At 37.0% G+C, this 144,179-nt stretch overlaps 1 long non-coding RNA gene across 2 annotated transcripts; it reads right to left on the reverse strand.

Annotated features, from left to right (window-relative positions):
* Nucleotides 1-579: 579 nt before the first annotated feature.
* Nucleotides 580-62,250, reverse strand: LOC127386841 (uncharacterized). 2 transcript variants are annotated; one of them, XR_007889993.1, is made up of 6 exons: nt 62,056-62,250; nt 32,270-32,381; nt 2,310-4,870; nt 1,605-1,672; nt 1,450-1,521; nt 580-1,365 (listed from the first exon to the last, which is right to left on the reverse strand). It is a non-coding gene; the product is annotated as an uncharacterized LOC127386841 (long non-coding RNA). The 2 variants fall into 2 exon arrangements; XR_007889992.1 differs by having other exon boundaries at nt 32,012-32,381.
* Nucleotides 62,251-144,179: the final 81,929 nt, after the last annotated feature.

Below are 144,179 nucleotides of genomic sequence, written 5' to 3' on the forward strand. Positions count from 1 at the left end.
TCCCCGGGCAATCTGTTCCAGTGTCTCACCACTGTCATAATGAAGAATTTCTTCCTGATGTAATTTGTTAGTGTGATTATGTCTTTAAGGAACTGATTTTTTTTTTTTTTTTGTCCTGTAAAGATCACAGTCTCACATACAATCCCTTTTGGGATTTAAAAGTACCTTTAAATAGACTGGTAGCATGAAGATCAAGAAGCAATTACTGTAGTCCCATCGCAGCCTTGATGTGCTTGTATCCTGTTCAGTCGCTGCTTGGTGAAGCATGGATAAAACAAGTATAGAACTCAAGAAAACTTGAGTACTTGAGGTGCTGAGGAAGCTTTATAAATATTCAGATGAAGGTATTGTTAATGGACCTCCCATTAATAGGGGGAACAATATGAATGCTGTGTGATTACCTAACTTTTAGAAGCAATTTCTACTGCAGAATGAGTTGCATTAACTCTAAAGGCTGCACTTACCTTGGATGACTGGGTGATATGAGAAATATAGACTGTTCCTTCTGTGTGTCTGACCAGGTTAATAAAGGGTTGTACGAAAATAAGGACAAAGTTGTGAACTTTATTTACACTTTTATTTACTTATTACTATCAGCAATACCGAGATTGTGACATAGGTATCCAAAGTTTACAGTAATTTTACATTTAGCTACTGTTAGTTTTTCTGGATATACATTTCTCTGTCATCTGTAAGATCCTTAAAAGCCAATGTAATAGCATGTACTGTCTAATAGTATTTCTTTAGGTGCTTAAACTCAGTTTCACATCAAATGAATTAATGTCTGATATAGCATTTTATTCTTATCTTTGAGCTCTGTCTCCCACTTCTGTTTGTCATAACAAGTATAGAAGAAACTCTTGAACTGCTCCACAAGGCCTACTTAAAATGAGATTTAAATATTATTTTCTCTTATGCTCAGAGTCCTTAGAAGCGGATATACATGAAGTTCCCTATATTATTTATTTCCACATACTAAATAAGACTTTTTATGGTTTCAATGTGGCTGAACCCTGGTAGGACAATATTCCAGAAGGCATGGATTTTTTTTTTTCTAGTCAGCTAAGTTAAACACATTTAAAAACAAGCAAGCAAAAAGTGAATATCCTCAACTATTTTTTTTACCCGAAAAATGTTGCCTCTAGGAAGTATTTGCTTCTCACTACTGCTTTCAGAGCTGCTGTTCATCTCAACGGCAACTGTAACATGTGGGGCCACAGTTGCATTCATTGTTCAGTGAGCTTGTCCACATAGTTAAACCCACCGACAGCAATGAATGTTGATTGTGACCTTTTTTTGTGAAGCTTGGCAGAGTGGGGGAGAAACATCATGTGGTGGTTAGGTTGCTATCTTCGGTGTTAAGGCCTGAAAGCATGAAGTAAGGAGGAGGATGGTTAGCTGGAGGGTACAATCAACGGTCGATGGTTTTCACTTTAATTCCAAACTCACCGACAGCGTTGAATGTTCACTGAAGCAACCACTACAACAGAACTCCATTGACTTGACAGCATCCTCAAATGTCTGAAAGGAGGGGGAATCAAAATTCACACAATTATTTTAGTCATAAAGAAGATGCAACTTCAGACATTTTTTTTTCCTCTTACCAACACCCATCTCTGCCCATCTTATTTCAGTCTTTGTGCAAGGAGCTGGCACTTTTCCAAACTTCTTTCTATGAAAAGAAAATATATTTCACTTATTCAGGCTTTAACAATATACGTTGGGGGTGCAGGCATGAGTGAATTAATGTTGTCTGTTATTTCGTGAAACTGAACTACATAGCAAACCAAAACCCAAGATCCCATATGTGAACAGAGCTGGGTAAGAGTTTTATGAATTAGTGTTACCAATTATAGATTTCCTGATTGAGTAAAATTTCTGCTGACATAGTTCAATTGATCTAAACTTGCTTAGGATTGATTGAAGCATTTTCTTTTAAGAAGACTTAATTTATCAATAAATGTCAGAGGCAGAAGGCCCTTTTTCCTTACAAATTGTCATAAATGCAGATTCTGTTAGGATAGTTTTTAGGAGGAAAAAAGGTGAATGTATTTCAAGCCTTGATAACCTAAATTTTTTTCCCTATATTTTTTAGGTGGCAGCATGCTGTCCATATGCAGAACTTGATCATCACACAGTGAAGTGCTTATTCTTAAAAATTTCCACAGTAGCACAGATTTTTCCAATTTTCTGAGCTTTCCAACTCAATTGTCCTTATTATTAAATAAAGTGTTGTAATGTTTGTGTTGTAGGGGAGGGGATTTAGAAGCTGGATCAGAAGGCAGAATGTGTTAAGCTAGGAATTTTACCTTATTGGTGTTTGTGAGCAGAGTTGTCCTACAGAAGGTGGTCTTGCAGCTCAGCTGGTCAGAGTTCTTTTTTGCTGGGTCCACTCTTAGCTTGTTGCACTGAAATTCTGACTGGTTCATTGGCTTTTATCAGGTTTTTGCCTTGTCATTTGGTAAAAGATTTCTTATACTCTTTCTTATACATGTGTGATTATTTAAAAAATCCTAATGATTGTAGGGGCTTTTTGGTTAAAATTGTTTGTGCTTGTGTAAAGGAAACCAGCACCAAAAGACTGCAGGTCATGAGTGTAGTGCCTATATTTTGTAAACAAACAACATGACAAGGACTTTATTCTAGTTGTTTCTTTCAACTAAATGCTCTGCATGTAGAGGTATTTGTTATATAATTTAACTGTATTTTCTATCAAATACATGTAAAGGACAGTAATATAGCCTGTTGGAGAACTAGAAAAGAACAGAAGCAACTAATTTTCTTTATGGTAGATTAGGTTTGGTTTGTTTAGGAAAGCCAGTGTGATTATAAATATTCTGAGTTTTAATTAAATATGGCAGTCAATTCCTTTTTTTACCCTTGTTTTATACTGCTTTTCCACAGTTAAATTCCATGTATGTTGTAAAAGGAGTGCCTTACACCAGCATGAGTGATGAGAGTATAAGGCTCTTCAACTCACTTGCCTTTTGTGCATTTACATCTGCTTGTCATTGGTTTAGCCAAATGTATAGACTTTATGGTTGAGGGTTGCACATCCGCCCCTATAAGCTTCTTTCTGTATGTAATTTATTTCAGTACTTTCTCCCATACTCTTATTCCCTGCTTTCATCTGTCACTTCATATTTCAATATGGGGTATTACCTGGCTGTTACCTGGCAGTGAGGTTGTAGGATAAGAGGAGCTGTGTAAAGCTTGCAGCTTGGTGGATTACATTTTAGAAAGAGTTATTTTCATAGGTTGTTACTATTCCTTCCCCACACCCCAATGCAAAAATCTCAGTTTTTCCTTGGTTACCTAGCCTCTGTTGTAACAGGCTGAAACCTGTAAGTGAAAAAATAAAAGGTATTTTTGAGCTCCAGCCCTGATTCCTGATGTGTGCAGGTTATACAGGGTAAAAATTCTTTCATCTTTTCTCGTCTGGTTTTCATGTATTTTAAAATCCTTTGCCGGGCTTAGCTAGTTCTTACAAGTGCCAGCTTTATTTTAAATTTTATTTCAGGTCTCCAGGCTTATGTGAACATTCAGATTAGATATGTTTGTTGTATTTTTTATTTAAGGTTAGTAGGTCATAAATAAACCAAAGCACTTTCCTTGCTATGAGCAATAGGGTGATGGTGTACATGAAATATTGCTTTAAAAAAACTGGAACCTAACTTGAATTGACAGAGGTACATGAGGAAGTAGTTCATTGTGTTGCTGTAAAGGCCATAGGGATTTGGACTGCCAGAGCTGCCTGTCTTAGGAATAGATTAGATATCTTGTCCAATGACCTGTACTTAATCTAAGTGACTGCCTTTTCCAGTCCTTCCAGAGGGCAACTGTGTGAAGTAGAGCATCTCATCTTTAGTCTTCAGTCCTTTTCCTCCTCTTGATGACATGACCTAAATTGAAGATATGGGTGTTGCGCTGCACAATTGCTTCAGTGCTATCTGAACTACATCTCAGGTTCTAATTATTTAGCTTTTTGATTTGTCCTTGGTATCTTGAATCAAAAGACTAATATTCAGCTTCATTGTATTTATTAATACTGACAACTGTTACGCAGTACAATTTATTTTACAGCTGCCTTACATAAAATAATAATAAAACCTCCCTCTCCCTATTTAGAAATGGTGACTGGAGTTGTGAAGTACTACTCTGCCCTACTAATTTGCCCATGTCTTCCTTTCTTCCTTCTCCCTCCCCCACATAAATGCTTGATGAAATATAAATGGAGATGTCATAAACCTCTGGCTGGCAGGCTACTTCAAACAACTGTTTTAGTACTTTTAAGTCTATTACTGCTTGTACAGCAGTTAGATTGTGCAGGAACAAATACTTAAGAACTTTAGTTTGGGGGTTGGTTTCTTATTATTTTAGATAATTTCCCTAATGATGCATTAAAACAGTCTGAATATACTGTATGCTGATTAAAATAGTATGTTAACATGTATGGTAGATACTTTGCATGGTTTACAGCATCTTTTTTGTTGGCATTGAATTCTTACTGGAAGTTGGAGCTAAGACTTTTTGAAGGCCAATATTCTTTTGTATAAAAGGAAGACAACAGAACAATACTGTTAATACTCATATTGCAAGGTTATCTCATGGATACAGTTCTTGGTTACTTCCACCTCCCGCTTGCCCTCTCCCACGGTTTGTCAACAGGCCTCCAGTTCCATACTTAGGGACAGGAAGAAATGCAACGTGTGGATGTATTTTAATTGTGTTGTAAAAATGAATTCCAGTGGCAGTGTCTAAAAATGCCACTGACACACTTGGAATCAGATTGTCAAATGGTGTAAACTGATATGGCTCCATTGACGTCAGTGGCATCTGCATTTACACCAGCTGGCACCTGGATGCTTATCTGGAAAAAAAGTGAAGTAGAAGGATCAGTTAGCTCTTGTTATAATAGTTTTCATGTTGCGTGTTGGTCTTTTATATAAGACCTTTCTCAAATGAAAAGCTTTAATGTTTTGTTGATGTTTTACCTGCAGTAAATTAGCAGTAATAGTAAATCTCAGCAAGTATTGACACTGCTGTGATTCCACCAAAAGGTATTAAATCCAGCTGACTGTAGTTATTAGAGATTCAATTTATTCTTGGGTGACTTTGAGTTATATGCTGAAAGTAAAACCTCTGTGCAGCTATCAAGAGGAAGTTTTTGTTTTTCTAAAGAAATGAAAAGTGTTCATTTTTTGGGGTCTAAAAAACTGCAAAAACAGAATCTAAAACTTCTTTGTAATCTAAGACTCTCACTGTATGCTACAAACACTAACTGCAGTTGTTTCTGCAGTGCGTTGGAGTATAGCATCAGCTCCTAATTACCAGTACAGTGATTCCAAGGCCAAGGTTTTTCAAGAAATTCAACTAGACAATCACCATGTTTTCATGTAGCCTTCAATCTATGGAAACATCTTGGTAAACCTCAGCTGGAAAAAAAGATGTTTTAGGGAGTATTCACCATTTACTGGAGTCCAGCCATCTCTGGAGAAAAGTAGCAGCTGCATAACATCTTGAAGCACTAGTGCATGCCAGTCTGAGGCAAGAGGGAAAATTGTGATTGCCATGTTTAAATTCTGCATTTAAAGGCTGTTTTTTTTGTACATTATGGTAAGACGAAATCTAAAGTTCGTGTAATCATCCTAGTTCCTGCTCATGAAATTAGAGGGGGAAAATACCTTGGCACACTGGAAAACACTTTCTCAGGTGAAATAATAACCACAAGATTGTTTTTTAAACTAAATCAAAACTTATTTGCCATGCATAGCCATCACAGAACAATCTGCAGTTTAATGACTCCTACTGGAGTTCTGCTGGCTGAGACACCAGGATATCCTCAGGTATACTAGTTCGTGTGCTTGTAGCTTGTAACTAAGATTTTTAGTAAGTCTGCTTTCTGATCATTGACTGTGCTCTTGAAATTAAATAACAGGTAATATTACATGACTACAACACAAGCCATGAGGTGGCATGCTGATTATTCAAGCTAATTTATGAACAGAAAAAATGCAGGGAGAAGCATTAAATCAAATATTTGATTGTACTTCCAGAAATACTTTAATTGCAGAGTTCAAAACTATGCTTTGCCCATTAGAATTTTCCCTGATTGCTATTTTGTTAAATTTTGATATTAAAGACATTTCCAAAACAAAATTTAATGTAATAATACCCAAGAAAATATTTACTTTTTGCTTACTGCTTTAGACTTACTGTACTTCAATATAAATTATCATAGTTACATTCATGTGTTCTAGACAGACTTTTATATCTGACCTATTGAGCCTACCTCTGCAATTTATTACTTTGTGTTGTTAGTCCTGTTTGAAATTGTACAAGCTTTTCCAACATACAGGATCACAGCACTGGACCTATATGCTTCGCTTTTTATTTTAAGCCAAGAAATCGGTGAATAAGTTGTAATACTGCCTGCAGTTTCTCAGCCTTTTGGATGACAGTTCCTCATTCTTTGTTACTGTAACACATTACTGTTTATGGAAGATATGCACATATTTCAGTGTCTATAAATCATATGCTAACATATTTTCTGTAGATCATTGTATGGTATGGTAACTGCTTTTTACTGTTGTTCACATTAATATCCACGAAGTAATGCTTACCTTCTGCCATTATGCTTAATTTTTAGTATTTTAGCAAACATTTCAGTAATTTAGGTTTTCAGGCATTGTAAGTCAAAACAGTAGGAATTGCAGACAGTCTGGCATAGAGTTCTGTGTAGACTGTACTCAAAAAACATCTACATGGAAATTGTATGATAGAGAGGGTAAATATTGAACAACATGATCAACTTGGCTAAAACACAACAGGTTCTGATAGTAATTCTCTGTACTTATTTGCCTTTGAAGGCAAATTCTTACCCTCCCCTTCCTGTGATAGTCTTAAACAGGGATCCTTTTAATATTTGAATCTGGACTGTGTGTAGCACTCAGAAAACATAGTACATGTGGAAACCAAGACTGTGTACAAGTCACAATGTAACATGTGGGACAGACAATAGGGTATGATAGGACGGCCTCTGGATGGAAAGGCAGAGGTTAAGAAGCTTTTTTATGCTATCTTCAATCTCAGTGTTAGTAATTTCACAACAAGCTTTCAGCTATAAAGAGAATAATCTTAAGGATGTATCCTGAGTAGTGTTTATATCAAGCATATATTTGGTTGTCATGTGTGACAAGACTGTGGATTCATTAGTTGTTTTTCAACATTGTCTTTGTATTTATTTCATGGGAATGGAGACTTGATATTTTGAGGCTAGACTTATAAATGTCAACAGAAGCAAGTGAATTTTCATAGACTGCAAGTATGTATGAAAGTGGAGAGTAAAAATATTCTGTATTTCTAAAAGTTTGAGTCCTACTGTAGTTGTGTTAGAAAAGAGATTGCAGTTCTTCATCTGCAGAAAACAGGCTGGTTACTTTTAATATGCCTACTAATACTCTTAGTTTTAAAAAACACAAAACTGCTTCACAAGGAATGAGGATCCCCATTTTAGGATTTCTGGAGCATTTCGGTACAGTTTTTATATTGACTTTTAGGTTCTTTGCAGTGATTGTATTAAATACATATATTCAGAAAAACATGGGGGGGAGGGGGCTTTAAAAGATGGTTTAATTTTTGCATTTGATTTTTAGTAATTTTTTAGAAGTTACCAGAAAAGGTGCTAAAGGATTCTTCATGTGCCTGTATCTCTACCAGACCAGAGTACATTAGCAACAGGCTTTAGTATTCTATCCCCCTCTTCTTTCTGAGTCACCATAGGAATGGGATGCAAGAATTATCAAATTCAAACAATTATGGTCCTGCTGCACAAAGTTTCTTTTGATCAAGAGCAACTCATTTGAACCCTAATGTTTAGTGGGTAATACAGCCTCATAAAATGTAGCGATGACTGATACCTCATAGTGCTTTGAACATGTGAAGTGCTGTATAAACAATATAGGGTTATTGCACACCACTGAAGCTATTAGCATTTCAGGCATGCTGCCCCAGGCCCTCAGAGGGGAAATCACCTCTTCACTGGACTAGAGACACCTTTTTGAGTTCTGTGTACTTCCTGTACTTCCTAATCCTTGTGTACTAGCTTTCTTGCTAGCATACAGGTATGAAAAAATGTCTTTTCAAATACTGTGGTTATTACTCATTACTGGATACTAACTAAGGTATTCAATTAGAACAGAAGTTGGACCACAAATGCAATTTGAGAGTATGCTGAACACTCCATGGGTCTTTGTATGTAAATGTTGGCTATATCTTGTTCTTAAGATATAAATGCAAGTTAAGAAAACAGTAGAGGAGCTTTTGTTAAACAGATGTGTTGTAACATCTCTCTTACCCGAGCTGAAGGTACTCCTCAGATGGGAACAAAGTTTTCATAGGATAGGTGGACTCCATCATGTTCTGTATGCTCTGATAAATAAAAGCTGCTGTATAGGACCAACAAGACATGCCTAACTTGCAATCACTACAACGTGCAGTCAGGGGTAGTAGAAGGGCTCATTGATATCTTCAGGGAGAAGAGGAAATTCCTAGGAATCTTTTTGTGCTAGTCATTGCTCCAGGTTGTAAACAAAACTGGTTTTGGTCCAGAGTTGGCAAAACATGCCTTTTGATTGTGTAACTTATTTTCAACAGCAGAGACCATTCTATAGAATTGCATTTTTCAGCATTTTTTTTCTTGAGCTAAGCTTTTTGGCATCTTAAATGATGTAAACAAGTTTTGGTTGTTGTTGTTTTTTTCTAGGAACAACCATTCAAAACAAATATGCTTTTGACTTAACCCTACAAAGCTCTGAACACAGAATAAGCTCAGACCTTGAAGGACTGGGCATACAGTTTAAATATTTAGCATAGCAAAACCCGTTGCAGCAGAGTTGCTTGTACTGGATCCAATGAGTTACACCACAAATGCAAAGCATAATCCCATGTATTCAGAGGTCAAATGCCTGATTTATTTACATTTTTCTGGTTTGTTTTTGGGTGTTTTTTTTGTTTGGGGTTTTTTTGTTTGTTTTTGTAAAGACTAACATGCACAAACTAATTAATTGTCTGCCCTGGCAAAGGTATTTTTAAGTAATATATATTGTTCTAATGAAAAATTGGCCATGATGGCAGGAACTGTTATCTTAATTGTTAAAAACATTGAAGTTGCACCATTTTTCAGTCTGCTTGTATTTTTGTCACTCTCTCAATATCTTCTGCCTTGTCTTTGAGCTCAGCTGTACTTTGAAAAGCTCTTTGTGCTCCAGTGACCACTTTAAACTTTCTATTGACAAAATTAAGCTGGACTCCTAATTTATTTTTCCAACAAAGTGTGAGTTGAAAGTGGTCACTGGCCCAAAAACCTATGGTGAGCAAAGGTGACTTTATTGGGAAGGGGGAGTGATGTTTGTTCTCCTTTTCTCTGTCCTTCTATCCTCTTGTCCTTCTAATTTATTAAAACCCTCTTGCTTCTTCCTTGCTCCCAGAGTCAAAGGAAATGCAGTTCCTACATCCCTTCCTGAAGTTTCCCTTTTCCAGCCCCACAGCACTGAGGTTTCACTTTTTTCAGCCATGTGCTGAAGTAAGGAAGGGCAGGCCAGGAAGCAGTGTTTGAGAACTTGACTGTAACTGGTTCATAAATCCAAATTCTGTCTCTTGAAAATGTGGTAAGACTGACTGGCAATCTCATTGCCATTGAGATTGGCAATGAAGGAAATGAGTGAAAGGAATGAGGGAAAGCATGTATAGCAAAAGTAAGTGGGCATTATTAAACTGTTCCCTTTGCTTCACTACGCCAATGTGTGTTTCAAAGATACATGTTTGTGCACACAGATGTAGTTAAATCTGATAAAAGGAAGTTAAATGCCTCTTCCTTTAGGAGATTTCAGGAGATCAGACTTGTACATCTGTAGCATTCAGAAGGTGAAACACAATCAAAATGTTTCTACACAACTGAGTTTTGCTCTTCTGCAGTACCTAATACATTTCAACACCTAAACTGTAATAAATTAATAGTTTTTGGAGTAAGTGAATAACACTTTATATAGTCAGCACCTTCTCTAAAAATCTCTAGACATCCACTATTGCCATCTCAGTAATAATACTTAACAAATCGTAATCTGAACAACCATAGGTGACACTGGCTATTCTGAGAGATTTGTTTCCGCATTCAATACCTCCTTGGATTTTATAAAGCCTTTCTTGTTTAGAGACCCATGATTTTCTTGTTAAGGGTACTCGGGGAGTTTGTGGCTCACAGATTCAAAATCTGTGCTGCTTAAAGGTGTTCTGTTTTTATTTTTCTTTAGAAAAATTAGGATGAAATTTCATTTGGTGGGAAGGCTCTATCACTTAAGTCCTGTGATAACTATGCTCTGAACACCTAATGCAGAGACATTATGCTGGCTTTTAGCAGGTAGGGTGAATTTCATTCTTAGTGAATATGACCCAGGTGCTAAAAAGCTGTAGCTGAAAGTGCTAGGTTAAAAGCACAAGTCAGCTAGGTACATAAATATTACATAGCTGTATCTTTAATGGGTTCCTGTTGTAGACTTGCTTTGTTTAAAGATTTCTATAACCCTGCTGATTTATTGCATCTTTTCTAGAAGTATGCTGTTAGCAGGAAATTCAATTGAAGCACTTTCAATCATGTTGGAGGATCATTAGACTTTCACTTGAATAACTAATTAGTTGCAAGAAATTAACCACTGCTGTTTAGCACAAAAACATGTCCAAGAAAGGCTTTCATTTTTGTTGTGGAAAATGACCTCGGGCACTTGAGGAGGTGGGCAGAAGGGAGAAATAATGATCCTGCTGTCTTTTAACATAACTTTTGTTTTCAATTCAACCTGATAACTAGCATGCAGTGTAGCTGTCAGAAAAGGGCACTGCACGTGAACTTGGGGTAAATGTTTTAATTTTGCTGGTCCCGTGGATCTGATGACTGACCTCATCGCTTTGATTGAAATTGGTTTAAAGTTCCAGATACTGTCCCTTAAGGCTGTGGGAGATGGAATATGAAGAAAAGAAATAAAAAAGTTACTAGGAAAGAAGATTATAATATGACCAAAGAAAGCATATAACCAATCTGTTAATGTCTCTGGAGCTTATTTTTCTTGTTGTGAAATGTGGATCATGCTTAATTGGCATTTTGAGGGTCTAGTCTGAAAGTCTGTCTTTAGAGCTTGGTGATATTGTCATATGCTGTCCATTGCACTGCTCATATAATATAAGACAGTGAAATGCTGAAGGAGAATGAAGAGTAGCTAAAATACTTAGCAATTTACCCCACCTCTCCTAGGGAAAAAAACAGAAAGGAATGAGAAGACAAGTTTTTTTGTGCATATTTTTGTGTAAGTTATGCATAGACAAGTCATCTACTTTCAGTCTTCTGCTCTTTTTATTGCAAAGGCAGTGAATTCCTCAAGTATTTGGAGAAAAATGGCAGTATCATCCAGTAATGTATAGGCAAAAGGGAGGGGAAGCTTAATGTTATAGTTTACTCTCCCCTTTCTTATCTCTACCCACATTTGCAAGATTAGAACGCAGTCTTCCATACGTGTATCTGAGATGTGCTGATACATAAATGCTGGGCATGATACAGTGCAAAAAGAGTTTGCTCCTATTCGCTGGTTTTGTTTTGCTCGCTCTTCCATTTTGTTCTGTAATTGTTGAATGACTTTAATGTGTCTTCAAATAAACAGATGCTGACTTTGAGGGTAGTTTCAAACTTCATTTTGGACTCCTGCCTGCAGTTCAGATTGGGTTCATTTGAGTTCTTACTTAGATCTAAATCTTTAAATTCCTTCCCACTTGGATACTTCTTTGTGCCACACCAAATACTGACTTGCTGATGTTCAGGCATCAGATGTCCCTATCCTGTGGAAAATATATGGTCCCTCATTGTCTTGTGTCATCAGAAGAAGTTGAAAACACGTAGTTTAAAAACCTAAACATCCAGGGAGAAGAGAATGTAGGACTATAAAGGAAAATCTTTGAAATATACTTAAACAGGCAACTGTGTATCCCTTGCATTTACACTTCAATTATTGGATGAAATTGGAAAGCACAAAGGCTCGTTATGAATGAATCAACAGCAGCATAACCCTAGATGTCTTTACTGAGAAAATGTCTATACGGACTTGAGTATTTTAAGCCAAGACACTGAGGGAGAGGCAGAGAAATCTAACTTTCAGTGGATTATAGGAAAAAGCATGTAACTATGTTCCATCCTTTCTATTGGGAAACTCCTATGTATTGTGTGTAAACATAGCTAATTTTCTATTTCAGTAGTTGTTGATGCATGTCATGCATGTAGTTGAAAAGATCAAGTAAGTGAGGAAGTGGATTGGGTTGGTCATGCATTTGAAAATCCTTATTTTGATCGGGCCTATGCTGAGTAAACCAAATGTGAAGGGATTAGCTCCTAAAACACATTCCTGGTGACTTCAGACAAATGGAAAGGAAGTTTCACTGTGCAAATTGAAAAAATGTTCTGGAGAGAGTTGTCTTGCTTGCCTGTTATATTCCAGTAAGATTTTTTTCCTCTTTCCCCACCCTTTCCTCCTCTACTAAGGATATAAAACAGCCTTATTTGACTTCCCTTCTGGTTTCACAAGGTGTAAGTCTGTAAACATCTTTTTATGCTGATGAATAAAGGTCAAAATCACAGAATTGCTTCAGTTGGAAAGGACCTCTAGACATCTAGTCCAACTCTCCCACTGAAGTAGGATAACCTAGAGCACTTTACACAGGACTGTATCCAGACAGGTTTTGAATATATCCAGGGATGGAGACTCCACAACCTCCCTGGAGAGCCTATTCCAGCACTCCATCACCCTCACTGTAAAGTTTTCCCTCATATTTAAATGGAACTTGCTATGTTCCAACTTGTACCTGTTGCCCTTGTTCTGACACTGGGAACTACTGAGAAGAGCCTGTCTCCATCTCCCTTGCACTCACCCTTTAGATACTTATATACATGGATAAAGTCTCCCCTCAGCCTTCTCATCTCCAGGCTAAAGAGTCCCAGCTCTTTTAGCCTTTCCTCATAAGAGAGATGCTCCAGTCCCCCGATCATCTTCGTCACCCTCCTCTGGACTCTCTCCAGTAGCTCCCTGTCTCTCTTGAACTGTGGAGCCCAAAGCTGGATGCAGTATTCCAGCTGTGGCCTCACTAGTACAGAGTAGAGGGAGAGAATGGCCTCCCTCGACCTATTGGCCACAAGAAGCTGCAAAATTTTACAGTGCAAAAGCATTCAAAGTTTGTACATTCACGGAATCCAAGAATCATCCTGGTTGAAAAGGAACTTGAAGATTATAAATTGGTTCAATTTTGACAGTCAGCAACAAAACATGGCTGCTTTTCTTAAATGGTCAGCAGTTTTTCATACAGTGCTGGTGGTGATGAATTGGAGTTTCAGCAATTAAAAAGTCCTTGCTGTAGTGAATGAGAGTAAATAAAACAATCTTTATAAATAAGAAGACTTGTTGAAGTCTTAAAATTCTGAGGGGAAATAGGGATAGTTTTATTGGTCAAATAATTGCAGATTATACCATGTCTCATGAAAGCTAGGAATACAGTCTTCATTGCGTTATGACTTCTTTGCATCTAAGGTTTTTGATATATGTTATAAAATTTGTCAGAGATGCATAATCAGAAGGTGAATGATGAATAGGATCTGTATTCTCTTGGTTTTGGCATTCTGCCCAGGATTTTTTCCCCCACTACCTTTATTTAAAATAAAAATTAATGTAGTCTTGGGGCTTAGGATCTACTTTCTCAGTCTTTCTTGCACTGTTTTGGGCCTTTGTATGGCACTGGTATCAACTATTCAATCAGTGTCTTTGAAATACATCTACCAAGCTGCCAGATTCTTGATGCAGAGAAGTTAGTGCCAGAAATCAGTCACTCTGTGCTAAATATTGCTGCTGGCTCTGCTCCCTGTCTCTCAGAGTCTGTAGAAGTCTAATCTGTTCTTCAGTGAAAAGGTGGCAGGATTTAAAAATGCCATCTGAAGTTGCTGTTACATAACAAATGTCCTGATGTCCTGCATGGTTAAGGAATTAAACTGGTCTCTGGTCTCAACTGGTAGCATGATCCTATTTTGCTTCCTTTTGGTATCTTATGTGGAATGTCTTTATGCTCAGTAACTGTGGTATTTGTCATTCAGTTTTTCACTTGCCAAGACTTTAGTGAATTTAGAAATTCTTCTATTTTAAATAGTTTTTTGCTGCCAATCAAGTCTAAATATCAACACCAAGATGCACACGCACAGAACGCCAGCCGGCAGAGAACCTACAAAGCAGTTCAGCTGCCTCCAGCTTTCCCCACCCGGATGATGTCTGTACAGAGATGGCATACAGAAAATGTGCAAACAAACACTTTCATAATTGTAAATGCACCTTCATGGCACTTCCAATTTTTGCAAAATCCAGGGGTCTTCCCAAAAATACCAAGAGCCGTTTGATTGTATAAATAAGAATAGAATGTATTTTCCAATCACACTTCCAGCATGCACATAACTTTCAGTAGACATTTAAAACAATCACTGATATTAGCCTCATGTAAGCCTGATCAAACTGCGTTATTTTATTTAAATATGTTCCACAGCTGGCTTAGGTGCTTAACTAGCACATAGTACCTAAATTATAAATTTGAATCCTCAAAACACCCTATTCAGTGCTTGTCTCACTATGGAGGTGCCCAAAGACCCTGGCCATCAAAATAATCTGCCAGATGAATTCTCTGTTGCTTAGGCCAGGCTGATGCTGAGCACCTCTGTAGAAGTACTGTGCTGGCCTCACCTCGGAGTGTCTTGTGCAACAGGCTGAAGGAGCGTGTGGTTCTCTTCCCCTGTACTTTGCTCCTCTGAGCAGTCACTGGAGCAAATCCTAAAAATGAGGGAAGTTGGTGTCTCAATTAACAAGCTGTAGCTGAGCATATTCTCTATTGCCAACTGCGTATTTAATTGCTCTTTGCAAATTAAGAAAGCTTATTGAGGAGGCACTTGAGAGCACCTCTTAATCAGAATATCCAATCACAGGTAGGGGTGAGATTTGGGTTCAGAATTCCATTGGTAAAACTGGAATTTGAATCTAGGTCTTCCAAGCCCTGGATGGGTAATCTATTCCTTGGGAGGGAAGCAGTGGAAGTGCCTGCTCCCTTGTCAGCCAGGAGAAACTCCAGGAGAAAGTTCCTGGTTGTACTGCTGTGACAGCAGCAATGTTAAATCCAAAGTTTCAAGGCTGCAGTTCTAGACATGTGACTCTCACTATTCTCCACCTAATTTAGGAGCATTCTCTTCAACCTTTAAGCAATATATATATATAGCTGCCTAGATATAAATCTGTATAGATGCTTGGAAGATAATTGTAACATTATTTCTAAAACTTCAGTTCTTTGGCTGCTCTAACCTATCTTGAGGGCTTCTCCTTCCTCTCCCTCAATTAGAAAATGGAGGTAATAATTGTAGGTTTTGATTGACTCTTCTTGTCCTTATAAGAGGCTAATATATTCTTTGGTGGATATTCTGCTTTCTTCTTAGGCCTAAACAGATACCCCTCCTTCTGCTGAAGTGACGGCTCCTGGGTGATGTGTGACACAGCATAGCCAAGAAATCTGCATAAAGGAAAGTTCAGCTGGGTAGTTCTTCAGAAACAGCTTTAGCAGGTAAATCAGAGTCACAAAGTCGTCTTTTCCATTATCAAAGGCTTTAGTTTCAGCTGCTAATTCTAGACATCTAACATACGAACCCAGTATTTATGCATATGAATTTGATAGCTGCAAAAGTTAATGTATGAATTCGAGGATCTGCGAAAGATTTTTAGAATGCAAATTAGCTTTTAGCTAAGGCCCACTGAAACTAAACCTGAGAAGATAAAATGTTTGCATGAACCAAACTGGAGAGTTTATTTCTATTTATTACTCTGCCAGCAAGTAGCCGGATGGCCCAGATGAAAACAGAAGGCTCATTATATCTTACAGGATTTTCTTTGGAGTTAAAATGACATCTTCAAGGCATTTTTTTCTCTTGTGTGGTGTTTTTCTTAAATAATAGAATAATAAAAAAGCTTTACCTTTATTCTTATAATTTTTTGGTCCACCTTCAATGTATGAAAGTCTTAAGCCTTGCTTTTCTACAAAGCTGAAACTTAAAAAGTGCTATGCAGTTTTTTGTTGAACCTTAAAAAGTGCTATTCTGTTTTCTCTATTCTGAGTATGCCAACTACAGTGTTTCTTAAAAAAGGATTTTTCCCTTTTTTGATGGAGATTTTCTAAGAAAGGATTTTCCTTTTTATTTGACTTCAGAAAAAGTTAACTTTGCATTTTGAGCTTCCTTATCCATGTTCACCTGCTTGAGTCTGTTAGGCTGCTTTATTAGTGAAACTTTATGCTGGTATTTTTTGTGTATTGTTCAGGAGATCAGGTAATTGAACGTAATCTATTTACTTCTTTCCAGATGCTTTTGGGGATAGTTGGAAAAACTAGTATGAATCTGGCTGACTTTCATTGACTCTTTTTTTTTTTTCATTCGTTAATTTGAAACAATGGAGAACAAATGTTGCTTGTGTAAAATGAGACAGAGTCCAGAAACATGGAAAACATGCTTATTCTTGTGAGAGGTGGGGTGTGCAATGGCTTATGATGAGGTGCAGTTGAAGAGGAAGAGCTGTTAGGAGTAAGATGGATGCTGCCTAACACAAGTCTGGTAGAACTACTGTTTCTAATTATGCGTTTCTTCCCTTCACCTTCCCTGCTGCTTCTCCCACCACTACAGCACTGTCCTACATTTTCCCTTCAGGGAAGAGGAAGAGTTTATGGGGAAATACTAGTTGGCAACTGTGACATCCTTCCAGTTGGACTCTAATGATAAAACTCAAATGTGTTGCAAAAATGCACTGCAAGAGGAGAGAAAGGGAAATAATAGCCTTAGGAGTTATCTGTTGTGAACTGGGGCCATGTGGATTGCATTGCAAGGAGTTATGTTTCTGTGGATTATGACAAGTTGGTCATTAAAAACTGAAGATAACAGTGCACTAATTGTATAATTTCTTGTTAAACTTGTCATGGATTTTCACCTGAGGTGTGATTTTATTTAGCTTTGGCTTTTTCATCATACTGTATTCATGTTGTTTCCTTGCTACTTGAGCATGCAAAAAAAATATTACATACATATGGCTGGATTTTTGAATATACACATTAGGTATTACAGACGGTTAGCTAACCTGACACATGTATGTTGAAAAAATGGAAGAAGGTGAGTTTATTTAGAGAAAAGAGAGAAATATGTCTGAAATACTTGGTCACAAAGAACATAATTAAATGTAAGCAGGTTTTTGAATAAAGGGGGATCTTTGAGACACAAGCACAATAGACATTTTCCATGGTAAAAAGTGAAACAGGATTTTTAGTGTCAAATATTTTTTGTCTACTGGACCTCCCAGAGCAAAAACTTCTTATATAGTTGAGAAGCAAACCAAAATATATGCATTGTTTTTTGTAAAGTCTTGTTTCCATCAGCACGCCATAGTTATCTGCTTGAAAATGTACTGACTTAAGCATTTTGTGTCTTTCTATACAAGTATTGAAGAATGAATTTATTGGAGATGTAGTATGCTAGTTTCAGTTTGATTCATCCTAAGTTGAATGAGTTTTTCTTGCATTTAAAAAGGAAGAAGATATGTAAATAAGAATATAACAAGGTATAAAATGGAATCTACTTAATCATTAATATCCCTGAAAATCATGGAAATATCTTGCAAATCACATCTCATGTTAGAAGGGATACAGAGGGTACACAGCATTCTCACTTAGACTGTGTTTAAATGCAGTTCTCTCCCTTTTCTCTCATAATAATTGGTGAATTTCTGTTGATGAGGTCAGAGACAAATCAGCAAGTTTAATAATAGATTTCCCAGTTCAGAGCAGGGATAGAGAGGGAATGGTATTCTAGTTTTTTCCCAGTAAACTCTTTCATTTTACCCCATAAACACAAAGTACAAGCAACTAGCAGTGGTCAAGCATGTCTTCAGATCTGTTGTGTAATGCAACATCTTTTCAAGCAGATGCCTGAAGATAATACCTAGTATTGTTACCATAGATAAAAATTTATATTGAACTCGCTCAAGGAAGCAAACTCCAAACAGAACATCTCCATGTCTTAAATAATCAAACCTGGTGTCTTTTAATAGATAATTTTGAGGGTTGTCATGTTCACTTATAAAGAGTGGGATGTTTCAGGGGTAGCTTTGAGCTAAACAGTATGTGTTCAGAGTAGATTTCAAAAGGACCTAATGTTACTTTGCTTTCCATGAAGTTAAATGGGAATTCTTATGTTGAATTTAGCAAAGCTAATTACTTCAGTGCAAGGAGGATTTTCAGATCAAATAATCAGAACAAACCATCAGTAGTTGGTGCAGTCAGCCTGAACTGGATTCATTACAACTCCTGAAGAGCCTTTGAGGCAGTTATAGTGAATTATGTTAATTTAAAAGAAACTAAGTATTAGTAAGGCATTGATGAATGTGGTCATATTAAATGATGCAAAACCTAAAAGTATCTTCAAAGAATCATCTTTTACTAGATTCAGTGATAGTTACTAAGTTTTGCTACTGATTACTGACATATCAGCAGAGGCTGGTACCTCCATTCTTAGTCTTACTTAAAAGCTGACTGGATAAGGCACTCAACACGGGTTAATGCCAGGTTTTTCTTTGGTTTGAGCGGAACACTGGACTAGGTGAGGTATCAAAGTCCCTCACGACCTCACTTATTTCAGGAGTGCCTTGGATTTTGGTCATTCTGAGTATGTACCAATGAGGCTTGATGGAACTGCTACAGAGGCACTTCTGTTGATAAATGTATTTCAGACAGCTCAAAGCTTTAAAGTAGATTTACTTCTTCTCAAACAGGTGATCCTGTAGAACTTGTATGTCCAAAGGACACTCTGAGCTTTCTGATTGGTGTGGGTTTGTTGGGTTATTTTTGTGTGTTTTTCTGTAAAGTCAGGAATAATAACTACATCTTTTTGACTATTGAAAATTTGGAGGAAAAAATTACATTTGGGATCTTCATATGTGTGCAGAACTTCCTTGAATGCCTACAGTGAGGTGGGTTTTGTAGTAGTTTGTGACAAGTGGTGAGTGGGTAGCTGGGGGGAGTTTAGTGTTGCTTTCATAGTCTGCTATCCAATGACAAATCATTGTGTCTTTGGATGACATTTAAAATTGAGTGCAAGGGGGGGAATTAAAGGCATGACATTGGAAGAGAAAAAAAAATAACTAAAGCAGCTAGGTCACTCTTAAAATATAAATAGTCTTTTCATTTAGAAAAAAAAAGAAATTTCAACATTTCAAAAGAAAACTGTAAGCTGATTTTTCTTCTCCTTGCCCAGTGGAAATAATTTTACAAGCTTAGTTGAACTGTTGAATATATTTAGTGGCCCTGGATAATCTTGACAACTTTAGAACATGCTCAAAAAAACCAGGTCTTCAGAGTTGAGACTATACATTTAGTAAGCAAAAATCACTGTTTTGCATATGGCATTAGAACTAAAAAATAAAGCAATACAGGAAAAATAGCTGACTGTAGTTCAATAAGTGAATTCTTAATGTATGTTGAAACACTGACTTGAGGTGCTGAGAGTTCAGACTGAGGAATTATGCATACTTTACATTGCAGAACATATGAAATCATGAAATACTGAAAATTCTTCCTTATATAAGTAAATTGTTGTATCCTAAATGGAGTTGACTTTTTGTGGGCTTGTAAGTAGCAGAACAGCTTATAGGAGCAGATTCCCCGAAAATAGTTTTGTGACCTGGAAACGGCTTTCTCCAGGCTTTTGAGAGGAAAAAGAAGTTTTTATTGCAGGCCAAAAATCTGGATTCAGTACCTAGCTCTGTTAGTGGCTTCATAAGACTAGTTTAACTTCTTTGTTACAATAATTTAGAAATAGAAATATCTCAGATTTTGTCACAGAATTGCTTAGAAATTTGAATGTATTATATTTTAAGATCCTGTCAAAGTGCAAGCTGCTATTTAATCAATATTTGTTACTGTGAATAACTGTACATATGTACCTGCTTCTGAAAAGCAGTGTTTCAGTACATCTGGAATACTTTATTGAAAGTGGAAAAAATCCCAAACCTAATATTTAAAAAACAAATGAAATTAAGTTCCACCTGATATACTTCAGGAGATGGTTTGTTCAAAGTGCATTATTTCTGACTCCCAAACCATATCCTAAATTTTCATTTTAAATTCTCCACAGATACTTTCTATCTGGCTCTACTATTTGTACCTTTAAAATTTCACTGGTGTAAAAAGAAGTTCTGTCTATGTGATGAATGAAGTATTGCAGCCATCTGAGTGAGAAATTTCAGTGGAGTCTAAAGATAGACTTGTCTCTTGTATCTGTTCTTTGGCAGAGAGGGTGATTGACAAGAAGTACAGTATGTGAAAGAACAGTTAAAATACAGACACACTGACATTATAATACAATGTCTCATCGGGTGATGTGGTGTTTTGACTACGTGGCTTCTTCCGGTCTATAATTTAAATGCTATTAACAGCACAGAAAGTATTGGCATGGAAACAGGAATACTGTAGAATCTCTGGGTCCGTACTTACATTGCAGATAAAATAACCCTTTGAACTCGTGGTGCCAAATGTTGTCCAAAGTTACCATTCTTTCATGAGGAAAGCAGTTTCTGTGGCATTTTATTTCTTCTCTTCCTCCTAGTGCGCACAGATGTTTTCTGGTCAGATTGTTTGCCTTGTGTCACTACAGAGACCCCAGGCAAAGGGATGCTGCTTGTTTTTTGCCTAACTCATGTCCCGTTGACATATTCAGTACAGAATTCACTATTGTGAATAGTCATGACTATGTTTTCTTTGTGCTCATTGGCTTTTGAATATGCTTCTTTATGTTTTTAGTAAAGTAGCACACAGAACTAATTTCATCAGAAGCTATTGGTGTTTCACTGTAACAGAGTTACACATAGTCCTGTGACTGCATCCCCGTTATAATATCTCATTTGTTTCCATTTGGCTGTTGCAATGTTCTCTGCCTTTTATCCTTGTTGTCCTTTCCCTTGCTCTCTTTTTTTTCTTTTCCTTTTTTTTTAACCCCCATTTTAAATTACAACTGATCTTGTTTTGCTTATTGAACTTTACTGCCAGCAAGCACATTTCATACCCTCATAGAAGCCAAACATTTAATGCACCTCAGTGTAAAGTACACTGTAATTGTTTGCCAAATTGGAGGGAGGCTTTCCAGAAACAGTTTCTGATCTTTCAGAAAATGTGTACAATATGTTAATTGTGAAGCTTTTTAAAGCATGTATTTTGAAAAATATGAAGAAATTAGATGTGACACTTGATTAAAGCGCTTTGCCAATTCAAACAGGAGACTGTTGTAATAGTTGCATTACTTCTTTATACTGATTGACCCCAAACAAAAGAATGAAGCCTTTTTAAATTGCACTTAGGTTTTTTTGGTGTTTTTTGTTTTTGTTTTTCTTTAAGCTTGTTCATTGTCTCTTAAGTCTGGTACTATACCACATATATACTAGCTGTTTCAAATTCTGCTTTTCAAAATAGGTGCTAACAAAGTTTAAATCCAGCTTCTGTGAATAAATCAAAATTACATACTAATAGTTGCTAAAGAGGTAGGTAGGTGGTTTCAGAAAAGCTGTCTCTGTAGTACAGTCCTCAGGTGTGGAGTGTGAATGTATGTCTTTTCTCACAAATATTTCATGTGTATTTCTCTGTTAGAAAATATGACACGTATGTAGTTTGTATTTGGTATGTCATGTCACATGATTTTTTTGATGCAGTGTCTTTAAAAAAATCTGTGATCATAAAAATGCCTTTCTACTGATTCCATGCATTCATATAATTTTTCTTATTCTGCCCACAACTTATACATTTTGGAAGGTTAAGTTTTCTCAACTTCTAACAGCAAATTCAGCAGCTATAACCTCAGAGTATGTTGGGGAACTGCACCACTTCTAGCTTGTCTCTTGTAGCGATCATTGTTTTCTTATTGTTATTTGGAAGTGTCATGAGTAAAATATCAAAATTCTGGGTCCTGGGGTACATGTACTGAGAAAACCTGGCTTCCCTTTATTTCATCTTCCTATATTTGTTGCTATTTTCTTCACTGTCCTGCCAATGTATTAATATATAATTTTTATTACAATTTGTCTTTTTCTGCTTGATAGTGCAACAAAAAATAATGTAAACAGAAATGAGATTTCTTGTTCCAAATCTGTTTTTTTCCTTGCTATCTCAAAGGAATAATTACTTATGAAATCCTTTCACTTAGTGTGATTGTAGTTACTTGCTATGGCTAGTCCATATGAGTAGTCACTGTGTACCCACTACTGAAAAAAATAATAGCTCAAATAACTAGAGACCTCTGACTTCTTGTGCTGAACTTGCCAAATTTGATGTTTTGCAAACAGACTTTGTCTGCACATGTAGCTCATTGTTGACTGTGTACTATTTACACAGGTATGTAACCTACAAGGGTGAATTTTTTGTAAACTTTTCCTTCTTTAATTTCTAATGACTGTCCCTGAAAGGTAAAAATGATAGGAAATGAATCTACTGTTAGTGTAGAATTTACATACGTCACTCTTTCTGTGAAAAAATTTTCCTAATGTCCAGTCTAAACTTCCCCTCTTGCAGCTTGAAGCCATTCCCTCTTGTTGTGTCGCTAATTACCTGTGAAAAGAGACCAGCACCAACCTTTCTACAATGACCTTTCAGGTAGTTGTAGAGACTGATGAGATCTCCCCTCAGCCTCCTCTTTCTCAAACTAAACATTCCCAGTTCCTTCAAGCGTTCTTCATAAGACTTATTCTCTAGGCCCTTCACCAGCTTCATTGCCCTCCTCTGTACTCGCTCCAGCACCTTGATATCTCTCTTGAATTGAAGTGCCCAGAACTGGGTGCAATACTCCAGGTGTGACCTCACCAGTGCTGAGTACAGCGGGACAATCACCTCCTCACTTCTGCTGGTCACACTATTTCTAACACAGGCCAGGATGCCGTTGGCTTTCTTTGGCCACCTGGGCACACTGCCGGCTCATATTCAGCCGCTTGTCAATTAGAACCCCCAGGTCCTTTTCTGCCAGACACTTTTCAGCCACACTTTCCCAGGCCTGGAGCGCTGCCTGGGGTTGTTGTGGCCCAAGTGCAGGACCTGACACTTGGCGTTGGCGAAGCCCAGACCATGAACATTAGCCCAACGACCTAATCTATCCAAGTCTCTCTGCACAGCCTCCCTATCCTCATGCAGATCAACACTCCTGCCTAGCTTGGTGTCATCTGTAAACTTACTGATAAAACACTCCATATCCTTACCAAGATCATCAATAAAGACGTTAAACAGAAACAGTCCCAACACTGAGCCCTGAGGAACACCACTTGTGACTGGCCCCAGCTGGATTTGACCCCATTGACCACCACTCTTTGGGCTCAGCTGTCCAGCCAGTGCTTGATCCAACAGACTTTATGCTCATCCAGGCCATGAGCAGCCACGGGTTTTTTTTATGAGAGTTCTATGAGGAACTGTGTCAAATGTTTTTTGGAGGTCCAGACAGACAATATCCACAGCCTTTCCCTCATCCAATAGTCAGGTCATCAGGTTATAAAAGGAGATCAGGTTCATCAGGCAGGACCTGCCTTTCATAAACCCATGCTGACTGGACCTGATCCCCTGGTTGTCCTCTATATGTCTTCTAATAACACTCAAGATGATCTGCTCCATGACATTCTCTGGTACCACGGTCTAGCCAAGGTCCCTATTTAGCCAGGCTGGTCTTCTACCCCGCTTACTGTTGTTTTTAGCACACAGGGACAGCCTGCTCCTGTGCCTTTAAGACTTCTTTCTTGAAGTATGTCCATCCTTCCTGGACTGCTTTATCCTTCAAGGCAGCCTCCCAAGGGACTTTGTCAATCAGTCTTCTGAGCAGGTAAAAAAATTGGTCCAGGAGTCTAAGGTGGCAGTTTTACTAACGCCTCTCCTTGTTTCTCCAAGGATCAAAAACTCAGTCATCTCATGATCACTGTGCTCTAGATGGCCTCCAACTTTTATTTCCCCCACAAGATCTTCTCTGTTCACCAGAAGCAGGTCCAGGAGGGTACCCATCCTGGTTGGCTCACTTACCAGCTGTGTGAGGAAGTTATCTTCCACACATTCCAGGAACCTCTTGGAATGTTCCCTCTCTGCTGTGTTGTATTCCCAGCAGATGTCTGGGAGGTTTAAGTCCCCCACAAGAACAGCAGCAAGTGACTGGGAGATTTCTCTCAACTGCTTATAGAAAGCTTCATCCACCTCACTGCTTTGGTTGGGAGGTCTATAGCAGACTCCCACAGTGATATCGGCTTTATTGGCCCTTAACCTAATCCAAACACTCTCAACCTCATCATGACAATACTTGATTTCCAAGCTCTCATAGCATTCTCTAGCATACAGAGCCACTCCACCCCCTCTCCTTCCCCTTCTGTCCATCCTGAAGATCTTGTAGCCACTGATTGTGTCACTGCAGTCGTGTGATGCATTCCACCACGTTTCTGTGATAGCCACTATGCCATAGTTTTCCTGGTGTAGCAAGAAATGTAGAGAAAATGACAGAAAAATCTGCAGCTTATTTGCATCACCTACCCCCACTTTCTTGGCCTTAATGTTCTTTAGAATGCTCAGAGGGACTGGATATAAGTACCAGCTGATTTTTACGAGTAGAAGAAACTTTGAAATTAAAAATACTTAATAGAATATTCCAGAAATTGTCATATGTTTGTCCACATTAAGTTATTCACAGATTTGAAACTATGACCTTGAATAGCACAGAGGTGCTATTCTCATTTTTTTCATCAGAGTAACTTGTGCCCTCAAGATGAGAAAATATATACTTCATAGAGATGGACAGGTACTGATCAGTTCCCTGTAGCAGTACTACTGACACTGCTTCAGACACTCTGAACAGAAGAAGAGTTTATGGTCTTTAATGTTGTCTCCTCCTTTTCTGTACTCTGAAAACTATTGTAACAGCATAATCAGAAAATTAATCAGTTGCTGAAAGAAGTGGAAAAATAAATATGAAGAAACCAAAAGCTCAAGGATCAAGAGTTTAGTTAAGACTATCTGGAGATTCTGGGATGGTGTGTATGTACCTCACACAGAATAGACAAATAGTATTTGAGTATTATCTAGTGCCCACAGTCCTGTGGGAATCTGTGAAGCCAAATGAGAAGCAATGGAATGTATAGGAAGGACGTTGACATGCTGGAGAGGGTGCAGAGAAGGGCAGCTAGCCTGACTAGCTGTCTAGAGAGCAGGTCTTACAAGGAGAGGCTGAGAGAGCTGGGGCTGTTCAGCCTGGAGAAGAGGAGGCTGTGGGGAGACCTCATGGCTCTCTGCAACTACCTGAAAGGAGATTGTAGTGAGGTGGGTGCTGGCCTCTTCTCCCTAGTGACTAGCAATAGGACAAGAGGAAATGGGGTCAAGCTGCCCCTGGGGAGGCTCAGATTGGATACTAGGAAAAATTTCTTCACTGGAAGTGGTGAGGCATTGGAACAGGCTGCCCAGGGGGGATAGTGGAGGCACTGTCCCTGGAGATGTTCAAAAAACACGTACATGTGGTGCTTTGGGAGATGGTTCATTGATCATGGGGGTACAGGGCTGATGGTTGGACTTGATGATCTTGAAGGTCTTGTCCAACCTTAATGATTCTGTGATTCTGTAACTGCCACTTGTGGCAGAAGAGGAATGCCACATGTAAATTTCTTCTTTGTTCCCAAAATGTGTGGCCACTCCTATTTTCCCAAGCTGCTTAGCTTGAAAATGGCTCTTTTGTTTTGTTGTTTTGGTTTGGTTATGTTTTGCTTTGTTTTTTTTTACAAGATACAGTAAAGCAGGACCTTGATTTCAGGTGATGATAATCTGTTTTTGTAATAGAAATTTGTAATCAAGATTATAGTTACTGTAAAGAGTATACAGCTCCAATTTCAGGATGAGAAAAATGGAGATGATTCCTGGAATCCTGCTTTGTTGGAGAAAAACTGGAGGGGCTAGCATGGGCTTAGAAGTATGGAGAAAAGGATCTTCTCTCCCTTCTGGGCATGTAGAGTTGAATATTTAGTCTGCTTTGTGATCTAGGTTTATTACTGAATGCTCAAGCAAGTCTGGAGGCATTTCCTAAATAATGCTGCAGCTGTATAGCTTTTAAACCAAATTAGCCCTCTTTTCTGTTTTCTGAACACTGCATCAGTTATAATGGAATTGCCTTGGCTATATGAGAAAGGAAAGGTGTGGGGGTCCCTGTAATCAGCCCCCTTCTTTCCCCCTAGTGTGGAGGGAAAGCTGCATCTTTTGTCCTTTGGCAGTTGCAGGTATCTCTCTGGAATTTTAAAATGTAAATTGTTCTTAAAGGGGGAATGCTGAAGAAAAAAACCCACATTGAACAGCAAAGAAATGAGTTAGGTTCCACTGCCTGACATGAGACTCCTCCAAAGTAGAAAGAATGCTAAGCTGGGCTGTGCTTTGTGTAATATTGACATGACAGGATGGTGTTTCTTTCATGCAGTGATCTTCTGATGCTTGTGGTCTTCTGTAAAATGTAAACTTTAGAGAAAGCAATCCTATCAAAACTAATACCATAGAAAAAGTGTCCTAAGAAAATTACTATTCACAGGCATAACAACAGATTAGACTCTATTAAAAAAGCAGTGGAACTGATGTTACCACTTACGAAAAGTACAAATGTTAACACAAACCACCAAATAACTGTCTTAAGAAAAAAAACATTTGTTAGGTTTCAAGCACAAGAAAATGCTTGGCCTGTTCTAAACAGCAGCGTTTTTATAACATGCTTTTGTTGGATCACAGTATTTTCTTCCCCCTCTATGATGTAAAAAATTAACTGTGTTAATTTAATAATGTAATGCATTAAGTTTGTAATATGAGTGAAGGTACACTAGAACCTTATATAAAGAACATTTTTTTTTTTTTCCTCATTGTACTAGAATGACTGCAGATGTATACAAAACTACATCTGGTTCAAAATGTAATCCACTTTTCCCCTGTGCAGAAAATGCAAGATGTTTTGAAAAAAAGATGTTTCTAGAAGGATGATTTTCTGGGAAGTCTTTTTGCATGAGGAGAGGACAAAAGACCCTTTGCTGCCCCAGAAAGGTTGATAGCCTGGTGCTTTTGGTGTGCCTCCAGAATCTCAGAGCTCTGTTGTTGTTGGAGAAGGGCCTGGAAACCTGGGTTTCCAATACTCTGTGTGAAAGTCTTAGTGATCAGACTACTATCTATCTCAAAAATGATCACATTGCCTAGTTTTTCTCCTCCTGCTTCCTTTGCTATGACCTCCTTTCCCCAAAAGAAAATTAAAATTACTTAGACATGGCTCTCTTTTATCTAACACAGAATAAAAAAAAGAAATCTAAAAATCTCTTTATCTCTGAGAGATATTATTTTCTAATCAGTTGTTACAATACTGCGCAGATCCGCTATTCATGTTGTCTAGTTGAGCTGACGAGCTCTCTTTGGAGCAATGGAAAGTTTTTGGATTTATTCCACTGAGTCTTGCAAACAAGCATCTTGCTGTCTGTGCACTTGTATATGTATTTAACATTTTGCTTTTTGCGTAGTGAATACTAGAATTCATGTTAAGAATGTGAGGACAGCTTTAAAAAATACAAAAGTAAACAGAAAAATTAATGTGAGGAAAAAAATCCTGTTCCTAAAGCCAAAGTGACTCTTTATAGAAGAATAAACAAATAATCTGATAGATCTGAATTCCTGTCTTCCATTCGTACAAAAAAATCGCAAAATCTGTGCTTAATTTTAATGCTGATTATTACAGCATCTCTTTTGAAACAGAAATGTTGACTGAAATCAGAAAAGTGTCTTTCAGAAAGTTCAGTATGCATGCTAACATTGAAGGTTTTTTTAATGTACATGAATACAGCTAGGTCTGATTTTCTTTAAAGCTTCTGTCAGTGGGGGAAGAAAGGTGCTGGTTGAATCATGCTCCCATAGGATGCACCTCATTTTTAGTAGTTAATGTTTTAATGTTCATTACTTAAATGTGTTTTTAGGTATGCTTCTGAATATTACTTTGCAAAAAGAAATGAACATTGCTTCCATCTCCAGGTGGGTTACCACCTTATTTAAAGCTCAGTGCTTTTCTCCTTTATTCTTTAGAAAAAACAATTTTTAAATTAGGTTTGCTTTCCAGATAAGCTGCCCTTAATTTTTAATTCAAAGGAACAAGAGGAGGTACACTGGGATATATTTGATCTCTTTGAAATATTTCAGTCTGTCTTTAAAAACTCATAGCACTGGAACTTTCTCTTGAAAGGCTGCTGTGACATTCAGATGTTTGTTGGCTGGACTTAAAAGTAAGCTTTGGACACTGTTTAGAAAAATCTAGTACCCCATAAGTGAACGCACAATGAAAGGAAGTAATGCACAGGACCTATTGTGTGTGGATTGCTGCAAACTGCTTTTCTCTTAATGCTTTCAGCTTGCTGACCTGGAGAAAAATGTTACTTCTACATTTTATTCTAGTTACCTATGTGAAATTCTTAATTTCAGGTCGTTTTTGGTTTTGCTTTGACCTGTTTTTATGGGTTTTAGTGCTGTCTGACAGGTGTGTAGTAAACAGCTGCTCTACTGAGTTCCTGCAGATGTGAGCCAGTATCATTTTTAAAACTGCCTCTGTGATGGTCACTTATGGAAGCAGTGATTTAGGAAAATGAAATAATATTCTGTCATGGATGTATTCAAATGTCCTGACCTAGACCTAGAAAAAAACAGTATGTTTTCTGGCACTCTCTGTACTGAGTTGTCTCAGATTGTTTTCTTCTGTGGTTCCTAAACGCATCAGATAAAATTTGGAGCGATCCAGTAGTTGCATGTTCCAAGTTCCTTTTCATATCTACAGCAAGCCTGTTAAAGTTACTTCTTTTAAAGCTCTTTGTTAGTAAATATAATCAGATAAAAGGCTATAGACTCTGGATTTCTGCTCTGTAGAAGTCCATTAGATAAACAGTATTACAAGCTGACTGACTCCTCAGCTGAGTTTTAGTGGGCTGTTAGCAACCACAGGGATGGAATTTTTGAGTTCCCCATGTGAGATGGAATTTTGCTTATCAGATCACCTCTATATTTCCAATTTCTTCATGAATGAACTTGTCCTACAGGACAGACATCTTTAACTATATTTTCTTATGATTTCAAAATACCTATTAATCTGATAACTTTAAAAAGTGTATTCCACTGTTGAAATAGTGGTCAATGATACTACTGTTTTTCTGTCTGTACTTTCATATAAGAATTTCATAGATTTGAAATGAATAGTTGAGTTTATTTTAAAGATAATTTTCAGGAAGATAATCCTTAGGTATGTGTGTGCTTCTATGGGAGCTAAGTTTGACATTAGGGCTGGGTCACGGTGCATGTCTGGAAGGGGAGTTAAACAGTCTTTCACACAGTTGCTTGCAGGACCTGATATCCAACTTGGCATAGATTTCAGCTGGGTTTAATACTCTCCTGGCTCTGGAAAAGTGTTTTCTATGGTGTGTCCTAGACTTCTTTCTTGTTTCTCCCATCTCAACCATCAAATCAAATCACTCTATCATAGGTATAAATGCAGGACTTTTTGTTTGTTTGTTTGTTTATGGCTGTTGCTAAATAATGCTGTCAAGTTTTTCAAGTCAGAAATATAATCAGTGCTCTACACAGCATTTTTTAGAGGCTGAGGTTGAAAAGAAAATAAACAAGGAAATCAGCACTGGTCAAGAATTGCAATGAGGTATTTTTCAGGGGAGAGAATAGCAAGAGTAAAGCCAGGATCTATTGGTCCTATTCTATGTGCTGGTGCACGACATTGTCTTTTTGTCCCTTCATTTTGCCCCACCAAAAAACTCTGGCTACAGGCCCCTCTAGTTTGGGGGTATTAGAAATATAAAGATTTAATCTTCATTCTTTAAAAGTAATATTCTAACTCTTTTTCCTTGCTAAGATAGAATGGAAACCATAAACTAACAGTAAATGTCAACTAACCGCTAGACTTGAAAGAACCAGCATCTGGCTTCTGCTTATGAAGCAGAGAAACTGTGTGGGAGGAGATGTAAAGAACCTCCTCAAATATCCACTCTCAACAGAGCAGGGGGGAGACTGTACTAAGTAAGAGTTTTAACCTTTAGAAGTCCTTTGCTGTTATCTCATTCTTAGACTTGTATGAAAATGTAAAATGGCAATTGATTTGTTTCAGGTAAAGGCATCAGACAAAAGCTCCACACTACCTGAAGTTTATTTTTAGTAAGAAAAGGGGCACTTAATATGCCTGTATCAGTTTTGTGTCTGTTACAGAATTATGCTATGAATCTCAAACATTTTAAAATGTAATTAATGAATAATTACTTGCTAAGAGCTTGAGTGTGCCTCAGATCAAAGCCAATGTTTCAATGCAGTAACATATTAACAACATCATCAGAGTAGTACTGAAATGGTAGCACTTAGAAAATGTATCTGTCACAAACTTGAAGTGATGGGTTTGATTTGAAAACAAATCTAGGAAAAATAGATCAGGTGTTAATCATTCATGATGTATACACAGAGTTCAAAAATATTCCACAGGTTTATACTAATATAAATTGGGATGAATTCTAGGTTGGCAACACTGACCTAAAAGCTGTCTAAGCAAGGTTTTGCTTCTAATAGAAAGTCCATACCTGTTGAGGAAAGACAAAGGTTTGCTTTTTGGGTGTGTTTGTTGTTTTTAAAGTAATTTATTCCTGCAATAATTTCTAGATTCTTCATCACTTTCTGCCATGGAAAACATTATAGAGCCTCATAATTCATGGCACAATGATTTTTTCCTTATTTTTAAAAGATGCAGGGTAAGCAGACTAGAAACTGAAGAAAAAGGTTTTACTTAAAATATTCAATTATGAGACACCTAACAAATGTATTTGAAAAAAATGGTGGCAATTTGTCTGGTTTTTAATCTGAGAACTTCCCATATGTAGATGCTGGTTTTACTGGATGGATGAAACTGCTCTTAAGGAATGGTAAATATTGTTCAGTATGGGAAGAAGTTTTTGTATGTTTGAACAACTCTCATGCATAAAAAATTAGTGGAACTTCAACTCTGTTTTTTCACCTGCTCTTCTTTTAAAAGTGTCCTCTCTTGTTTGCTGACAACTCCCACCATGGAGCACTTGCTCACAGTCCTGGGAATTACTATTAACTCCCCAAGATGGGGGTGGGAAATTAGAACTGGTAGCAAGGGCTGGAAGGGTACCAGCTGGAGGATATATGTGACAGATAAGAATAACAGGAAGAGAAAAGAGAGTAAAATAAATGGTCAGCGCTTTTGGCTTTTTAAAAGTGGGGTGCAGATGACTTGCTGTTATGTTTTGGCAGTGTCTTATTTCCAGGCTGCTGGCTTAGTCAGCCACATCTTTAATTTGCCTGGTCTATAACAGCTGCTTCTGCTACTACCACAGAAAGAGAAATTATAGTTTCCAAGCCTTCATTTCATCCCTCTTACCTATAATCCTCAAGTTCCAGTCTGTCTGACCACTTGACTTGGCTTTTTTAATTAGCCAATCTTTTTGGAGACCCTGAAATATGTTTTGCACATACAGAAACAATAAACAGCCTTGGAAACTCTTGATGATATGAAAAATATCCTGCTGAGAATATAAAATGGCACATAGTGCCTAGAATAATGATTTCCATAATTGAGATTTTGATGTGCTGTATTAGAAAGCAGTGTTCACCTGGGGCCCTGTCCTTAAGAAAAAAAAAATAACACCTAATGTTTAGCCATTTAAAAACTTTTAATTCAGTCTCTACACTTTTTTTGTTGATTCTTCAGAAGAAGGCTTATGGGTTTGGCAAGAAATACTGAAAAAAGCCTGGGATGAAAACTAGCATTCAGAAGTTCCTCTACAGTCTGTGGTTCCAATGTACTTACTTGATTTGCCCAAATGAGCCAGGTGGAGTTTTATAATGATCTCTTCCTTGTACTGGAGACCACTGTGCTCCTGGACCATGTGGCTGAGGTGGCATGTTGTTATTGAAGTGCTAACGAACAATATATTTGGGAAGGTACTCTCTTCTTTAGAAGGTAATAGCGCTCACTGCTGCAAGTATCTTAATGTAATCAAAGCAAACATCTTGTTTTAAGCATTTACTAATTGTATGGCACAGCCAACTAATCTCTGGGATGTACCTTTGAGACTCGACAACATGTTTCATCAACTTCTGGGGAATCGACACAGATGATGGTCAAACTGCCCTCAGTTCACTTCACTTGCTGGTCTGCAGCTTTGTGGTTCATTTGTCTAGAAGATAAAGAATTATGAGATTTTCTGTGATAGCTTAGAATATGCTCAATAGATCAGCTGATAATTGGTCTTGACATTATCCAAGGAAAAATCACTAGTGTCACTATAAAGGTCTGAGTGGTTTTGTACTAACTCTTTTCTTTGGATTTTCAGGTAAAATATGTTGTGCTTCAAGTTAGCTCTCAGTGAAATCAGATTATTCAGAATATTAAACTGAGACACAATACTTTAAGTGTTAGATTTTCAGTAATTTAAACATAATAAATACATAGGGATATGGTATTTTTTTATGCCGTTCTGGTTTGCTGTTTTGTGAGTTTATTCAGACATATAAAACAGTAAAAGTTTGCTCTAGGCTTATTTTTCAGTGCTACAGATAAGTGTTGACAAGACCCTTCTCTGAAAACTCAAATATTAAACCTATGTGCATCCACCATTTTCCATAGCGTAGCTTTTATTTAATTTACTGTCTTAAAGAAAAATAATCACACTTAAAATACTCAAGTGAAGGACTAGGTAATAATTGATCTTTATTGGTACTATGGAGCAATCCTGATGAAATCTGCAAAAAACCTGCAGTTTTTTAATAGCTCTGAAAATCATTCCACCTTTCACCTGCCATGTTCAAAGGCTCCTGAGGAATTACATAGACGATTATCCCCTGTTCCTGAAGTACCATGGGTTCAGTGATGAGATTCCCAAATCCCTCTAAATTCCTGGCATTCAGGACTGAAAATGTCAGGGCTCAAGTACCAAATATTTGAGTTACTTGTTCAAGTCACTTTATTAAATTGGAGTCATCTGAATAAGTGTAGTAGCAAGTAAGTACAGTATATTAAATCTTAAAAGATATATTTTAAAATCTATATTTTCAATGGTCTAATGATTACTTTTTGAATAGCTTGTGGTCTGCAAAATACTGTAATTACACAGCATATGCTTAAAAAGACTGGTCTGTAGTATTAACCTTCATGCAGTTTCATGGAAGACATTTTGAGAATTTTGAATCCATCTTGTCCAGCTACACCTCTCCATTATGATTAATGGAAGAAGATACACATTCAAATTCTTCAAATAGCTTTGAAAACTCTTACATTTGTTATTTGGCTACTTCATAGGACATGAGAAAAACCCCACCACCCCTCTGGGAATTAAAGCACAGTGCTTTAATTGCATAATGCCCATTAATGCTATTAATTTTAATGCTAAAGACCTATGTTGTACCAGTGCCAAACAAAACATAAGTCTCCTTCCTTTTCAAACCCTGTGCCATGTAGTGCCTGGACATGTAGTCATTAAAATTAACTCGGTTGCAATGACAGGCATTATACAAAGATGCAAGATTTCATTTTTACTCTAACAGCTTTTATGGGTTGAAATAATTCTGGAGAAATCTTTAAAAGCATTCACTAGTGTTAACTGAGTGTCAAATAGGAATAGTGTTAACTGAATGATGGAACAGGCCACTATATAGGTGAAATCAAGTAATAATATTTTTAACTGTTGCAGTGTTTCTATAACCTGGTATGACTTGAGTTTTCTCTTGGATTTCTTTGTAATGTTAGCTCACAAATCTTGTTTCTTATTTCTGTTGCTGCTCTGTATTCCTCACCTGGTCGAAGCCTGCATCCCTTCCTCCTTTTTTTCTTTTTTTTTTAAATATAGCTGTGCTGTTTGGTGGTCCTTCCAGAGACTGACCCCAGAACTAATTCTCCATCTCTTGTATTTTTTTTTTTAAATCAAGCACTCAAATGACTCTTTATCTATGTGTTAAAGTGCAGCTGTTCTGCTTTCTATGGGTGAAGTAAAGGAGGATGTTGAGATCCACTTTATGAGAATTTTGAGGAAAAAAAAAAAATCAGTCAGAGGATCAAACTTGTAGATGTAGGGTTTTTTCACATCTTTGTAGTGAGCCAACATTTAGTATCCCTTGGTGCTGATGAAACAAAAACATGATGTTAGTTTGGTCTGGTTGAGAATCGAGACCATATGGGAATAGCTGTGCACAAGGAGGATGGCATTTTATCAGAGCAGACAAGAGGATTTTGTGGCAGCAGTAACATGAGATGAGGAGGGGCTGAGTGATGGTTGGATGGTAAAATGCATAAAAAGAACAAAAAGCATTTAGATGCTCTCTGACTAGGAAGACTTAGAAAATGCCTGAACTTACCAAGTGGGAGGATACTGGGATCAGCCAAAGGAACGTGAAGAAATTTATTGAAAAATATATTTAATGAAAAATAAACGTAAACTTCTGTGTAATTTTCAAGGTTTATTCTTGTGTTCCCTGTCCCTCACCTCAGATGGAATAAGAATAGGATTATTTCTCAGTACAGTCTTTGTTATTTTATATATTGTTCTTGATTATCCCAATCCCTCTATAATCAGAATTGATCTCTTGAATTGGTTTTATTAGATAGTCAAAGGACTACCAGCCCTTTCTTTAAGTCTATTCTCAGGACAGTGTGCAGGAACAGGCAGAGGGGAAGAGTGAGAGCTGTGAGGCAGCACGTGGGTTCAGAGTGAGAACGGGGCAATGTCATCCTGGCCTGGCTGGGCAGGGGAGATGTCATGGTGTGTGGCTGGGCTGATGGGAGAGGGAGGGTGAGGAGAGGGTAGAGAGCAAGGCTCACTGCCTGCAGTGCTCTCTGCAGGGCAGGGTGCCCCTGTGAGTCCTCTTGTAGAGAGCTCTCAGAAGTTGTATTTTATCCTCAATTGCAAACCTGTCAATTCAGGGCATTAATCACATTGTTAGTATTTTCTTTATGTAATGTTTTCTGTTTATACCACATTAGTGTTTCTGCTGAAAGACTAACTGAATTTGGGTAGCTCTGCCACTAGATATGTAGAAGCAGCCTCACATAAAAGAAAAAAGGGCTATTACAAGTGGGGAGTTTGTAAGAATGCTTCATGTTGATGAGCAGTAATTATCAGAGCTGAATACCCTACTGATGACACAGCCACCATTTTACACTTCTACTTCCGAAATTCCCAGTCTGGTGGAAGCTCATATTATTCTTAACAGTAGCTACTTTTGCCACTGAGTCCTAGTGGATTGGAATCACACTTAAAATAATAGTTTTAATCTCATATGCTGTTTTTTAAATACACTTTTTAAATTAGTGAGAAACTGGAATCATCCCAAACCTTCCCACCATCAGTTGCACTTTTCTCCAACTTTCTGACTACTTTCAAAGAAAAACCATGTTCTTGTTTTTTCTTCTGCTTTGCTTACCTGCATTCACCTCACTGCTGATCTCCCTGCTCATGGGCAGACCTGTTCCAGCTCAGTGATGGGTGCCAGTCATGACAGCGTAACAAGCCAAAAGTAGTAAACTTGCTATGAAAAACTTGTGAACTTGGAAGTTCTTGGGTGCCAAGGTTTTAAACTCATTGCCACTCTATTAATGACACCCTGGGGGAAAAATATTTTAATAAAAACATTCAAACAGATTTGAGCTAAAAAAGCTGGATTTACTTTGTTTTGGTTGCACGTGTACTACAGCATTATCAGGAGATGATTTAGAGCAACAGCAGTGAACTCTTAGCTTACATCGTGCCAAACTGAAGTTTCTCCATGACTAAAAATGTTTTTCCAGCTTTATGGGAGCTTCCCCACTCCCACCACCATGCAGCCCTTTGCAGTTTAAAAAGAGCTGTGTGTTAAACAGCAGTTTTGAGCTTACCAAAATATCAAATACGATTTGTTTCCTTGAAATATTAATTCTTGCTCTGCTTTTGAACTGATACACATGCCAATGTCCTATTCTGCTCAGTAGCTTCTACATGAAATCTGTTTTCCCTGAGAAAATGGAATCTTTGTGTCTTTGTCTCCTCACTAGCTTTCAGGCATGTTTTGGCAGGAGCTCTGACTGTCGAGGCACTAGAGAGGAGGAGCCTTGCACTCATTTGTCAGGTTTTCTTGCATCTAATTTTTTGTCCACTCAGCAGTACTAGAGGGGCTTAGAAAAGGGGAGAGCTCATAGCTATTGAAAGTCAAACTCTTGAAATAATTGCCAGACTGTAATAGTTTGGGAAGGGAGGATGGGGGGGGGGGGCTAGAAACTACAGATGTTTTGGCTAAAATCAACTTTAGGTTTAAGGTTTTAGCAACTCTGTTTAATGTAATTGCATGCCTTTCCTTCATACATCTGTACAGGCAACAGTGCTGCATTTATAGACTTGTTTATTGTGTGTTGATAAACTGGCTTGTTTTTTAACAGCGATGAAAATTATTTCACTGGTGCTCAAGACCTGGTTGTTTCCAACCAATAGCTTAATTAAAAACATTTAAACTCTTCTCTAACTTTTCTCCTAATCCTTCACTGCAATCCTCCCTCACAGGCTGTGAGCTTTCATCTTCTTGTGTAATGTAACCAAACAGAAAGTAGTTAATTTTTTTTTTTTTTCAGAAGACAGATTCCTTCACACTAAAGAAAGCATTTTTCCTCTTCAGCTTTTTATGGAATATTAACATTGATATCTCCTCCTTGTTTCAGTAGGCTATTTAAGCACAGGGCTCATACTGTGAGCTGTTAATTAATCAGTGTGACAGATGAAAAAAGTATCCAACTATGAAAGAAAACCTTACTTCAGTGACTAACAATAAGGATGTGAGCTCGAGTGATTTAAAGGATTTTTATTTTTCTTGTGAATGTGTGATAAGGAGTCTTAAGCTGTTTGAGGGAACTTTTTTTTTTTTTGCTCAGTTTGTCTCTGCACAAACATTAAAGGGCTCATCAATATTTTGTCTTAAAGTCTAGACAGGAGTTAAAAGAGCCTCTCCTACAGTTTGAAGAGATCCTGTTTCCCATAATTAATAACAGGAAGTAAGTAAATAAGGCTTTACTGGCAAATGGAGCTGCAACATGTATCCAGAAACATTAGCTCCTAGTTGAGAAATGTAGCTGAGGTCTGTTGGTTTTAGTGTACAAGAAAAGATTGCTGTGGAAGCACATTAGAGCTTTGCTCAAGTCTAATTCACTTATGTGTTAGCAGACTAAAAGTCCGAAAGTAATGATAATGCATTTTAATTACTGAGAGTGATTCCTGACCTTTGTTTACATCTGTGTTACAGTCCAAGAACTCTTCCCCCTTTATTATTTGAAACTCTTTCAACTCAAAAGGAGATTTTAATGTTTATTTAAAAGCGACTAGAAGGCATCTCAGACATTTCCTGGAACAAACTGTATATATGTATTTTAGGAAGATAAGAAATGAAAGGAAACTTAAGGAAGAGCTTTTAATTTTCTTCCTTTTTTCCTTGTTTTCCCTTCAAAGCTATCTTTTCAGAATGTAGTTGGAAACCCTTCCCTCCTCAAGTTCTCTTGTTAAAATCAGTTAAACTGCATAAGGAGAATTAGATCCTCATCTCTTCTGTACCAGTGTAAAATCAGAGAAGTGCTATTTATCTTACTGAGCTGTTAAGGTCAATTCATTAACTCCACATTGCAATGACAAAAATTCAGTTTTGCTCTCTTCTGCCATACTTACAACTTCCTTTGGTTTTTGGGTTATATTGGGGAGGGAGGTTGAAAGAGGAGGAAAAGCAGGAGGTTTCTGTGTGTGTGGTTGGAGGGGGGAGCAGGGGTGGTTGTTTTCCTAGGGAACAGCAGTGAGTGAATGCAATATTCAGAAGCACTGGAAAGCACATTTAACTCTGTGTTTGTGCTGGACCTGAAGTCTGAGCTTTTTGAATTATGGGTTCATCATCTGGCATGTCGACTATATCATACAACCGTGTAATACAGATTGTATGTCATTTTAGTGCTGACCTTGAAAAGAGAAGTGAACTTGTTTCACTATTTCTTAGAGACACTAGACAGTAAATTTGTACTTTAGCTATTTAATAGATGGCTAACTACTAGAATTAATTTATTTTCCTGTAGAAAGCACAGCATCTGATTCCTAAAAATGACAAGATAGGCCAAAATAAGCCTGTTTGTAGAGCTGATGTTTTTCCTTTTCTGTACATTTTGGAAGATTAACAGCCGTTGCTGTACAGGAGCATGGCAATGAATACTAAATAGTTCATCCATAAGGCACTTTGGAAGGAATTCAGTAAATTCAAAGAAGACATCCCAGCATTGGATCCCATAACTTTAAATTTTATTTTCAATTGGCTGTATCTAATACCATGAAAGCTACAGATTATATCCAAAGAGAAGACACAGTGCTTACAATACTTTGTCATGTTAAAACATTTACTGAGGTATTCTTTTTGGTTTTGAGTGACTAAATGAGAGATTTGAGCACATTTGCCCAACTTTAAGCATAGGCTTTTTTCCATTAAACTCAATGTACTTATGTATTTCCATAGTTCATAACAGGCCTTCTGTTATTTTCTAAATGCATTTCCCTCCCCTGCTAAGTACCGAGTTGTCACCTTGCATTATAGATGCCAGTATCCAGCTAGACTTGGAGCTTTTAAATGAGACAGCGTATGGAATATGGTGCTACTTGACACAAGTGCTTGGGTCCTTACTGCAAATAAGTATCTCAGATGTCAATTCAAATTACTATTCTAATAGGAAAACATCGAAAAGACAACTGTTGAAGGTATGCTTTCAGAGTAACCATAAGGTATTACATAAAGTCTTTTCTCTAGCTCAGAACAGTATTAACTACATAATTCCTGAGGGAAGTTTATTGTGGACAAAGTCCATTGTTTTGTTTTTTTTCATTTGTTTGGGACGTTTGAAAATTAGGTGTTTATGTGCTGCACGTAAGTTAGAAGTTTCTCTAATTAAAAAGAAAACAATATATAACTTTTTCAAAAAACAATTTTAGTATACTCCATTACACATCCCAGAGAGAATTTTTATATCAACCTGAATCTTTGTAGTCAGCTTTTGGTAAGTGTTTTGCATAAATAAAGAGGAAATATTCATGTTTAGGGTGCTTGTTTTAGAAAGAAAGGTGGACAGTTTGAATTCTTTGAGGTGTCAGATTATGCATTACTGGTGCTATGTACCATTCTAACAGGACTGGGTATTGGCAGCAGAATTCTGTTTTCTTAAACCTTATGGGTACATAGTTTTCAAGTGTGACTCTCTTGATAACCAGGAGTTTCCAGAATATTACCTAGATCCCCTGTTTATTTTATGTGGTATTGGAAGTATCATCTTGTGCCCTTTTCCAGCAGGACGGAGGCTGGATTTTAGAGAGTATTATATAAAGCCCATTCTGTTAAACAAAATTGCAAGGTTCAAAGTAACTGCAAGTACCTTGGTTATACAACACCTCATCACACAGTATTTTTTTCATCCTCTAGGATTTTTAAACAATTTGAGCATGTTTTTGTGTGTGTTTGTGAATCAGACCTGATTGCATTCATTCTCCAGTGCTTTTACATATTTTTGATTGTCTAATTTACTCAAGGGTAAAGCTTATTTCAAATAACTTAAAATATTGAAGTTTCTAATTACATTTCATATTATTATTTACGTTTCTATGGTTTATTTTTAGTGTTTTACGTTAGGGTGGGAACTGTTTTGCAAATCCTTTTAATTCACAGAAGTTGAAGCTCTGCTTATTTCTTTTAAGCAATAACCACATTTTGGTGCAAAATTTAAAGGTGTTCCCATTCATCCTCCTTTTAGACGAAATAATTATTATATATGTGAAAATACCATAAATGACTGTGAATGTCTGAAAGTAGATGCATGCAGATGGATTATGACTTAAAGATTTGCCTGAAATGTTACTTTTACCATGACTAATGTTGGCCAGCTCTTGGAAAGTTCACCCTACTGTGTGAAGTAACTCTTTAGGCTGCCAGTAAGAAGTGCAAAAGAAAAAATGTTCCAGGCTACCAGCAGGTAATAAAAACTATGGATTCCCAATAGTATACGTGAGTTGAGGCATTTAATTTTCAAAGGTGTTCAGTTCAAAGAATAAATTTAAAAAAAAAAAAGCTTTAAACTTTGTTTCTTATTTTGGCAAATGTGAAACAGAAGGTACTTGTTAACATTAAAAGATTTTTTTCATTATTTTTTCTGTAAAGTGGTAGACACTTATTGCTGCATTTATTTCAGCAGACTGAGCTGGCTGATGCTGTAGAGTGGAGGAGGCTCCTGACCCTCTGAAGTCTTTTTCTCTGTAATATAACGTAGAAGGGGTTGAGAAGGAGAGGCGATGCCCTGGGAGTCCCCACTGTGTGTTCTCTACTGTGACAGCCAGTGTTAGTGTCAGAAAATGAGACAAATGCCAATAGTCCACAAGCTGATTCTGGAAGGAAAGACTTGCTTTAGATAAAAAAAGATAAAAAAGAAAATAATTTTTTTGCACTATACATTTCAACCATCAGTGATTCATACTGACATGAGCCAGTGTCCATCAGGAGGAAGTAATAATGGGTAGTAAGAAGCTGCATCTTATTTTTGGCAGCAGAACAGTAAGACAATACCTGCTGCTATTATTCTTGATGTCATAGTTTAAACTCTGACTCATCAAATCAACCTGTATGATATTCTTTACTCCTTTAAAAACAGCTACCTGTATTGTTTTGAAAAGCCAGGAGGTGGGATTACATGGTGATGAAACTGAATTTTTGTCTGCTTAAATGTTCTCAAAGGATTTTATAACTAACTTGGGCTCCTTCTTTCTAGAAGCATTAATTCTCTAAGGTAACATAAATATAAATTAAATAAGTGGGTTTTTTTGTTTTTATAGTAAAGCATTTAGGGAGACAGAACAAAGGTCGAGGATACTTTCCTCTTCCTCTGCTTTTTTCCCTGAAAAGGGATAATTTTCTATTCTCACAAACACCAAATTCTATTAGTAGCCAGAACTATTTCTTTTTTGAAAGTTTTCACCTTTTGTTAGCCTGTATATTTGACTAAAGTGTAGTAGAAGCCTTCGTTTATGATACAGGAATCGAGCTTTGTTAAAGAAGAAAAGCACAGATGAGGTGCACTTTTTTGCCATGCTCAGCAATATGTTTCCTTGACTAAAGTTAGTATAGGAAGTGGGACTGATATGGCAAAGTTGTTTCATGAGTACATAAATCCTACTATTAAATAAGAATTTTTTGGTAGATTTTATGTTGAATAATATTTTGGTGCATCGAGCAAGTGTTTCTTTGAGTAGTATCATGTATAGTACCTTCGTTTTGCTAATTAAGTTAGCATATATAGACATTACCATATAAAAGCTCCATGCCCTCAAGTTAGGACATGAAATACTTTTCAGTGTTCCTTCTCCATCTTGTTCCACTTTGAGAATCTAAATCTGCTCTTCTCCTGCAGTAGGTTCATAGCTGGGAGACTCTGTGAGCATGTAGTGCTGTACACTGAGTCTTGGTTGGTTGAAAGAATTTGGCCTTTGATTCAGCTTGTCTCAAGTCACTCTAGTAATGGTAGCAGAACAGCACATGCCCTAGCAAATACTGCTGCCCCTGTAGATGCTAAGACCCGCTGTAGTGACATTGGCACATTGAAGAGGTTTTAAAAGGTAAATTTAAATCTTTTAACTAAAAAAAAAGTTTTAAATATTGTGTCTAGCAAGAATGTTGAATCTCATGACAGTGCGTTCTGAAGGTGCAGAAAAGTACTATTACTTTGCATTTTGCATGCTTCTAGACAAAATTTCTCTGCAAATGCAAGTAGTTCTTAGTGAACTGACCTGTGTTCCTTTTGTTACTTTGGCTGTTAATAGCATTTTTCTCTTAAATGTGTAATTATATATTTAGTGATTAATTATAAAATTGTTGATCCTTCTACCTTATAATCCATAGAGAACCTTCTATAAAAATCCATGCCAGAAAAAATATTCAACAATCTAAATTACCAGAATGATTTGAAGTATATAAAAAGTAGAGTTTGTTGTAGTGGCTTTTTCTTAATCTGGAGATGTCTAACATTGGTGAGACTCCCATGAAATAAAATTTGAGCCCAGAGGAAATTTTAGTCTATCTCCATGTTTTATTCACAAGCACAGTGTCATATGCTTGGCTTGCACTTGATAGAAGATATATATATATATATAAAAATTAAACATTTGCATAACTTTCTTTTAATTGTTGAAGCCTTTCAATTTTATGGGTTTTTGCCTCTGTAAAGGAATAAATCTTTCGCTAGACAGCACTCTTTTTTTCATAATACTCTAATGAGCAACCAGCATTTTTTATCTCTGAGGTGTTAAAAAAACAAAAAAGGCAAGTCCAGTACATGATTCACAGTGTGAAATTTCTTTTAAGATATTTATCTTTAAAAAAACCTCAAAATACCTACAGGCTTTGTACTTAGAATTTTTTTTCTTCACTCCATACTGAAAGAGATTAATCTCTACACATTCTCTCAAGCTTCCCCTCCCCCTTTTTTTTTTTTTTCCTTTAAGTGTATACCTTGTCCTCTTGGAAAGATTTAAAATGGAAGGTCAAGGCTGTGTTAAAAGCTACACTACTCTCTTTAGCTTGGGTCTCTTTAGGTTAGAGAAGACTGAGGGGCGACCTCATCAATGTTTACAAATACGTTAAGGAAGATTGTCAGCACGGAGCCAGGCTTTTTTCAGTGATGACCAGTGATAGGACAAGGGGCAATGGGTGCAAACTGGAACATAGGAGGTTCCACATAAACACCAGAGAAAACTTCTTTACTGTGTGAGTGACAGAGCACTGGGACAGGCTGCTCAGAGAGGTTGTGGAGTCTCCTTCACTGGAGACATTCAAAACTCGCCTGGACGTGTTCCTGTGTGATGTGCTCTAGGTGATCCTGCTCTGGCAGGGATTTTGGACTAGATGATCTTTCGAGGTCCCTTCCAAACCCTAAGATTCTGTGATTCTATTCTGAATTGCTGTGAAACCTGGGGGTTTTCTCTTTGAGAAGTCTTCTGCAGTTCCTGACATCCAAACAGCACAGTTCCATGACTTGAAAAATGTCAGCCTGACATAATTTTTATAACTGAAGATCTATTTCAGCAAGAGTAGCATCTCTTAATCCTTGTTATCCATAATTCCATCAAGGTTTCAAAGACCTGGGGAATAGTGCCTTTTCTCCACCACACATTTGCTGAGCAGAGGCTTAGAAGACCTTTATCTTATCTGGTTTGTTCCAGGTATTGCCTATTTTTTGATGGCACTTCCCCTGAAATCAGAGTCAAAAATCAAAATTTCATCCAAGTTTAAAAAGGCCTGTTTCCCCTCCCCTGAACAAATTTGTATACTTCTGAAGAATTGCAATTCTCATTTAAAATACCTAAGAAGTGGATATGGATCTGGCATGTGATAGTTCTCTTATTAAAATTAACTACGTTTGGAGGACTGGTTAGGCCATTTTTCCTTTCTGAAGTGGTTTTGCTGGATAATTAATTTGAGAAGTTTCCATGAGTGACTTCACTTGTCCAAAATGGACTAAAAGCTTTTTATGAGAAATTATGAAGCAAGTACTGTTGCGCATGGGATGTCTTGCAAAAGTTCCCTACAAATTGTGCATTTAGTTCTGTCTTGGGTTGTTAATCATGCCAAGCAACTTTTATGTAATTCTGGCCTATTACATTAAACATTAAGTAACTTAGAGGGATGCCACTTTTTTGTCATGCTTGTGTGGAGGTGAGAAAGTAATGCGAGTCAGTATATTGAATACCTGTGACCACTGAAAGTTAGATTGCTAATTTCATATATATTTTTTTTACTGGCAAACTGATAAATAATTCATGACTTCAAGTGAGCAGGAAACTCACTTTTTCCAGCCCACAAAACTTTGAGTTCAAAACTTGTTCTATTCTGCATTAAATTGCAGATCAATGTAAAGAAATTAAGAGATATGTATAAAATTTGCTGCTGAATGGGAAACAGCTATTTTGGAGTCAGTGTGTTTTTTGACTATAAATTCCCTTTTAATTCTTAAAAATATTTTTCTTTTAAAATGCTGCAACCATAAACGTAAAGCTTAACTTCCTGAACCACCATCTTCCAGCTTGACAGAAAAGATTATATTCAAAGACTGCACTACTTGAGAAGTAGGAGTCACACATGAAGTGAAATCTTATGTTTTTGGTGAAAAGTTGCATTTGATCCTTGAGGCAAACAAATTCACTTCAGCCTTCGTGACACATCATGTCACTAACAAGTGCACTGGCAAGGCTAGAAGATGAAATGCCACTTTCTATTAAGTTAAAAGTAGGACACATTTTTTCCATTTCTGAAAGTTCTATTCCTTCATATAGTTGCTTGTGCAAATGAAAAATGGCAATGACCCTATGCAGAAGTGGTCTGTGAATTACAGAAGAGCAGCTTATGCTGAGTAATGTGACACGAGAAGATGCCAAGCATTTCATGAGGAGAAAACGAAGCACAGTCATGCAGAGACTGCAGATCCTGCAAAGTTTAGTTATGTGAAGTCTCTCTTAGCTAGAGAGGAGAATGAATAAAAGGTCATTATGGCTATATTTGTACCTTAGCAGGCTCAACAAATATGGTGACCTTGTAGATCATCAAGTTACTTAAAGTATGGTCAGAAAATACAGATAGAGAACATACAGGGGGTTTTAGTTTTGTTAACTTCATGTTTTCATCAGCATCCTGGTATTGATTATTACTGCCAGGCTTTTGTGTGTACAAAAAAAGTATAGAATTGCCTCAATTTCTTTGTTACTCTATAGCAGTGTCCAAAGTAGTCTTAATTTGCTTTGTTTTATACTGGAATGAGTAAAGGGAAATAATCTTGACATACTTTTCCACAGCCTGGCAGTCAGGGAATAAGCAAAGGGAAGTTTATCAGATTATATAATTCTGAATCTGGTGTAGGAACTGAGATGAACCTGAGTGTCCTGCTGGCTTTACCAGTAAATTGCTCTTTCCTTCCCCAAGAAGAGGAAAAGAAAGCTTTATAGAAATGTTTCAATCAATACTAATAGGTTTTGTTTATTAGATACTTCAATGAAATTCCAGCGTTTGTGTTGGAAATGAGTTCTACATATGGCTAAAAGCAACTAAAAGGCTAACCCATAGAGGTAATGGAATGACTTAAGAGAATTTTGCTCTTTGTTCTATAGTTTGATAAATTGCCTTGTTATAACTTTGTTGTTGTTTTTAACTTTGACACAGTTTTATTTTCAAGAGTTTGAATCAGTGGAAGAAAAAAAGCAAAGTAAGCCTTGAAAAAAAAAATGATATAGTGAGGAATATAACTCTAGCTCACAAAAGCTTTTGCTTATAATAATAAAGATTGGAGTTGTAATTAGCTTTTTTGGAGTGTTTTTCACTCCAGTTGCACTAGACAATACTCTGACTTGTACTTAATACATACAGACATATCTACTTACTTTCTTTTGCATTGCAGCACGTGTACTTCCCTAATTGGCAGCTTGCCATTTATATGTGGAAAACAAGATTGTGTTAGCAAGAGGGGGAGACTGAGATTCCAAATGTCTGCAGTGCACAAATATCTTAGTTGCATTAATGAACGGAGAAGAGATTTAAATTTTAATGTAGTTATGAGGATCATGATGCACTTAGAGCCTCCATAAGGCTAGCCATGAGTTTAAATAATCAAAGTCCAGGTTAGAACTCAGACTGCCGCTTGCTAGTTTCAATTAATGGTGGTAGCTCTCTCTATGTAGATATCCAGCAAGAGCAGATACATTCAATAAAGCCATTTATTTTTCCTCTTAATGTTGAAAATTAAATCAAACTGGGAGATACTTCTCCTCTCCCTAAGTTGGAATAGAATAGTGAAGGCAGTCCGTATTTTATGAAGGTAAACATCATAGGTAGGAGCAAGATTAATACAGCGTTCTACAAAATAAATACAGAGAACAACTGACCAAGTAATGAGTTCTATCAGATGCTGTCTTACTACCTGATAAATGGATGTATTGCTAATATTGTTGAGGATCATTTGGCACCAAGTTTGTGTTGTCTATTTAGACCAGTATGGCCTAACTTGCAGGAAAGCATTTGAATTAATTCTATCTCCTTTGGAAACCCATGCAGCTTCTTGAAATTTCTCTTCCTACATTTTAAGTGAAACAGATTATGAGTACAACCAACTATAACTTCCCAGATCTTGTCTGACAAGTCAAGTTGTGGAAAATGCTTATATGGAACCATCAAGATTTAACATTTTTTAAGCAAAGATCTTCCATGTTTTTCATATCTTTAGGCCACAGAAATCTTAGTTCTTTTAGAAGTGCTTTCAGGTAGTCTCAGTTCAGGACTTCAGTTTCCTGAAGTTTCTTTTATTCATTGTCCCTTCTTCTGTTTAGTATATGGCACGTGCTTGTATAAATTCAGTTGTAACAGATGATGGACAGATGATGGAGGGGAGGTATCAAACATTTCCTATGTTAATAATTACAGAAAAGTATTGTGTATTTTGGAGACTCCATGCCTGCCAACATGAGGAACTGAATGAATAGGTTTTGAGTACTTGAAAGCAGTGCCTTTTTAAACAGAGTACTTGAATTAGATTAGCAGACTCTGCAGACTTTTTGATAGACTGTATGCAATAGCTTGTATAAATCGGTGCTGAATGAATCCTCAACCAGAATTACTTGAAAAGAGTTTACAGAAATATTGCCAAATGAAAAAAAAAAAATCCCTTTTTTTCTGTAAAACCAAGGTAGTCATCAATGAACGTAGTCACTAATATATTAATGATTTCATCATTAGAGATGACAGGAACAGTGGGACACTATATTGAAAACAGCAGTTTGATCATCTCTATCCCAGTCTTGTATTTTATAGTTCTTATAACGAATTAGGGAGTTGAATAGCTTCCCTGCTGCAATCAGCTAGAGGTGACATGTATGAATCCTTATAATCCACTGGTTTAAAAGTCTGTGTTTTTCATAGGTTTAAATAAAATCTCCAACTGATAAAGCTGACCTGTAACCCAGCTTTGCTATGAACTTATCCAGTTTCTGCCACAAGGAACTCATCCACTTCCATGAAGTAAACTGTTTTCAGATACTGTTGTCCTGATCCCTTAGGTTTTGTCAACTGAAACAACACAGTAGGTAAACAAATTCTCCAGATGGTGTAAAGTTATCTTTTAAGCATCATCAGTAGCCTCTTAAATACTTTTGATTTAGGTGTTTCTATGAAAATCCTGATGTCATGCAATCCACTTTGCTCACTTCTGGCTAACTTACTTCACCCTGTGAGCTGGCTGGTAATTGTGGGGACACTGAAGAAAGGATACATTTCAAGAGTTCAGAAAAAGCTGGATGGTGTAATTTAATCTCCTTTATCAGCCCCCACAAAATTAGCTTTGTCTTTTCTCATCAGCTAAATCTATAATGTCTTGTTACAAAGCTCTGATTATGACTTCAGTCTTGAAGATAAACTAATCCTTCTTCCTTGACTGATTCCAGGGACTTCTGACAAAAATCAAGTCTTTTAGAATCTTCACTCCAAAATAAAATGAGTTGAGATTTAGTAATCTGATTTTAAAATTACATGATCATATGCTTTGTGTAAATTGTAAAGTATGCTTCTCTGGCTTCATCCCACTAAAAAGATGTTTCTTTCCCAAATCTCTATATTTACTTCCCCTTCTTCTTGCCACAGCAGGTAAAATCCATTCACTTTCTGAAGTGCTTAAATGAACTGGTCTAATTTTATTGGCCAACTTAAAGGATAGCTACCAAATACTTAAATAGTTGCTTATATTTTAAGTTTCTGTAATTCTCTTTTAGTCTGAAATCAATTCTAACAAGTTACTTACTGAATATTTGGTCCTACTAGGGATTCTTTAATAAATACAGAAAATATCTCAAGGTGATTGTTGCAGGACAATGGGGCAATCATCCTTACAAAGAAATAGATGTAAAGTAAGTGTTTGAATAAGAAATGTTACCAAATGAAATCTGGATTTTTACTGAAGAGCAGAGAGAGAAATGAGATGTTCTTTCAGCATCACTGAGACAGATTGGTGCTGGTCTGTTGCAATAAATACTTACCATTTGTTTTGAAGAGAGACTTTGTAGACTTTGTTAATCTCAGTGAATGACAGAGTTACCAGCTCTAGAAAGCAAAGGTGCAGAACTTCCATTTGCCTCATAGCAATTTTCTATTTTTTTTTAATAATTTTTTTGGTAAGGTATCTGGAAGTAATTTGAGGATGGAAATAATGAGTATTCTAATGAAAAAATCCATCTTAATGCTACTTTTCACTGCCATGTTTAGGAAATGTGTTCTTGGTTTATTGAGAGAGGTATTATGATAGGTAAGAATGGAAATGGCACTGTATTAGGGAGACATTGCTTGTTGGTGTTAGAGTAGGATAAAATGTGGGACTTTGAGTTTCTGTGGAATAGTTTTTCAGTACATAAAATATTTTGACTTTTAACTAAAAGGTTGAGTTCTACAGTGCCACCATCTTTTAAAGATCAAATCCACATGACACTATATGGAATACAATATCCATTGTTCATACTTCTTGAACAACTTGGAATCATGTGCTAACATGATGAAACCAGATGGGATGTTCAAACACTAAACTCCGTTGAGTGCTAGCCAGATGTCTTTCCTGGAGGATGGGGGAGGGATCCTCCAAATAGCGATTTCAGAAAATATATTAATTGTCAAATTTTGAGCAATTACTTCAAGTGATAAATCAGCTCTATTGGTTACTTGGTAATTGCTTCTTTGCTTTTAGGTAAGCTGGATCTGATCTCAGCCAGCAGGCTTCACATGTGGATATATCATCTGATCCAAAATAGGTTGTTTTGGGTTGGTGTTTTTTTGCCAACTTAAGTAAGTAAAAGTAAGATTAAGTTGGCAGGTACACAGGTTTGCTTTTGTGGCTCAACAAGCACCTTACAGATAAAATTAAAAAAAAGAAAAAGGCAGTAGAGAACAATGTAGGCAAGTCAAAAAGCAAGCTGCACAATGTTGCATTAAGTTTGAAAAAAAATTGTCAAATGTTTATCGGTCACTTGGGTTGTCTCTAAATTAGGTTAAGAAATGTTTCTATAATGAGCCAGCTATGTGCATTACTACGTTTGCAGAAAATGCATGGCTATATTCTTGTGTCTTAAAAAACAAACCAAAACAAAAACTCTTCAGTTATGCTACCTTTGACCCTTACACAAATTCCACTTCAGTGGGCTTGCAGCAGTGTGTAGAGACTGTAAATGTGTTTAGACAGCTGGTACAGTCTGAGGCCTTCTTAAGGAAATGGAAAACAATACAGAAGGTCTTAATTCAAAAATATTCTCATATAACGAAGAATGCCCTGTATCTTTTCATGCAGAATGCCTTTTTCAGTGAATCTATTGCTTGTCACGAAATAAAGTATGAGTTTTCAAACAGAACAATTGAGAAGAAGGTCTCCCCCACATTTCTCTTTCATGCTATGTTAACCTCACTTATTTTACATTTGTGCAGTAGAAGAAATGCCAGCCAAGTTAAGTTTCTAAATTTGAAAATACTGGATGACAAATATTTGGCAGGGAGGAATGCAAAATTCTAGTCTTCATTATGCTTGCCACCTCCTGCTGTAGAGAGTTAAGGAAAAAAAGGAGCAGGAAGGCTCATTAAGATCTTGTAACCAAAGGCCACAGTCCCCTCTCTCATAAAAGTCTCAAATTTTCTTTACTGTCTGCTGTCCCTTTGCATTGTCCAAAACACACTAAATCCTGAGGGCATCTATCAGGAACTCATTGCTGTCTTTTCAGTGTAAATCCCAAAGAAGGGGACATAGGCACTGCATGGTACATTACCTAGCACAGAGACAGTGGAGGAGAACACCATAGAGAGCTTGGTCTTAATACAATAAAAAGTCTGTGAATCCCTCTGGTGATTTCAATGGTCCTTATGTTCTCATCACCTGTGTATGCAAGGCCTCAGCCTCCTTCCACCAGGGTTGTGTTGGAAACACAGAATGGAGTCCTAACCCACTGAAGTCTGCTGTGATGATGCCAAAAGCAATCTCCTGTGTTAGCTGCTACAAAACAACCTGCATGGGTAAAGGTGTGTTGCCTTTCTCCCTTAGGGAACCCAACTTAAACAGTTAAGCAATCAAGAAATACATCCTTGAACTTCATGTACATTCAATGTTAGCCCGTGTTTCCTTTGACCTATTTCTTCCTTAAAGTTCAGGATTTTTTCTAACAGACAAATTTAAACTTGCCTCAGCAGAAAACTCCTTAATTCCTCTTTGAAAAGGACATGAACTTTATCAGCTTTTTAAGTAACTGAGGTTTCACTTCATTAATGTGACCAATAGACTTTCATGGAAATGGTCTTAACTAAGTTACCCAAATTGTACCACAGAGCTTGAAAAATTCAGCTGGAATACTGGTGCTGATAGAATAGTAATGATGAATGACTCTCTAAATTAAGTTATTTAAACTCCATTCCCTAAACATATATAAAACTGGCAGAGGATATAGTTTAGAGAGATCTTTTTTCTCTTTTTTTAACAATGTGATTTATAGAATTAAATGTGCTTTTAACTATACAACAGTAAAACTTAATAATAAGCAAATAAAACTAAAAAAATATAAAATACAGGAGTCACCAAGGAGGTGAGGAAATAGGAAGCTTGGATTTAGAAACAAAATATCAGATGAATTCCACATATTGAAGTAACAGTGTCCTATATCTTGCATTACTGAAATTTCACGAGACAGTTCTTGCTCTAGTCCATACTATTTTGCATTTTGAGGAAACTTGTCTCTAATTTTGCAAGTAGGAAAACCATTAGAGAGACACCAATAAGATTATTTATTTGATTTTTATTTATTTGATGTTTCCACTAATAATGAAAAGGTAAATTTGAAGCCCTAATCTTTCTTGTGTCAATTTGAGTAAAATTTTTATTTACCTCTGAAAATTATCTGCCTCACAAAAAGGCACTATTTTACTTGCATTTATGCTTTTAAGTAAGATCTTATCAAGACTAACTTTTCATATTAATGGCAAACTTCCAATTTTTGTCTACATCTTACTCTTTGTAGAGAAATACAGGCATTCAGGGCACATTGGTTTAAAGAAGCAGGTTGGATGAGGATAGAAGACCTGGGTAAGAAACAGCTCAGCAGCAAATGGATTTCAGAAGGGAAATCTGTGTCTAGTTTTAGAATTTTGTGAACTGCTACTCTGGAGCACACATGGACCCTGATTCTGGTGGTGCAGAGGATCTGGAAGAAAGAATTTATTCTCTTCCATGTCTGTGATATATTAGGAGTAATTTACTGGAATAAAGTGTTTGTTATGCAAGACCAAAGTATTATATAAGAATTACAGGACGTTTTGTTTTGTTTTTTGTTATGGCTTATTTAATCTGAGATGGAAATGAACTTTAAAACCAAGAACAATTCAAAGGTAAAAAGTGTAGTGAAGGCATTAGGAATGATTGTAAGTTACAGGATGAGGGAAATACGTATTCACAGAACAAGCAGGTTCAATGGACAATTTCCTGTATTCTAGGTGTGTTTATTGTGTATGGAAGGGACTGATAGTTCATAAAGATAAATCTAAATGCAAGACTAGTCTCCTGTTTCTATCACATGTTTTTTCTGTAGATTTGGTATGATGTTTAGCAATTGTAACAAATCAGTTTAGAATTTACTGAGAATAAGCTTTGTATGAGTCTTTTCTGAAAGACATGATTTTGATCTACAAAAATAGCGAAGACTAAATGGATGTGTTTTTATCTATTTTTTCTCTACTTAAATTTGAAACTTGATCAATCTAAGTTTTATTCAGTGTTATACTTGCAAATGATTGTAAAATCATTAATTTGCAAACATGAAAAGAACTTCCTCTCAAATTGCAATTCTGAAAAAGATTCATAGTAGTCACCTAAAGCAAGCCAAATGAAACCACTTTTTCCAGAGAAAGGATTTTGAAGTTCTGTAATTGCAAATAACCAAATGGCTGCTTCCACTGATTCACAGCAACCTCAAAAGTTATGATCTTGATGAGACAGTAGGAGAAAACAGTCTGAAAAATTACTTCATTCTGTTTATTTCAAGTCCAACTCGGTACGGCATGTTTCCTTCACAGAAACAATGTCTGTTTTCAGTCTAAAGAAGTAGTTGAATTCTCAGCTGTGCAAAATATACAATTATGACAAGCACACTTGACCTCCAGTGAAATTAAAGAGAGTACCACCTGCACTAAATACATCTTGTAAACAGTGTCAGGAGCAAAGGGATACAGTCAGGCTAGAAATCAAATCCAGTTGCATAGTTTGCTACAATAGTAATATTGCAGGTTGGTTTAAAGTTTTCATTTCTAATTGTACCCTCCCCTTAAACAAGGAGTGTTGATGAGTTGTTACCAGCTGCACTGTGAATAGGAGCACTCTCTCTGTGCTGAAAGAAAGCTGCCCAGCTCTAGAAATTGTCCGTCATACGATAAATAGCTTCTCTTTTTTTATTTCTTGATTCTCTTGTAATAGAAATGTTGTTACAAATGAAATCAAAGAACATAAAACTGTTTCAGGGCACTTCCTAGAATATTTTCATTCCTTGACCTGTGCCCACTCCTAGAATAAACTAGTAAAGTAAGATCCATGTATTGTTTCAAAGAAAAATCTCCTCTAATAATGCTGACCCTAGAAGAGGGCTTATCCTGGGTTATCCTGACTAGACAGTTGTGAACAGTAAGGTTCTCCATAGAGACTATACCTGCTGCTATACACCTCTTTTAAACCAATCCTTTTCCTCTTTTCTTTTCTGTCAGCTTAATGTATACCTTGCAGCATAGCTCAGAATGGAAGGAAGCTATTTAAAGCTTTTAAATGTCTAAATAATAATTTCTAAATGTGTTTTAGGCATAGTTAGCTGGTATAGATCACAAAGTGCAGGAAATGCGTATTGGACAGTCTTGTATTTTCAGCAGACTTTATACTGTAGTATAGAGTGCATTTTAGTAGACAGAATCATAAGGTAGAAAATCTATGGATCTTAAATGACAGGTCCACATCTGGGGAACCAGTTGGTTCTGCAGCATAATATGAATGAGGAAAATATGTTCCTTACCCACAATGGCAAGAAACTTCTATGGTATGCCTTTTGGAAACAACAGTAAGCTTGTAATAGTCTTGAGGGTGATGATATCCAGCTTATATTTTCTTTCCAGCAAACTGAAATTGCAAGGCCTCAAACATCTTAGCAACCATCTACTAAATATAAGGCATAGATGAATAAACATGACTTATGTGCCATCTTTTATGTTATCTACATCACTGGCAACTGTAGAATTTATAGTTTTACTACACTCCTTAATTTTGTAAGTAAAAATTGAAAATATACAGACCTTATGTCATTTAGGTCTTTTTCTTATCAGTTTGTAAAACTGGTGTTTTGTTCTTTGAAGTTTATAAGAGTCCCAATATAATTAATAACGATACAAAAAAATTAATCTATTTATTTCTGAGGAAAATCAGCTGAAGTGTCTTGGCTGTTTTTGTAGGAATGGGTTCTGGCTTTGTCTCCCATTTCCACAGCAAAGAGAATTAGAGAGATCAATAGTGTTGCCCACATACTTTACATACTCCTGCTATAATTCACAGCGCTGGGTAGTATTCAACATGAGTTTAAACTTAATGTTGTATGTTATGGTATAGAATTATGAAATGGCATATCCTTACAAATAAGCTTTTGTTTTTATTAATTTAACATAGTAATAACTAATAAGCAAAAACATGTAAACCAAATCATTATGTGTACATAAGAAAAATGTGCTAAGCTTGATATCGGGTGTGTGTAATGGATTTTGTTGTATAAAATGTTCTGTGCACTTTGCAGGGTGTGAAACCTGCACAAACTTTCCAATAATGTTAAAGCACTTGCGAAAATGTTGCACCTGGAGCAGGGAGGAGTGAAGAGGGCAAAGGTCAGCACAAGGCATTAAGACACTGACTAAACAGACTTTACACTCGGTGAAAAGTCCAGACAACCCCTGCAGTGTCATCTTACAACTCTGGTTTTCTTCTTTTCAGGACATAGTAATCCATAAATACACTCAAGTCACCAGCAGCTTAGCTTTTCCCCCTCTTCTCCCCCTTTTTAACTCTTCTTTCATTTTTAATTCTTACATAAAGATCTAAAATGTTAACCCTTTCTGTGTCTTTTAATCAACCTGGGGAACTACTTTTCTTCACTGTTGTCACTCTCTAGACTTATCTTTTTAAATACTCTTTTTTTCAAAATTATTCTCTTAGAAAAATGGTTTCAAATGAACTAAAAACAATAATGCTTGAAAACAGTAGCACAAACTCAGTGTATGGATTAGACATTCTGGGAAATGATCAGATTTTAATTTTTATAAAAAAGGCAGTTATCAAACTTTATGAACAGCTTAAATGCAAACATTTTTCTGAAGCTTCTTAACCAGAAACTTTATGTAAAAAATTTAATGGAGCATAGTATAAAGTCTCTTTTTACAACTTCTCAGCTTATTTGTTTGGATAGATGAAACTAGTTTCAGTTGGGATGCTGCAAGAAAATAATTGTCTTGCTTGCTATTGCTGATTTTTTAAAATTAAACAGAAAGCCTCATCAATTATTTCTCTAAACTGGAAAAATGTAGAAGCAAAATGCAAAGAGATGTTTGTACTTTTATCATACAACTAAGTCTTTCAGTTTGGCATCTATTACGCTTACCAGCTGAAATCATAAGAGCAAACTGATTTAAATAATTTTATTTGATCCCATTATCCACATCCTACAGCTTAAGAGAGTGGATATAAGCATCTTATAGTCTGGAGCCTTGACAGTAAAAATAAGCTTGTCAAATACAAATACATCAATTGTATGTAACCATGCACGTTTTGCTGACTTCCTCTCCTCCTCCTGAGCACTACACGAGGCCATACTTCCACATGGGATATTTCCCCTCTCCCTGCCTAGTCCAACCCTTCTGGAAACCCACCAAGATGACCAGCAGATTTGCTACATTGTCTTTTTCTTAATTTTTGCAACTCCTTAATATAACAAAATGTCTGAGTATTTCTTTCATACTGTGCATGAATACTGATTAATGGAAACATTCAGCAGAATTATTTTTTTCTTCCTTTTGCACAAAAATCCCTCATATTTGCTCATGGAGGGATAACACAGTTTTGCTTTCCATGTAAGTGACACTGTCATTTCAGTTAGTCACAAAATGGCGGCCTGAAAAAAAACAGTGAAATCTCATTATCATCTTCAGGCCCACTGATTCTTGTTTGCGGTGATTTTTAGAGTTGCTGCCCTAGGGTTTCTAACTCAGTCTGTTCAATGGTGGCAGTCAAAGAATTGTCAATAAAAACAGAAAGGTGGAAATGGGGGCACAGTTCAATGACTTCCAGCAAAGGTGGCAGAACCCATGCAAAGGTATTTACTTCTCATGGGAAAGGGTTCTGTGGACATTAAAGACCTACTTCAGCATAATGCTTTAAGCAGGTGCTGAATTTAGAGCAGGAAAGTGGTTTGCTAGATCACCTTCAGGCTTTAGAAGTAAGAATATGCTCAATGACCTTACAAGATCAGATCCTTGGTGTGCAAACACTGGAGGTAGTAAATATCTAGGGCTCAGGTTTGGTACTCCTGGTCACACAGAGCAGAATTTTACCCGGCAGTTAATCTCATTTGTTCCATGGCACAGTCTGTTAAATAAGCCATTATTCTACAGGAGTCACCATATTAGTGTTAAGCCCTGCATGACAACACTTTATGTTGAATATAGAGTATCATTATGGATGGAGTAGTATATTCTGTTTTCCTGGATTCTGATGTTTTGGTGTGTGTTAGCAAAAAAAAAAAAACATGTTCAGGTACTTCAGAAAATTAAGAACGGAGTTACATTAATATCTTGAGAAACAGGCTTTGTAACTTGTCTAGTTATAGAAATACCACACAAAAATGACCTGATTTAATAAAAACAACAACAAAGACTATTGTTCTGTCTGGAATTTTATATTATTTCAAGCATCTCAGGTGTCTCCAAGTACCCTTTGTTGCGGTATCTCAATGCTGACCTCACAATAATAATCACAACTTCAAAACTTGAATTCTACTAATACGACATAGATGAGAAGCAAGGCAGTTAATGATTTGCCCGAGGCTAGAAAGCATCTTGCTGGAGAGCTGAAACCAGACTTTTTACCATGTCTGCTTGGCCAGTCCCAAAGTCTGTGCTTTGTTTTATGTTCTCAGGCATGTTTCTTCTCGCACATGTTAGTTAGACTGCGTGCTTGACATACGCAAAGGCCATGCTGCCCACTGCATTTTATCCTGGATTGTATTTCACTTTATCTTTAAGAAGTTATTGGGGTTTTAATGAAAACCTAATTCCACTGAAGAAAAGAAGAATATCTTACTGAAAACACTTCCATAATTATTTTTCAGAAATTATTTTTCAGACTTTTTACGTTGTTTCTTGATTCCCGCTTATAGTGATGATCTGAAACCATGAACCCCTAAAACATAATTTTAAACTGAGTAGAGGGAGTTTTTACAAAATAGTAGAGGAATAAAAATTTGTTGCTAATTTCTTTTCCTTGTGTTAAAAAAAAAAGGCAACCAAACAAAAAAACCCAAGTGAGTAAACAAACAGCCAAGCTTGCTTCATATTGCTTTGAACTGTCTTTCTTCCTCCCTTTTCTTCTAAAGGATTGATTTTACCCACTTACCTTACCTATGGGTTACATATAGGTAGGATCTCATGCCTCTTTTGCATAACTCTACTTGCTAAATCTCAGCAAATGTTATGTTACTCCTCAGATTTCTCACTAAATCCAAATAAAATAGTTGGTAAGACTATAATGATGTCATCTGTGTGCGTATTGCTTTAGATAATGTTTGTGTGTGATATATGCAATATTTACAGTCTGTAATTTACAAGTAGATCACAGATACAAGTGAGACCGTGATCACCAAGCTACAATAGCGTGGGTGAGGTATGTGTGTGTAAAATCTATGTAGGCAAATTAACAGCAAATAAAGATTGCAGATGTTTTGAGGGTGAGCATTTTGGACAGTGGAAAATTATATCTTTCTGACTTTTTATTTATTTCATTTGAGAAGTACTGTTTCCTTCATGCTTTCTGATTTCGTTAGAAAAGGCAAAGCAGTTCATGCTTTAATTCACCAACATCTTTCCTTTTTTTGTTTACCCTTTGCTCAAGGTTTTTTATTTTTCTTAAATATTTGGCAACTAAACGACACTGAGTACCCGTTTGTCTGGTGTGCGATAGACACACATACTCTTCATTGCACACATCTGTAAAAGAAGAACTTGCAATGATTTTTGCTTGAGTGTGGCTAGATTTACTGCTGTACAAATAATATAAATTAAATATTCCTAATTATTTTAGCTCATGCTAGAAAAGATTCAGGACAAAGGGGAGATTGATGCAGTATGCCTTACAATGGCTCTACTGATTTCTCTACTGGCCCTTCCTCTGCACATGGTCAATTAGAATTGAAAATCCTGTGCTGATTTCATTTGCTGGAATTTTTAAGCAGGTCAGAAAGAAAGATGTTATTGAAAGGAAAAGTCTCATCTAAATAAGAAAAGAACACGTGGCCATCTGGTCTAACTGTACCATGCCGAAAGTCATTTTGGCTCAGCCGTAGTTTGGTTCTTGCAACAGTTTGCCAAAATATCAAACAGAAATCTGTTAACATTAAAATACTCTGTGCTGTTTATAAAAATACAACGCACAGTTCTCTTCCTATCTGTAATGCTTGAGCTCATTTGACCCCGTTACCTTAATGAGATTGCCCATGTTTCAAGTTACTTCTGCTGTGTAAAGGTGTAAGTGTAACAAGCGTCTGAAAGTTTTGGAAGTAATCATGAGCATTTTATTCTTATGACTAAAACTTACACTTCTGCTTGATACAGGAAAGTCTCAAATAAGAACATGCAACAGAGGAAGCATGGGGGGAGCAGGGGAGAAGAGAGTTTAAGAAAAGAAATTAGAACTGGAAGTTTGTGTGAGTAGCGCCATGGAGTTTGCACAACCAATTGTAGGCCATAGGCTAAGAGATGAGCTCTAACAGAAAACAAATTTTTAAGGAATGGAGTCATAAATATGTATGAGCTTCCATGATTGCTTTGTTTCAACATGAACGTATTAAAAGTTTAAAGAAGTCAGCAAAAAAAACCCTGCAGGTCAGAATCTTTCATTTTTAGGCAACTGAACTTTCTGCACAAAAAAATAAAATGTATAGCCCCAAGTCTCAGGTGTCTGGACAGCAGCTGGTGGATGATGCCATATAGGCAAAAATGCTGCGCATATTTATCTCCTACCTACTTTAGTCAGAGTGCTGAACACCCAGTATTCACAAAAAACATGAGACCTTAATGGGAGAATGGGAGAGTGTTGAACTAAACATGGAGGCAAGGGCCCTGTGTTCACATGCTTAGGTTTAATACTTAACTCTTATGTCATTAATATTGCATTGACAAACAATGTATAGATTTCCAGTTGAAATATCCCATCTAATACAAGGTAGAGTGTAAATAACATCTGAATTTGAGAAATTTGCTTGGAATTTGTCTTCAGGAAATTGATAAAAATACAATTACTTATTGTCATTACCTTAAGAAAATAAAAGTCAGTACGTCAAAATGTAGCTGCAGGCGTTATTTTGAAATATACTTGTGAAATGCTAGTGACAAATAGTATTTTTCAAGCATAATATGTCAGGAAAACTAGAAAGGAGATCAGAACTTAATATTAGTGAACTTGTGTATCTACATAGATATGTAAATTACAAGTATATGCTTTTCATATATTACCATTGTGTTGTTAGCTTGTATTTGTGAAATAAGGTATATAAAACATACTTTCAGAAAAGTATTAAATGCCTTGTTTCAAAACAGAACAAGAAGCAACACAAATTTAAAAGTAGCTGTCAATTAATATTCTTTATTTCTTAGAAATTTCTCTTCTAGAATCTTTTCCTTGCCTGTGGATATTGCTGCCACTACATGCAGCCTTTTGTTTGTATGTCTCTGCTGCTATTTGGAAAGGAAGTTTTTTTTAAGACTAAATTTATGGGATGCCTATGCCAGGTTTCTTTCTTCATAGTGTTTATTAGAAAAAAACAAACACCCCCCCCCAAAACACCACAGCTAAAAAAATTCCTCTCTTTCTATTAAGATATCTGTTAGTGAGACTAAATATAGCTTAAGCCTTTTCAGAGAGTAAATGAAAAGCAATGTATGTGTGTGCACATGCGTATATAAAAACATTTTCTGTTAAATATTTTTATCTTTAAATCTGTATTGAAAAGCAAAAATTAATCACTATGTGTATCATACCATAATTTGTAGCAGAAAACAATGCAATTCCAAAGAACATTTAGAAAATAGGTCCACACAGCATACATTTAAAAATTAAATAGAATAAATGCTTTCAATCTCCCTTTTCACTGGATGTCTCTGCTAACCCCACCCATAGCCACACCAAATGGAGAGCAACTATTTTGGGGAGTACTGCATTCCCAAGACCAACTTTCTGGCATGATGACACTGGGCCAGTCGGTGTTTCTCTGGGCTGTGGCAACAGGAAGGCCGGGGGTTGCAAGGCCAGCCAACTTAAACAGTCCCCCTGCCACGCTCCCCTTCTTCCGTTCGAAGACAAGCTACTCGCAAAGCATTTTGCTACTACCTTGTTTAAAACTACCACAAAACTGTCAAGGACATCTTTCTAATCTCTATAAACCCCAAAATGTTCAAGTCTTTCAGTTTTTATGGCCTTTCAGATAGAAGTCTCTGTACACTATCTGCCTCTATGTAACACATTGTATACGTATAGGAAATATTTACATGGTATTTAAGAGCTCCATGGCAATTATGTAAGTGATGCATGAACTTCACATAAAATACTGCATTGACTGTAAGGCTAGAGTAGAAACCACAGTAAGATGGGAAACGGTGGACTCCCCTAGTTCCTGTGTTGGAAAGAGTGTGCACGTATGTGCACGTTTTGTACAATAGCGCATGTATATGTTTTTAAAGTTTCTTATTTGTTATATTTTACAAATCACAATGAAGTTGAAACTGAGCCTGGCTGACATAAGGAGGAAAGGCTTGTGTTTGCCTTTCATCTTTCTGCAGCACAGTTCAGACTTCTGTCTGATCTGCGCATAGCAGAGCGAGGGGCTTGCCGTGCATTGCGTGCAGGCTCCTTGATTGTGTAGGGGGGGAAAAAAAAAATCTGGCTGGAATCCAGACAGGCGAGCGCAGCGCTCTGTTGATCATTATGTCTAGCCTTCAGGTGTCTCAGCTCACAGTGGGCGGCAGTTGGGGGAGGGGGAGATAACAGGAGTGCAGACAAAGAATAAAATGGTGTACTTAAAAAAAAAAAAATATGGTGTAAAAAATTCATGTCAAATCCTTTTTTAAAAAATGCTTCTTTTAACGTTCCTTTCCCTGCAGTGGGAGCAAGCAAACATCTGTCCAGGAAGATTTATTTAAGCCATAATTAGTAGCGTCTGGAGTCTTTCAACAATTTCTCCTTATTGCACTTAATTTTTTTTTTTTAAAGAAGTCTGCTCATCTTTCACTTAGAAACTGTTTTCACTTCATGCTTTATTAGAGATCCAGCCTAGCCAGGACTGAGTCAGATTTCTATTGTCTTTGCTTCTTCCCTTCTGATCGTAGTTTTCACAATCCAACTTTTAGTAGGGGAGGGAGGGTGGGAAGGAGCATGCAGCAGGGAGGGGGAAAGGTATTAGAAGGGTCTTAGAACACATAAGAGGGAGAAAAAAAAGAACAAAAATACAAAACAGTTCTTCTTGTTGTACAATTATCCATTTGGGTTCAATTTTTTTTTTCCAGGGAAAAAGAAGAAAAAAAAAAAAACAACCACTCTGCTTTGTCTGTTGCTTCTGTTTGATAACTCTCGTAAATCTTGCCCAGAAAGCAACTTGGGCTTAAGGAGATCTGACCAGAAAAGCTCTGGGAAGCAACTGCAATGTTGCTTGCTATGGATAGCCTGTTCTTTCTGCCCCCTTAGCCCCCGCTGCCCCCTCCACTCCAGCCTTCTGACGTTATGCTGCAAAAAGCCCCACACCCTTCTCACCCCACCAGGAATCTGAGTGAATGCAAGCTGCAATCTAAAGGTAGTTAAAGTTGCTTATCAAAAAGCCTCTCCTCGTACTGAAAGAGTTCAGATATTATACTAGTTGTGTTTTTTCAGTTCAGCTGTAACCCTTTTCTAAGACTCCCGTCTTGGCTCGCCTCTCCCCCTCCCCCCGTGAAAGGGGTGGGATGAGAACCTTGCTCGACTTCATTGTTCCAAATGTAAGAGCTATTTGCCCCAAAGTGTCTTTGCTGTCTTTCATAGCTAATTATAATAACTGTCAGATGTCTGGAAAGTCTGGGCTGCCCTTGCTGGCGGAGTTAAAGTTTGCCTTTATTTTTTCCCCTTGGGGACCGATCAGGCCTGATTAGACACAGAGTACAAATAAAAGTGAACAACGTACGTGTGTAGGGCTTTTTGTCTTTGTTTTTCTTTATGAACAAAGCAGCATGCTGGCTATGTCAGGAAGCAGTGTGGCATGCAGTGTGCATGCAGACATTGCCCTGGAGGATATCTTTTTTCTTTTTTTCCCCTTTTATTGAAGAAGAAATATTTCTGAATTTGAATAGCAATTTAAATACTTGTTCATCTCATAAGAAAAAGTAAACATGGATTTAGTACACATAGGATTTTAATAATTTTAAGATAATTTGCTTTTCTGGCTGAAAAGAAAAATAAATAGACCCTGTACTCACAGTTTTGTTGTGCTGTGCAGGTCACTGACTCCTGCAGAGACACGGAGGGTTGGAGGATGTCAAAGGTGCAGAATCCCAGTTTAATTCAGGAGTAATGTACAAATGTGCTTCCTGAAGTCGCCTGGAAGTCAGCCACTTGCGCTCAGACATCCCATTGCTGCTCTGCACGCTATACTATCTGCAGTTCTGAATTGAACTAAATACTGCCCATGTGAAAGACAGGGGAAACACAGTCATGTGGGACACACAAATCCACTCTATTGGCTCAGAAGGCACAACTTCAGCATTCTTGCATTTCCACCATTGGTTAACAGTTCAAGCTGAAAGAGTCTAGGTCCTCCTAGTGAGTCCGTTTTCCCTTTATGTGTGGAAGAATGACTGTAGGATTTTACAGTGACAGGATTAGTTAAGAAAGGGACTGAAGTCATCCCTTTGACTGAAGCTGGTGGGTGGGGATTGGGAGCTGTGCTTTTCTCAAGTCGACGTTTTTCCTTTTTCTGCCTGCGTTCTGTGTCAGGAAATGCTCGCAGTTAACTCAGGCAGCACAGAAGCTGAAGTGAGTTTCTTCAGGTTCAGGGACAGGGACTTGACTTCTAGAGTACTAAACAGTGTTATGGTGTGTAACAATGTTTTGGGTTTTTTTACAGGAATAACAATGTTCTGACTGGCTAAAGTGTGGTTATTTTCTCTTTTCTAGTTGTTTGTTGGGCTTTTTTTGTTGTTTGTGTTTTGGGTTTTTTTGTGGTGTTGTTTTTTTTAAGCATAGAAAGGACTATACCAGGATCATCAGTGTGAGCTTTTGTATCACATAAACCAGACAAATGAATCCAGCAGTGCCAAATCTGGAGTAGTAATTTGAATGGCAACAGAAAATAGATTTTAAAGAACAATTGGACCTCTGGGGAATATTAGGTTGTGTTCATAATAATGTTTTGAAAGAAGCAATGAATCCTGTAAAATCTATAATTGCTGATATTTGGTCACTTTGAGAATAGCAAAACTATAAAGATTAAATAGGAGGAAAGAAGACTGCCTAATTCACTGTTTTGGTGTCCTGTCATTTGCTTGATTTAGTTATGCCAGCGTGAGCAGTAATTTGAAACGGTACTCAGTCATGTGTGACATACTTCTTCAATTAACCCTTATTAAAAAGACCTTTCCCAAGTCCCTCATGCATGTTTTCCTAGAACCACAGAAAACAGAGGTATGATAAATTTGTTAGAGTTTGTGTTTGTCCTCTCTGGGCAGGTTTATTTCCTCTTCTGTGTTTCCAAGTCTTTGTCTAGTGTACCTCTAAACACCCTGAACATGTGGCTTTTGTTGGCGGGCTGTTGAACTTAGGGGCCTAATTTAGCAGTTGAAGGGTTTAACTATACTTGGAAATTTACCAGAATAATTATTCTGGAATAGTAAATTAATTATATGCCTGTGGTATACGCAAGGTCAAGCACAGGCAGACTCCACTGCTGGTATTTGTGCTACATACAAGCTCCTATTCAGCAGTTTATGCCTGGCTCTGGGTGACAGGACATCTTTTTGTTTCTACCAGTCAAGAGTTGCTCAGACCACCTTAAAACAATGCTTCTTCACTCTCTTAAGCTATTTATAGACTTTTATCATCACCTCACTGACCACTCTTGTCATCACTTCGCTGAACACCATATTCCAGGTGTAGCTGTGTAAGATACGGGAACGTTCCCCCACAGCCTGTGACCTGGTATCACTGCAGGAAATCAATATGTGTTTGCTCAATATGTGAGCAGGAAAAGTATATATTTAAAAAATATACTCATGCACCTGACAAAAAGGATTTCAAAGATGAATACACTGCATGTTCTACTGTGAGTTAAAAAGGCCTGGTAAGGTTTTCCTTGCTTGTAAGTGTTAGGAAGATGCAGAGTGTTTATTTATCTTTAGCAGGATCACTTAAAATTAATATTTCGTAACAATATATAAAAAACAGGATTTGGTTTTGTTGTTGGTTTGCTTGGTTTTTTCAGTCTTCATGAAAAAAAGGTAATTGTCTGGTTTGTGTAAAATAAGGCTACAGCAGTAGCATCAAAACTTTCTCTACTCCCTCCAAGAATGTTTTCAGCTCCACTGGGTTTTCCACATCTGGACTCCAGAACACTGAGGGGAGAGAACTGAAAACCCTGGGAGACATTTTCTTTTTTTGCAGCACTGGTGGTCTTCATAATTTTGGTTACTTTTTTTGTTGTTGTTTAATTCAATTAAAGTGGGAAGAAATACTAATAAAAGAAACCTTACTCCAGAGAGCAGTAAACTCCTTGGTTTTAAGACCAGTACATGGTCTTGTCTTAAATACATCTTTTTCATGAATGTCAGTTTCTGATTTTAAAATGTTGAAAAGCTATTTAAAGAGAGGAAATAAACATCTGAATTCATTTAGTGTTGTTTAGCTCTTTCCTCAAGCAAATGATGAGTGAATTTCAGGAAAACTTAGGGAATCTGAAGCAGTGATTATTTACTTGCACTTCTTGAGCTATGAATCAAAGACTTAGGTGATACAAGCAGACATTTTTGTGGCTTCTAGTATTTTGAAGAACAAAATAATACTTAGCATCGTTACTGTCTACAGAGAGAGAAGTAAGTGCATATTTACATATATTAATGTATTTCAATGGACAATTTATTTTCCTTATCTTCTCCATTGAAAAGAAATAAAAATGAAGACTTATGCTGCATCATGTTCCCTCTTCTTGAATAATAATCTGCTTCTTTCTCCATTGTATGTTACTAGAGAAGAATTCATAACCGTAAGAGCCAAAGAATGAGAGAACCATAAAATTGCCACAGTGTGGAAAATAACATTACTTTGCAAATACTGTCATTGTGATGACACTTTAGACATGACAAAAGATGTTGCTGTATGTGCAGGGCTGTCAAGGTCTGGAGACTGTACTGCTCTGTAACTCCACCCATTGACAGAATGGACTTCGATTTCTGGTTTTGGGTTAGGGTTTTTTGGGTTTGGGGCTTGTTTCCCTGATCTAGCAAAGACTGGCAAAGACACTAATTCCCAAACAACTTTACAAAACAGCTAGTGATTTTTCCTTGAGTAAATCAAAGCTTGATGAAAACTTGAGGGGAAAAAGGAGATTTGCCCCTTGGTATCTTTTTAGCAATGTATGCTACATTTAGAGAAGGAAGAATAAAAAAGTTGGATAAATTTCTCTCAGAAATGCTTAGGATAAAGGCACTTATGCAGTTTGAGTATTGATGTGTCATGTTATATAAATGGATATTTCTGAAAACCTTTTAACTGTTTCCTTAGACAATCAAATGCACTTTTATTGTGTGCAAGATGTAGATTTCATGTTGCTCAGCACACTTGAGCCTTTCCATTTTTCTTTCTGTGGAAAATAATTGAACTGTACTGTATGGGCTGTGTATTTGCTTGCAACTTTGCCAGGGAATTCTTGATGTTCTGCACACCTTTGCTTTTTATAATTCAGCAGTAGGTGGTATGTGCTAAAGTTTATATTTTATATTAGTCATTGTTAGTAAAATCCCTCAGTGTTGGTAATGTGTAAGAAAAGAAGGAATCAGTCAAAACATGCATGAGATACTGGAGTACCTGGTAAAAGGCAGAGAAGTAAAGTAATTGACAATATCTGAGGACAGGCAAGTGGACAAAGGGCACACAAAAGCCATTTCACAGAGAGGAATTACCAGAGTCTGGAACCATGCACATCACTTGCAGTGTCTGCATATATTCTGGAAATGGTTTTATGTCCTAGTTAAGAACAGCCCTGAGCTAATGAGGAGTTTTTCAAATGCATCTGGTACAGCAGAGCTGTGAAAAAGAGTTTGTTCTCATCTTCTGGATCACGAGGGGTGAAACTTGCTGGAATGCTGTCTGAGCAAGTCACCTGTGCTGTACATGAACCAGCTGGCCAGGTTGCAGTATCTACCATTATATAAAGAAAAATCACCAGCAAAGCTCTTAATATCATAACTGATTTTGTGGGGCTTTTTTGGAGTTACGTTTTATTGTGGTTTGTTTGTCTTTTTTTTTTTCAACCTAGTCTTTTCTCACTCCTTTGGCTCTTGATGTACACAAAGTGAATGAAAACACATGAGACACAGAAGATTTTCAACAGGCAGAGGAAGCTGATAACCCATTACTAGTGAAAGTCACAACTTACTTTGCTGTCTCCACAGGCCTTCTTTCTATTTAGGGTCAAGTTTTGGTGGATAGCTTAGGTAGTCTGGCTGCAGTTTAAGTTCTACAAAGACCACCTCATATTCAGCAGGTTCTTGACCTATATGTACTGAAATTCATGGATACTTTGAGCTATTAATTGTCTCATATTTATAAACCTGGTTTTGGTTATAGGACTGTTGGTGAGGAATTGAGGTGTCACTAACATTTCATTCAAATGAACTGATAACATTAGGAAAAAATCCAGAATTTTCAGCAAATTGATTCTAAAACTTTTACAAGGCTTATACAAGTGAAACTTAAAATAATCAGTTAACAACTATATTTATAGGAAAAAATTTCTAAATCTTTGGTGAATGGTGGGTTGGTGACTGCAGTATTGCTCAGATGAAATTGAGTGGTACAAATATTTTCAAGGTTGGTTATATTTAAATGGTGTCTAGAAAGAAACAAAACTGGAACCAACTACTCTTTTAAACTGATATACATAAAGTTTAAAGTATAAAATAGCCCTTGTAGCCATTAAGGTATAATTGAAATAAAACATACTTGAACAAATCTTGTATCAAATCTACATATTCCAGAAAGTCTGTTGATTTCTGTTAAATAATGCTGGTTTGTTTGTTATGGAGTTTTTTTGTTTGTTACGGAGTTGTTTTGTTTTGTGTGCATGTTGTGTTTTGTTGTTTTTTTCTTTTGGGTGATTTCCTAAATCCTCCAGTTTTTATCACTCTGGTCACTTGTACCTATAACTCCTTTCAGTGTAAACAAATTATTTTCCCTAAAATACACAGGCCTGAAACTCAGCTGGCTCTATTTTCAACAAAACAAAACAAAAAAAAAAAGGACTTGATGACCATGGTGGGTCTTTTTCCCTTAAACTGCTCTCACAATATATATAGCTTTTCCTGGTTTCAGGTACATTCTTTAATTCCCAATAAACCCATAAATATATATATAAACTTATGTATTTTATAAATTAACTACCAAAGCTGTTTCCTTACAGAATTTTACAACTGGCATTATATATTCTAATTTCCTTCTGCTGTAAGATATTGGTTTCAAAATCTGAAATGTATCAACATTTTGTTTAATCCAGTATTTAGTGAAGAATGACAGTATTTAGCAGTTCATGTTTCAAATGTAGAAGTCTTTTGATGTAAAGTTCATAAGTGATCTAATTTTTATTGTGGTTTTTTTTTAAATAGAAAATAACATTCTGTGGGATAAACCATCTCTCTCTTCACAGAGGAAACAGATGCATATTTAAGTATCTCACACTATATGTAGCAAAATTAAATAGAGCATTTCGTCCATTGTCCCACCATTTCCAGCACTGCCTGCAGCAGAAGTGCACTACTGTAGCTGAGATTAAAGCATGGAAAGTCATTAGCAGTTGCAACTTCATTTTCAGTAAAAACATATTAAAGTTAGAATATATTACAAATTTTTGCAAAGCACTGTATGTTTTGGGGAAAAATACAATAAATCTTTAAGATAATTTTTCTTTGTCAAAAATTTTGATCTAAAGAGATCTTTCAGTTTTTTATTAATTATTCTTGTTTTTTGTCTCAGTCTTTCAGGGATTAAGATAGTAGGTAGTTTGCCTCATTTCTGTTCCAATTTTGGGTGGTCCTAAACCAAGATAGTTTCACAAATTATTTTTTTTTAAACCATCTGCCTTCCACATTTTACTCCTTAATGATATAATTTATTTTGTTCCTTTCATACGGGAAGTTACTACTGGATAAAAGCAATACTAGTACCATAGTTTTCCTTGCAAGACGCCAGACCTGCTACTTTAAGGATGTGCATTTTTCCTCTGGTAGCTTATGAAAATTTAAATTAAAAGGATTTAATAATTTAAGCAACATAGTTGAGTGAGTGAATGTTGAAGAACAGAGGAGTTTGGAATTGCTAGCAAAACACTAGGCATTTCAGAGCATATAGTTCAATACTGCCTCCAGGCACTGATCCTTGCTAGGTGCATGCAGGATAGAGATGCTTTCAAAAATAGAGTATTATATAGCTGAACAGAACTGCTACTCTAGTGATGATGTTTTATCTTTAATTACATGTTGCATTAAATATTCTATATCGATTAATTAATTTCTTGTACACTAAAGACCCAAGACTTCATTTACCAAGAGGAGTGTGATCTTGGTTAAAGTGCAAGATGTAGGCAGAGGGAATGAAAGCAGGAGGGCAGAGAAGATGAAATAAGTGCAAACTGCACATGTTCTGATAACTGCAGTCACCAAAGTATGTTCACATATTTGTCTGATCCTTGCAGAGGAATAAAATCCTTCCCTGAGCACTTCTAAATGTCCTCCTACTTTAAGCATTCTCTATCATGTTTGTTTTGTTTTAATTTTTTTTAAAGCCATCATGATAGTATCTAAATATCCTATTTAGAAGTCCCTCACTCTGTTTCTTTTGTTTCTTCCCACTGTTTAATTAGGGACCTCATTTGTGGCATATTACAATGTAAACTGGAGGTTTCTTGCTTGAGGCACCTTGACTGAGATCCTGACCTTAGTGAAATTAAGGAGGAGTGTGGGTTTCAGTGTCTTAAGTGGCACCAGGATTTCACCCCTGCCTTTATTCAGGCCACCTCTGGACAAAGGGAACAAGTAAGAATGGAGTGCTTGAGTATTAAGCCAATTATCTCTTTTAATTAGGACACGTATAGAGAACTCTCAAACTGAAGAAAGGGTGAAATCTGCTGAATAAATTATTCACGGTAAATCGTCCAGCCAGCTCTGGTTCTGACACAGATAAAGCTGTAGTGGCATCAAAGTATCTGCTCATACAGGGTGTTACTCTGACACAGATGTCAAATGACAAATCAACATGAGGTGAGCAGATGAGTCTTATTCCTTGCCTTGCTCAGCTGGAGAGATCGCTAAGGGTGGTCAAAAAGTCTCCAGCAATGCTCTTAGAGCATCCCTTAGCTGTAAAAGATAAATAAAACTGGCCAGGAGGTAACTTCTGCAATTCCTTAAATCTGCTTTGCAGATATTACAAAGGACAGACTACAATTAGCTTGGGAGCTTTTTACCAGAACTTGGAGGGAGGGAGTGAAATCTTAAGATCTTGTGGCCACCTCCTCTAAGACTGAGAGGAGACCTGACAATGTTAAGTTTTCCTACTGGTAAAATGGGTGCTGTGAAAAAGGAGTTTAGCTGTGGTTTGTTTTGTCAGTACTGAATTACCTCCATCTTCTTTGCCGGTCTCTGGTGAGATATCTTTGAGACTAGGGTAACAGTGATGGAAATTACAGGTGATGTTATGAATAAATAGTGATGAAAATCCTGCTCTGGGGGCAATGTCCTGACCTTTCATGTTTTTGCAAAGTGCCATGAAAATAATAGTTTCCTTTAGGCTTATTACCCTGTGCAATTCCTGTACCACCTTGCTGAGTAACCCTATCTTCTTAGCCCATTTAGACTGGATATTAGGATGAAATTCTTTACTGGGGGGAGGGTGGCAGGGTGAGACACTGGGACTGGTTGCCCAGGGAAGTTGTGGATATCATCTCCCTGGAAGTGCTCAAGGCCAGGTTGGATGGGGCTTTGAGCCACCTGGTGTAGTGGGAGGTGTCCCTGCCCATGCAGGGGGGTTGGAACTAGAGGATCTTTTAAGGTCCCTTCCCACCCAAACCATTCTGTGAGTGAGTGCTTAATCAAGGAAAACCAAAACCATTGGACAGAAGCCCATTTAAATGCAGCCTTAATGCAGGCATGTAGGAAAGGGCCTCATTCATAATACCATTAATGTAGGACTTTGGTAGAACTGTTTAAGCATATGCTGTGAAAAACAGTCTTGTCTACGTGCAGAACCTGATGTGGCAGCTGGGTTACATGGAGTTGAGCAGCAGTAGCTCCAGCTCTGTAGCCACAGAGAGGAAATCTCATCATTCAAATCGGATGCCTCTCTAGCCATCAAGCTGTCATTCATGCATTTTAAATAGTATAACACCCATAAAGGCTAATTTTGGCTGAAATAATCTTTACAGCACCTGATTTTATTTCGGGCAATAAGACAGACTGTTACAAAAAAATAGATTCTTTCGCTCATTTCTTTAAAAAGAAATTAAAAAAAAAGAAAACTAGTACCTTTTCCTGCTTTTCATCTCTCTTTCTGTGAGACAGCACTACCTTTACAGTCTTTGTCCTGAATGTAACATTTCAAACCATTATTTAAAATCAGTGCAATTTTGTATCAGATTTTGGGTATTCTTTTAACGCTCTTTTAGCAAAACTGTGCAAAGAAGTTGAAATGAAGTTTGCATTCCTTTGACATAGTGAAAAATTCTTATTTTGAAGTGATGCATTTTCACAGAGTAAAGATTATAATTAATGTATATGATATCTTGGTTAAAATTCCATAGCTTTGTTTTCCCAGTGTGCTAAAATTTATATAAAGGAGTATTTTCTGCAAAAGTGAAATTATACTGAAGATTAATTTTATCATACTGTTAAAAACTGTACATCCTAGACAAACAATTCATGTAGAAATATGTGCTTGTTCCTTTGAGAGAGGTGAATAGATAAACTGTCCAAGGTACAGGGAAATAGAGCATGGATAATGTGGGTTTGAGATATTCTGTTGCTTAAGTGATGCATTAAATCAATATTCTGCAAAGCTTTTTCTTGTTAAGTTATTTACTTGGCTGCTGTCACAATTCACCATTTAGGTCATCGTCTTTTTTTAAAAAAATGTGTTTTCTTGTGGCCTAATTTAACTTTATCTAAATACTTAAATTCCTCAAATAATGAAACTCCTTCAAATGCTAAAATTATAGCAGTGTTTCAATGCCAATAGTTATACTGAAATTCCTTACCTGGTGAACTTGGTTAAGGAAAGAATTTACTTATCAGTTTATCTGCATGAAAATCTGTTACTGCTAATGAACAGCAGAAAGATTAAAAGTGATGTTAGTAATTTAATAAAAGGGGAAATTCTTTAATAAAGTTCTGAAAAGTGAGTACTTGGAAAGACAGCTTTTTTCATTTTAACACATCTGCATAAACGGAATTTCTGAACAGTCAAAATAACCATTCAAAAATAATGACTGAGATAATCAGTATCTTGTTGTAACAGGAGCTGAAGGTATGCACTCAGTGAGGATGTGAGGGAATCTCAGGGAAACCTTCATCCTCCCAGCATTCAAATGGCTGAGTAAGAGCCACAGAACTTCAGCACCCTGCAGTTATTTGGTTTGTCAAAAAAATAGGCATATCCTGGATCATGAATCACTGTTGTGCTAAGATTTTACTGAGCTTCAGATAAAATCATTTTAAACCAAGCAATTTATACAATTATTTTTTCCCTTTAATCAAGATTCCAAAGGGTAAGATCATTCACTTCCCTTTGTAAGCTGTCTCAATGGGGTATCATCTACACAGTGCTGCCTGTGAGATCCCGTTTACATAACATGTAATTAGTCACAGTGTCTACACAGGCGTGTGCTAAGTCTGCACCTCAGTTTTAGATGGTTTTATATTGTTTTGAATAATTTTTGAAGGATTATAATTACAAGTGACAGCCACAGGCCTGTGCTGATTTTTTTTTTTTTTCTTACTAAGCAGTTTGTTTTAATTTTAAGCTAGACTGAGAACCAGTGTTTCCAAAGATTATTTCCTCATCCTTGTTAGGGTGTTTTAGCAATATGAGTGTTCAAATAATGATGAAAATGGTCAAGTAAATGCAGGGAGTCTGGATGAAGATGATGGCACAGATTAGGATTAATTATTTAGAAAGCAGAAGAATTAAAATGGGTCGTGAGAAAAAAATTGCAAAGTACTGAAGCTTGTAGAGGAGAGATTGGGAATGCCTGGTTTCTTGTTTGTCTCACAAGGGATGAGAGAGATCTTCAACCTAAAGATAGAAAAATGAAATTATTTCGTTAGGCAATAAATCCTTTTTCACACAATGTGTGATAATATTGTAGAACTCACTGGCAAGATTACTAAGGGTAGACCTGTTAATTACTGTATGGATAAGGACTGTTTTGGTGCCCTTCCATTTTTTTCTTCATTCATATTCTCTCTCAACCCCATCAAGTTTTATCAATCTGTTTCTATGATGCTTTTTCTCATGCACCTGTTCCGGTTTGTGGGAACTGAATGTAAAACAAAACATCTACTGTCTTGCTCTCTACTTTTCTTTAAATTGCAGAACCTGTTGAAGAAAATAAACAGATAGGGCAGCATAGTTACATTTCACCAGTACTCTGGAAGGTTGTTATGGGGTCATCTAGAGTATAAGCAAGATTCACTGACATGCTATGAAAAAATAAGGTGAATCTTGTTAATGTTGCTTAGATAAGAACATTTTTGGCATGTATAATTTCCCTAAAGAATGCTACTATTTTTTAATTATTGATATCTGGTGAAAAGAGAAACAAACCTGTTATTGAAATCAGATTAACAGTGAAGGTAATGGTGAAAGAAATTGAAACAGTATGGAGTAAATTAAGCTGGTTTTCAGATTAATAAGGTAATGAAGAAATATATAAATAAATGTTACTTATTGAATAAATAAAATTGGCAAGACCTTCTTCAGACTTCTTCTTTCTACCAGTAGATTTTTTTTGGGGGGGATCTTTTATACTTCGTTAACAATTTTGTGGAAGTATTGTATTGTATTTTTATAGAGGAATGCTATATGCAATGAGACATTTAGTATGTCTACAAAAAACAGTAGAAACTGCATTTCCTGAGTAGACAAAACACCTAAACTGCATGAAGTGATAGAGGAGGTAGTATTGCTATTGTAAAAATAGAAGCAAAATTAATCCTTTGTCAAACCAAAAGTTTATAATATGTTCTTAGTGGGCTAAGAACGCAAGAGGGTTTTATTGCTGACATGGAACAAAATACACCAACAAAAAAATTATGAAATAGCTGAACTGTTGAGGACAAGAAGTTCCAATGAACCAAAAATTCACTAAATCCAAAAATGTAAAGTGCTGACCCCAGCTGACCTCAACCAGTTGTTAATTAGCAGAGGATTAACACCCTTTTCATGTGGTGGCAATCACTAGAAAATAATGTGCGTGCATCAAAGAAATTTAGGGTCTAACAAAAGATTAAACACAAAGATTCTGTGGATTATAAAAGTGGAATCTGAAAGAGGTACTACACTGTCCAATTTGCAATTTTGAACAAATGATCAATACCTTAGAAAGTAAAATATTTTGGGAAGAACTGAAATTCAAACATAATTAAATGTTTAAATTTTAGTTTAAATTTTAACGCTTCACAGCAAGAGTTATGAGAGAAAGATATGAAATAATTTTACAATATTGCCAATGTGTTATAAGGTAGCCAATAGGGAAGTATTTTTTTCTTAAATTAATTTTCCAAAAGGGCTTTAGAAAGTTCCATTCTTGTTTTAAATGGACACCAGGCTTAGTATTCAGTAATTTACATAAAACCATGACCTCAGATGAATACTGTAAAAAAAACAAAACCCAGAATCCCCCTATTATTTCCACTGGGGATCTGTCTTGGGCTCGCAAAGGCTGATGAGGGTGAATTGTGTTCTGTATCAGAGGACCTGTAAGGAGTAGTAACCCACAGCACTGGGGTGTTGGGTGCCCGGTGCTGCTGTGGGCAGTGGGTGCCAGGGGAGGGATGAGCCCCGGGCCTGGCGCCGCCAGCGCTGGGTGGGCGCAGCCTCCATGGCCGCGGTGCTCTGCAGCTCCTGGCTGTGGCAGGGTCAGACCAGTAGCACTCCAGAGTCCCTTGGAACAGATGTGATGGGAGTGAGAACAAACTGAGGAGACAGAGTCAGTGTTAGCTGGGCCATTGACTGGATCCCGGCAGGTGAAAGCTTAAATCACAAAACATGGCTGTTCTGGCTGACCGTCTTAAAGGGTTGGTTGCTTCTTAATTCTGAAAATGTAGCTAATAGTCTGAGTATATGTGCTGCAAAATAGAGCTGATTACCTTTCAAGATGTAGACAATGCTTTATAATTTACTTCTGTAACAGATTTGTAACTTTTATTCTGACTTGGACCCCTGAGGCCACATGGGTGTTGAAGAGCTGCCCGTGCACTGTGCTGATTTGCAAATAACCAATAGGGTGCAGATGGAGGGCTGTCCCCCTCCTGGGTTGCTCTGTATCCCAGCCTGTGCTGGCAGTGAAGTTGCACACCTCAGCTAAGTGGAGAGTGTGAAGAAATTGAAACCCTGTAAATGTAACTGAGGAGCGTGTGGCTTTCACTGCTCTTATAATTGCCAACGTCATAAACTCCTGCAATCCAGCTGTACACTTGGGAAATCTGGGCTCACCCAAGCTGTTGATTTACAGCATGAAGCAGTGGGTTAATGAGCACTTTCCTCTTGTGAAGACCACTACCCAGACAAATATCTCAGCCATTAAGCAAAATAAATTATTGATTTGCCTAATCACTTGTAGCTAGTGAGTTCTGCAGGTTAGTTATGTTGTGAATATGTATCTCTCTCTTTGTAACCAAAAGAGTTAGCTTTTGTAACTTCAGTTTTACTGGAAGTACAGTATTTCTGCTTTTGTTGGATAGATGCATATTAGAGAATTTTTTCCTGTTTATTTTTATTTTGCTCACATCTAGTTTCATCTTACTAAAGTCCTTTTTCTTTTGCCCTTTCAGTGTTATGAATTTGGTATATTTAAGTCTTCACAATGGACAGGTTATGAAGTAATTTGCATCATGAAAGGGAGTAAAAGTGATTCCAACTGTGATTTGTAGTGCCGCATTCATAGTTGCACTCATCAGAAGGAGCCCATGCTTTGACTCTCATATTTAAGGTCAGTCTTGCAGGGCTAACAACTGATAAAAGTGTTTTTCAGTTAAGCTGAGTGAATTGGACCTGGAAGTTTATGAACGATAATAAACAGGAAGCAGTGCAATCTCTAGACTCATTTCTCAGCAGAGCCACAACTGAAGCACAAAAGACACTTTCTCTGTTCTGTATTTGATCTCCTGACACTTGTGGTAGTTTCTGTATTTCCAAGGGAATTTTACATTATTAATTGTACTCCAATTCTGTCTAGGACATGTTTTATTGGCATGCTTGGTTTGTCTCTAACCTGTTCAACTACTGAATAAGCTTTTGAAGCCTCCTGTTGATGCACAGGTCTGCAAAACTAGATTATTTGTTGTTGCCTAGTTAATTCCCCAATTTTTTAAACATAACCTGATTCAGCTTCAGACTTTGTATGTTAATAGTTAAAAAGAAAATTAAAATATACCATCTTAAGAGGAAATGAACATAATGGACTATAGTCATGTTTAAACATATATGAAAAAAAAAAAGCTATCAATAGCCTAAGTAGCCAATACATAAATAGACACTAATTTAACTCAGGTAGCTGGAAATTTATTCAGAAAGGGCTCATCTATGACAACCAGAAGTATGACTGTGTTCAGTTCTCTGTTATAGTTGCTTCAGGATTCTGATGAAGTAGCCTGTCAGTTACTTCTCTTACTAATTAGATAAGAGTTTCAACCAAAATACTTGGAGGGCCAGATTTAAATTGTGCTTCCAAAAAAGCTCATGTAAGCAACTTTGACATTTGCTTTCTGCAAGTGTTCAAGCCAGCAGAGTTGTTATTTGAATGCTATTGGAATGCAAGTAAATTCAAATGAGTTTTCATGAAAGGTGGTGTGCTCTCAGATCTAGGAACTTATTCTGGAGACATATATTGTGTTAGACCATCAGCTGCACAGCTGTAAGTGTTTCCAGCAAAATCTGTGTTAGTGCTTACCAGATTAAGCTTCTCTCTTTTTTAGTCTAAAACAATCTAAAACAATCTAAATACCTTAAATACTCAAATCATGCCTTATTGAAAAGTAGCATTGCCCTTTCCAGTAGAAATAAGTAGCAGGGCATGGGAAAGGTGGAATTTTTCCTCTTGTAAGCATGGTTTTAGGTTGGTGTAAATCAACCACGAACTTCATCCTAAAGTATAATAGAGATAAAAGGCAAGAACACAATCAGATAAATGCTTTTTCATATTATTTCCTACCATTTAAACTCTTTCATTTAGATGAGTGTTTCATTACAGTTCACATACTTTTCTCAAGACTTGATAAAATTAGATTATTTTTATTCTTCAAAGGTCACAAACAGCATCTGTTGTTGACACTAACTGAAACTCAGAAGTATAGTATAAAAATACTCAAAGCCAATGAATGAATTTTTTAAAGATTCACGTTCCTGGAACTAAATCTCGATTTCAGTATTTACTGTTTATTTCCAATCCTTTCTGTTAACAAATACGAATGAAGTTTTCTGCCATAACTAAAATCCATAGGCACTGATACGTGTGCTACTTAGGACTACTTAGAATAAGGATGATATCCACAAACATGCTCTTAGGTTTCTTTTTCCTTGAGCATTAGATCAGATATGGGAGTTGTCTGAAAAAACGTGTGCTGACAGGATGGGAAATGCTTTCATATCCAGTGAGAATACAGAGTAAAAACAGCAATATGTGCATGGTAAATGATTCTTTGAAATCTTGAGCCTTTCTTATATAACTGTCCTGCAGAATTCAATACTGAAGTTACTCAGTTCAATAGACTAATTGAATCAATTCAAGGTTCTTTCTTGAAGGCGCTGGCTTTCATAATTTTGCATTCTCTTTCCCTGTAAAGGAGTCTGGAGGGACAGAAGGAGCAAATTTCCTTGTTTTTCAGATGTTGAGCTTGTCATGGAAAGCCTAGTGGATCAACAGCAGTCAAAATGTGGGGAAGATGGTGTATAATAATCCTACTGTTCTTCTGCTCCTGCTAATTCCAAATTTAGCCCCTGCTTATCACATGGTGGGAGCTATTCTCATTATTAATATTTTCCTTGGTGCTGCTCATGTTCAAAGTTAGGTTAGCAGTGCACATTCCATTTATCACAAACTCAGTATGGAAAAGCCATATGGTGATCAAGGCTGGGAATTGTGCCCCAAGTTTCACACTATATGCACTTACATGGTCTTATGGCTACTTACACTTGGTGCCCATCTGTTAAGATGGCAGGGGACCCACTGCTAAGTTGGCCAGACAATTGCCCTTGAGAATAGTTGCCAGACAATGTTTGAGCTTCAGTGGGCAATATAGCAATGGAAAAACCATTGCTTTTCCTAAAACTGCCTCCTTATACCAACAATGGCTTCTTATACATGGTTACTATCTCTACGTCACATAGAAAATGCATTAAATAGAAATGTGACAGTGATGATTTCTGTCCCTTGCAGTGGTACAGGTTATATTGTAATGAACAGATATAAAAATCATCAAGTAACGTTTTTAAGTGAGACTAGAGTACGTTAAAATTACAAATGTTCAGTATACAGGACATTTCACATCAAATAGGAAATGAGAACACAGACTGATGTAATACATTTGTGGCAAAACTGAAGACGCAAGTTTTAAATATGCTTCAGGAATTTAGCACTCAGCTTCAGAGAAAAAAGTCTGTACAATTCAAATTGGTATCTGCCATTCAGAAGGGGATGATCTTCGCTGATCTCAAACAACCAAACATGCTTCGTTATGATGCAAAGGAATTAAGGTATTATTCGGGGGGGTGGGGGTTAATAGTGCTTAAAGCTTTGCAATCTAAACCAAATTTGGACATTGAAGACAGTATAAAACAAAGGTAGGGAGAGAAAAATAACAAGGAATAAAGGTATGCTTGATATAGAAAGTGAATTTTTCAGGAGAGAAAAGTAGAGATTAAGCTTAGTAAAGAGAAGAAATTGCACAGGATAGAAGGAAGTATTGGAAGCAGAAAGAAGCAGCAGCCAGGTTTCTTTATTTCAGTTTAAAAAAATACATTGTAGTCAATCTTAGGTGTAGACTAGGATCTGAGTACATTGAACATAAAAGCAGAGAGTCATGATTCCAGGAAGGAGAGAGAAAATGGGAGAGAGGGAGGGGAGCTGGGAAAAAAAACCCAAGAAATTAAAAGCAGGTTCAGCTCGTCCATTGAGTCATGAGGATTAGGCCTCAGTAGGTCTGAAGCCTTGATTGCTTAACAGTACAGGTAAGAAAAAATTCTACTCTCCAAGTATTTTCTTGCTTCTAAAGGCTCTACACTGTAAGAATATCGCCTTTGCCTGTACAGATGCTGATTCATTTACCACTTTAATAACACTTTTTTCCATATCTGTAACTTTCCAAGGTGGTCTAAACTTCATAGTCTCATTTGAAAAATCAAGTTCAGCAGAAAAGCTTGTTACTGAAAAATACCAATAACTTGACATTCAAACTTCTCATGGGAGTATAACAGTTTTGATGGAGATTGTATTAGAAAAGATCTTTGTGTCCAAATGGACAAAACTAATTAAGAACACAGTTTGGTGATCAGAAAAGTTGCTTATCATGGATAAAGTTGCATGCCAGGTCTTGTTGTACCTGGTTCATTCTAGGAAATGTTGTTTCCTAAATGACAGGCAAATGCCATGGCTCTCTGTATTTTCTGGAGGAAATGGTTGCCTTCTCCATTGTCTTGTTTTAATTTTGTAAGGGATCTCTGGAATTGAATACTTCTAAAAGCATAAAAATTTTCAGGGTCACAGGATGAAGTAGCCATTTTCTGTGAAGCTTTAATGAGGAATGGGAAATTATTGACTGTAGGATTGGTGTCCAGTTCCAGAAGGGTCCAGTGGGTGAAACTAGTGGTAGATCCATTGTCAAAACTCCCATTGCATAACAAGGAGGAAGGTCTAATTTTTGCTATGAAGATGTTAGTAACCAGCTTAACCGTCTTCAGTATGAAAGGGGACCATCCCCTGTTGAACTAGTTGGCTAAATAATTGTTTGAATCACAATTCTTGTTAGTGGAGTTTTCTGCCCTATTTTTGAACATTCATTTAATAAATAGGTGTTTTCTAAAATAATAATGCAGGACACTCACTATTGTGTGCTCCAGATTAGTTCAAACATGCTAAATGACAGTGGAACCACTGATGCAAAACACTGTTTTTTGTCTTAGAATCATATTTTTATGAGCACCCTTCACTCTGTAAATGTGTTCAGTTGTTTTGTGTTGGCTTTATGGTATTCTGCATAAATGGTAAGATTAAGAGATCAAAAGCAAGGTTTTTTTATTCTTTTGTATGTTTTTTGTCTGTGTAACATTCATAAAGAGAGATTATTTTTATTCCTATTGATTTCGAGAAGGCTTTACAGATGTGAACAGAAATGCAGATTTAATTTTGAGCTTGGATAAGTTTAAATACTTGACAACCCAGTTATGCAGTTTATTCCAGACCTGAACTCTAGCAATAACTTTAAGTTTCCCTGAAATAATGGAAGCACAGTACCTATTAGTAATGAATGTAATATAAGCAAGATATTTTCCGTTTTAACAGATGGACCTCTCAAAAAAACCCCAGTTTAAACTAGTTTATTTTGAGTGTTTTGTTCCTGGAGGGACAGCATTTTATTTAATCATCATAGCTCTTATTTGCATATTGTGTTTCATTTGTTTCATGACCAAATTAATTAGAAGACTATCTTGCTGTACATGACATTTCAGTTCCTGAATGAACAAGGAAGTGAGCTTCAGGCAAGCTGCATTAATTTGGTCTGTATAGAAATAAAGAACAACTGTACTTCAAACTTTCCCCTCAAAAATAATAATTTTAATATTTATGCATTAGAAAAGGCCATTCCTGACCGATGGCCAAGAGATTATTTTGTTAACTTATCCACAGGAAAATATTTTATGTTGACAATATGTTATATGGGGGATTTTTGAAACAAAACCAGAGCATGCAGTTCTTAAAAAGGCTTGATAACAAATTTGTTTCCTAGATGCATGATTATGACCTACTCTTGATATGGGAAAGGAAATGTCAAATTTCCATTTCTAGACAAGTTCTGGAGATAAGAAATCTAATTCCTAATGAAAATCCTGAATGTTGGATTGTGGATCATGCAATGACCAAAAGAAGAGAAGGTGAGGAGGAGTGTTAATGCAATTAAAGAATTTTGAGGTCAGAAGAGGCAATACCAAATGTAATTTAGTGTATTGCTACTGCAACTACTTCCAAAATGATATTTTGGAAATTTGTCCAATCTTGAAGTGAGGATTTAATGAAGGAGTCACTTTTACAGTTACCACACTAGAAAAGTACAACATTATAGGGAGATCGGCTGACAATTCAGTGCCATCCTTGAGGATCTTCAGGTGGGTAGTGGAAAAATAGGAACAAAAAATCAGCTTGGAACTAGAAATTTGTATATCTAATTCCTGGGAGGACGACCTTTAAATCTTAGCAGTTTCGTTAGGCACTCCTGATAAACAAAGCATGCTAAGAGAACATAGCTTCACGAAGCCTCAAGTAGTCTATAAAGCCACGTTTCTTTGATGATATTGCAGTCTTATATTTTCCAGTGGAGTAGAAAATTCTTTTTCACTCCACCTTTCCTGGAGTGCTTTGTATTTGCAGACTACATGCTTTTTAAGATCAAGCAGAACTATAATTTTTCTCTTACCTGTGGCTTTCTGATTGTTTGGCTGAACTAGGACTATCCTGGCCTAAACTTTACAAGGCTGTTCATTCTTAGGAGCTTTACATTAAGAAATCTCATTTTGAAAGTCATTGTGACTAGTGCATGAAAATAACTAAACAGGTTAAGAAGCTATTTTTTGCCATAGTTCTGAATTTGGCATGGGAAAATTTTGTAGCATCTGTGCATTTTCTGCTTTTATTTATAGTATTGTCTTTCTGCCATTCAGTTTTACAGATGTTTAAGTAATTCAAATATATATTCCTACCATGACAATGACATTCTCAGAACCATGTCAGAAAACAATGAATTTATTTTGACTTTGATTTTCATTTACATTTTCTTTCTTCTTCTGTTTTGCTTCAACCTTATTTTCCTACCAGCTCAATAATTCTAGTTGCAGTTGAACCTGAATGTTTTGACTTTCAGGTGGATTGCAAGGAACCTTGTAGGCTCTGAAAGTGAGAATGAATTGAGGTACAGAGAAAAGGCCAACAACTTTTTACACTTTTCCATGTACCTTTCCTTTATCCAAATCTGAAGATATAATAACAATAACAACAACAACAATAATAATAACAATTATTATTATTATTTTAAAAGCCATATCCCCTTCCTTGTTAATGAAAACAATAATTTCTCAACATAAACAAGCCAAGTAACCATACAAGGTAGCAGAGATTAGGTATATAATGGTGAACCTCATGCACCTGATTTTGCCTATACAATCAGAAAGAAGGGCATCAGGTTATGGCAGCTCAAATGAAGACACTGATCTCTGGCTTGAAGCCTCAGACACTTGCAGATGTCTGCTTCAGCACTGAAGTCAATGATGTTGTGTCTGCTTCTGCAACGTTTGCATGAATCCCATTCATTGTGCCTATATGCATTTAATTATTTTATTTTTCTTCCATATTTCCCAATACCTTTCTTACAAATAATTAAACAGCTTACAAATCCAGTTTAATAAAAAAACTGTATTGGGTTTTTCACCTAGTCTGACTACGTCCCTATTTAATCTTAGAAACTGGAATTTTGCAGTAGCCATTATGTTGTTAATGCAAGCAAATTATATTTAAGGGATCCAGGGTACCCCAGCAAATCTCCTTTTATTCTGCAGCTCTTTTCTTGCTTGCATTTTGTTAATATTTGAGTGCTGCTCGTGAAGCCAGGAAAGCAGTAAAGTCTTTGAAAAGCATGAAATAAATTCTGTTCAGTGAGTGGGTAATTGTTCAAGGTCATCTGTTCGTTGTCTTTGTCTTGATTGTTTGAATTAGTAGTTAATAATGGGGCTGAACCGTGAATGAATTATTATCCATAGGGCATATTTTGGGGAGTGTCAGGAAATATTACAGGGTAATTAAGGTTATCCAATAGTGAAGCTGTGTTACCAGCAGATGTCTAGTAATTACTATGTTTAAAAGGTGTGGGGATTAAACTAAGATTATAGCTTTTATATTGTCTGCCTTTGCAAGTCATATTTGGAATTTATTCAGTTTATTCCGCTGCCCTTTTCCTTTTGTTCTAATTCTGTCACTTAAATTCCAGCTTAAACACAGGTCTTTCCTGGTGAATTAAAATAAACATCAGCAGATGGTATACAGTGCATGTGTATACAAAATAGCAGTGTGGTTATTGAGGACAAAGATGACTGCATTGATAAATACTTTCCACAACTCTTTATTTGTTAACAAGTTCTGATTCCGTTCTAGAGCTTTAGCATTAGGCCTTCCAGGTCCTAAAATAGTGCAAAGATGAGTTTTTGGAAATATTTTCCAGCAATTTAACTATTTAGCATGACAGGAGAGCTCATTTGTTAATTTAATTTTAATTTGTTGAGTTGATCATCTTAGGCAACACTAAAAGTGCCGAGTTCAAAGTTCTGCTGTTATTACTGACCCTAAGCTGGCTTAGTGCTGCCAGAGGCCAGGGAAGGGGAAGCATTTGTTGAGCTCCCAATCCAGCAAATTTGATTTTAGCAGATGGGCTGAAGAGAGATAATGTAATGGACAAGTATCTATGGCATCTGGAATGTCTGGATTTAACACAGTTGACTAGCACTGGGCTGAGGGGACGGTGCAGGAGCTCTCTGTGCAGAGAGTGTGTCTTAGAGATAAATGAGAAACCTCTCAGTAGACACAGGTGATGACTAGGAAGAAAATGTCAGGACATTTGAGCCTTTACAGTCATAAAAGAAGAAAAGTGGGAGCCTGAAAAATGGAGAAGAGGTACAGAATGAATAATGACAGGAAAAGGAAATCTGGACAAGAGCGAGTGAAGCAAATGTTTATGTTCTTTCTGGGACCTCTTTAAAGAGAAGCACATTGGCATATGTTTGGGTTTTTTTCCCTAACAAGAAAACACTATTGAAATAAAAAAATCATTTAGCAAATTGTATGTAACTTCCTGAAATATAAAGCTTTTTGATTCTGCCCATCCACTCCTTTCCATCCTTTTTCATCTGACTTGCATTAAGTATGGTAAGCTTTTTATTTATTTATTTTGCACTCTGCTGGCAGTGCAAGAGGGAATTACACAGAAGCACTACGGATTTGAAAGTCTAGCTACTGTGTTGGTGATTTTTATTGGTATGTGACTAGCAGCAGATGAATTAGCCTATAGCAAATGGTGCTAGCTGTTATTGTCCAAGCTTCTGATCACTCTAGCTGCCCATCTTATGCCAGTCACAGTGATACCCATTAAAGCACTTTCTATAATTTCAAATATTATTTTAGCCAGACTAGAAGGCATTTATTAACATTGCATTGACAGCTTCTGTGGGTTTAAAATAAAGTTGGTAGATGTTAGGTGTTTATGAGTGAAGATTGCACTAAATTTAAAATAATAATTACATGCTTGCATGCATGAGGAAAGAAAATTAACCAGTAGTAACCTGACATACCAACGTAGGTATGAGGCTTGCTGTGAACATGCAGTGCTACTTTGTGATGAGCAGCATAGGATGTGTAATGCACAGTAATTGTCTTCATAGCATGTGGGATTTTATTAATGCCAAATGCATTTTTCATTATATAAAATTAAGGACCACCTCAGGTTTTTTACCTGACTAAAACTTTCTTACAAATTTCTCACTTGTAGAAATTAACAGTTAAAGCTGGAATCAAATATGACTGGAATCAAAGCTCAATCTCCTAATATTTAAAAACTGACTGTAATCCTAACTGATTATTTTTTGCATTAATTTAAAAAAAAAAGTTAACGTTTCTCGCTTATTAACCCATATTGGAATTAACGCATGAATTCTGGTGTAGAAGAATAGCTGAGAACATGGAAAGGGAGGGACAGGGAAGGGCAGAAACAACCAGCAGAACATTTGGGTTTCATGCAGTTAAAAAGATAAAGGTTAAATATGAGGTGTCCATGAATGTCTCTGTAATTATTCTAAGTCCATATTTATCTATATATATTGCAACAGAATTTTCATCTGTTTGGATTTTCTGAGTTTAAAAAATGCAGGCCCCTCATCAAATCAATTAAGAACTTCAATAGCTATTATTCCTTTCAGTGAAATACTGTAATGCCTCTTGTTTGTGTTCCAAGTCATTGGTATCCATAAGTTAGCATGATAAACGGCAAAAGCTGATGTAAAATGCTCCTAGCTTCTTAAAAGACATCAATCTTTCCTGGTTGTCCAGTATTACCATACAAATGCCTGAGCCAGGGCCTTTTTAAGCTTAATGAGCCTATTTTTACTGACCTCATTGTGCTTTGGATAGAATAGAAAGCTACCCAACTTTTCTTTTAGCAAGTTATGAGTTTTGCTTAAAGAAAGTAAGGTTGACATTTTGTTTGATGGAATTAGTTAAAATACAGCAGAGGGAAAAGAGAAAGTTCAAACACCTAATCTTACCTTTTGATCTGATTGTAAATTAACAGCCACTGAATTAGCAAAAGCCACTGTAGTTTTTACAGCATCATTTTTGAATAGTTGGAAAAGGAGCTTAATGGAAAAGCTGTATTTTACCCTAAAGCTTTTCTTTTACTTTGTAATGGAAAGAAATGCCAATGATCACATTTTCCTATGCTGAGTTTATTGTTGCAGCAATAAAGCTTTTACTGAAGTCTCAGTACTACCAAGCACAAGCAAAAGCAGAAAGTACACAGGGCACTGCATCACTCCCTTGAGTGTGCTAATAATGACCTTGGTTACCTCAGAAAAGAAAAGAAGTCTCTGCAAGTTAATAAGCCTCTCTTATACAAGAAAGGGGGTAACACTGGGGTGTTCATTAATAAGGAAGAACAGCAAATGTAATTAAGATATGTGTGTGAACTAGACAGATGTGGAAAGCAAAACTGTAGTCATGGTCTGATTTTAGGACATTTGTAGATTTCCTTAACCTTAATCAACATGTGGCAAAGTCATGTTTTTGCTTACTTTTGGAAAAGTGTCTGTGTATTTCTCTAAACCAGGGGATGTTTCACACTCAAAGTAATGTTCAATGACTTTCAACAAATTTAAGAAAAAAAAAAAATCAATCTTGTGTTGAGAGTCCTTGTTAGAGATCTCGCAAGCTGATCAAAAAGTAGATTAGACTTAACAGTAAAAGTTAGATAAACTAATGAGGTATGTTAGGGACTGCGTAGAACATCCCTCTTTTAAAATGTATGCATGTATTTGTGTTGGCATGAGACATTTTACTTTTTATGTTGATGTTGTGCTGGTGTGGCTTGTAGAGGAATTTTGAACTTTTCCTTTTTTCCACCAAAAAAAAGAGAATAGAGTATGGAAAAAGATATGCAGAGATACGTGGATACTTTGCCTTATGATTAGAGAAGAAAGAATGACCATTTATTTAGTCCCTCCACCACATTTGAGTTTCAAGTATAGTGAAAGGTTGATATAAAAAAGAAGTAAAAAAATAAAGTTCAGAAGTTAGAGATGCTAATAGACAAAAAAAGGACTTCTACATAGAACTGATTTTCAGCATTGGTTAGAGTTAAGAAGTAAGAGAACTTTGAACACTGTCTTGTTTTTTTTAGTGCTCAGAACATAAATATTTTAAAGCTGTAATTTTGGCTGGATGATTACTAATGACTTTCTTTGATTTAAACCTCAGATATTTCTAAAATTATCTTGACAGACATAAAATTAACTGTGTATAGAAATCACTGAAATGGAATCTGCATGTGCTTAACTCTGGAAATAAATAGGATTGCTCCACATAGGAGAGGTTAACCACGTGTTGGCATAGTTGCAGGACCAGAGTTGTAGAGATAGGGAAGTTGCTCTGAAGTCCTCAACTTGCCATGCCAAGGTTTTTAGGATTGTACAAGATGCATTTTCTGGGTGAGCATGTTTCCTAAATCAATGTTCGCACACTATCCCATGTGGCACGGACTAGCTCATCTCCTGGCAAGTTCTGGCTGCTCCCCTGCAGTTGTCTGCCCAGCTGGATAGCACACTACCCAGCTGTCTTCCAGCAATCTGGCATGTTAGTGACCTGTGAATTGGTAATAAGGTGGATCAAGAGGTATCCTGACTTCACTGCCAAGGAAAATGTGATAGAACAGCTGATTTAGTGTAAGAAAACAGTGACTTTTTAGAAAAGTAATTTTATTACAATGTGCCCTAAATCTATTATTGCTTAAAAAGCTTTTGTTTGGTCACTCAGCTGAGAACCATTTTTCCCAAACTTCTATTCTCAATTTCTTTACATGGAATTTGAATCTGTAACTTATCCTCTAAGATGAGAATTGTGAGAACTGTACAGTATATATGGCAATTCCTCATCTGAGTCTAAAACCTTGTGAACTCCAAGGCAAAACATCATGGTGTGAAAGCCTGTAGCTTTGACTGCTTTTACTTTCAATGCCTTATGGATTAATAAAGCTTAAATCTGAGGGACATTAAGCATTCCTGTGGACATTTTTTTATTACCAATCAAGAATGCATGCCCCAACATAAAATCCTAGAAGTAGGGGAAATAGTTCACTGCAATTTCTTCAAATCCCTTTTCTACTTTTCTATATATATTTTAAAATATCCAACTTGAAGATTGTTTTCTTTGTGACTTCAAATGTAAGTCATCCTAGCTGGGAGAAGAAATAATCTGACATTTATTTTTTATCTACAATACCCTCATCTGGTTCTGAATTTAACAAGAAAGATGATTGGTGTTTATTTTTAACATGTTAAATCAAGAAGGAAATTCAAATGGTCATTTCTTGAAACATGATTTGCTGAACTCTTAAAAAGAAAAGGGTAATTTAGAAGGGTATCCTGTGACAGGAAATGACAAGCTACCTTCACCAGGGTATAGGCTGGGCTGCGGTGCTTGGATCAGTATATAGCTGTTGACTTAGGAGAGAGACACACAGAAAAAGCAAGACTTTGTTCCAGTCACCAGACAGTCTGAGGATTTGGGGAGGAGGCAGGGAAGGGCTGAGGGTTTACACTAAAAGGGCCAGAGTCATCAGACTTTAAAATAGCATGTGTGGCCTTGTTCAGTGAAAATAGAGTAACATGGCTATAAAAAGCAAAGTAAACTACCAGTTGACTGCCTCTTTTATGCCATACACTTCTTTGAAGGTTAAATTTGTTATTTTGGAAAAACATATAGTAGGTTGAAAAGAAAACCCAGGTTGTTTGTCTTCAGGTTTTTATTATGTGAGCCAAAAAGTCATCCTGCACTGAAGAACCAAAAATTCTCACCTATAATGTAGTTCTGTTAATGAACACAAGAGTATTCCCTTTTAAAATTCCATTTGTAACATTATTTAGTATCTAATATTTAAATGCAGTTTGTAAACATAAATGACTGTTATATTAACTTCTAACTATAAAAAGGAACTTTTCTGGTTCACAAAGATGCAAAGATCTAGATGTTCATAATGCAAATCTACCTAGTTGCTAACATCTTCTTATACATTCAGTTTTCAAATAAATACCATTTATTTTTTGCATATTGCTGTTCATAGAATCATAGAATTGTAGGGGTTGGAAGGGACCTCGAAAGATCATCTAGTCCAACCCCCCCCACCAGAGCAGGGTCACCTAGAGTGCATCACACAGGAAGGCGTCCAGGTGGGTTTTGAATGTCTCCAGAGAAGGAGACTCCACAACCTCTCTGGGCAGCCTGTTCCAGTGCTCTGTCACTCTCACAGTAAAAAAAAAATTTTCTGATATTCACCTTAAACCTCCTATGCTCCAATTTGTATCCATTACTCCTTGTCCTATCACTGGTCATCACTGAAAAAAGCTTAACTCCATCTTCTTGACACTCACCCTTTACGTATTTGTAAACATTGATGAGGTCACCCCTCAGTCTCCTTTTCTCCAAACTAAAGAGACCCAGCTCTCTCAGCCTTTCCTCATAAGGGAGATGTTCCACTCCCTTAATCATCTTTGTGGCTCTGCGCTGGACTCTTTCAAGCAGTTCCCTGTCCTTCCTGAACTGAGGGGCCCAGAACTGGACACAATACTCCAGATGCGGCCTCACCAATGCAGAATAGAGGGGGAGGAGAACCTCTCTTGTCCTACTAACCACACCGTTTCTAATACACCCCAGGATGCCATTGGCCTTCTTAGCCACAAGGGCACATTGCTGTTTGTCACCCACGAGCTATATGTAAAATCACTAGTGCCCCTTTATAGGATTACTGAAAGAAAATGAAAGAGAAAGGTATAAATAAATTATAAAGACTTTAATAAGAAAATGAAAGAAGGCATCTTATCCTCAACATGTAATTTGTGTAATGAATGACAAGCCTCGTAAGTTACACCTCTGAATTTAGTGGAACACTAATTTTTAAAAGGTGGTTATCTCATTTTACTAAGGTTTTTCCTGCTCCCAACCCTTTATCCCAATCCTATCTAACATGAGGGGGGGTCCTTTTGTATTCTTTCTGTATTAGCAGCAGTTGAGCTCACGTTTGTAAAGCCAGAATTATTAAAATGCTTGCTTAGTGTATAGTAGAAATAAGATTTAGAAAAGGGCAAAATATAGGGAATGCTTAAAGCATTTTTAAAAGATCTAATTTAATTCATCCAGTGTTGAAAGCACACTGGTTGCTCTCTTTTGGCTCAACTCAAATCTGTTAAGTTATTTAGAAGTATCAAGACTTCAACTCTTTAAAACTCTACTCTCACACTGACTCACCTGGAAAATGGCTGTCTTTGTAAGTACTTTTCTTTGGGTTCTTTGGACATTTCCACTGTTCATTTGGATCTCTGTCAGCCTGTCTTCATAGCAGAGGAGCTCCAGCACTTCGATCATCATCATGGCCCTTCTCTGGAGCCTCTCCAGCAGCTCCATGTCTTTCCTGTGCTGAGGGCTGCAGAGCTGTACACAGTACTCCAGGTGCAGAGTAGAGGGGCAGAATCACTTCCCTGGCCCTGCTGGCCACACTTCTTCTGATGCAGCCCAGGATGCGTTTGGCTCTCTGGGCTCGAGTGCGCACTGGCAGCTCATGTTGAGCTTCTCACCTACTACCACCCCCCAGTCATTTTCCTCAGGACTGTTCTCTATCCGTTCTCCCCTCACTCTGTATTTATGCCTGGGGTTCTGCCAACCCAGGTGCAGGACCTTGCACTTGTTAATCTCACAGAGGTGAGACTGACTGGCCTGTAGTTGCCCAGGTCTTCCTTTTTCTCCTTTTTAAAAACAGGAATTACTTTTATTATTAAAAGCTCATTTCTAGTGTCTTTGTCTGTGATACAGGCAAGTAGCATTTGGAGCTGGCATGGCTGAGGGTTTTTGTCTCTGGTATTCAAGAAGTGGAGAGCATTGTGCTGTCAGTGTTCCCAGAGCAGGAGGTATGGCAGACCTGTGTGTGTGTGAGGTGCTTGAGCCTAAGGTCAAAATGTCACTAAGTGTGGCCAGGTGGTGGAAGTGAAGAGACAGCAGTCCTTGAGCTTGGGACATGGGAGGAGAAAGAGGGAGAAGCTGGCCCAAAGGGTAATGTAAACTATTTCATTTGGGGTTAGGTATAATGACATAGAATGACTATACCTTGAGGAATAAATCAGACCAATATCAGAGCATAATCCAGCATTTAACAGATTATTAAGATAGTCTCCATCTGCCTTTTTCACCCTTCTCTTATTAAAAAATGAGGGAAGGAAGGTTCAGAGTTTTGTGAGCTAATAACCCTCTGGTTATTGCAAGCTGGAAGAGTGTAATTGAAAACTCATTTTGTGACTGCCTGGTACTTAACTACTTCACTAGTGTCTGTTGATAGCCAATGCTGGAGGCAAGTCTGATACCACAACACTTCGGCTTCCTCCAGTTTTAGGGTCATTTTACTTGCTTATAAACAGATCTGGCCCAGACTAAAATGAGATGGCTAGTATATTAGGGGAGTTGTTTTCCCCAGCTTTTAGTGCTGGAATGGATCTTCCAGGTCATAACATTTAGCAGGATGCTGTACCAGGTCTAGAGGCTTTGGAAAGGTGAAATTTTGCAGTATCTGACAAAGAGGACAAGAAGCCTGTACCCTTGGGGGATTTCCCACAGCAGAACAGAAACCTGAAGATGAGAGGAAGAAATGATGACTTCACTGACTTGTCAGTGGAAATTATTTCCACTGCAGCACTGGGCACACACGCTAATGAAGCAAGAGGGAGAAAAAGCCAAAACTATCACCACTAAAACCTAGAATACCTTCCATGTTTCAGTAAAGGATATGGAAAGATTCCTGCCTTTCCAGAGGTCATTGCTCAGCATTGAGGATACTGAAGCAAGGCACTGTGTATTGCAATTTTTTTCCCCCTTCTGTTTCAGAAATCTTTGGGAGGCCTGTCAGTATCTCTGCTTTTACAGTTTAATGTACTTAAAGAGGTGTCACCAAACCGGACAGCCCACAGTGCTAGAGCACTACAAGTTTTGCTTTGTGCTTGCCAAGTGTTGAAGTACTTCATTGCGGGCAGGGTGACAGACTGCTCTGAGAGCATGCCAGCAAGGGGGAGAAAGAGATAGGAACCTGGCTATAACAAAGGATGGTCAGAAGGATACAGAGTGACAGTCAGGAGGATATGGGGTGACAGAAATGCACCCAAACACAGCTGGTTTTTAGTGTCCCATGGGGAATTAGCTGTTAAGGCTGGATAACAAGAGAAAACAACTTGGCATTTGTTAGACAAGGTGGGATCTGTGGTTCACCAAATGTTACACAAAAAATGGTGAATCATATCTGATGTGTGTATTTTGACATTTTTCTCACCTATAAATACTCTACTTACCACACAAGAGACAAACTTTGTTTTATTCTAACACTAGAGAGTCCTTTCTGGCTTTGTGACCTGTCTGAGAGACTTAATAAGCTCTCCCTCAAGCCCCTGTAAGATTATACTAGCAACAGCAGCTAGAACCTTCATTAAAGGTTCTTTATTGAATATGATCAAGGAACTTCTAATGTCAATACAAGGGGTGTTCATTTTGCAGCTGACTGGCAGCCAGACAGTTGCCATGTAGTTGTGGAGCTTCCTCTTGTTGAAGTGGCTTTAAAAGTATGGTGAAAAAGTCTGACGGAAGGCCTACAGCTCAAGACTGTGTGGGAAAGAGATTGCTTGTTTAATACAAAGGTAGTGGGTTTTTTATGTTTAAAAGAGGGGGAAAGGAAAGAAAAAGAGAAGGAAAAAAAAAAAAAGCAACTGTGTATTTTGTCAGCTGTATATGCCAACCTGGTGGCCAGTGAGAATTAGTGAAATGTTACCATGAACATCTTGTATCACCAAAAATGAAAAGACAAGTGAGATACAATATTCAATGTAAAATATAGAGTAGAATAGTAGAAACTCTTGTGAGCCTGCTTATTAGGAATTTTGTGCCTCTGGGTTTGAGTCCTTGTGGTGGCAGGCAGTAACATGAGGCATTCTGGTCCTGACTTCATTCATACAGTGAAGGCTGCAAGTCTGAATGACCAAAGGTTGAATTCTTCAACTGTAAATTATGCATTCAAAGGAAGCTTAATGACAAGTTATTTTGTATTTTGTTACATTTGCATCTGAATGGGAGTCTAGGGTTATGAGATGTAATTGTACCTGTACCTTGGGTAGCAGAACACATTGTTTATGGATATTCTGGTACCATTTGGACAAGTCACCCTAAAACTGCAGTGGCATTCTCAGGCATCTTCCAGTGGTGTTGAAAGTGTGGAGGCATGCAGGCTGTTTTGGTGAGACAGCTGAAAGACAAACAGTAAAATTTTGTCTGTGCTGTGAGATTTTTAGAGAAGTGCAACAGGACCCAGCATATTAGCCATGAATAGAAAGACTAGATAGGGATGGAGGCTTAGAATACTTACAGGACAGACAGACTAGTTTTACTCAGTTGTTTTTTTTGAAGGGATGCTATTAAAGTTTTTGTGTTGTCTCCTTGGTTTATATATGTTAATTCTTTTACTTTGAAAAAATGTGTGCATCTCAGTCTCTGCTAATATTCTATCACCTACACAAAAGAAAGTATGTGAATAGTAAAGCCCAGACTTCCCTCCAGTCCACTTTCTCAGTCCAAAACCAAAAAAAAACCCCACCAGTTAAGACTTTAAGCTACCCCTAAATGAATGAAATAAGACTCCATTGGTTTGGCATATTATCAGCTGATGCTATTGTTACCCATGAAAGCAGGGATAAATAGTGAATAACACAGTGCATGGTAGCAGTGAATAAAGCCTGAAAGGAGTGTCAGTGAAAGCTCCTTATCTTACTGCAATTGCTTGCACAAAAATGAGAAAAGGTTGATTTACACTCTTAACTTTTGTATGAATATTGTTTACAAAATCTAAAATCTGTCTTAATATTACAAAATTAGTTTACACAAAGTCTGGAGATGCAGAATGACTGCTAGATTCTCTGCTGTGACAAAGTGCATTGTGGCATATCATTGGTGAGCTGGAGAGGAAATAGTTTCTGCACATTTTTTCATGAAGAGAGAGAAATAAAGCATGATAGCTAACAAACTGTTGTTTCGTGTTCACACTGACAAACATATGCACACCTATGTATGAGAAACTTTCGAACAAGCTCTCAGCGATGTGTAAAAATAAACACTTCGGGTCTGATAGGGCCATATATTGACTTATAATGTTGAACGTGCATGTTGAAGCCTATTTCTCATTTTGATACAGCAGTCTGGTTTCTGGAACGAAACGATGAGCAGTGTTTAATTCTGGTGGTTTACAGGTTCATTGTTTTAAAAATGAAACTAAGATGTATAAAATGGTTGTTTCATTACAAATCCAATAGCATGCACAGTTAATTAAAATGTGGTAGTTTTGAGATATTTTTAAAAAATAGTCTCTATGGTCTCTTAGAGTCTTTTAAAACTGGAAGATGTTTTAATTGTAAAAGATTATAAAATAAAACTTTTAACACAAAAGTTTTAAATAAGTTGTCTAAATTAAAACTTTATATTGAACATAAGTCCTATCCATTGCTTTAGTTAATATATAAGTATAAAACTGGCAAATATTAAATAACCAACTACTTTTTTAAGAGTAATAAATATAGAAAATCAGACAGGTTTTTTTGTAATAGAAAAATTCTATATCTGTTCTACTAAACATCTCATTTATAAATACTGAATGAGATGTTTTATGAATTAGAAAACACAGGATGAGCCTGTCTGATGTTTTAATGCAAGCATTACAGTTGCTGAAAAATCTTGACATCCTACTGAAAAATTATAATTATGTATTGCAAGTAGAAGTAAAGCTATTTTCACTAAGTGCTATAAAACCAAAAATTCTAGTGAAAAATACAAACCTGGATTTCAGAATTTTTCTTGGAGATGCTCTCCTGAATAAGCAGAGGAAATTAAAATACTCAGGCATCTACCTATTTTATTGTCTTTGTTGCATTATTTTTTTCCTGAGAGTTTCTGGGTGCTGTTCTTTTTTTCCTCCTACATTAAATTGTTTAGTCCTTTTTTTACTTTCTACTAACTCTCCCAAAACAGTACCCAACACATCTTTCTGAACTGCTGTAGCAGCTAAGCAAGCCCAGACAGCTCTCATTCTTAGACCATAGAAAGCTTCCTAAGAATAAACTTGATTGGGAATTTCCACTTAAACTGCTCACCTAACTTTTGATCTTGTTCCCTTTCTTTAAAAATTCCATTCATTATTTTTCCTGTAACACAGAACCTCTTACAAAAATCTGTGCTCTAGCCAGACAAACTGAGTTTGCAGCATCTCATTCTAATATTAAGATATAGTGCTTTAAAAGTTTTGCTGCATTTTACATTAAAACTACCCACAGCATATTAATATTAGTAACATAACAACAGTGTTATCAATCTTATTAGTAAAGCATTTGTAATGTTTTTCGTTGGAGGGAGAGGAGGTGCTGACTGTAGTTTAAGCAGTGGCAAACATTCCATAATCAAGTGATGCTAATAAACATGGAACTGATTGGTGCCCTTGCTCCCCTTGGAGTCTAAGATCCAGAGACCAACCTTGATAGTGCTCCCAGCTGCCAAAAAACTGTAGCTGAGGTTCTGTGCTTGGCATATTTTTAGTGCCAGAGCACTGGACTATTTAGACACATTCATGGATTGGATGATTCTCTGTAAACCCTGATCATTCATTTTGCTGTCTCGTTCAGGAATGTCTGAGAAGTGACCTTTCTGGATAATAAGAATTTCTTTTTTGTCTTAATTTGATCCAGTCCTCTGAATGATTAATTTGACTGAATTGAACAGTGAACAGCCTTCTATTTTCAGATGGTAAAAAAAGTTTAAAAATAGCTATCTTAGTGGTTATTTTCCCTTTGATTTCAGACAGTATGCCTACTACTCAGTAAATACCTCTTTTCAACTTTAGTCCTTACAGACTATCTACTTAACATTCTTTAAGTGATGTCAACAATCTGTGTTTTATGTGATCAGAGGATATCAGCAGTGAGTTTATAATCTATTCTTTTTTGGGATTAGCTATTGACTGACTGATTTTATAGGGGCATTTCTGTGACATTTTGTCATTATTCTTAGTCTGCATATTTTTATTTAAATAAAAGAACTTTTTTGGTGGGAGGGGAGCAATCTTTAGCATTCTGTATGGAAACTGGTTTGTATTTTCATTAGAGGCAGGTCTAAAAACAGGTGACACTTTAGAATTTTTGCATCATGTAATCATCTCTTAACTCTAAATGAAGTCTGAGAATGCTTCATTAAATCATGGTCTGTATGAACAGTTACCAGGCTGTGTCATATACAGGTGTTTCTGCTGCAGCTGTCCTTGTTCTTTTCTTTGGAGGGGTGTTTTCAAGGGCTTGTAGTGAGAGGACAAGGGGTAATGGATTAAAACTGTAAGAGGGGGAGATTTAGGTTAGACGTTAGGAGGAAATTCTTCAGTGTCAGGGTGGTAAGACAGGTTGCCCAGGGAAGTGATGCATGCCCCATCCCTGAAAGTGTTCAAGGCAAGGTTGGATGGGTCCCTGAGTGACCTGACCTAGTGGGAGGTGTCCCTACCGATGCAGGGGGGTTGGAACTTGAGGATCTTTAAGGTCCCTTCCAATCCAAACTATTCTATGGGTTTATGATTCAATGATATATGTGAGAGAGCATAAAATATTTGTAGTAATGTAGAGTATATGTCAGTATTAAAACATGCTGGTTGCTTGGCAGTTATAATACCCTCAGTTACTATCTAAGGAAACACCAGTTAGTCAAATATTTCACTGCAGTTTTGAATAAATGTGTAGGTGAAAGTTTTACCCTAATAAGGTTGAAATATACTTTTGTTAATGCAGCATGATCTTAAGAAGTCAACTGAGAGTTCTCTGGAAAATGAAGCAAACATTAAAGTTCCCAGAAAATTCAGCACACATCTGTTAGTAGATAGCAGCTCTTGGAAAACACAGAGCTTTCATGTGTTTTGCTGTTTTTAAGAAAGATTTACTGTTTAAAGTTTCTTGTAATTTGAAAGCATGTGAGATAGAGCAGTGGACTTTGCTGGATTAGCTATTAATCTTATAACAGTTATATTGCATGGGAAAAGATCAGTTATTTTTTCTTGCTGTGAAGTTTTCGGTAAAGGCCACTATAGTCTCAACATGGGAAAGAGTACATACCAATCGTGTCGGTCACATCTGCTGCTTGCATGCATTTGGGACTGGTTTATTTTCTTTAGACAAGAATTGTACACCTAATTTTAAGCTCTTTGAGATATTATCTCCTTTAACAGCCTGATGTGCAGGTATTTGTAAATCTTCTCCCAAACGTGTCTTTTTTTTTTTCGGAAAGGTGGAAGTGGTAAGAAACCGTTAAACCAGTGGTTAAGAAGGTAGGTGTCTGTGGGTATTGATGGGAAATAGTCGTTAGAGGAAAGCTGCATCACCACACAGGAAGAAGCACAAAACTCTTGAAAGCATTTACTCCAGCTGTTGCGGAAGAACAATTTAGACAGTAGAACTTGAAAGCCACAGATATTATCCTTCATTTCTAGCTGAGAGAGTCCTTCCAGAAACAGGCCTGATCAGCTGCACTTTTTTTAAGAGCTCTCACAAAAGCTCAGCATTTTCACAGAAAAGATGGGTTTAACTGTAGGGAAACCATACATTTCAAATACATAATCAACTTTATACAGGATGGCCTTCAAGCTTTGAAAAGAAAATCACAAAATCTGAAAGAAACATAGTGGATCTTTGATTTTTGAAACAGAATATAGCTCATAATTCATTACCAAACTGTTTGCCAGTAAATAACAGCCAGAGGAACTTCTACAAAAATGACATTTAAAACCATTTATTACTGTAAGTAACTCCCCTTCACACACTGATATGATTTCTTTACTCTTTCAGGTATTATATTTTGTGTTAAGGGCTGGGGAAGATTTCTCTGTGACTTTGAGACATTCAGTTATTTACAAGGGGTATGAACTGACATCCCAGAGTTCCTCTTTCTTTCCCTGCACCCCATAGCCTGTCTCAAAAACTAGAGACACTGTTTTTCCCATATAAATGTCCAGTGCTCTGCTATTAAGTAACTTCAACGCTTATTTCACATGACGTACTGTTGGTAGCTATTCTGCTTCTAAAAGATTGCCCCCTAGCACCCTTTGAATAAATATTTGCAACTTTTCTTTGAAGTATGAATTTGGAGACAAAGCAGACCAGCATGCACTTTAAGCCAGTATTTTTCTTTCAAGTAAGATTTAAGGGAAACAACATGATAGTTTTATTATAAGAGTAGTGCATGATTCACTTAACTGATGATGTGTTTTATAGTTTTACTTCTGCTACTAACATATTACATCATCATAGGCAAGATATTTCAACTCTGCTTTTATCCTTCCAAGGCAAGGGTGGTCACTATTGGTTTTGGTCTGTATGTTTTGAAGCAGCATTTAGTAAATTGTCTTGAGTAATGAATATGTGTATGTATGATTGCAAGATTTCTAGACCTATTTTCAGTCATAATTTTTCAGAATTTAAAAAGGTGATTTTTTTTTTTTCCAGTAGCATCTTGAAGTGACCATCTGTAAAGAACAGCCTGTGTCCCTCCCACCCCCAAATAGAAGCCATGTCCTGTTGTTCTCAGGGACACCCAAATCAAGGTGTCTCTTTAAGCACACATGAATGTTGCCTCTCTCCAGTGACAGCAAAACTGAGCTGCACTTGAGGTGGCATGTTTGTAGAGACATTCTAGAGGAAAAACTAGTTAACTATCCCCTAAGGTTTGCAGCAGTGTCAAACAGATCTATGTGTTGTTTTTTTTTTTTAATGTGTCTTCTATAGTGCAAACTTTAGATTTTTCTGTGTAGTGTATTTCCATGACTTAATTTATCATACTTGGTTTTGAGATACTTGTGACACCCTGCATTGATGCATGTTTCTGATACAACAGGTATAGATTTTATCTAGAAGTAATCTGCATGATAGGAGTAATCTGCATAATTTCATATGCTACAGAATAACAAAGAAAGTAGAGTCATGGCAGTTCACATATATTGAGAGGTGCAAAGTTGTGAGCAGTGCTACTGTCAAGAGATGGGGAGCCTAACTGAGACAGGGAAACCTAATGATGCCAGACAGAATTATTTTGACCATCTTTGGAATTCAGAATCTTGAGACAATAATAGACAGCAGCCTTACAGAGGCTCATGTTTGCAAATAATGTTTTTACTGTAGATTACTCTGGGCACATGTGGGGTTTAGGCAATATTGCATTTATAGGGATATTCTTCTTTGAGGGAGAGACCATGGCTCAGTGGTTCAGAAAAAAACTCCTGAAGGGTGGTAGTGATCCAAAAACTTTGTCACAACTAGGCAAAACTGAGCACCTGTATGTCAGCTGAAGAGAAGGATACAGTATAGTCTGCAGTTCTTCCCCATGATGTATAGCCTCTGCTAGAATAATCTTAATTTAAAACAAACAAACAAACAAACAACTTTCTACTATGCAGGCAGGTCTAGAACTCTAAAAATACATAGATGCTGCCTTTGGTATGCATTCTCTTGACTCTAGTGTCCTGACACAGAAATACTTTCTCTCATACTGACAATCTGCATTCTGTGTGATGTTAAAAAGTGATGGGGGCAGTATACACCTACCATAGTTCAAATATTGCTATTTGATACCAAGAACTGAGTCGACTGTGCTGCCTAGACTGGAAATTCTAGTTACTGCTTGCTTGTATTATTATTTTAATGTGCTGATCCTCTTGGGCAACACCTCAAATGCTTATATGTCATCACTAAAATATTTTAGTCTTGTTTAAAATCATTGAGATGTAAATTTTTGAGGTTGGTCATTCTGGGTTTTTTCAAGATCCACCAATTGCTACATCAGAGCAATATATTAAACAAGGGTTTTACCTTCTATTGGTAGATGTTCAAAAGGTATTTCTGAAACATGGGAAAGAAGGCATAACTCTCTTCTGTACCACAGATACCTGAGTCATTTGGAACAAGTTATTCAGTATTTCTGTGCCTCACATCTCTGCTAAGAAAAGGAATTTTGTGGTATTGTTCTGCTTGGAAAAGTCACATTACAGAGCCTGCTATATTTATGGTTATAAGTAAAATATCTTTGGTTGCCTTGTTTACCAGACACCCTGTTCCCAGTATTACAACTTCAGAGAAGTGTGTCTGGTCAAGTACCACAGCTAAGTGACTGGATCAGGTGCTACTTCTGTTCTCATAGGGTCATCTGAGGAATATTTTAGAGACAATGAATTACTATGCTGTTAGTTTCAACCCCTTTAAACCACTAAAAGAAAAAAAGAAGGAAGATTTTTGCTACTTAGTTTCACAGTGGCGATGGGATTAAAGATGTTGCATTTCTGTGCCTGTATACTTCATACATGAGTATGATGATACACTAGAGATGTGTATTCTTGTAAGAGCAGATGGTAACTGTCCGTAGTTCAGGCAGCCTGTGAAAGCCAAAAAACTTCTGAAACTTTTCCAAGAATAATGACTTGCTCCCCAAGACAAACTTACTCAGGATGCAGTTACCAGACAGAATTCAACATTCTCTATTAAGAGAAGCTGCTTGAGCAAAGGCAGTTATTACATCCTATGACATTTTGAAAATGAAATTGATGGATTCTTCTCAAGTCTGGAGCAGACACTAATGGAAACTCTTGTGAATGTGCTGAGACCATTTGAAAAAGCCGCTAGAGAGCTAACTGCTGAAACAGCACAGTTAAGCCAAGTCATACCACTAGTTCTTATTCTGTGATTATTGATGCATGACTCCTCTCCTCCCCACTGTCCCTGAAGTCATCCAACAAGGAGTCTTATTTGCTGCCAAAACATTTAGGGGAGAGACAAGAGATGGTGCAGACTATTTAAAACCATTTTTCAGGTTTAGAAAAAAGTCTCAGTTTTTATGAAAGTTTGCTTCTAAATAACTTTCTTTCAAAAAGTTAGTGGAAGCTTTGTGTCAAAGAGGTAACAAGACTGTTAAGTGCTCAAAGATATCTGGAGTTGTGGAATATTCATATTACTTTGGCTACCACAATTACTAGAAGTTCTTTTTGGAACATTGCTCAGAGTGTTGAGCAGACAAAATTTTATCTGTTAAAACAAGCAACAGAAAGACTTGAATACTCTTGCTGTCGTTTGCCATTGCTAACTCGTTGAGCCCAACTTGAAGCAAAAATCAGGTACACATCTGCTGAGATTTCAAATAAACCATCTGGCTAACTAATATGATAATTAAGTTTGTTGAATTCAATCCTGCTAATTTGTCATTTAAAACAACGACACTTTAGTAGTTGAAGCTTTTTACATTTTTTTACTTCTATGCAAGTCATGCCTGAATCTCAAAGTCTGAGTAGCTGGGCTGTCAGGCAGACTATTCAGTTTGAACTGCTGATACTTGTTTGTTAGAGTCTCCTCAGAAAGCATTAAAGAGCTAGTCTTTAAATAAACAAACAAAAAAACCCCAACAACAAACATAAAAGGCTCTTCTTTGGAAAGGAGGTTCATTTCTGCACATCAAGCTATCCTTATGTTAACTGAATGAATAGCACAAAGAGTTTTCTTGCTGTATTGTTTGCAAACTGTTCATAAACTGTGCACTGCAATTTGTTTTGTTCTTATTCCCTGTTCATGCTTGGATCCATTGGAGAATACATATTCATCACTAAAATTCTGAACATTTCCAGTACAAATAGTGAAATTTTGAAAGGCTGAACTTGTTTTAATGCAATATAAATATCGGGGAATAACAATGTTGTAGAGCACTGACCAAAAGTTGGGCCACCTCTGTGCTAGAAGATAAGCTTGGTCTGTGGCCAGTTTCACCAGTGTGTGCTCTTACAGACTTTTTTGAACAAAATACTAGCTGTTCCTTACAGTATTCTCATGGAGCAATTGGAGAGTTGCTGCACAATAGGAAAGTGCTGATATCTACCAATAATGCTAATAAACTCAGTGGGGAAAATTGTGATATAGAGTTACTTGAAAAATAATCACCTAATACCTTCTACTGATTTTTCATTGGTACAAATAGTTTGATTTTTCTGGAAATCACATAACTTGTACATAGTTTTAGTAAAATCAAAATCTCCTTTTAGCGGACACATCTTAGGGAATAATATGAAATGGGTATCTGATATAAAAATCAGAATTACATGGCTGCTGGCTTAAAATTATCTACTGTTAGTCACCAGAGTGTTTCTGATAATTTTATTTGCAAGGTGTACATAATTATCGGGCACAGCTAAGGAAGAGAAAAGTCTACTAAAAGGTGATCAGCAAATTATGTCATTTAATTAGGGATGTCTATTAGTTACTGCAACATACATTCTTAAGAGATACATAAGTCTGTATTGTTTCACAACTATTTTAGGCAGATTAGTTGTTCTGATTCTCTCAAAGCTGGGCTGAGGCAGAGGTGGTCCAAGGAACATATAAGAGATTACAGTCATCTAGCCAGTTTACAGTCTGAACAAAAAATATAAAAAGATATCAGAAGAACTTCAATAATAAGGCGGAATTTTTTTTTTTTTTTCCTGTGGGTGGGATACCTATATGTTAAGAAAAGTTATGAAAATCTCATGTTTCATTTTTCAGCTATAGTAAAGTAGAAGAATAGATAGAACAAAGTAAATTTGAATGTATTTCTAGGGAAAAGTAAAATATTTAAACCTTCCACATCATCATTGAATGTCCAAACAAGAAGTGTCTATAGAATTAACTTCTTCTATACTATAATAAATATTTAAGGGCAAGATACGTAAGAAGTTCACTGCTTGACTCTCAACATATGAGAACAATGATCTCACTCAGCATTGGATATGACAAGGGAGCAGCAGACTGCCAGAAAAATAGCTGCACTTCTTACTGGGGCAGTGAATGTAACAGAATAAATGTTGATGAGACTGTGTCTCTGAGAAGTAATGTGGAACCAAATTAGGATGCGTTATCTAGGAAAAACACCATGTTACAATTTACAGTCTGGTTATAAACTGAATAATTATCATATGTTGCTAATGCCCATTTTGCTCTTCTATCGAGCAGGTCTGGGATTTAACATCTTGAGACTGGCTTAATCTAAAACATGTGTGTTCTTTTATTTCACATGTGTGTTCTGGCTTTCCTTTTTTCTAAGAGCTAGAGCCAGCATGATGATCTGCTGTGATGAGAGAAATACAGAATTCATTGATGTGATATAGCTGCAGAAACATTGTGGAACCTATAGTAAGAGATGGGTGTTCTTATGGGTTTTATATTGTGGCACAGGCTAGTGTTTCTATTAAGATTAGAAAGTGAAAATTGTGGCTGTCATACCTCTTGCCCCCCCCCCCCCAGCTTTAGTAACTCAACTGAATATTTACTAAAATTCAAAGCAAAAGTTGAAGCAATCTGAAGTTATGAACCCTGAACATGTGTCTCTCTTCTACCATGGGAATGCTGTGAAGGAGGAATCTGTCACAAAGCTTGGGATCACTTAGATTTTTGTGGTTTTTTTGTGTCTGGATCTATTTAAATCTAGTATTTAAGACAAAGGACTGAAATGCTTTTTCAAATAAAAGGATAATTTATAGCATTAGTTTATCAAAGTGGAATCAAAATATATATTTAACTTGAAAAGCATTTTATGTAAAGATGTCATTTCCTTTCAGTACTAGAATATAAGCATAACCAGTAATATTTTCTTCTGTTATGCAGAGCTACACTACAGCATAATATAAAATAAAGTTCCTGTCACAACAATGTGGTATATGCAATTCTAGCAGAATTATTTGTCCAACACAATTTTCTTTCTAGTCAGAAAACCCCTAACTGCCATGATGAAACTGTCTTTTCTGGCAAAAGAAGTTCCTTTGATCAGTGCTACATCCCCACAAGGGATTTTCTTTTGTCTTGTTTGGTCACAAGGTTGTCTTGCTGTGTGAAACTAGTTCAGTATGGTAAATGAAGTCTCAGCTGAAAACTGCTTATGCAGCACAGTGCCTCTTCCTAATGCATTATTTCCTTTTGCTAGAGCCTCTCTTTTCAAATAAGTGAGTACGGAAAATACATTTGAATTATAAATAGCCTGAAAAGGAAAATCCAGAAAAGTGACTTGCTGTCTTTTCTAACAACCATCAAATATCTTTTATGTGTTTTAACCATTGCATTTGCATGGAGACTTCTCTTTACCCCAGTGAGAATTCAAGGGAATTTATTGAATGTATTTGAGCATGCTCACTTATGCTGGGAAGTAATGATAGAAGTTATCTGAAACAAACCTTCTATTTGACCTAGTCTGTACTTTTCTTCATTCTTCACAAGACTGCAAACATAAAATTTACTTTTGTACTAATAGTCACGTCACAGATCTATAAAGGGCATTAAATTCTACTGTTCAGTTACTATCAGACATAAAGTCTCTGTGTTGCTATTCTAAATAGAATAGGGGATTGTTGGGGGGAAAATCAAATACCCCCTAGTATCGTTCTGCATAAAATGAATTAAGGAAAGTTTCAATTCTGGATTAGAACAGAAGAACTAAGGACATGGGAAGATATTAAGTGGTCACCTGCTGCACTATTTGAGAGGGTGCACCATGTACTTTGCTCATTGCTGACCAAACATGCAGTCGGGGCAGAGGGGCAGCCATGCAGTCTCATCTCACCAGGATGTGAAATATGGAATGGGAGAAACATGCAATGTTCCCAGCTCTTCTCTCACCCTTTATTTCCCAGATTTACAGGGTATTGAGGCAAGGTTTTGATTCTGGCTTTTATAGATGAAGCTGGACAAGTAGACTAACTTTGTTTTCCATGTATTTTTTTTTTTCCTTTTTCCCCCTTACCCTGAAAATTCTGGATTTTTTTCTCTAATTGAAATGAGTATGAGTCTCAAGGGCATTATTTCCTGAAACTTTTCGGCTCTGAAATGGAAATTCTTAAGCAGTCTGCACTGCTTTGCAGCAAGCGTCGCCTCTGCTGAAAGAATTAGTGCATAAAGTGTGCATTGTTTATCAGTACTATATGTATAGGGATTAATTTGGGCTACCTAAGAGTATACCCCTAAGTGATATTTGCTAAATAGAAGTGATTTGTGCTTTGTTAGTAGACTGTTAGTTCTAACCAGAGGAATGGGTTCTTTACAGTACAGTTTCAAAATCTACTCTCAGAAACCATTCAGAAACACAAAATCACACAGACCATTAGCAAAGCTGAGATTTTACTTTTTGTGATGGTGCTACCCGAATTAAATTTTTTTGCCGCTGTCTTGCATGTTGTGTGAACATATAGTTTTATTATTGAATGGACAGATACTTGAATTTCATTAAACATATGGTCTTTGCAGTGCAGTAATGCGTGTTAGAAAGATGGAGCAAAAGTTATGCATATGTATACAAAGGGTGCATGCAGGGAGAGAGGAAATGTCAGATCAGTATAATTTCTTCAGACTGACTTAGTACAGGTTTAATTGTCATGTGACTTGAAAACATTCAGTGACAGAAGATTACTAATGTTGTGTTATTGTGTATTGAGATATGTCTTTGTTCTCTGAAATGAAACAAACAGGAAACTGCATGTCTGGTCTACCAGTGATGCGTGTCTTTTTATCACAAATAGGAAAGTCTGCAATCTAGTTTGTGTTTTTTCCATCTCCTGTGTTCAGGTTCTAAGTTGAAACTAGCCTTCCATATAGAAAGCAGGATAAATCTATTGTGTACAAATATTTCATTTATAGTGTTTTGTGGAAAGCAAAGAAAAAAATTAACCTTATTTTTTTTGAATAAAGACTATATTTTTGCAAAAAAACCTCAATCCAAAACAGAAACATAAAGGGAGAGTAGAATAGTGCTTTAAGATCCATTTGGCTTATATTGCTGAGAAGCTAGGGAAAGCTTGATATCCAAAATCTTTCAAATGTCTAAACTTTTCTAAATTTAAAACCTTTTTAACTTTTCACCTGTTCGGAACTTATATTACAGGGAACTGCCTTGGCACAGAATGAATAATTGATGTGATGGGATTCCATCTGCAATTTCTGTGCTTCTGCAATATAGATGGGTAATGTTATGAAATGTAACTCTGCCTTTTAAAAAGGTTGATTTACAGTGGTTAATAAGGCATTTAAGTCATTGTTTTTAACCATCTGTTTAAATAGAATGAGTTGTTTGAGGACTGGAGGTTATTTAAGCTTGTGACTTGCCTCTGAAGAGAACTGCTGTGCAGGAGGCAAAAAACAACATAGAAGTGGGTCTATGAAAGGTACTGCCAAGACAAAATTTAAAAAGATAAAAAACCAACCAAACAAAAGCCAACAACAACAAAAACCCTGAGAACATTTTTTTTTCTTTTAACTAGGGCAGGTTCATGATTTAGTTTAGAAACTCGAGCATGAGAAGGACCAACTGGGCTGTCAGACTGACAATTGTGTAACAAGCAGTTAATCCAGGCGGGCCTGGAGGACATCTGCTGCTCCTCCTCCGAGAGGCTGCACAGCACTTCTAATACCCTGTAACAAGCTTAAAGCCATGATAAAAGATCTGTGGTCACAGTTGCAATGTGCCACAGGACAAAGACAGGAGACCTTAGAAGCTTTATTGGTATCACAGGACACTGCAGTAGAAGTGAACTTGCTAAGTGAAATTTCCAGGTGAGCCTCAGATGCAAGGCAGGGCCTGAGTTCTAACAGGAGAGACCCACAGCCCAGCCACGGCCCTGTGGGGAAAGGTGTTCCTGGCTGCAATCTGTGAGTGCTTGAGCCAAGCATCACACAAGCTTTAGAGATTTTTATATCAGCTGAAGTGTTCTGTTCCTATTTTTAGCTACAACTACATTTCCTCAGAAAAATACCCCAAAAGTTAGCAGATATGTCACCTTGGGGAAAGTGGTGGGGGACAGCTGGTGATGTAAAGAAATGTTGCTAGATCCTGTACCAGTCAGTAGGATTGCTGAAGCAATGGGGAATACAAGCTTAAAAAAAGTGTCCTTCTTGTCACCTCCCTCACAGGGTATACTAAAAAAGTGTGGTTTTAGAGAACCGCTCTGTGTCTGCAGAGAGCTGTGTCTTGTGTGCTCTGTACCCCTTCCCACAGAGCAGTTAGGTCAGATGCATGAGACTTTCTGGATTTTGGTAACTGTGACTATGAGTTGTGGGACTAGAAAGAAATGTAGAAAGGGTACTTCTCCGGTATTTTGGTGAAGATCAAAGCCAATCCACATCTAGTATAAGCAGCTGGCTTCTGTTATCATTGAATGAAACAGAAAACAGAATTCAAGAAAACACTTGTATTGTTAGGACAGTCTCCTCATTAAGCATTTCCCAAAATACTCTTTTAATAAGAAGCTTAAAATAAATGTTAGCTGCAAATTTGAGGTATTTGAGTATTATTTTCCTTTGTGATTATTTTCGAGAGTGGCCTGTTTCTTAATAAATAATGCTTGACCAAATCAGTTACCAAGGTGATTATTAATCGTACCTATGCTAATAATATTGGCCTGTTTTAATTGATACTTCATTAGTATCTGTTAGCCTGGCTTTGTTTTTTCTAAGCTACTCTGAACTTTAAGGAAACGTATGGTAAGGTTATATATTGGACAGCACCTTTGTGGCATTAACACTGAAGCTGAGCACCTTTTCATACCTGACACTTTTCATTCCTGTTTATGTGTTACACCTTAGTGTGTAGAAACCAGAACATGATGGGGCTGTGCAGCCCAGCTCTCCTCACAGAGCCCCTTCTTGTCTCCTTGTTATTTGTGTAGCCCTGAGTAAAACAGAAGCATATGATGTTTTACTCCTTTTTCCTCAAGATACAGGTAATTTGAATTCACCCTTAAAAAGTTTGAGGCATCTGATTGTTAAGTCAAACCCTGTGTATTTGGTACATATTTGTCTCTAGATGCCTCATTCTCATTGCTTCAGATAATTAACTTGAATGATGGGTGAATTCCCATGAATGATTTAAAGAATTTGATATAAGCTGAAATAAGTTAAATGCCTAATTTTAAGCACAGATAATTGAGTGACCCACTTCCTTTCTGCTTAAGATGTTCAAAGAGGCTTAATTTCAGTTTCTGATGGATGTGTTGCTGTTTTATCCAGCTCTCTTAATCCCAGACTTATATAAACCATGGCATTGGTGTATTTTTAAGCAGAAGATTGAGCCAGAAGTTTCGATGTGTATACTCAGAGTGAATGTGATCTAGCATCTTGAAAACTTTGATTCAGACTATCTAACTGCTAATGTTCTTCAGGCCTGAAAGGGGTACAGCATCCTGCAAAAGTGTGAAGGGGAAGCATTCCTAACGCACCGTCTGACAGAGGGTGATGGAGTTGCTAGGTAGAGGAGTTGCTCTTTTACTCAGATTGGTTCGGTGTGTATTTTAGTGTGGCCATTTCCAGGCTTTAATCATCTCAGCTCCTACGTAACTCAATAGTTTTACATTCAGACAGGAATTTTTTAAATCACGATCTTAAATCATTAACCCTGTAGTAGTGCAAATCATAGTATAGGTTTACATCTTCCCACAACCTTGTAGGAGGCTGCAGGGCATTCTGTGATTCTGGGTAAATGAATTGTAGTAATGAAAGCTGAGAAAATTTGAAAACTAAATAGCACATAGTTCTGTCCAGCACTGAACAGCAATGGCTGATTTAAAGGAAATGTCTGTCTTCTTTCTGGAGATAGTATTAAAGCACACCTATCACTCTATTGGAAGGATGAGGAAGCTTTGATATAAAAGCACTGATACATTTTCAGCCTCAGTAAACTTATGCAAAGCTTTTGTGCACTATAATATAGCCATAAAAGAATGGAAGTTTATACCATGTCTTAAGCTTGTATACTGTATCTCAGGTTTGAGTGATGTTCTGGAAACCCTCAGACTTTCTTCAGAAAGTTGACCTGGGTTTCCTGTGCAGTAACACTTTTCCAGTCTGCCTTACAGTAGACTTTTTGATCCCTGAGGTTTTTTTGTCTGCTGACTAAAATAGGGTAGGTTGTTTTTTTGTTTTTTCCTTCCCTAAGACTATTCATTTTACATATGAACCCAGACACCTTTTTTTTTTTTTCAAAGGCAGTAAATGTTAGCAATGTCATCTAAGACTACAAGAGAAGCAAGAATGAGACCCATTGAATAATATCAGGAAAAAATATGGTTGTAGGCTTTTATGAAAAAAAAAAAAAAGGGCATTATCTATATTTGGAAAGGTTCTTCACTACCACTACATTAAGAAAAAACTTGCTTTATTCTTGTTTTCTTTCTTTCACCCTTAGGGCTTTGTGATTATAATTTTGTTACCTAAATATAGTTTTGAATCAAGTACAGTAGCGCAACAGAATGCCACGTGTTAAGATCCACATTCAATTCTACATGACAGGCTTTATGTTTGCTGAAGGCTTGGGGGCTATAGTTTTAACAGTCATCTCACTCATATTTAGCTTGAACCTAGTTTGATGCATGTCTAGGAAATTTGTGTTTTGCTCACACCGGGGATGATTCAAGTCTACAGCTGTCGCAAACAGTATGCAGGACCTAATTCATGAATAAGCTGTCATTTACTAAGTTCCCACAATAAAAGCAAATTAGAATCAAAAAAGGAAATTGGCAGGATACATAAAATGAGGTTAAGTTTTTTAGCACGTTAGTATTAAAATTTAGATTAATATTCACCTTAAAAATTAAGAGAGATACCTCTACCTCAACTTACCTATTGCAATTAGATCTCTGTAAAGCAAACCTCATGTATGGGTGTAGAGTTCTATACAAGAAAACTGTTATTTACCCTTAAATATGCAATGATTTGTCTACAATGCTGTGAAAATAGCTATAGTGAGAAAAATGTGTATTTGCCTGATCATGCTGTTCTTGCAGCATTTATGTAACCAGTTGACCGTGTAAGAAATACTGTGTAAGAAAATTATCCTTTCATAGCTAAAATGAGAATTTCTCAAGAACTTGAGAAGAAACCCAAAAAACCTTTCTAAAAGTGTCTGACATTATCTCCTAAGGCTGGGATAGATACATCAAATAGAATGTCCTTTATAGCAGATTTGATTGTTTCATCACTCTATGTGCAGGACTCTGTGCATTTGGCCATAATACAGTATTATCCATTTATTTACAGAATTTTACTGACATAGTGATTTAGATGGTCAAGTGATATTTCTAGTCTTTTTCTAAGCATGGAAATAAGCATGAAATGCTTATAGATGTGGAAATGCTGATGCACTGAAGTATTTTTAAAGCTATTATTTGATCCAGTTGTTTGCGCTAGTACCCAGACTGTGGAAATTATTGTATGTATTATTCAGATGAATATCAACCAGAGTTAGATATATGCACATAATATAAAACTAATTAAGCTAGTACTTGCTGAAAAGTAAGAACTGGTCATGTTTTTATATCAGAAAATATTGTATGGCTTTAGACACCCATTATTTTTACTGAAGTGAATAAACTATGGAAAATAGCAGAAGAATCATATTTATTTAGTATTAGTATTTCTGATTGTGCATTTTGGAGCCCTCTTACTGGAAAGTTGTCCCCCAAAAGACCACTTCTGTTCATCTGATCTTGTATGTTTGTTTTCACTTAAGCTTCTCTGGGATGGTAGTTATGGCTGACTGTGTGTGTGTCATTATACTTTATTTCTAAATCTTAATTTCTAATCTAGATTCACAACATCAACATGAATGTAGTTCCCACATTTTCCTTCTTGTCACTTGAATAAAAATCTCCACTCTTAGCTTGCATTTTGAGAAAATTTGCTTTCCCTGAACGCCTCTTCCAGTCAGGGCTTCAGAGGTACCAAGGTGGCTCCTCGTTATGTGAACATGCCTTTCTCTTTCATGCTTAAAGTTGGTTTGACATCCCCATGAGACTAGAAGTATGCATGTGGTAACACACATGCTTAGGTTGTTGCTGGCTCAGATCTCAAGGGATGTATGTGCCCTAGTTTATACTAACTGTTGGGTAAGAACAGTTAAATACTAATCTGATAATTATTTGCACAACATAAGAATTACAGTGCAAAATCATCCTGCTGGTAAAAACAGGTGCAGTTCATAATGATCTATTTTTTGTACAGGAAAGTTCCATCTGTAGCCATTCCTGAATATCGTGTTGTACAGGGATGATTGTGTTTCATAGTTATTTAAGATAATAAATTACTGCATTTAAAATTAAACTAAATTCAAACAAGCTTGCATATTTCAGAAATCACTATTTCCATGCCTTATGTGAAATACCTGTCATTGTGTGTTGCCAGCCCACTATTCATTAAAGGCCACCAGCATCAAGCTGTATGCCCTGAAACATCCATTAAATAAGACCTTTAATAAATGGAATATCATTGCTACAAAAAGAAAGAGGAATTGTTTCGGACAATTAAAGCTGCACCACACAATAGATCATCCGTGTATGTAACTTCACTTCCAGTTCAATTGTCTCTGTGTACAGATCACTCAAGTGCTCTTATCTAGTTTTCTCCAAGCTTGTTCTGACAAGTTTGAATAGTGGTGGTTTGTTCTGAAGCAGTGAGTCCTCCTAACAATGCAAAGAATTAGCCTTTTGTCAGTGCATACCAAGCACAACAAAGGCATCGTTCTGCCCAGATTTGGTGGCTGTTTTTCAGCAGAACTGATGACTACATTTCCAAATTGTGAAAACTTACCACTGCTAGTGTGGCTGGAGCTTAATTTTTTTATTATTATTTTTTTTTCTCATGCACTCAGTGCCAAAAAGGCTCACAGTTTAAGTTGTTCCTATTTTAGAAGAGCTAATTTTATTGTTATGGGTGTTGTTGGCTTTCAAAGACAGCATGCTTTACTTTCTGGGTATGGATAGTCAGACTTGTTATTATTTGGTATTTAGGGGAAATGTCATACCATTCTCAAAACCTCTCTAATTTATATTTTAGTATTCAAATTTATAATTTAGTATTCAAAGAGAGAATTACAGGGAAGTTGACAGTTGGTTATAGTAATAGTTACTGAGATATACTTTGCTTTATTTTACTTCGATCAGGTTTAGCATAATGCTTACTTTTCTTGTAACTTACATAGATGCAAATTTATATCTAAATTGAAATTAAATTTTAAAATAATTTTGACTGCTATTATCATACTCATCTGTGTTCCCAGACCAGAAAAGGACCCTACCTCATATTTATTACCTTTCAGGTAGTTGTAGAGACTGTTGAAGTCTCCCTTCCACCTCCCCTTCCTCAAACTAACATTCCCAGTTCCTTCAAGCATTCTTCATAAGATTTATTCTCTAGGCCCTTCACCAGCTTTGTTGTCCTCCTCTGTACTCACTCCAGCACCTCAATATCTCTCTTGAATTGAGGTGCCCAAAACTGGACGCAATACTCCAGGTGTGGCCTCACCAGTGCTGAGTACAGGGGGACAAGCACCTCTCTACTTCTGCTGGTCACACTATTTCTAACACAGGCCAGGATGCCATTGGCTTTCTTGGCCACCTGGGCACACTGCCGGCTCATATTCAGCCGCTTGTCAATTAGAACCCCCAGGTCCCTTTCTGCCAGACACTTTTCAGCCACACTTTCCCAGGCCTGGAGCGCTGCCTGGGGTTGTTGTGGCCCAAGTGCAGGACCTGACACTTGGCGTTGGCGAAGCCCAGACCATGAACATTAGCCCAACGACCTAATCTATCCAAGTCTCTCTGCACAGCCTCCCTATCCTCATGCAGATCAACACTCCTGCCTAGCTTGGTGTCATCTGTAAACTTACTGATAAAACACTCCATGTCCTTACCAAGATCATCAATAAAGACGTTAAACAGAAACAGTCCCAACACTGAGCCCTGAGGAACACCACTTGTGACTGGCCCCAGCTGGATTTGATTCCATTGACCACCAAGAGAGAATGTACTGTAGTACATTTCCTTTGCAACAGTAAGCAATCATGCAGAGCCAAGAGGGACCTTGTGAGCTTAGTGACCTCAGTGTCCAGATGCAGTAGAAAAGTGTCAGTCATCTTATGAAAGATATTAGTGTTACAGTTGCATCTCTATGCTTTAATGTAAAGAACCTGCCATAGCCCAGAGGTGGAAGTGGCTGCGCAGATGCTTCGGAGCACAAAACATGGTGATCAGTGTGAGGGCTTCTGAAGGCTGCAGACTGAGTAATTAGATGACCAAGGGGAGCATGAGCTGCCTGTGAATTTCCTGAAGCTTGATTTTATATGTATACAAGTTTTCCTCTTAATGAATGGGGGATTGAGGAGAGGGTGTTTAGCAGTGCTGTAGTATCTTTTGCCCAGGCATATGGTGAGTAGCTTCCAAATGAATGTAAATTATCTGTTCTTCCCTTTGATGTGACTTCACTGAACACAAAGCACAGATAAAAGGCTCTCTACAGTTTATTATAAAATTACTAGACAAAATTAGAAACCATCAGGATGTACTCAGATCCTTCAAAGTTTGCCAAATGTGGTTAACTGTTCCTGTCTCCCTTTACAATACCGTGAGTTGCAAGCAAGTCTAGGGCCTCCCTTATCTCTTACATGATGGAAGTGGTGCTCTCTGAGCATCACGTGACTGCAGGACAACAGGATTACATCTTCTGGTTTCTTGCCTTTATGTACACACAAAACACGCTCCTTTTTACTGCAGTCCATTTTCTCTGACTTTCACATCTACTTTAGTGAACTGTTTCAGGTCAATACAGAGTTTGCTGGCTGGTCAAGTTATTAATGAAAAGGTTGCTTTAAACACAGTTTCAGAGGGGATTTCTTGAGACAAAGGTTAATTTACGGTTACAGAAGGTGGTATTTGGTGAAACTGAACAGAGAAATCCTTAGCCAACCAAAAAATTTCCTGACAAGAGTAAGAAAACACACCACTCATTTTCTACAGTAAATTCAGTATCAAACACCAAGTACTTCCCTCTCCAAGTTAAATGTGATCATTTACTTGTGCTTACTTAATGTAACCTGTCTTCATGTGGTGAATATGTAATAGAGCTTTATGAAAGATGGTGTATCACTAACCAACAGCATTTAGTATTCAGGCTGCATTGTGTGGGATAGCAAGGGCAGAAACACCTTTTCCCACTTGGAAGCTTGTGCACGTATGCCACTGTCGTGAATGGCAGTTACATGCTCAAGGCATGTGGGGAGAAGTAGAGGAGACATGTACTAGTCCTCTCCATGAGCATACAGGTTCAAGTCAAACCACTGGATATATGTTGGCAGCATGTTTGTCTTGTGGAAGCTATACACCAAGACAAGGGTCAGTATTTCTGATATGTATGTGATGAAAAATACACACTAATTAGCAGAAACTGTTATGAAATGAAACAGCAAATGTCCTTTATTTCTTCAGACATGGTAATTGTTGGAATGCAATCCTGGGACTTGATTTTATTTTTTTTATTTAGAATAGGCTACTGTTTGGCCTGCCTTGCTCCCTTAGTTTATCAAATTTAACCACCACTAATGGGGAAGTTAAAATTGAGAGAGAACAATGGAATTACTTAACCACATACAGGGCTGTTTCTCATAGTGCTTGCAAGGTTTTATGGTGGTTTTTATTAGAATTAGAGTTTATATGCAATCTGACAAAGTATAAAAACTGAGAAGACAAATATTTATCTAAATATGTTTCATAATACTCTTGTGCAATGTAAACACATCATATGGCCATGCTTTTAATTAGAGTGACCGCTGGTAATTCCCCAATCTTATATATCCTTTCTCACTTAAAAATGCATCTGTCATTTTCATCTCACTCTAAAATCCATGATTACCAAGAATTTTTCTATCCTGCAAGCATAGTCCATATGGGTTCACTGGCTGAGGAATAACATGTGGCAGGATGCATGATGTTTCAATTAAATAATTTGAGCGTATCAATTATCTGCAAGAAAAGTCTAAACTCTGGAGTGTGTGCCTGCTAATATTTCATCTTGTTTTTTTTCTCACACTTTTCTTAGCATTTAATCAATTCTTCAATTTTCTCAATAAGAGTTACTGAAATTTGGTTGCAGCAAATAAATTGCTTTTAATACAGAAAATATTTTTAAATGGCATAGAAATTTTATTATGAAAATCCAGACTCTTTGTGGTTGTGGCTAAGACATTTGATTTAAACAAGGCAAATTTCAGTTATTTTTCAAATGCAGGATTATTTCTGGTCATATTTTTAATTACAGTATTTCAGTTGATGATTTATGTAGGCTGCTTTGTTTTGTTCCTCCATTTGGAATAGTAGTATAAGAGCAGATATTGAAGGAAGTCTGTAGCTAAGAGTAAGATAAGGCTATTGTCATTCACTTCTTTTATTATGTGATAAAGTTTTTATCCATTCCAGACAGACTCGGTTAACTCTCAAAGAAGCAGTGACCTATCTAGACGGGTCTGTTTGTGGTGATATTTGGGGCCTCTCTGAGATACAAAGAAATATGAAAACCTTCTTGTCATGCCTACATATATTCCATGAGCTGCTGTAGAGGGATGCTCTGTTCTTCTGCACCGCTTCATAGGCTCAGGCACCAAACAGAGGAAGGCAAAGAGAGGTTTCAATCCCAGCAGGGTAACTGTTGGATGAAGATCAGGTTAACAACCCAAACTAGTTTTACCGGATCAAGAAAGGGGGGAAAAGCACCCTAGGAGACAGAAGTGATGAGTATATGGAGTGATAGATTGCAAAATAGAAAAAGTGCTAATTCAGACATGCGCTATTTATTTCCTGAGAGCTTAGCTGGCTATCTACTGAGAAATGTAGTGTCAGTGCTTCTTGGTGTGCAATTGGATCTTGTCAATGCATACATGTGCTACAGTGCTGAGAGGAGTTTCACTATACAGGTGTGGGACATCTTAACTCCTGTGTAACTGCACAGAAAAAAATAAATAGTCATTTATCACATATATCTCTGGAAAAATTTCAGTTTACACTGTATTTGGTATCAGAATTTTCCAAGAAATAACACTGAGGCACATCTGTGTGTGCACAGGCACAGGATCTAGCTCCAGTGTCTTAAGAGGGCTCTACATTTAACAACTGTCTTGGAAACACATAAGTATTTTTCTTTCTTCCATGCCTGCAAAAATGACCTACTGTCACCATCCTGTTTCCTTTGAAGTGCAGCCTCAGTATTTTCACTCTACAGTTCATATACTTCCTGCTTCTTTGCCTGCCTGTTTTTGACTTCTACATAGCCATAGTTTCAATGTGTCAGCTGATGTCTCCAGTCAGGCAACAGCTCTGAGAATAACAGCCTTCCCTAAAACACCACCTCTGACAACCAGCCCTGGTAGCTCAGGAATGGGAACAAGGACTCTGGCAAGCCTGAGCCACATGCCTTCTGTCTCCCTTACAGTGGAGATAAAACCAGATGAACTTCTCTGTGTACCAGCTCATGTTTTGTCTGATTTCATTCCTACGCTTGCTGATGTTTTTATCAGCTCAATGGATTTGTTACATGAGTTTAGCTGAAGCTCCAGATTTTTGACAGATAATCACACTTCTGAAGACTCTGACAGAAAACTATGTTGGAAATTTTACATGGGTAAATTCCCTGGCTATTATCTATCTGTATTTCTTTGGTTCAAATATTCTCCACCAAGGGCAAGGGAGAATGCTGGTATTTTGTGGATTTTTTTGACAATAGCAGAGAAAAAATGGTATCTAGTGACTATCTGGGCTTTGGGGATACGAATTCCTTGGATAGACTTTGTTATATCCATTTTTCTTACTATGTGTTTTTATCATCTTGTTCAGACATCAGAGTCACAGGAACTTTGTAGCTTGGCCTCTGTTATATCAGCAAAATTTTACAAGAAACAACTGTGTATCTATCTCTCTATTATGGGATTTTGTTTCCCATTAGTGAATACAACAAAATCAATGCAAAGGTTCTAGAGATGTGGTAGCTACTGCTGATCATACAAGGCTCACACCACTGGTATGCAAAGTAAAGGAGTAATAGGAAACTACATGCCATGTTTGGGGGTGGCAGATATTCAGTGTTTTTTAAAGCAAAGGTGTTTACAGAGGAGAAAGAAAAAAGAAAGCCAGATAAATTCTTAGTTTCTATGTACTTTACACATACCTGGTCTTAGTTACATATTGGATCTGTCTGGATGATTTACAAGATGACTAAAATTTAGGAGTGAAAAAAAACCAAAACAAACAAAAAAACCCAAACAAACAAACAAAAAACCAACAAAAACAAAACAACAACAAAAAACCAAGCCAGAATCTGCAGGTACAGTATTTGAAAAGGGTTTGAAACCCTGTTAGCACTGGAAAGGTGGTATTTCCAGAAGATGCGGTGATTTAATACTTCTTGTTAAAAAAACCTGGTAGTGAGCATTGGCTGTAATCTGGTTCCTCCAATTTAAATAGTTTAGTATAAACCATAATTATTTTCTTTGTCAGATGAATTGATTTGGGCTGTACTGAACTCTGTTTGTTTGGAATATCACTGTTCAGCTCTATTTAGAAAATAGGAAAAATCTAGATAACACCTTTGAATGAAAAAAATAATTTGAATGTGTTTAAACAGCTCATGTATTGTATACAGTACATATATACAATAATGGCAGAGTTGATTTTTCAGACAAACAGGTAAAAACTGGGAAAAAAAATCACTCACATTCTAAATCTACTAATAATAGTTTTTTTCTTATTCTTCTTACAGCCCCTTGAGCAAATCAGGCTAGGATTCTTTCTGATGTGCATTTGTTTGTATTTCAGACATCAACCTGCATAAGGAGTGAATATGATAGAGGATCATATTTCAAAACTATGAGTGTACTCCAGCTTTGTGAATCAAAGACTCTCTGACAGAGCTTTTACTTGTCAAAATAAAATATGTATTTTAACATTTCTATCTGCATAACCTGATATATATCCTCTTCCAGCCCATATTTAAAATGTCAATTGCCTAACACGAATTGAGAACATCCATATAAAAAAAAGACTTTGTGTATGTGTTTGGAATTGTCGTGTGGTTTTTACTTTAAAAATCACAAATATTTCTTAAATATTGAAAATTCACAAATTCTTTTAACTGTAGCAAACTTTGCTGCTCTGTTGACAAGTTCATGTTTTATCAACACTGCAGTTCTCTCCAGTTTAAGGTTCTGTATGAGCATTGTACAGAAGATAAATTTAACAGGGTGATCACAGGTCATGGATAGCCACACGACTATGTCATGATGCATGATACACCCAAGACTATGAAACTGTTTTAGGACTGCAAATTTTCTAATTTCCAAAAGATTGCCTTAGCAAATGACTGTTGTTATCTTGATTCAGTGTATTTTGGGCTCTCATGACTCTCTTGTCTTCGACTACAGACCTTTGAATTAAATACCAATAGCATATTAGTATTCATTTCAGCCAACTTGCAAAGCTCACTAATTTGGTGGAAAGAACAGTGTAGACAGTTTACCAGCACTGGGGTGAGATCTTTTAGATAAAGAAAAAAGTCCTTAAAATCCTAAAACATCTTGCCAGCACTTGAACAGAGGGGAATTAGAACGTGACTTCCCTGCATAGAGCTTATCTTTTTACCAACCTGAGAGGCTGTTTCTTGTTTGTCAAAGCAACTGCAGTCAGGTCAGCTCTCTGTAACATGACAAAGCACAAAGGGATACAGAGTCTTCACTCAGAAAGCTGGCAATAGGCAGCATCAGAAAGGAATTACAGTATTCCCCTGCAGGAGGGGATGGGAGTTAAGGGGGGATACCGTTTGCCAGACCAGGATCTAATGCTGCCAGCAAGCCTGCTGCAGAGCGCTTTGGAGGGCACTGCTTGGGGAATTCACAGTTCCAATACTCCAAAGAATCTTTTTTGTCAGGATAACATGTTTGTTTATTTGCAAAGAATGTATTTGATCAAAGATCTCAAGGCTTATCTGTCTCAGTGTTTTTGTCGTTGATTATACAATGTTTGTATTTTCTAGGTCACTTATGTATTATGCTTATATATGGGCACGTCAAAGAAATGTATTCACTAATGTATGTTTAATGTGAATGCATCTGAACTATTATTTCTTACTCCTTAATATGTTCCACTCAACTTGAAAATTAACATATCTTATTTTGATACCATCCATAATCCCAAATACTATCAGCACATATAACAGGTTAAAAAAAACGTAACATTTACAGTTGAGCCTTCTACTCTGATACATGTTTTTCACTAATTAACCCATTTTAGCTGTTTGTATCCCAAGATGCTCTGTATTCACCATTTATATGCTCTATTTAACTCTTTTCAGGCAGAAGACAATATGAATATATACAAGCAAGCTCCTGCATATGTTACCCTAGTGAATTGCTCATTGTTTGATGAATGTGCTAGCTGGAAAGCGATTATTGTAACTGAATAGAAAATTCTTCTCTTGTTTTAAAGAAAAAATAAATTGCACATTTTCTAGGACACAGTATTCCTAAAAGTGACAGGCTGTCTCTGCAGGAAATAGAAAATGCATACTGAAAATCCCATTTTTTTAAAAAAAAAGGTTCTCAAAATTGTCGTAAGGCTAACATCTATGATATACTGTGAAATATTGTAACACTCCTAAACAGTAGACCCTGCACAAGCATTGATGTTGCCTTTATCTTGTCTCCACAGAATCTCTGAATACGTTTATATGTTTGGAAACCTGTTTTACCAAAAATATTTGAACCTGAAATGTGTGATTCACATCCCAACAAACTGATTTGGTAAGTAGATATTATTTCTTTTGCCTAATTCGGTAAGATCAAGTTGAAGATTTTTATTATTATTTGGATGTTTCAAGCAAAATAGAGTGTTCCTAAAAGAATTTTTCCTTTCACACCTGGAGAACAGAATGTTCCTGACATTTGGAACTGTAATGATTTTAGCACTGCTGTGTCTGGCAACCAAAGTTTGCCCTATTTTTTTATAAAGTTAATAACATTTTTAATGCTCAAGAGGTCTGAGTGCCTTGTTCTCATGAAAACAGTGAACACATCCTTAACATAGATTTGAAAATCTCAGCTTACCTGTGTAATAATGCACAGTTTCACCTTGGATAAAATATGTTATTAAGTAAGAATAATGCAATCTCCAAACCTTTGGCTTTTCTTTTTATTGAGTTTGTTATCTGTGATTGTTTTTTATGGCATGGGCTTCTTGTGACTAGATGAACAAGCTTAAACTTAATGCCTGACAGGTAAGTCAGTAAATGGGCAAGGGAGGAAGAGTTCATGGTGCCTGTGGAAACCATGAACTTGTACACTATAATGATTTTAAAAATATATTTGAAAAATCCAATGTCATGCAAGAGTAAATGCTACTCAGTAGTGCATCACAAATATCTGTTCCATCCACTTGGAGTATAGAACAAGTACTAGCTTTTTTTTCCTTTTTTGTTCAGTAATGTGAGATGTTACATAATGCTTATGGCATCACATTGATTTTTAGCCTCACAAAAATTTCCTGAAGTTGCTGGTGTTAAATTTAGAAATGATACATATGCAGGATGGTTGATTTGAGTATTGAGAAGTTTAAATGGAGGAGAATAAAATCAAGTGGAATATTCAGGTTTAGTTTGCGATTTTCTTTTGAGCTACAGACTGGTTTAGGCTGTGTGCAGAGCTGTGCTTCCTCTTTCCTTATACTGTATGAGATGAAAATATTATCATTATATAGTTTATTACACTGAAAATGACAGTCATAATTAGATTTGTTTCTATCAAAGTCTATCCTAAAGCTCATGTTGTAAACCACTAGGCAGGTTTATTTTACTAAAAGGGTAGCGCAAGAAGTAAATCAATTAAAATATGATTCAATGTCTATAAGCAGGTGTGTGAGAATCATAAAAGACCATTATTCAAAAACATTTATTGAAAATGCACATTTAGAAGGAAGAGCCCTGTAGCTGGAACAGAAATTAAAATAATTCCCAAAGAAAGAATGACATGGAACTTCAGATATCAAAATTGAGACTTGATAGAAAAGGGAGCAAAGTTTCTGTTTGGATTAAGTAATTAACTTATATGATTTTACCCCACATTGTGTGAATGCACTGGCAGCAAATTTAACTTGAAGCACAAGTCCTTCATTCACTGCTAAACTCTTTCTCTTTCTATACGTGAACTACATATTCGGAGGCAAAATCATGCAGTGAGAGTGTTTTTAATATGTTGTTTTACAGCTCCACATTAATTTTCTAAATGCACTAATCATCAATGATTTCATATCTGTGTATGATTATTTTAAAGGGAATTTATCTCTCTGATATTGTCAGTTATATCAGATTTATCTTCAGCCTGAACTTTGTGGTACTAGTTCTGCAATAATGGTAGTTCTTTGGGCAAATTAAACTTCAAGCTAGAAAAAGGTCATTTATTCAAGAAGTCACAGACTCAGGAGAAATTCTTTCCTCATCTGGCATTCTCCCTTTTTCCCCTCTCTGTGCATTTCATGGTACCAATGTGTGTTTTTTTCCAGCACCTAAATTTTGTCAGTATGTTAGAATGCCTTCATCTTGCTGAGATTTGTTACACATTCAAGTTTTATTGTAATTGACAGTTCAGGGTAGTGCTGTCCCTTGAGTTTTGCATTTTATTTTCTGCTGAAATATTTACTACCTTGTTCTGATAATCTCTGCTGGTGAGAACAGAACAAACAAACAAAAAAAAAGGGTGATGTCTTCCTTTCAGAAATACTGCAAGGAGACCAAAAATCAGGACAGACACTGGAGTAAGAATTATTCAGAACTGATTTGTGAGCAACTGCAAGAGCTACCTTCCTTCCTGGGTAATATTACCCATTAAATGTGTGAAAGTCAAGTCTTCCATTTGCCTTGGAGAGCTCAAATGTATTCATAAAGGGAACCATGATTCTTAAATGAGATTATTCATCATATAGATCAATAGCTTGGGTGACTTCTGACTGTGTTTAAAGCTCAGTGCAGCATTTCAGGCTGGATGACCCCAAATAAGGATTTACCAGCTTAGCATTTGTTAGCATTCAAGTTTGAAAATTTTGGGCTTTGTGCAAAGGTATTTATATATTGACCTATGTTGTACAACTTGCATAGTTTTGTTAAATGTTAACTGATCCAAAAAGGGAAGTATATTGGATATGGATATATGAAATCATTTGCCTATTGAGACATCCTCATATCATGATTTTTGAAAGCTGCAATTAGCTAGGTACAGTGAATACAGTGGTAGTAGGATACAGCTGAAAAGGGCTGGCTATTCCCAGGTGCTGTGTAAGGTTTCCTTCCGTGGCCTCACGGTGTATGAGAGATTAGAGACTCATGTAAAAGTGGACCTAATGCAAGGACTTTGACTAATCTGTTTTCACTGGAAGTCAGTGAAGAAGGTTGCAGGTATTCCTCTGCTTCTTTAATTTTGTATTAAAAATATTTAATGCCTACCAACTGAATTTCAAAGAAGCAGCAACTGCTGAGAGCATCCTTGTTTCACAGAGAGTATTCAACATTTTTAAGAACTGATGCTTTCCTGGATGGATTTGGCATTGTCAGCTTGCTTTCACCATTATTTTCTGATTGTTTCATCTGCATTTTTCCTCTAGTTGTCATTGGTGTCAAAAGAGAAATAAGACAACTGATTCAAAGGTCAGAGACATCATTTCAGATTTGATGAGTCAGTGACAATAGAGCTCAGAGAAGTAGCCCTTGGCAAGTTTAAAAGTAGTGACAGTTTTGACAGTGAAATGGTTATAGGCAGCTATGAAGGAGGCTTCTTTCTACATAGAAAGATAAATAATGAACTAAAATTTCTACTGATGATATGTGCAAGGGATTTAATTAGGGACAAGATTGGTCGTCACTTTTCAAACCCTGAAAAGTGATGAAGGTTTGAATATTACAGATGCTTCCATGAATGGGTCATATCTGCCAGCAGGAGGTAGGAAGCAGGTCACGTAGGATTGAATCTTGCCCCTTATATGATAAAAAAGGATAGAGCCTTTCCCAAATATGTGCTTTGTCTTGCCCATATATGTCCTTACTACAAGTGCTCCTGAGTAACCTGGAGACAATCTCCTACTTATATAGCACCAGTAATGTATTTTTTTTTCTCCCTGAATCAAGAAAGAAGGCAGACAATAACAGTGAAATAAAAACCCAGATTAAAATACCATGTTTCCTATGTTATGGGTCTTCAGCTAGCAAAACTATGTCCACTGCTCCACCCCCTCTCTATTTATCACTTGATCACTGGAAAAGCTAGAGGAGGAATGCATTTCTTACAGGGGAAACCACAGACTGTGTTGCCTTCTCTGATTACAATAGAATTTCACCAAAAATGTCCACATCACATTTCTTTCCTGTTGACCCAAATGCAGATTCTAAAACAGCAATGGAATTTTGGACAATATTAATAAACACTTTCCTCCTTTGTGCTTTGATCCTTGCCTAGAGTAGGAAACTGGTCACAGAAAAAGTAGGTCACTGAAATAATTGCTGTACTGAAAATAATACAGCCTGACATTTCTGGGGTTGAGCTACTGTACGTCCATTGGGCTAAAGCAGGTTCAGAGTCCATTTATTAGCATGAAGATGGAAACCTCTAGTATTAAACATTAGTTGTGTACCTCTGCCTAATCTCCCATAAGAGGTACTTCCTTGTCAGCTAGATGAGATTTATGTTCACTTTCAAAGCTACCTGCCAACTATACATATATTTTTTTTAAAGGCAATTTATAATTGATTTTGGAACTACTACATTTTTGTTTTGCCAGACTCTGTGTATACATATATTTCTTTCCTGATCTTTGCGTCTGTTGTTCAGCTTTGCCCAGTTATTTAACACTTAATTCCTCTAATTTTTGCACAAAATTTTAAGATGTACTTCTTTCAGTAACATTGCAATTCACTTATATAACAGATATTTATGTTTAATAGGAAAAAAAAAGTAAGAAAAAGACAAAGGTGAGAAGTTGGAAAAAGTGATCCAAAGGAAAACTGAAGGTCACACTGGAAAGTCTATGTTGCATTAATTTCCAACTGTTGCCTTATGTTATATACATGGTATACCGTGGGAGAAAGGTCTGACTGTGAAATATGTTTTTCTGAACTACATGATCTCATGTCAAATCTGTGCCATATAAAAAAAACAAGAATATTTTAAACCTACTGGTAAACATACTCCTTTCTAAATAATTTATGTAGACCAAAGTAAAGCTTAAAATAAGGTTATGGCTTCCAACAAAGATACTTAAATCAACAGGAGAAAAAGTCCCTACAAAACACAGGAATGGGCTCCAAATCATAGGTTTTACTGAGGACAATAATAGAAAAATAAAATATTATTGTAGTTTTAGAGATAATACTATTGCTTCTTATGTTTCACAATTCTATTTTTAAGACAGCCAAAGGCTCTAGCATATTAAAAAGCCATTCTTCATGAATTATACATTTGTTCTTTTTCATTTGGCTATGGTGCCTTTGTCATATGAGTCTATAAGATACTGAAGATGTATGTATGCCATGTCAACATTTTTTTTGACGGCATGAACAGTTGTCTGTTCATGATTTTTTACTTGTTTTGTATACACATATGTTGACTAGATTATACACTTTCTTTGTGACAGTGATTTTTTTTTTTTACTGGTATTTTCAGATAGGTCTAGTCCATTGCTTCTACTTAGATTTTTTTTTTTTTTTTTAATTAAGAGTTGAGGAAGGTGGGTATCGAATTTTAAAATATCTCCTTTAATTTTGTAAGGAGTAGTAGAAAAAAAAGTTGTGTAATTTTCATGGTATGAAGATGTATAGTGACACCCTCAGTTGTCCATCAGCAAGACAGTACTTTCCTCTGCCAATCACAAAACAGTCATCAAACTGTCCTGCATGCTAATTCAACTTTTGGTGTGTTAAAAAAACAAAGACAGAGCCACATAACCTCCAAAACTGCATATGCAATCTATTTCCCATTATGTTGTTATTTAATTGATGGCAGAATTCAGCTTGAAAGGGTGACTCTTCAGTGGTTAGCAACATAATCTAGGGTGTGGGCTCCGTTTTCTGTTTTACCAGGGATGACTTGTGTCACATTATGTCAGTAATGTAGTTTCTCTGTCTTCTCCATCCATAAAATGAGCATGAATGCCCTATTTCACTGAAATATTTTGGAGGTAAAAAGATCCTCTTTTGTGAAACATTCAGGCACCCTCCTCATGGAAGTCAGATAAGAATCTATCATAGATCAATGAATTGCAGAAAACAAGACATTTTCTGCCATGAAGAGAACAAATGGACATATTTGTTTCTCATTCTCACAAGAATATTTACTTCAGCCTTTAAGGAAAGGCACCATCATCTTACTCAAAGTGCTTCCCCTGACCTCTGCTTCCTTTTCTGCTTGGCTATTTCCGTCATCTCAGATGCCAAAGATTCCTTTTTGCAGTCCTTCACAGTTACTTGTCATCTGTAACCCTGAGTATTTTGCCTCTGCCTTTCTCTGTCCTGGAAAAGCTACAGATTAAAAATAAAGTAGTTTTTCAGCTTTCCAAAAGCTCAGTTCATACTCAGTAGTTCAAAATAAAAAGGGGTGAAACTCCTCTTAGACTGAGATTTTTCTGGGTTGTGTGGGGTTTATTTGGTTAGTTTTGGGGGTTTTTTGGGGATGAGGGAGTTGGCTTGTTGTGGGTTTTGGGGTTTTTTAAGTATATACAAAACAGTACTTCAGCGTCTTATATTAGCTGCAGCATTCACTTTTATGATTCATGACCATACGAGGTTGCAGATCCAAATCCACAGAACTTATTCAAACCAAACACCTACTGAAAAGATTTTTTTACCTTAATTAAAACTGCAATTTCTGGTTCTGTGTATTTTAAATGTTAAGTTCTTTACTGTGTTCTTCTTTGTTATGATGTGAGTTTAAATCATGGGAGTTTGTACAGTATGGGTATGAGTAATCTACAACAACATGACTTAATACAAGTTAATAGTCTCATAGCTGATGGAGGAGTTTTAACCATGTTACAGTACTTCTGGTTTTCTTCTGTCAAAATACCTCTCTCTGATTCATGGCAATTATGAACACTCAGGAGTCGTAAATTACTATTATTTTGACACATTTTTCTTTTCTTCCTTCTTTTTAATTCTGTGGTTATTTTAATATCTAGTCTTTTGGGTTTTTTTCCCCTGAAACACACTTTTTTGTTTTGTACTCAGATTCACCATATTGCTAAAATCTGGAGTAGAGTTGCTTTGGACCTAGCATAAGCTTTAGAAGAAAAACCAGCTGAAGTGGAGGGCAGATGTTTCCCTGCTACAGCAGGGCTAGGCAGGGGGCTGCAGGTAACGTCTCTTCTCCAGGGTTTTGCTGCCTGTGTGAGTCACAGCAGCAGGAGATGCTGTATTCCTCTGCCTGGCCTTAAGCACCATGGGGTCTGCACCACAACCTGAGCTTGAAATGTGAAATTAAGCATACTAGTGCCAAGTACAGTTGTTACCTGCGTGTGAACGCCAGTACAGGGTGTACCTCAGAGCCTGTGGGATGTGGGAAAAGGACTTTCCATCTTCCCTGGCCTCAGAGATCCCTAAAGATTGCTAAAATTATATTACTGCTACTACTAGTAGAAAGAAAAGTTATACATGTTTTAAATATCAGGAGAATAAATGTGAAGCTAGAAATTGCTCAGAAAGATGGGTAGAAGTTCTTGCAGCTTCTTACTTTACTGAAAACTTTAAAATTATATATATAGCATTAGGAAACTCTGACCTTGACCTATCTTTATTTTCTTTGTAATACATTCAGGAAAATTTTAAAATGTGTTCAGTTACTCATAGCAGTATTAAAATGACAGAAGTTCTGTAATTAAAAAGGTGATAACAGGGCAAAGTATAATGATATTTTAGAATGTACTTGTGGCAAATACTGGTAGGGCATAGCTGGTCTAAATATAGGAACTTCACGCTCTGTGTTGATGACATTATTCCACTGCAAAGAGTTCATAAAAATAAATCACAGTTTTACCTCTTTCAAATCATCAGCATGTATGGTTTGTGTTTATACTACATAGTTCACATTCTGACACTTTGAGTTTTAAAACAATGTTCTCTTTATTTCTTTTTTTCACACATGCTCATGCAATAGAATTTTCCTTAAACTGAAATTCTGGGTGATAATGACTATTGTGAACACATTCCAGAGCTCAATTTTTACTTTATATACTATGTGTCTCCTTCTCTGTATGGCCTCAAACAGGCAGGAAAAGGGAAAAGACTGCAAAAATAATCTGAATATGTCTTTCTTACATTGGGAAACTGACCTATAAAGCCTCCCAATCTGTAGTAGGATTATGATACTATAAAGCTAATGTCTTTTCTTTCTCATGTACTTTATTTTGAAATATGTACAGCATTCAACTCAAAAGCCTATTTAGAAAAAGCAGTCATTGTATGGTATTTTATCAGTAATTTGGACAGGTGAGGAATGAAAGCGAGATGGTATGTAGTCAGTGTGAAGATAATCAGATAAATTAACTAGGCAAGGTTTCTGTGAAGTGGGAGACAGGTTTGGAATCAGAAAAAGAATGAATAGTACAGTATGCTACTGACTGCTTTTTTTCTGAGCATCTATAATTTTGTTTTCTTCCATATTTGAACCCTTGACGCCATGATTAACTTTGTAAGTATTTATAGGATATTTTTAGCCAAAATAAAAAATGCCATATCTCTTTTCCACCACAAATCTGTGGAAGAAGAGGATCACATGGCTTTCAATGCAATGTTCAAGCAGCAGCATCAGAAAACTCTTTCCAAAAAGCAAACTGTCTCCCAGGCTTATCAGTAAATTGTCACATTTAGGCTGGGCTGTTTGCACCAATACTGCTGCAGATTAAGGGTCAGCACAATAGCAGGAAGAAACCTGTCATTTGAAAATTTACTTGAAGGGGTAGAAAAGGTGAGGCTGTGTGGAGGAAGTGAGGAGGCTGCACTCTGGGATGCTGCAGTGCGAGGGAGTGAGGCTAATTCTTCCTGATGTGGTGGCTGGGGGCTGCAGGAAGCTGTGGCCTCTGGATAGGGGGAAGGACTTGCCCTCCCTTGCAATGGTGTATGTGAGAAGCTGTCTGAAAACAGCTCTGAAAAAGAAAAGAAAAAACTGGGGGTTTCCTTCACCCCTCCAGTCATGTTTGAAGTACCTGTATTCAAAGAGTTACATGAGAACCAGCTACTTTAAGGAACAGCTGTATTGATGCTGGTTTCCCTACAGCTTCATGTCAGCCCAGCTATAAGACACAGAGGATTTAGCATTTTCCCAAACTGTACAATTATCTGTACCACGTGGAACTGAAAAGGCTGCACTAGCGAGGAAGCAGTGTGGGGAGGCATTACATATATTATCACTGCAAGAACACCCGCAGTTTCCAAGACAGATGCAAAAAAGATGTGCAATGAGTTGTCTGTAGTGGCTGAGAAAGACTGACAGTGTTACACTGCGTTGCTGCCTCTAACGAATGATACCCAGTATAACAGCAGTTGCAAAGATCATCTCCAATAGGTCATTGTTAGCTTAGAGTTGATTGCAGTTTAATTTAATAGCTTGTGCAGGTTTTAGTAGTTGAGTTGCTGCAGTGAATATGATACTGCATTAATTTACCTTAGCTCTAGAAGGTCCTTCTAGACCTCAGTTGGTAAAAGGGACAATGAAATAGCAAATTTCTGTTTTATTTTGTTTTGTTTTATGATTTTTTTTGGGGAAGGGGTGACTTTGTTTTGTTTTACTTGGGAAAAAATGTCACAGAGGCATTTCAGCCACTGATTGTGGTGTGCTGATGGCCTTATAAAGCAGACTGGTATTGTGTCCATCTTAAACAAAAATACGAATGAAGACAGAACATTTGCCATGTGCTGAAGAGGGCATTTTAAATTTAACTTTTAAGAAAAAAGAAGTTTGGCTTGACTTAGATCTTGGTTTTGGTTATCTTTGCTATGGTGGGACTTAAGAACAAAATTTTAAAAATATCTTTGTAAAGAATGCATTAAATAATGTGTAAAAGCAGAGGTTGTCCAAGCAGCTAGGGATTAGGTTAGGAGAGCCAAATCCCTGCTAGAATTAAATCTTTCCAGGGATGTTAATAACGTCTGTGTGGTGTGGTTGACACCCAAGAGGGAAGGGATGCCATCCAGAGGGACCTTGACAGGCTGGAGAGGTGGGCCAGTGCCAACCTCATGAAGTTCAACAAGGCCAAGTGCAGGGTCCTGTACCTGGATTGGCACAACCCCAGGCACAAATACAGGCTGGGGGAAGAATGGCTGGAGAGCAGTCCTGAGGAGAAGGACTTGGGAGTCGTAGTGGATGAGAAGCTCAACATGGGCCACCAGTGTGAGCTGGAGCCCAGAGAGCCAAACACATCCTGGCCTGCATCAAAAGAAGTGTGACCAGCAGGGCCAGGAAGGTGATTCTGCCTCTCTGCTCTGGTGAGACCCCACCTGGAGTACTTTGTAGAGTTCTGGTACCCTCAGCACAAGAAAGGTATAGACCTGTTGAAAAGGGTCCAGAGAAGGGCCACCAAGATGATCAAAGTCCTGGAGCACCTCTGCTATGAAGACAGGCTGAGAGGGTTGAGGCTGTTCAGCCTAGAGGAGAGAAGGCTCCAGGGAGACCTTATAGCACCTTCCAGTACTTGAAAGGGGCCTACAGGAAAGCTGGGGAGGAGCTTTTCATCAGAGAAGATAGTGATAGGACAAGGGGTAATGGTTTTAAACTGAGAGAGGTGAGATTTAAGTTAGATATTAGGAAGAAATTCTTCACTGTAAGCATGGTGAGGAACTGGAATGGATTGCCCAGGGAGGTTGTTGATGCCCCATCCCTGGAGGTTTTTAGGGCCAGGTTGGACGAGGTTTTGTGCAACCTGGTCTAGTGGCAGGGTTCCCTGTTCATGGCAGGGGGTTTGGAACTTTATAATCTCTAAGGTCCCTTTCAACCTTAATGATTATATGATTCTTTTCTTAGCAACCTTTAAGTTCAGGTATTGGGATGCTGGAGGCAGACGGTTCTTGGAGGAAGTCTGTCAGCCCCAGAATTTGTTTTCCTGTTCATTTGTCAAAGCTGTTCTTTTGACCTTCAAGGTGCAGAACGAGGCTTGTCTATTCACTCAAGTTTTTGCCTGAGGAGAAGAGACTGAGGGAAATCAAATCTGGTCTTGGATCACAGTCTATTTGGCTTGACGTTGTCAGTAATCGTTATATATAACTGTAAATGTTTACTTAGCCTGTTGGTGAAGCACACTTCATAAGATGAAGGATATATAAAAGCAGTGTGCTTATGTGTAAAGAGGGAGACAGTTAAATGGCAATAGGGCAGAAAAAAGAAATATAAGAAATGTATTTTACTGTAATCCCCCCCAATTCATCTGCATTGAGGTGGACTTTGGCAATAATAATTTTTTATACTATAATGTGTCTACCTAATAGAAGACTATAGGCATTGTATATATTGTGTTTTACCTCTGTATGAAAAGATATATTTCAATTTAAAATAAAAAACCGAAAGGTGCACAGTAGAAGTAGTACTTATAGAAGGCTGATCTGTTCCTCTTTAGCATTTAGACTGCATTAAAAGTAAGAGTGGAGTGTGAACATGAGGAAAACCCCAGACCCAACGGGCTGTGTTTTTCTGGCTGTTCATGGTGTGCCTCTGCTCACAGGCAAGAGAGCACCTGAAACTTTTGCATGGCAAAGATGACTCCAGCTTTCTTGCACAGAAGTGACTATCAGTGTTACAAGTTGGGCTATTGAGAACCCAAGATGTCAGTTAAGAAGCTTTTGGTGACGTTATATAGGATAAAAAGAGGTCTGCCCATCAGCGAGTCCATTTACTTGCATGGCTGGGAATTCACGTTTTAGAAGTTTGAAACAAGTAGCTTTTACAGATGTAGTAGGTGGTCATGTTTCTAATTCTTGAATTATCTTGACATTTCAAGCTGTCTGGAATGTTTTGCCTGAAAACTTTTTGCCAGCACAAGTTGGACTTTAAATCAAAACCAGAAGTTTTGTCTGGTAATAGTAGTAATTCTTTTTTGTTTAGATAGAATTTTTCTTTTAGTTGTAACTTTTGTTCTGTTTCTGCTTGGAAATGAAATAGCAAGCAGCTAGATCAAAATAAAACAGAAATTTCTAGTGAAAAAAATCCCACAAAAAACCTCTCATTTTTGAGGAGGAGGAGTTGCATTTCCTATAAAACCTATTAAGGTTTTATAAATTGGAATGAAAGTATTGTGGAATTAAAGAAGAAAAATAGTTCTTCCTCTGCTTTTATGAAACACATTCAGAAAGTATCACCTTATTCCATGGTGCACAGCAAAGGCATTATAGATCCATTGATGTGCTCCACCCAGACTGTGCCACTCTGAACTCAGCACAGCAGGCATAAAGTCTTACTGAATCTATATGGCATTACCTTACACCATCTTTGTACAGGTGCCTGCCTAACACAGTGTTGTGCTGTATTAGAAAAGAATTTTTGCAGTCCCCTTCTCTGTCTCCTCCCATCCAAGTCACAGCAGTTAGAGCTGTGTGATTGCAGCGAGCACAAAGTGATGCAAATGCTTCTTTCCATTTACTATCACTCAGTGTAAAAATAGAGCAGGGCTGGATCAGGCTGCTGGCTAGACCATCTGAGTGTGGATTTAGGGAATGAGAGAGATTTTGTGAGCTTGGGTGGGGTTTTTTAATAATTCCTAGAGACTATAAAAATCAGCTTAAACGTCAAATTTCTGAGAAATAATTTATATTAATAAATCTGATCAGTATAAACTTTGCATCCATCCCCCGTCCGACACATTTGGTGAAAAACCTCATCTCTGAACATGCCTTCAAATGTTCTGAAAGTGCAGATGTGTTCGAACACCCCAGTTACTGCTAGCATATAATGTTTAAAAAATAATAATTCACCATGAAATTCTGTAGGCAATACATTAGGAAAGGAATTAGGAAATACAGTGAGTAAGAAATAGATTAGCTTAGGCTATTATAACCAACCTACATTTTTAAAATGACTATCCAGTTTATCTCTCCTGCAGCTGTATCAGACCTTGTAATGGGATTAAGCTCTTCCTTGAAAAGCAAATTATTTTTTTATTATTTTTTTTTTAAGCAATAGGTTCCTGGCAGGGAATAGCATTCCACTTATCCCCCCGCCCCTCCCCCTCAAAGAGATAGTGCACTTCATTAAAGGCAAAGAGAGGGCACCTATGAAGATTGAGTCAGAGTGTGAACTCAAAACAGGCTGGTCCTCATTTTGTTTAGATACAAATGCTTTTACTGGAATAACTTTAGGGCTCAGTGTTGGTCTGGATGAATGCTAAAGAAGTCCTGTCTCCTCATAAAAGGGGGAGAAAGGAATTCACTATTTAAAGAAAGAAAATCGTATGCCTTGTCAGCTCTGACCTGAATAAAGACATAAACTTATCACAAGTGGCATGTAAACTGCAACTGTTAGGAAGCCCAGAAAAGGAAGGAACTCCTGAAGTTCAACTTTTCATTGAACTCACCCGTTAAGTGACTGCCACACTCTTTCTGTAAATTTGTCTGGTAAATGAAGCATTCTGATTAGAGAGCATCCTGACACAGCTCACACCCAAAACTGGGGAGTCAAAAATCTACTAATACTAGTAATGAAAAAGCTGAAATAAGTACAGGCTCTGTGAATAAGCAACAGTCACTGAGACTGTTGAGTGTCTCCAGCAAATGGGAATATATCTGGGCTTCAGTTAACTTGGTCTACAAAGACATTTATTTCTTTGAGAGTCAATTCAATACATCTCTGATTGCTAACTCTGCCATGGTTTGCATCCTGGAAGCACAGAAAGGATGCAGCACTCAGTAGATGTGCAGCATGCTCCTTTAATGAATGCAATGCTCTTTCATGTACTTCCAAAGGGATCTGCCAGGGTCACATGCAGAGCACTAAGAACAGTACTGTCATTGCTCTTAGTGATTTATTTCGCTCCTGATCTAAGCAGGATTATGAATTGAGGTTAAATTGTGCATCTCTTTAATCCCTATTTTGGGTATTTTCAGGACAGATATGCATGTGTCAGGAATTCTTAGCTATGCCACACAACCTGCTCCAAAGACAAGCTGAGAAATGTGGAGAGGTCTTGTACCCTGGGATGACCTGGGTGATCCTCTCTAGGTGTAGTACAGTTTTTCCTGCTAGGCCAGAACATCTTTGAGAGGCTGTCCTAAAGCATGATTAGCAAAAGCCATGGAGTTGTGCCATTTTTCAGTGTTCCTGCCCCAAGTTTAAGTAGGATTTGAAGCAAAAGCCTAGTAAGAAAAAGGTTTGTAATCCACATGCTACAGTTCTTTAAATAGATATTAAGAAATAATATGTATAAACGTATATGTGTATAACTGTTTACATGTATATATGCATACACAGACAGATGAGTGCATGTGTTGCTGCTGTTACGGTCACTCTGATTCCAGATATGATACCTACTGAGGGTCACAGTCTGGTTGTTAGGAGCTGGCATGAGACTGACCTGACCCTGACTGGTAGAAGTCAGAGTGTGACTGGAGGTGATGATTTTATGAGGCAGGGCAGCATGTGGTGGCACTGGGTCATAGCAAAAGAGGCTTCAACAAAATAATCTATTACTCTTGCTCCTTTGTGTTAAATGTTGAAATCCAACATAGAATGTGCTTTGAAAGTTCTTTTATGTTTGTTGAATACAGCAGTAAACAGGGTCTTATGCATTAAGCATGACAATCTGGTTTTCAAATAGATACCGTCCTGAATTTATAAGTCCATATCATCACTTCTCATGCATCCACACAGAAAACAGTGCTTTTCAGTAAGGACCCAACTGATTCATTATTTTTCTTTTTTTTTCTTTTTTTTTTTCCCTTGCCATGTGGCTGATTCTGCTGTAAAATAAGTGTATTGAGTGAATATGATAGTGAATATGCTCAGGTCATCTAGAGGGAGCATGTATTTGCTAAGATATGAAACTATAACTTCGATGAGCAACATTTCCATTGTAGTGTGATACTTCCAGCAGAAAAAGGACTGATAACGTAGGCTTCCACATCTCCTGGGAGTTCATTTTATGACCTGTCTTACTACAAGTTAAAAAGTGCTGTCTTGTAGCTATGTATGATTTTAACTGAAAAAGCACACTGTGCTCTACTCCAGTGACATAAACAGAAACACAGACACAAGTCGTTATTGAGCTACAGTGAGCTGTTCATCACAAAATTGAACTCCAGCCAACTCCACCTCTCGACACTGTCTTAGAAACAGCTCAGATCTGGTTTTACATTTCCCTATTAGACTTGTGTTTGGATTACACAGGCCTGAAAAAAAATGGAAGGCAAAAAAATCACCTTGAGCTTTCAGTTATTTAGTAAAAGAGAAGGTGCCAGGGGAGAGAAATCCACTGGCTTTTTTTTTTTTTTTTGACTTATAGTCAGAAAAAGTCACTGTGATTCTCATTTTTTCAGGCCAGAAGGAAAGAGAAGGCACTAGTAGAAATACTGGGAGAAAGCTAATTCTCAGGAGAGATGTGATGGATTTTAGGCTCAAGATCAAGATTTTCAAAAACAAGCAGCTAAATTTATGCATTCTAATCACTGTGGCCACTTCCAAAATGAGTGAGCACTAGGTACTCCCACTGTGATCAGTAGCTTTAAAAATTAAACTGTCTAATTAATGGATTTTGAATCTAACATTAGGGTTTCTACATAAAATCGACAATGAAAGCCTGCTCAAGAGATTCAGTTGAATGTCTAGCTTCTTGAGTGTAATTATTCTAAAAAATTTTCCAAGTCATCCAAAGCTACATTGTCATTATTTACGGAAATTCCAACACATTTCAGAAACTCTAGGGTGTCATTAAAGGGAATGACTGTGTTACTGGATGAGGGGCTTCTTAAGCAAAACTGTCAAAGTCAAGGACTTTGAAAGAACTTTTAAGGAAACAGGGCTTACTGGAACTTCAAAACCTGCTTAGGTTAGAGGCTGTATAAAAAAGAGAGTTATTTTCTACACTCATTGGTCTGTTTATACTTAGTATATTCTTGACATCATTTATTAACAAAGGTGTTATTAGTACAGGATTTATCCTCTTACTGATGTTCAAAATTGTCTGCATTGCATTTGAAATTTTGCTTTGGTTTGAGTATTGTAAGGGTGGTCTCTGCTAGGCACAGGGCCACAGCACAGCTTTATTCCTTCAGATATTTAAGAGGACTTGTGGAGACTGTAATGCTTATTAAACAGTTTAAATCCCCCAATTTCATAAACAAATGCTCTGGCATCCTTTTTCATTTGGGTGTAGAAGCTCTTTGCATGCAATTGTTAACTGAAATAACTTTCTTCAGTGACCCACAGTCAGCCTTGATGCAATGCATCCTTGATTTCTGATTGCATGTCCAAAAGTCAAAAGCAACAAAAGGCAATTGTTTTTTTTCTAGTCTTTGTTTAATTTGTAATTTTTAAGTTAAGTGCTTCCAAAGTTACTAGACAACAGTGCTATTGCCTTTTTAATTGACTAATGTGAGAAATGTTTGCCAAGTGCCTTGGTAACTGAAGAAATACTGCAATTTACTGATTAATAAAAGCCTTCTGTAATTTAGTTTTACGAACCATACTGACTTACAGTCACCCACGGAAAATGTCCTTTGGCATGGCCTCTTTCACAGTCCTTGATTATTTGAACATAGCTATTTATCTGCATTTCAGATCTATTTATGTACCAAAAAAATGCTTTAACAGAAAAAAAAAAAGGGCAAAAAGCTCTTGCATGAACAATATGCACAAATTCCATGGATCTTCTGCATGACTTGAGTGGCATAATTGTACATTTAGTTCTAAAACTGGATGACTTACACAAGGGAACACTAGCCTGCAGCCATGGTTCAATGCATATTTCTGTGAAATATTCAAATACAAACTTGACTTTCCAGAGTGAAAACGAAGATTTACATATTTGATAAGATCTGGAATTCCTCTACATCTTGTAGCAGACCTACGTGTCATATGGGTCACTGGAAAGTGCACAGATTGTAGTAATAAAATGGATGTAGTTCACCAGCAGGTATCACTGAAAGAGTAACACAACATATAGTGTCATTAGAAATCATCCACTTTGTTCCAGTTTTAGTTACAAAGGAGAAATGCTCAAAATTTTGAGAGTTTCCATCTGTCATTTGGACAAGCCTTTGAAAAGGAGCATCCTTATCAAATTTTATGCAAGGGCAGTTGTGTCAAAAAAGAAAAAAAAAAAAGAAGACAACAAAAAAGAAGGATTAAAGAAGTTATAATTTATACTTGCCCATCACTTTTGATTCACAGATACTAACAAATTTCACAAAGATAGGAAAATGTTTTTACATGGATGGGTTAACTGAAACCCAGCAGAGATAATGACTTAATTTTTCAAGGTTTTAGGCAGCTGTAACTGCCAGTGAAATAATTTTAGTCCCCATTCTAATAGCTTTCCTAACAGACTTTCAGTAAGTAATTTACGTGCTCTGTGGGATTGACAAAAGGAGATGAGATAGGTACAGCAGAAGACATTTGGGAGGGAGTCTGTCTCAGGTGAGTGAGAGACTTTATTTCCAGTCACAGATCAATTTTGATCACCAGCAAGGGGACAGGAGGAGCTGGGATCTGTAAGAAACACACCATATTTTCTTTTGTGCTTTTATGTAAGACTGGAAACATCCCACTTAACCTCAGAGCTGGATTTTGTTCTCTGCCAGGCTCAGCCCTGCAGCAGTGAGTTACTTCTGTGCAGAGCAGCAGCAGCAGTCCTGGCTCCTCCTTGCCCCAGTGCAGGAAGATCATTCTGAAATGATTTGTATCTCATTAAAGCTATCTGGTGTGCATTTTGAAAATGCCTATTCTAAAGGATTGGCACTCCAGGATAATCAGATGTCAGTTAAGCTAATTACAAGAAAAAGGATGTGGGGAGGCAGAAAAAATAAGTATTGGTAAAAAAGTATTTGTGACAAAACTGCTTAACACATCATGATACATGAGAATCAATTTTTTGTTAGGAGTTTGGGCCAAAACACAATTTGGAAACAGTCATTTGTGAACATACATTCAACTATATTAGTTAGAAAATCTGTACTATTAGAACTTAGTATTTGAAAATGGGGTCCAATTTCCTTACTAGCTGGAAAATACATTCCTGAGTGTGCACGGATTAGCTGTCAGAGTGTGCTTGTGGGTGGCACGCATGTGATTTGGGGATCAGTGGCAAATACCAACATAAACAATGAGCATGCCCAGAAAAACCTGCATGCAAGCATAGTGTGAAATGTTTGATTGGGCCATCACAGACCTTCAGACAGTCAAACCTCTGTGCCAGAGAATGCTGGAATTTCTTTCAAAATTTATAAATTATAAATATCAATTTCCTGACTTCATAAGCATTACATCTTCCATGGGAAATCCACAGTGATCCTCATCTTAATGCTTATGTAGGAACTGATCTTGCCACTAAATATTGGTGGTTGTTCTGATTATGAAATAATTACTTGAGATATATAGGAGTATAATAAAATCCCACCTAATGCTCATAAATCTGTAATTGGTTATGAGTTAAGTCATGAGGGAAAAATATAGATATTGCTCATGCTTGGGAAATAGTTGGCAAGATTTTACATTTCTATCCCTAAACCTCAAAGTTAGGAAAGAAAACCTTATACTGATTTAAAAAGGGAAGTATTTAAACCCAGAAGAAGGATAATTCAGCAAATGAAAATGAAAAAAAAAAGGTAGAACTAGTGGAAAGTTTTAAGGGAAGCAAAAGAACTAGAAAAAAGTGTATGGTTATTAGAGAATGGTAATATATTAAGATTAAAGGAACAAAGCAATCATATACAATTACTAGATTAAAAGGTAAGGTCGTTACTCTAGGGGAAAGTAGGTATGTATAGTAAGAATTTCTATTCTATGACTAGGAAAGAGGTTGATGATGTATGCATGGGATTGATTGATGAAATATTTTCCATTCTTGTGGTTATTCAGGAGTATTTTTAAGCAGCATCAGCTAAATCAACAGGTACAAAAGTTACCCCCAAGACTTTTAGGAAATGGGTCTCAGAAGGATTTTGGACTGTTAACATTTATTTGTAGCATGTCTTGGAAAGCTGTGAAAGTTCAAGAGGCCTGTAAAAAAACCCAACTCTTATGTTGTCCCATTGTTTAAAAGTTAAATGGGATAAGTTAAGTAATTATAGGTCTTGTTAGCCCAACCTCAGACATGGTAGAAATAGTAGAATGGCCTTTATGGCTCTACTTAAATACAAGATAATACAAAGGTGTTATAAATAATATTGCATAGCAAAGGTTCAGAGGCGTAAGTCTGTAACTGGAACAGTTTATTTGCAATATTGTATTAATAGTAGTGCTAATCTATTTTATAAAGCTTTTAGCTTAGAATCATGTAAAAGTTTGAAAATTCAGGTTGACGTGGCACATATTTAATGAATTAAAATAGGTATGTGCCAAAATGGAAGTGTAACCAGGGAGTCATTACGATGTTTGTTTCCAATGTGAGCTACTGAACACTTGAACCTTAGATCCTGCTTCATATTTCATCCAAACCTATATGAGATGTCAGGGTGGAGAATGGTTCTGTGTTAGCTACAATGTCCAAAATCTCTCTAAGAGAAAATTGGAATGTGAATACACTACACTATATATAAAAAAAATGGCTTCATGCATAATAAGCATTTGCAAGCTGCTTATATCTTTGTCACTTCTGTTCAATCCAGGGGTATGGTATTTTAGACCAGGTTTAGTTTGTCCTATTGTTACAGCTTCCTTAGTTGTTGAAACATAGAAAGAATGTTGAAGTCCTATGCCTCATATACCATAGTTTTTGTTGGGAGTTTCCTGGTTTGTTGGCCACGGAAAGTGTGCAAATTAATTCAAGCTGGAGAAATGTACAGTAAATGATGCATTGTGTCCGGTAACATGAAGACACTTTGGCCTTTAATCTTAAATAAAATCCATTCAGGCTGAAATTAGAGTTTTCCTCTATGTGTTTGAGGACTGTAACACAACCAAACTTAATCTTGAGTCATTATCTACATTTGGCTTTTGTTTGGAGAAAGAACCATGGTTATAAACTAAAAAGAAACCCAACTCATTTGATATAGATAATTAACAGAATTTTTATCTTGGCAAGATGGAGTTTCTCAAATATAAACAGGATGCTTTCTTGGTGTCTATTTGCTTTAAAATGCCTGCCTCACCTAATAGTTTAGAAATTCCAAGGACAGCAGAATTAATTTTCCAGCTGACTTTGGTTTCTGGAGTAGCTGTGGAAGACAACACTCTGATCCTTTTTTGAAATATTTAGTGTATACCTTCTATCCATCCATGCATAATGATAGAACTTTTGACATATCTTATATAAAACACACTTGTAACAAACCCTGCATTCGCAGTTATGTTTATGAACACCATGGTTCTCTGTGGAACGATTGCCTATGAAACCAATTTCTAGAGGTCACTTCACTATTCCTGTTCAGTCTTTCCTGGGTTTATTCTGCAGTTCATCTTAAGAATTGTGGGTTTTGTGGAAGGTTTTGGTTTGTGGTTTTTTTTCTTCCTGATGTAGAATTAGCTCTGTTTTTCTCTGAAGGAACAAATTTGAAATCAGTGAATGGTTTAATGACTTTATTAAAGCTGATTTTGCTCTAAGTTAAATGATGCTTCCTGAAAGCAGAAAAGCTAAAAACATATGAAAAGACTCCTTCAAGATGAAAAATTCCTTTCATATGAAAAAGGAAAACAGAGATGAGCTATAGAACAAAGAAATCCTCACAAGAGCGGTCAAAGCTCTCTGTAGATGGCACACCCCACATAGTCACCCAGCTCTGCTTCCTACTAGTACTGGGAACCACACAGAGCACACGCTCAGTGGCCAGTGCTAATCCAGAAGCCACAGCTCCAGGGTAAGGAGTACTTGTGTATTGTGTGATATAATTTTGGTGTTTATTCTCTAAAGATGTGCTTCACCTGATTTTAATAGTGATTATGAGATTTGTCCCTAGTTAGTGTCAAAACAAAAGATTTTTTGTTGTTGTTTTTGGTTTTGTTTTGTTACCACTTGTTGCCAGGGAATGTGGCTATGTCTGTTATGACAATGTCTGCATGACAATCAGGAGGTGACATGCCCTAGCTTATCTGAACTGACTTGATGGCAGCTACAGCGAAGACACTTGTATGGGTTTTAGTGTCACTGGTTTAGCAACTAGAATAGGTAAACTTTGTTTCTGACACACTGGAAGCTGAACTTGTGTGGGTTACAATCCAGTCTTGCAGTGACACTGAGTATGGTGTTAGACTTCACATGCAAGCTCTGAGACCCTTCCTGAGGTCACAGTGTAGCATGTGCTACATTTCCATAGCTGTTAACCATGTGCTTGCAAGGGCACAGTAAGAAAGGCATTGCCTTCTGGCATGTCCATGGGATACATGCATTTTCTAACCCTACTGAAGTCAGCCACAAAATATCCCTTGCATTTAACTGGAGCAGGATTTGACCTCTTGTGGATTTTTAATTTTTGGATGCCAGGTCTATATGCATTCTTTAGCCACTTTGTCTTGCCTGTAATATAGGCTACTAGGGCAGGAGACACATCAAGTTTTTTATTACAGACATTAGGTATGTCTGCATGCTATGTGTCTCTGTGTAGTAGTTGCAAGTAATGATATAGCCCACTTATAATACCCTATTTGAAATTATAAAATTATGTTGTTCTTTGCTCTGAATTTTTAAGGCTCCTCAGGAAGGATTTGGTGTAAAATAGAGGATTAGACAAAAATAATGTACTTAGTCTCAAAGCAGAAAAATGCAATTTATGCCATTGCACTAGTTAGCTCATCAAACTGAAGATGCTGAATTTATGTGACATACGAGTTCTTGTTACTGCAACACATTTAAAAGACTACATTGCAATGGAACAAGATACTTAGAAAAAATCAGGTTAAACAAGACTTTCAAATGTATGTGCATTGAGGACAAGTGAGAGTAGCTAAAGAAAAAAACCCATTTATTTAACTACCTTTCATTCACAGACTTTTTCTTTTTTCTAGAAAGTCTGAAAAGTTCACATTTTACTATATTCTTTTTAGTATTGATGTTCCTGGGCAACTTTTGTGCTGGATAGTACTGCTTGTAAAGCCATTACAGGCTGTAGGATTTTGTAGGATTGTACAGTCTTTGACTCGCTATAAGCCAGATTCATCAATTTAATAATGACATACTACAGATCATAATTAGTTACACTTATACTGTTCTCAGTGTTTTTCTTAAAAACAGTAAGTATATTTTTTCCTGCTGCTTTTTTTTCCCCTCAGAGGTCAATTTTGTACTACAGTGTGATATATAAAAAAACCTCAAGCATTTGCATATAAATGCTAATGCTTAAAGACATTTTATGTTCTAAATTGCTCTCTCAAATAACTGAGTGTAAGCACAGAATCACAGAATTGTCACGGTTGGAAAAGGCCTCCAAGATCACTGAGTCTAACCGTCCACCCATGAAAGAAATAAAAAAACCAAACATCACACAAAACCAAAAACACATACCCCATAAAACTAACAACAATGTCCATTATTAAAAACAAACAAACAAACAACAAAACAAAACAAACCACAAAAAATCAAGCTGGAGCTTTCCTATATATTTTTGCACATAAGCCGGTACAGTTACACATTAAGGAAATTCAGAAGTATGAGTTATCTGATTTTTGTCCTTTTCTGTCAGAAGCTTATCATTACAGTCTGAAATGACATGCTTGATTATTCTGATGCCTGATCTTTCATTGCCCTGTAGTTAGAGCTGCTATATTAGATGAGAGAAATTAAATGCTTAAATATTGAGTGCTCAGTGCTGAATGTGTCTGCTTTTTGGCTAATGGGTGATACTTTTTGCATGTTCAAGATAAAGCTACTCTACTAAGGTTCACGAATGTACAGTTAGGTTTAGTGCACTATCTCCTGTGTTATGTTTGAGTACATACTTTGGTTCTGTATGCTGCAGTGTAACTTTTGGTCAAAAGATTAGGCTAAGATTAAGTCCTACTTGCCAAAAAAAAAAAAATTAAAAAAAATGGCAAATAATAGATTTGCTGATTATGCATCCAGCATACTCTTGTGAATGAGCTGGGTGGGATGCTCTGTAGATATCATCTGCTGATTCTGCATTTTCAGAAGTTGTGTCCCTTTCTTTATGGCAAATCTCGCATTAAACCGAACAGAAAAGGAACATGCAATAGAAATTCAGATGGGAAAATGTATTTGGTCATGTCTGATCACTGTAAAACAAATCCTCTGGGTAAGTGAATTTTCAGTATTTTTACAGTGATTAGGACTGTTTGGAAAAGAGATTAAGTTTAGCCCAGCGTCTAGTCAAACATCCATGTTTTAATATGGAATGTTATCCTGCCAAACTCCAACACTAAGAGTGTTCAACTGACATCACTGGAAAAATCTTGCTAATCTACATCTTTTATAATCTGAAGAACTGGCTTTGCCAGTGCAGGCGCATGTGCCAGGAGCCCCAGCTGGACTGACTGTGCAGACACAGAAGAGCTCTGCATAGGTGTAGGAGGGCTGGAGCAAGGATTTTTTGACTTCCAGCAGCCCAGACCATAAGATTTCCAGAAATTAAATAGGCCACAGTTTAGCAGTAGAACAGTGATTACAATGATCGGTTTACAATAAATGTGTATACAAAGTAGGCTTATAAAAGGTGCCTGGTGCTGCTACATATATAGGAAGAATTTCATATAGCTGTGCTATTCCTTTAATTAAGGAGTATATGTGGACCTAATTTAGATTAGGTTATTGAAGTTTGTTTGAAGTCAGCCTGCTAAGAAAAAATTGAAACTTTAGAATTCAAATTAAAATAAATTAAAAATTCTGCCAAGAAGCTGTTGGGTCTTATAGATAAAAATATTATTTTTGAAAGTTTCTTAGGCTGGTCTTCTGGTAGTGTTTCCTTATTACATTTCAGTTCTACCGCATCGAAACTTAGATGAGCAGTCACATAGACATGATTGGAGAAATTGTTGGAAGTTCTAGTGAAGGCATTGAGAGAATAAAAGCAACTTACTCTCCTTTTTAATGTTTCCCTCTGTAGTTTTTATTATTACACCATAGCATTAAGCATCTTCCATATGGAGAATGAGACAACCAATCTGTCTTTCAGGTGACCGAATCTCTTAAAGTTCAGACCTATGGGATAAACATTAGCTGGCTCCACCGAGAGGAGGTAATTCATTTCATGTTTTAACATCTGTTACAGTGTCCATTTGGGGCATGTTCAAAATTCCAAGCAACAAAGGTTCAGGTATGCAGAATATTCTAATCGCAAAACCAGCCAAGAGGAAATTGCAAAATGCTATGCCTGTCCACAATCTTCTTTTCTTGTATCCAGGCAATAATAGCCTCTTCCAAAGTAAAAGCTTACTTAGATTAAGAGACACTTGGAGTGTCACTTGTAATACTTCAATGGAAGACAGTCTTGAGTATTCTTCTGAAATGCAGGGTGCTTAATAACCTGCCTCAACTGTGAATGCTGTCAAATATTTATGCATCCTTCTTTCCAATGTTTATTCAGACTGCATTTTTGTACAGCTGGGAAGGTTGTTAGGAGCTGATGACTGGGTCTGCAGAATGACAGATATTCTTAAAGGGGAAGAAATGAAAACTTTCCATCCAGAAGATGCAGATGTTGATGTAGCCTGAGATGTGTGGTGTGAATTAGTGATGAGTAAAGCAGCATCCATTGAAGATGAAAGATTAAATCACAGTGAAGAGGATTCCTCAGTAAATTAATCCCTTGGAAGGAAAGCACCACTTAGCAGCCCAGATTTAACCAACTTGAAACACAGACACAGAATTAAATTATTGACTAAGTGTTTCTTAAAGACACGGGCTGAAAGAAAGGGGGACCTTTTGAAACTACATTGCTAACTTTTTAATGATTTTCTCATTGGATCGAGTATAATTCAGTGACAACTACAGTCAGGTGTCTTTTTAATTGAAATTGTTGCTATTAGTTCTAACAGACTAAAATAATTTTAATTAGCAAATAGATAAATAGTGTAGATTAAGGTACTTAAAAATGCTCTCCAAAATAATTTTCTTTGGAAATCATCATTCTCCTTTTCTTTAGAGAGGATAAGTCTTCACTCAGCAATTATACTGCATAATTCACAGTACTTAATATTTTAAAATAGCTATGCAAACATTATGTAACCTCCCAGCATCCCTGTGAGCCAGATAATGTTGTCTTTCGCATTTTATGGATGGAGATGTCAAGACTTAAACAGTGAGTGCACCTATCCAGGCAGATTTAGAATGTCTCCAGCGAAGGAGACTCCACGACCTCTCTGGGCAGCCTGTCCCAGGACTCTGTCACTCTCACAGTAAGGAAGTTTTTTCTGATGTTTACATGGAACCTCCTATGTTCCAGTTTGCACCCATTGCTCCTTGTCCTATCACTAGACACCACTGAAAAAAGCCTGGCTCCATCCTCCTGACAATCTCCCTTATTTGTAAACATTGATGAGGTCACCCCTCAGTCTCCTCTTCTCCAAGCTAAAGAGACCCAGCTCCCTCAGCCTTTCCTCATAAGGGAGATGTTCCACTCCCTTCATCATCTTTGTGGCTCTGTGCTGGACTCTTTCAAGCAGTTCCCTGTCCTTCTTGAACTGAGGGGCCCAGAACAGAATAGAGGGGGAGGAGAACCTTCCTTGACCTACTAACCATACCCTTTCTAGTACACCCCAGGATGCCATTGGCCATCTTGGCTACAAGGGCACATTGCTGGTTCATGGCCATCCTCCAGATTAAAAGATGAGATATGCCTGAGAATAAGAATGATCTGATTTGAACACTTATCACAGAAATGTTTCTTTCTACTGATTCTGCAGTTCTGCAGACAGCACAGCTCTGATTGTTTCTATCTGCGCTTTGTATCCCAAGCAGTGAATAAGTGACACAGAAGACCACCTCCTTCTATTTTCTTCATTAAATGTAGCTCTAAGTCTACTAAGTCCATATCAAATAAATGGAAATAAAAATTCAAATAAAGGGAATAATCCATTTTCAAATGCGTTTTTAGATGTAAGCTCTTAGAATCTTCATTTTTTAATATACCAAGGTAAAGTCAATCAAGTTTAAGTATCTTTTTCTTAAATCACATCTGATATAATGTGCATAGGCCATTTTGTCTTTTATATTCACAAGTCTGAAATCATTAATGTGTACTTTTGGCTCCATTTATTTAAGTACCAATCATAAGGTAATTTAGGAGATGGATTTTTAGGCAGGTTTGTTTTCTAGAAGCAGTCTAGCACACATATTCCACACTTTGTTTTGCTATATAGTTTCACCTTTGTTGTGCTTAAGGGGGAAATTATACCTTTTTAGGTTAGAGTGCAGAGGTGATTGTCAGAGATCTTGATCCTGTCAGGTGGTTTTACATATAAATGGAAAGCTGCTGCAGGCAGACTCCTCTGGCATGCAGTCAGGAATTCCACATACAAGACTAGAAGTTTTGCATATGTGGGTCTGTATCTGCTGAG

The sequence above is a fragment of the Apus apus genome, chromosome 7, assembly GCF_020740795.1.
Source record: "Apus apus isolate bApuApu2 chromosome 7, bApuApu2.pri.cur, whole genome shotgun sequence".
Lineage (NCBI taxonomy): Eukaryota > Metazoa > Chordata > Aves > Apodiformes > Apodidae > Apus > Apus apus.